At 43.0% G+C, this 144,179-nt stretch overlaps 1 protein-coding gene across 2 annotated transcripts; it reads right to left on the minus strand.

Annotated features, from left to right (window-relative positions):
- Positions 1 to 10,100: 10,100 nt before the first annotated feature.
- FAM171A1 (family with sequence similarity 171 member A1) lies at positions 10,101 to 107,699 on the minus strand. 2 transcript variants are annotated; one of them, XM_075419427.1, is made up of 8 exons: positions 107,366 to 107,699; positions 45,890 to 46,117; positions 40,342 to 40,434; positions 35,289 to 35,447; positions 30,015 to 30,191; positions 15,916 to 16,032; positions 13,312 to 13,426; positions 10,101 to 12,662 (listed from the first exon to the last, which is right to left on the minus strand). In XM_075419427.1, exons 1-8 carry the CDS (start codon positions 107,457 to 107,459, stop codon positions 10,961 to 10,963), a joined length of 2,685 nt encoding a protein of 894 aa, XP_075275542.1. In that variant the 5' UTR covers positions 107,460 to 107,699; the 3' UTR covers positions 10,101 to 10,960. The 2 variants fall into 2 exon arrangements, with proteins under 2 accessions (XP_075275542.1, XP_075275541.1); XM_075419426.1 differs by having other exon boundaries at positions 30,015 to 30,194.
- Positions 107,700 to 144,179: the final 36,480 nt, after the last annotated feature.

Raw genomic sequence — 144,179 nt, forward strand, 5'->3', positions numbered from 1 at the left:
AATCTCAAAACAAAGGCACAATACCCAATAGTTTTCAGTAACAAAACCCAATTGTGAACAGCTGCCCCACAGCCTGGAGAGAAGTTAATCAGTGATTACTAATGACTTTTTTCCATCCTCATAATAAAGTGTCGGAGAAAGTGAAGAACAGTATGTCAATGACTAAAAAGCTGTATTGATTCACTGTGTTGGAGAAACTGTGGGTTTAACCATCTTCTGTCCTTTACCACAGTTTTCCTCACTTCATTGAGACGAATGGAGTATAGGAAGCCTTGATCCTGACTCCTCTTGCAGTTCGCAGTGATTATAAAAGAGACAATGTAAGTCTCTCCCAGCAAGCTACCACTTGCTGTCTCCCTGCTAGAAGGTCTCCCTGGAAGGGGGATCAGGAGGAGTACAGCTGCAGAACAGCTGCTATTATAGACTTCACAGCATGTGTGAAGAACATCCTTATGGACATTACAGTTTATCTGCTGAAAGGCACAACTGAGATTATACTCCAGATTCGACTGTTTCAAGGCCAAATGACAACACTGAATTGTGCTTTGCATTTCACGAACCCGTGACTTTTGATTATACTACAAGTAGAACAAGTTGACCAGAAGCGAGAGGTGTGCATCTGTCCTGCACTGAGGACTTCTGATGTAGCTTTGCACTTCTGAAGTTACCAGATTCCCAGAGTGTTTAAATTCACTCTACAGACACTGCTCAGCAGTTGCACTATAGATAGATATTCCCAAAACAGAGCAGCAAGGCAAAGAAATGTACCCTTGAATTTCTCTGAACCTCTGTTGTCGCAGGTGGGTATGTCTGGGAACTCCCCAAACTGGTGCACATGGGTGATGCAGATGCAACCCATACACTCGCACCAGCCTAAGCAGTCCATCAAAAGCAACATCAGAAACGTTTCCTTTTAAACTTACCAGGTAAAAGCCTGTTTGTGAAGGTGTGAATTTACTGGTTTTAACTGATTAAAAAGACCTCTTCCTGGATGTATGGGGAAGATAAAAGCCTTTTATTTTATGAAGATTAAAAAGGAGAAAGCACAGTCATTTTACACTGGAGCTAAAAAATGAGCAACACAGTAAAATAGACTTCCTACTCAGGAGATACACTTCACTTAATACTGAACAGCATATCATGAAATCAATTAATATAATTCCAGCATTTGATTAATTATTCACTGGTTTGTTGGTTATTTTCATAGATCTCCTTAGAGCTTTAGTAGTGACCCTAGGTTTGCTGCTAGATGTAGCCAAAATACCCAGTTGCTTATGGCAACAAATTGGACGAAAGGAAGAGAGGAAGGTCAATAAAGCACTACAGATGTAACTCTGCATAGCTGCTCCCACCACTGTGAGCCACTGAGGAACAGACCAGTATATAGAGGACCCTCTGTACCACCGTAAATCCCAGCCTTCTGAATTTTTCCCCACCCTACTTCTCTTTCCACATTCTGTCTCTCCTCTGCTTTCCATAACAGATGCGGCCATGGGTCTGCTGTGGCTACGTAAAATTATCCTGTGCCTACAATTCCGAGAGGCTTTGAGCCACTTTGAGCAGAAGTACATGAGTACAGGCCCAGAGCCACAAATGGACTTTGGTGTTGCCGTGCTTAACTTTTTCCTAGTTTGCTCCCACAGCAAAATCAAGGACTCAAACTGACGCCCTACAAACACCCAAATACTTTGGGCATTTCAGTGGCCGACATCATTAGTTCAAAAGAACCCTAGGCCACCGAGCGAGCAGCCATCTAGGCTTGGCAGTGAGAAATACTGAGGACTGGGAAGCCTTAACTCCCAGGGCTGTACTGTACAGAGCTTTGTCAGATCTTGCCTGTTGGACGAACCATCAAGTAAGACCGTGCAATATGTGGTCAGGGTCATACCCTGCTTCTCTTTGCTCTTCTGCAAATGAGTAAAGCCAGCCAGTCACAGACAGAGTTTCCCTCAAGCAGCCAGGCATAATCCAGACTTATTTACCTGCCTAGTGATACATACTAAGTACATCCCAGTGAGCTAGTGATATATAATACAGCATTCAGACTACTGGCATCATCTGATTAGTCTATGTGTTCTGAGTATTAAACACTGCAGAAGAAAAGTACCTGAAATTTTCATGCAGTCATAGAATTGCTCCTACCTTTATACACTGCATTGAAATATTAATGGCATTCATAATTTAAAACGGATTTGATTTTGCAAGTAATAATAAACAACTTGATGTGAGCTTTTTGTAATGTTGTAAATTGGAAGCAAAACTGATCCAGTTTGAAAATTAGCTTATAGTTTAGTGTCTTCTCTGTTTTCCTAATAAATACTAAAAAAAAAAGTTACGGAGTAAATGAGTATGTTTAGACTTTGCTTCATACAAATGCCTGCTAGTACTACTTCACAACAATTTTTTTCCTGGCTGTTCTTTATGCTGAGAACTTGAATACTGCCTTCTTCAATACTGAATGAGATGCAAGGGTGAGAGAATACAGATCCAAAATACACTGAACAAATGCACCCAAACATATCTACACAGTTGTCACAGCTAACACCAGAATAGGTAGAAATGGTTAGGGAATTAAATGAGCTTGTGATCCCATATGTTGCACACCTGTATACATGTCAGATCACATCTCTGATCTCTGTGGTTTGTCTCACCCACTTTACATCTTAGCCTCCCGCTGCACACCACACTTGGTGAGCTCCAGCCTTGCCTGTCTCCCACAGCTGCCTACTTGCTGCTGGCCCGTGTTGGCTGCAGCATTCAGACTGGGGGACAAGCACTCTCAAAACAGCCCAGTCTTTCTGCTGCACTCTGACATCACCATTTTTTGTTGAATTCTGTTTTCAAATGCAGCTCATACCATTCCTCTTCCATTTCACATCTCACCTTTTACACTGAAGCATCTACTTCTCCATGGCGGTGCCTGCATCGACAAAGGCCGTGAGCTATACAGCATTAAAAAAGGGTTAGACATTTACATGCATAGTGAAAACATATCGTAGCATTAAAAAATGTGTGTGATAAATACAAACCCTCATGCTTAAGGGTACAAGTGATAAGGATAGGAACACTTCTGTCCTGTGGGGTTATTATCACTACTAGAGATTTCTTCCCCCGTTTTCTAAAGCATCTGATTTTTAATGATTGTTGGAAGCAGGATAGAAGACTTAGATCAAACACTGGTTCAAACTGGTTCCAGCATTGCAATTCCTCTGTTCCTAGGGTCTCTAGCCCCAAAAGGTAAAAAACAAATAAATGTTTTACATTAAGACATTTAATAATCAGAACTGTCTCTTAAATAATGATTGTTACAAATATACACATATTTTGCATTTCTATGTCTATTTTTTTTCTAACTCTTTCAGGCCCTTCTCAAACTACATATGTGAATGAGAATTAGTGGTGACAAATTTATTGACAAAGATGGTGTTGACACTGGTGCTGCAGGAGCTCTGACCAACACTCAGCAATTACTTCTGCACATCCAGTCTCCAAATCAATCCAATTTACTCCTGTCAGCTCCCACATCAGTTCTCCCATCGGCCTTTTGCAGTTCCCCCATATCAACGCACCTGCTGTTTCCTCTTCTTTGCAGGGAGGCTGCAGGTACAGCCCAGATGCTTTCTTTCCCTGATTCTGGATGGAGGGAGCAACAGATACATGAATGATTCTTCATCTGTTGACCACTTCAGTACTTTTTTCAGAGTTTTCTTTTTGTCTGTTTCTGATCGTTCTTGATCCCCAAACAAAAAGGGACTCGACTCTTTCCTGTGATAGACGTACATTTTTTTCCAGCCAGAGGGAGGAGGCTACAGCCTGACTACAACTCTCAGAGCATTTGTAACAGACTGGAACTATTAGGGTGCTCCTACATGTCCTGTTTGCCCTAGGGTATTTTAACACTGTTGGATGCCCTGAAATGGAGACTGGAGTCTGGAAATCTTGAGAATATTGAGTAGGATAGTTCTCAAACTTCAGGTCCAGCTAAACGTCTGGCTATCCCCAAACAAATGGTATGTCTATCACATACTTTAGTATTCATTACTTATGTCCATTAGCATAAACCACATTTATTTGGAAAGGTGCTCTTCCAGTCTTGGGAGCTTGCAGTCTAAAGACAAGCAGACCTTGGATGAGAATAGTATTTTACGATGAACAGAACGCTCCTTGTGGTGACAGCCTGCTCAGGGAGAGCACGTTGTTACTCCTGGGTAGATGCTGTATTTCCCACATTTCCATGATAGCCATCAGCAAATAATTTCCAATGTTCTGTAGGTTGCTCCAACTAAAATTATCCCCTTAACTCACAAATCAGATAAACGGATAATGCCAGTAAAGGTTCTGCATACCTTCTCAGTGGTTAGAAGCAGATTAACAGCGTTGTTCAGGATGCACAACTACTGCATGGAGAATTACATTGAATTAAGAAGTGTCTCATGGACACAATGTCTTCCCTATGAAGAAAATGGGAAATCAGACACAACTATAACTCTTCCCTTTGTACGCAGAATTTTCTGAGATTTTACAGTAAGATTTTACCTTCCAGAATTTTACAACTCTGCAGAAGAAAAGCCTCTATCAAATGTTGCAACAATTGCAGAGTAAATTACTTAAACTATAGACATTAGACAAGCTTTAATAACAAAATTTAGACATTAGGTCTAGGCTAGTAGGCAAGCATGAATAAATCTCAAGGAAGTCAGGGGCATAGGCACTGCAGAAACTCAGCATCAAGCATAGCTTTGACTCTGCAATGTCAGACCCCAAGGACAATTAAGTTAATTAATACAAGCTGTCATGCGCTCTTATGCCGGTTCTTCCAGTCAGCCTAGGTGAGCGACCTTTACTTTCACATTGCTTGATGTCAAAATGCTGAAACTAGCATTTAAGCCAGCTTTTATATTAAATGCATTTATATACATACGTGTGCATGTATGCACGCACACACATAAATACACCTACATTTACCTAGGTATACTTTGCTGATTTCGAGGAATAAAAGACTAATCCAGCTCTCAAAAGATAAACACCCATATGGGGGAACTTGGCTATCAAGTTCTCCTTCCCTCATTGTTATTGTGTTATTTAATATAGGATTACGAGGTGTTAAATGCATGGTAGAGCTAATGGCATAGACACAAAGCAGCAGATAGCTTGAGAAAGCCCGCCCTCACCTACGAATAGCTTTACTGAAATGTCACTGGAGTGTCGGATTATATGTCCCGTTGATGTTGGCCTCACAGCATGGCACAGAACTGAAGGTGGAATCAAGGGCCTGGGTTTATAAAAGGGGCATGCCCTGAAGACAGGGAGAGGGAAGCCAAGACCTGTAGCCTCTCTCAGCTCCAGTGGCAGGAGACACTGGAAGAAAGGCCCTGCCCCAAGCACGTAGGTAAGGGTAGTAGTTGGGCACATCTGCTGTGTTAACTACTTTTTCACGCAGATTTTCCTGACTTTGAGATGTGGTTCCAGCCTCTTTCTATCTTGATGGAAAACCTCCAGAAGAAATGCGTGGGGAACAGAATCTGCTCGGAGTAGCCTGTGGTGTGGACACCACAGCCAGAGCTGTAAGCTCCAGCGTAAGAGTAGGACAACAATGGGTTTCTGCTCAGGGAGGAGAGGCGCAGGGGCCAACACTGCTGGGAGCATGCTTGTGAAAATCTGGTGAGGGCTGGGGAGAAGAGAGTCCTGAGGCTTTTTTAAACTCCCTGAAACCACTAAATCATCAAAACCCTTTAAAATCAATGCTTATAACAGGAACCCTTTGAAATAATTTCTTCCAGCTTTGATGCCCAACCTCTCTTGCAGCAGGGCCAGCCATTCCTTTGAAAGTGGGATTTCTCATCCCACAGAAGTATTTCAAGAACCATTTCCTACCTTTACAATATAATACTGGCAGGACCATTCCGCTGTTTGGTTTATTCAGGAGTCTGTATCTCCAGTCATGCGAACACAAACTCCTTCTCTCCAGAATTACAAAAATAAACTGTACCTCCCTGTTGTCATCACATTTTCCTTCCCTGTGGCTGCAAGTTTCCAAGGCAGAAGAGATATTTAATGACCAAACATACTAACTGGCACTGTTTATTCCTAGAAGAAAAGCACATCAATAAAACAAGAAGTACTTCAGTTAGGTGATAACAGACCAGGCACCACATTTTGCAAACTAATAACCTGTGGATACCAGAGGATTACTGCTAAAAAGAACTAGATACCCTTTATGTTAGTATTGTCAAATAGAAGACGGTACCTGATGTCAGTTTACCAGTTGGAATTACACCAGTAACATAACAAAATGCTCCTCTAACCTGAAAATAGTTCTTGGCTGCTGCCTGCTTGTCTACCTGAAGCTCCAATTCCAAATTGTTTGCAGCCTGGAAATGGAAATAGCAGACATATATCATGAAAATATCATATGTGTATGTATCTATCTATCATGATATAGGATATATCATCATATGACATATTATATATATCATATATATATAATATGAGTAAGGTTAGCACTGAACCTACCAACTTACATTTGTCTGTAAGCAGAGGAACAGGAAAAAAATAATAGTTGAGTTGCTCTTATTTTTCTCAACTTTTGAAACACTTAGTAGTTAAAATTGTTGTATTTTAATCTAAAAACAAGGTGCTACTCAGGAGGTGTGAGAAAACAGGCACATTTACACTTGAACACACTACACTGCCATGAGTGATGATGCATTCTGATTTGAATGGAGGTGTTTTCAGCTGAATACTGCCCCAGCTAAGATGCTGGGCAAGATCTCTCAAGCTGACAGGGACCTCTGCCCTTGGACTGACAGCAGGCCCCTGAAACAACGGACGACCTTGGGCCAGCTGCCTCCTGGTGTAACTGAAGTTATCAACGGTGCTTATATTGAAATTACAAACCCTGTTTTATACACAGTATGTACTGAGAAACAGTTCACCACCAGGTGGCAGATATTCCAACTTTAAGAATTTCAAATGCTAAAGAGACCCAAACGGCAGCACTGATTGAAAAAATATTACCTGTTGCCCACAGGTTTTGGAAAAGCAAACTGACGTTCTTCTTCTTGTTCGACCAAGCCCAAGGATGTATTGGATGGATGCTACTATGCCCCGTGCACCAGGTTACAGCCTACTGATAGTTTCAGAGGTGCTATGTTATAACAAGCTTTAATCCTCAGACAAATTTTCCTTGATTAAGACAAAAGCAATGCATTTTTTTTGCTCAGTAGGGACCTTCCTAGAGAAAGAGCAAATATCTAATCCAACACGTGCTCATTTACACCTATACTATTCTACTGTTCTACAGGCTAAACCCTACATGGGACATGTAATTTGTTACCAATTTCAACCATGTTGGTTTAGGATATTAACATAAAATTGGTCCTCCGGAGCATTCACGGATAGAATGAAGGACAAAAAAAGGAAATGCTGCCAAGGTATTTCAAGAGTGCTTAATTTATTCTACTAAAGCTTCCCAGTCCTTCCTGTAAGAGACAAAAGCATCACAATTTCTAAACGGGGGGCCTTCTTTGTAAGCTGTTCATCTATGCTCAGTACCACAATTTTGTTAATTTGTGTAATGTGTTAAGATTGCAAATGCTCTGAGGCAGGAACCATCTTTTTCCCCTCTATCTGTAGAGGTTTTAGCATGCTGGTACCCTGATGAAGGACTTAATCAAATAATAAAAGGTCATTATCACAATAAGTCAAGGTGCTTTACAGACAGCTTAATAAGCTTTGAGAAGCAAGTATTTCAGCAGGAACAAAGTGGGAGCTGGGGGAAAACCATGAAGGGAATGGACTCTTAGTGAGTGTATTAACTCCCCACAGCCTTATGATATAAAAGGACTTCGGATAATATAACCTAAGTCTTTAAAACTATCTTTACTCTTTCACTCGTTAGCCACTTGAAAATCCTGATTACTGACATATTAATTAAGATCTGTTCCTAGTATTTTCTTAAGTCCAGTATGTTTTCATTACTTTTCTCAGCTTTGTCATTACAATCTTCTGCATTTTTTCCCCGTTAATACTTGCCATCAAAAAATCAGAAAACAACTGCTTTTCTAGGTTATCTTCTACATAGACTAAGATCACTTGGAGCTGCTGATGCCGAGACCTATTCAAGTTACAGTTTGTTCTCTGTGTTTTAGAACCTTTGTTGGTACTTGCTTCGCTGTGCAACTCCAAAATACAAGCAACAAAATTTCTTCAAATTTTACCGAAGTATCTTCCTTGCTATGTTTTTGAAAATTAAAACACAGAACTTGTCACTGGACTGTACAATAAGACAAAGTGTGTACAACGGATGCACCCCAATCTCAACACATAATCTGATTTGTGTTACTCTGTTCCAATTTCATTTAACACGTGGCTCAGATGTGGTAGATAATACTGAGAATTATATTTCATAAACTACATATTCTGCAAAATCAAACTACTATATGATATCACAGCAGTTTATTTTAAAGAAGATGTGCAAAATATCCACATTGTGTTTGTTCAAATCTGTTTGCTGCATTAGGACCACAAATCATCAAACCATCAAACTATGTGTTTAGAACATAAAACCAACACAATCAAAGAAACAAACCACTGCAATTTAATAGCAACAATCTCACTTTACAAGATAATAACGATGGAAGCTTTGCAAAGGAATCTGAAAAAGAATGTAATTAAAAATGACAGATTTAAGACAACAGAAAGTTGAACATTAAATAGCATAATAATTCTAGTATGCGGAAATTTAAACCAGAACGTCTACTTGATGTAGCATTCTGATTAGTAAGTGGCACTGTCTACCAGCACTTACTGACTTTAAAGTAGTATTTTTCTGTTCAGCAACCTTGCACAGACTGACAATAGGTAACCCAGACCCCAGAGCCAGTTCACAGCAGCAAAATTCCTAAACAGAACAGGAAAGGACCTCGAACGCATGTGATGATTAAAACATAACTTACTGCTAATATGGTGATTTCGATATTCAATGCACTCCACAAATATTATTTTGATTTATTTTATGACATATACGACTTCCAAACATGAATTAAAGCAAAATAGAGGTGATGTGACTTTGTGGATGGAGAGGAGCACTGGACTGGGAACTAGGAAATTTGGTTTCAGTTCCTGGCTCGAGCCCAGACTCCCAGGTAGGACATTCAGTAAGACGGAAATTCCATGACTGGCCTCCTAAGAAAACCTTGAAATCTACTGAAAAAATGAGCAATGCATCTGAGTCAGGGCATATTATTAAAAATTAAATAGAAACTATATAGCACTTTCTCTAATCACTTCAGAGATTACATAATAATTAACTTTATTAAGCATGACGGCTGCTAATGCTGCATAATAATTGAATGAAACATGATAAACTGAATGTATATGAAAGATTCCACAGGAGTGGAAGTCACATATTTTCCCTTCTTTGAACCCATTTCATGAAGAAGTGAGAAGTGTGCAGTAAATGTGAGTACCCACAGGATTCTTGGAAAGAAAACTGGTCCCACGGGAAGCGTGACTCCATAAGAATTTTGATGCCAGGATTTCATTTCCAAAGTCTTCAGTGATACTTAAAAAATAGCGACATATTTATAACGATATGTAGAAAAAGGGGTCTAAATTTCACTACTGACTGAAGTTCACGAGAACTGCATAAGGAAGTGTGTTACTAAGTCACACAAGCATAAGTAAGCACAGCAAAAGTGAAATTAAAGTATTTTTCTTATTAAATAACAAAATAATGTGATGACCACCAACAGAGGAAAAAATCCACAAATATTTTTTTCAGTTTATTTTCAATTATAATTTTTGGATAACCAAGCAGCTCTGTATGGAGAAAGCACAGAAGAGTCATTCTGGCACTTTTGGATAGTACATTTTTTTTGTTTGTTTTGTTTTTTTTGTTTTTTTTTTTCAAAAATTTTCTAGACACATTCAGTCCACTTGCTCAGTCTATAGTCCATTTTATATGAGCATGATTAGCTCACATGATTCCAGAGGAAACTAACAATATATACAGTCAATGAAACTATCTTCTTGGCTACTCTGGGCCCTTTAAAATGTCTTCTAAGTCTACCCTGGCTAAACAGAATCCACAATATACATGATAGCTACAGAATATACTGTATTGAAATGAGAAATGCTCAGCACAAAATGGGACTCTTGGCATGCAGCTTAAAATAAAATGTAGAAGTTCAGAAGTTTATAAAATCCCAAATGGGGTCAATTAAAAGGAGTTAGCAAAAGAAGGGACTGTTCATTGTTACTGTAAAAAAGGCACTTTGAGTAAATGGGACCAGAATTGGAGGAATCTTAGTCGACACAAAGTTCAGTTTGGTTTCATAAAAAGGCTTCAATGCTAAGGGATGCTACTCAAGTTTCCTGCAGTTTTACATTAAAATAATTGCTGAGTAGTTTATTATAAAGGACATAAAATGTTTACAACCAACTTGTAAAATTAATAAAAGCATAGTATAAGCAAAATATTACTAAAAGCAGCAATGCATAGCCTTTCATTGAGATAATGCACAATTTTGGACACCAAGTGTCAAACTCTTGCTTATAAGATACTTTCAGTAGCATTATCAACATAAAATTGGCCTACAAAACAAAAGCTTTACCAGCTCCCATTCATAAGGAGATTGAGGTTATAAACCAACCAAAACAATTTGTCAGTATTCTCAACATCCTGGATGACCAATATCAAGTACATGGAATAACAATCACACTCTTTGTTCAGCTATCTCACTGGAGGCAGCCTTAAATCAGAGGAATGATTTTAATTCTTTTCTAACATTTACACAGTAATGCATTTAAGTTCTTTCAAATGTCGCTCACCACAGTTTGTTTTTCTCTTTTCTCTCCACAAAAAAAAAAAAAAAAAAAAAAAAAAAAATCAAGCACTTCCACAGAAAGAATATTTGGCAATTTCATGCTCCACTGACTGGTGGATTTTCACAATAGCTCACTTTAGATTGAAAGTCATTAGTGGTCTTTCCTCTCGTTTCTGCCAAGGACTCTTCTTATCCTCACCTTGGTCATCTTCCTCATCCTCCTCATCCTCATCCTCATCTTGAACTGATGTTCTGTGTTCAGGACTAGTTAATGGCTCTGGTTTGGTATCCATAGTTCTTGTTTCCTCCTGCAGGCTGGGCAGCTGCACACCACTTCTCTTACCAGTGCCTTCTAGCAGGCATCGTAGAGCATTGTCCTCAGGGCTACAAACGGCTGTTCCACACTCGCTGCCACTTTGGTCCATATCATCCAGGTACACAAGCTGTGTGTAAGCTGTGCTGTCTGAAACCTTGCGCTCTCTCTGCTGGTGCTCCTGCACTGGTGGGTGACTCTGTGGCGCAGACAGAAGATCTCCTCTTCCCTTTCGGGCAGATTTTGGTTCATTCATGTCAACACCAGAGTCCAAACTGGCATCGTTACTTCCATTCCTACCAGCTCTTTGGAGATCAATGTATGAATGTCTAACGTGAGCATTTGAGCGTCCATCTAGAGAAACAAACCACGCTCGAGGATGAGGCAACGGCTTTCCACCTCCTAATTCCATCAAAGCCTTTTCTGTAAGAAGCTGCACTTCGCTGTTCATTTGAGCCAGGGATGCATCATTCAGTGAGGCAGGAATGGAAATAGATTCAGACATGGAAGCATTTTGTTGACTCCACTCAGCTGCACCTGCATCTTGCAAATGTTGCTGAGATATTGCTTGGGATGCTAACTGTTGGGGCTGCAGCTGTTGGGGAGGGTGTGGGAAAAGCCGTGCATGAGGGTTAGGAAGCTCAGCCTGAAGTCTTTCTATATCAATCTGCTGGTCAGCTGGGACAACCAGTGGCTGGCTAACAAAAGGGTGTTCTCCTGGCAACTTCATGTAATGACCTGGGATGACCAAGGCAGGCAAAACTTTTCTGTAAACACTGTCATTGACTTGGTCAACAGAATTGCAGCAGATTAACTGACCTGGTCGAGGGAAAGATGTAGGTCTTTCAAGGTGATCAACTGAACGAGACATCATACAATCAGTAGGTCTGCAGTCCAGCAGCTCTTTTTCAGGGGCTGAAGGTGTGGGGTATATTTGTTCCTGAATATTGTATTTACTTCCAGTAGCAATATGGTTCATAGATACTTGAATTTCTCTCTCTTGCTTTTCAAATAAAGGCTGAGAGAGCATAGCATTGTAACTTCTCCTATACTCATCTTTGATAGGGGACTCATAGCCTTCAGCTGTTTCTGTAGATTTTCTTGTCTTTAAAGGAAAACTATCTGCTGATTTGTGGTAGTCTTTTCTCAAAGACCCGCCGGGAGTCAGGTCATCCAAGGAAATCCTGCTCTTGTCTTTCTCCTTGTCAGAGAGCAGTTCCTCTCGGGAGCTAAACTCCTGGGAAGTACTGAATGAGTGTTTGAGCATAGGTGTATGCATATCTGCTTCTCCACTCGGTGATACCATCTCCATGTGGACAGCGCTGATTAATTCCTTTGCACCTGAGTTTTCTGTGTGTCCATTGCTAGCAACAGACAACCCGCCAGGAAATTCTGACTCGCGACGGGAAAATATTAAATTAATATGGGACATTGAGGTTGCTTGATCCTTCTTAGAAGTGTCCAGTGCTGTCGGAAGTTGCAGTTTCTTATGATGCTGACGTGGTCTTAAACATTTTCTTCTATAAAAGCCGGTAACAAAAGAAGTTATACATTTATGACTGTTGTACACAGAAACACGAGCAGCAAGTGTGTCTTAATGGGAGATTTTTAAGCAGTGATTAGTACTAGGGGAATTGAGCTTTTATTACATAACTTCACAATTAAAAGCTTATCCCAGCAGCAAAGATAAAATGAAAGAATAACTAATGTCAATTGGGAAACATCTCAAGCACCGATTACAAATTGGAGCAAATGTCTGGAGGAGGCAAATACAAAATCACTCATTAATATACACTTGCTGATAGAAGTTTAACATTCATTTTAATATAAGACTAGTAGAAAGACCACTTGCAAATGCATAACAGGTACAGTGACAGAGATCTTGGACCTATGCCCATGTTTGATAGGAGGTTTTAGAACACCTCACAAGGAAAACACAGGTACAGGGTGTGTGTGATCCATTCAACTCCCATCCTACCAAAGGCAGGGATTGTATATGCTGCATGTAACCAGGAACACACGGAATTTGATCTATTTCTTTCTTCAAGTGCTTGCTTGCTTTTTATTCCCCAAAGTAAAAATATTTCAATACAAAAGCTTTTAATTTCATAAGCACAAAAAAGCTTATATTTCCAACATGAACAAAGTAACCAGGATGGTGAATCTTACCTGCAATAATACAAAAGCAGACACAGCAAGACTAGAAGTATGAGAGCCATCCCTCCTAAAATTGCCAAAAGAAACATTGTGTGATAGCTGGTAATGTCGTGCGTTACAACGGGACCTGGAAGGCCAGAAAAGAGAATTTAGACCTATAACAATCTGCAAACAGGAAGAGGAACAACACTTAAACAGAGAGGGACATCTCCCCTTGTTATCAGAGTGCTAAGTGACCAACACTGCTGCTCCTAGCCCTGGTGCCTACTGAGCAGACCATCTCTGGAGAAGGGAGCAAGTTGTGGGGAAAGCATGTGCTGGTTTTCACGACTGCAAGTCCAAGCAGATCGCTCTGTGGAAAAGTAGTTAGTTCCACTGGGAGCATGCATCAGTGAATGCTGCCTTCCAGGTCCTGATGCTGACACGGTGTGCCAAAGCTCTCATCTCTAGAGACAAGCCATCGCAGCATCTTCCAGCACTGCGATGCATGTGGCAGCACTGTGGCCAGTAACTCCTCTTTAACAATGTTTGTGGTGCTTTGCACTAAAAAGTATGTACAGTACAGCACAGGAGTCACTGGAAGATGCGTTGGTGCTCTGAAGTCTAGATCAAGCCAAGCCAAGCAGATCTTCAGTAGCTTTAAAAAACAGGCCACTAGTGAAAACAAGTGTTGTAACTCCAGGTTTCAACAACACTCAGTAAAATGTTCTAACATACAAAGGGATGCACACATGTGGACAGCATCTGTTCACAATTATGCATGTGTAACCCTGTTGGTTTGTAAAATCCTTAGCAGGATTTTAAAATAAAGGCCCAAATTTTCATCTGCAGGCAAGGAGGTACAGCACCAGCTGGCAGCGTAACATGCATGTACTGTGAAGGACAGCAAACTTGGTCACCATTAAGGTTCTAGATCGTGAGGCTTTACAAATCCACCTCATCTGTGGATCCTGAGGGGTCTGTAGAACGACTGCTAGGAATACAAAGCTCATTTTTGTCTATTTTTTGAGATAAGAAATAATAGATTCAATGAGGAGATAAAATAAGCAAAAAAAGACATGAACATCATTAAAAATATCAAGTATATTGAATTTGGGAAATATATATATTTATACATTCTGTCCTTCCACTACCTTTAAGTAAGTGATTGATACTGTTGCTTCAGGGCATTGAGCAAATAGAAGAAGAGATAAATCACTTGAACTTTTCACGAAAATGTTGCTCCCCTTGCCACAAAGTTTTAGGAACGCAGATCTAGCTCTCAGAAAGATGGGAAAGTAAAATACAAGTAGAAATTCTACCATACAAGTTAAACCACAAGGACAAATAAGCCCTCTCCTGTTAGTTACAGGCCTTCTAACCTTAGAGATGCAGGCACAACTGCAGGACTAGTGCAACCTCCTTGCACTCTGGGGCAGAGCTGTACTGGGAAATGTTTGGCTCACAGCAGTTGCTTTTTCTTAAAGCATAACCAGTTTGTAAAATTCCACCAAATTCAATACGATAGCTTGTTCAGATCTGCACCTGCCTCTCAGCTCTGTTCAGCAATGAGTCAGCTGAATATTCCAGTAGTTTCATTTAATATAACCTCAAATAAAAAGCTTGCATATCATGAAACAGTTTCATGGCATATACATGCAGACTTTAAAAACAATGCAGACTTTAAAAACAGTCCTCATGTTAGAGTTTGTTTTGTTGGTTAGATATAGTTTATTTAGCTTGCACAGCAAAGGCAAGAGTGTTTTCATTTCTACTGTACTTGGTTTTCATCCAGAAAGCCTAATAAAGAAAATCTGTAAGAGGAGGATTTTTTTGTTTGATTGATTGGCTCTTTTATACACAGAGGTATCTCTGATTATTGGTGGCTGAAGAACTAATACTAAGAAATCTGAGGCAGCCAAAGACAGAAAAAAACGTAAGAGCAAGCCGCCACATTAATAATCCCCCCCAGGCACAGAAGTAGATATAAGGGCTAGTTCAAAGTGATTTTCTACAGTTACATCAAGAGGCTTGCAGATGGCAACCAGTCAGCTCATCTACTAATGCTACTCTGCTAATACACCTCCTAGAACTGCTATGCTAAGTTATTAGCAGTGCAAATTAATCAGTCACCAAGATGACGCAAAGCGTAACTCAGGGCAAAATGGGCATCTTCAGCATAAAAGAAAAAAAAAGTTACAACCAATCAATCCATTAGCAAACATCTAACCCAGGACAATGTTGGCCTTAGGTGAATCCATTTCTTTGGGAGCTTCTGTACAGAAACTTCACAGCATGTATTTTTCTACCTGCTGGAACACGAATGCATTGATGTTGTAACTCCCCCCTCATTTTCTAGCAATGGCTCTACCAGGCAGTGGTGACATAAATGCATCAAAGCAGGAACACTTTAAAAGTTTCCCATTGAAATGACTCAGAGATTTTGAGCACAAGGGTTGCCCCCCACAATCCTCAAAATATTTTAGCCCTTTATTTTCAGATTTCTGTTTTCTAATAATCCATTATTGATCAAGCTGTGGCATCTCAGATGAGGTCATTCTGAAAAATATAAATGTTATATATGAATAAATAATTACTCAATGCTGTGAATATCAATAAAATTCAATTCCATCTTACCTGGGATAGTAGGAGACATAGCTGCAACCCAGTAGCCCAGCTGAGGTGCAATGTAAGTCCAAGTCAACTGATTTCCTTCTTGTTGTACAAGGCCCAAACTACTCTTCAGCCATGTCCCTGTAAATGTAAAGGTTGTAGGAAGGCATTACAGATATACTCACACCTTCCTCTGCAAACAAGTGGGAAAGTAAGCAGTGATGAAACCTATCCATGTGCCGTACAGGTTGCGTGCATTGCTGTATAGTGTGAGATGGTGCCTTTTTCTCACTGGCATCTGAGAGCTCCTGCAATCTGTCATCCCCGTAGCCTTCTCAGAAGCTCTGTACACAAAACCCCATTTAAGATTAAAAAAACCCTAATAAATCTTCAAAAAAGGTTAAAAGAAAATAATGATTGTCATTTTAGATCCCCCTTTTTGGAAGAAGGATATTCCTGAAGCTGATTATATGTAGACAGCCCTCTTAAAAACTGTATTTCAAGAGACATCACAACTTGCAGACCACACATGAGTTCTGAACAGCACCCTTCTATCAGCTCTGGCTGTCAACTTCTGGAAGGCTGAAAAATATACATCCTCAAAATGTTGGTTTTCCTATACAGAAAACAAGCTTATGAATGTTACTGCCAATCAATGTAGAATTAATTGGCACCATCACTTTGATTCATCAACGTTAGTCATTCAGAATGTGTGTACATCCAGGAATGCTGTTTGGTAATGGATGACAAAGTTTTAAAAAAACATCCTTCTCAAAGGAAATGTAATAGATTTTTCAGAATTATCAAATGATCATTTCAAAATAAGTAAGATTGACTATTTTAATGCAATGTGTTTAAGTTCACATAACTCTTCAGTAGTCCAGATTGACAATTTGCGCTAGTTGAGAGCTGTTTTATTTTCAGAAGACAAATTTTGTTGCAAGAATTGGGCCACAAAATACCTTTATTACTGAATCAGCTGTAAGCCTTTTTGCGATTCATTAAGACCCCTGAGTCTGGGGCTGTAGGAAAAAAAAAATCACCTTAGTTGCTGATATATCAAATGTCCACCATGGCTGGTAGACTGCTCCCCTATTTACTGTCTTTGCAAGAAACATAGGACTGCTGGCCTGGACACTGAGAGCAGTTGCTGGGAAGCCAGCCCCAGCGCCAAGCAGCATGTCCCGAAGCTGCAGTCCTGGCTTGGCATCTCCAGTGGGTGCCAGAACAGACGTCATGAACTCACTCCGGAGGTTCTTCACACACTTTGGTGGCCACTACCAGTACGGCTGATCTGCATACAGAGAAGGGATAAAACCTGCTGCACCTCCGTAGCTCAGCTCTGGATTTCTGTGCGAAGTGGGGACAGAATGCTGCATTTCCCTTACTCAGCGTCAAATGTTCCCTTTAAAAGCAAGCTGCATCTTGTACTTGTGATTCCCTTTCCTTTAAATAGTCTCCTGCATGTAATTCCCAAAATGGTGCTTTTCACCAGACGTCACTCGGGACCAAGCACGAGCGTTTGTGCCTTACAGTCGTCTGAACACTTAGCAGGGAGTGCAGAACACGGAGAAGAGATGCTGCTGTTGTTTCGTTTTTTTTAATGCCACTGAGATCCCAATGATTTCCTCTGTGTTCCTTAGATTATCCATCTGTGCACACCCTGCACATATGAGAATGGCTTTTCTAAGTGTTTACTTCTTCTCTACTAGTTTTTTTTTCCATGAAAGTACACCTTTAAAGTCTACCATCTTTGGCTAACAATAAACCCATCTGAACACAGTCAAAGTTTTAAAAAAATAATATCTGAGAGGATTTCTAGATCTAGGTGACTATTATTGCCAGATAGCGACTCTGTATTTCCCACCAAACTGAATTTGTGGGCAACAGGGGAAAGGAATTACTGACGTAATTTTCAGTTTTCCAAGTATCATTTCCAGCCTGTATAGGGTAGCAGTAATCTGTTATTTCATAAAGAAAGTCACACGAGGCAAGTGATTTTGATCCACAGTGCCAAAAGGACCAAAATCTGTGTACACAGATTTGCACATACGGCATCCACAACTGTCGTATCGGAACACCTTGATGCAGCCATCAGTTTATCTCTTTTAGGGAAACATTATCAGGAAGAATAGAATTGAATTGTCCACAGTTATGTGTGAAGTTTCTGGAAAAACTAAGAGAAGTAGATTAATTTTCTACATTAAGACAGCCATTATCCCTTCAGATTTTCTACTGCAGATGTCATACTAATAGCCCTGAACCAGAAGGTGAAAAATAGCCCATAGGGTCAACAACCGCTTCTATCTCGTGCCTGAAATGCCATTTGGTGAGAAAACTCCTGTAAGCTTTAACTTTGTAATTTTTTTTCTGCAAGGTTTGGACAATGAGAATCACACCAACCATTCAAACACAACTATGAGAAACAAAACTTTAAGACTAAAACAGATATAAAAGTGCTGATTAAAAAAAAAGAATGGAAGGACCTGGGTGATGAATTCATCATGCTTCCCATACTTCTCGCACTGTCTCTAAGCCCTTTAAACTCACAAACAAGCAGAACACATACGTATCTAATTTAGCAAGGTTCATTATCTTTGTAGTGTATTTTTATAGCTACCTCCTCGAGGAGAAGTTAATATTGATTCCCTCACTAGGGGGAACCTGTGTCCAGCTTGCCTTATTCACATTACACCGCATTCTAATGAACGCAATCCTCCTAATGCCTCTTTAAAAGCCTTTTGCTCAGTAACACTCAGCTTGCATAATGCAGCGATCGAGAAGCTAACAGAGGCTGCACTCTTCTCGCTGTGAGCTGAGCTCAGCTGCCATCCTGCCACACCAGCAGCAGCACAGATTGCTCATATTTCAGCAACGAAAGGAATCCCTGTATTTGCAATGGAAGCAAACAATAGAGTCTTCTGCACAAGGTCAGTCAGGTTTCATGCTTGTCTTCTGCTCATTTAGGTCACCCGGTTTTGCTAACCACTGGACATACGCGAGGAAACGTACTGGTCTGTCTAACATTAGAGAAAAATGTAATTCCCTTTCTCTGTTATGGACAGTTAAGAATTTCAAAACTGTAACAGAAATATCTGATATTGGTCATCTTCAAACATGAGTGACGAAGCTTTTGTTGACCATACATTGGTATGTGATGACAGCTAGAAAAGAATGACTTTTTAAATGGCACTGCTCCAAGTTCCTTCATCAGGACAACACCCAAGTGTTGGTTCCTGGAAACCACAGGTACACAATCTCATCAGCTGCCTTTTTAATACCTTCCTGGTCCAACACTTTGGTGATAAAGTCATCTCTTGCACTTCCACCACCTCTTACCAATAGTCCACTAACAAAACAAGGCATCCTTCTGCATGGTGGGACGAAGGGAATAAAGAACTCCATCCTTCACAACAGCAGTGGCAAAACAGGTTTGAGTGGAAACAGTTGAAACACAAAGTCCTGTATTGTTTCTTCTATGATCAAACAGCCAAAAGCCAATGCAGTATTACTGGAGGGAATTGATGTGACTTCAGCATTCCGCAAATCCATTGGGGCATTTCCAGGTCTCAATTTCTCTCTCAAATTTCACCCTTTACAGGTTCTAACATTCTGGTCGTTTTTCAACTACGCTTAAACATAAAGCAGTGTTCTTGTAGCTCCCTACATGCAATGCCTTGCTGTAATGACTAATGTTGGACCTTCTATCGAGCAAAACCCAACTGCGCTGTACTCAATGGCTAAGCTCCTAGCATTTCAAGCTGCCTTGAGTAAGGAAGAGTTCACTGCTGTGCAGCCTCAAGAGTGAATTCCCTATCCCATTCCAGATTCTTCCCTGCAGCAGGAAACAAGATGTTTTCATGTTCTATAAGTGAAGCTAATTACCCTCTGTGTCTTCACATACTTGCTCTTATAAGCAAGGGAGGAGACTGAAGTGTTGTGAGTAAGATCTTCTTCCATTTTTCTGTCCTTTCCTATCCACTAGCCTGCAAACGGAGTCAGGGCAAGCAGCATTTTTTTTTTTCTGTGCAGGCAGGATTGCAACTGCAGGAGAACTAAGCAGAAGGATTCAGGAGGGAAGAGAGTTCTTACCTCCCTGCATACGTAAGTGTTATGAAAATTTGTTATTCTCCAAATATCCTATAACATCTACTTCCTCCCTCTCCCCAAGTCAGCACAATCAACTAGCTTCACTGCTCATTAAGTTTTATACACGATGTGCAAAAAATGTTAAGTAACAAGCAATACAGGATTATAACTGAAAAGCAGTGCAAATAACTGGATGTAGTGGAACTGATCATTTTTGTTCAAGATTGGTTGTGTAGTTCCAAATGAAACACGCCAATGCACCTTTGGAGCAGAAACAGCAAGTTCAGTGCAGTTTGTAAGAACAAAGAGTTTGTAAGAACCGCGTGACTTGGGCCAATTTGCCATTAATTCTTAAAGAGTGTCTGGTGCTTCACGGAAAACTTCTATATATAGAGACATTCTTGCTTATAGATCATTTTTACATTTCTCTTCCTCTTTTTCCTCTATTACTGCTCCATGGAGCCAACATGCTGATCCAGGATTCAAGTCAGGAGAGCTGTCTCCTGGCTCAAACAAACGGCAGGGGAGAACCAAGAAGTTTCTTAACTCTTTCCTCACTGAAATTATATTTACTGTTACTGACCTTTTGGAATAAATGGTGTCATTTAACAAATTTCTTCTTAAAAAGCTTATAAAACAGCTACACAGCACTCCTTTGTATACGTAACTTAAAAGCCAGGTAAGAGAACTACCATCATTAACACTACAAAGAATACAACAATGAGGGTACTTTAAAAGAAATATAAATTAAAAAAAAAAAATCGGATAAAGAAAGCTGAGCTCCAGCTGGCTGCAAAAATACCCAAATATCAGAGACAAGTTGAAGATTTCAGCAGAGCAGGAGAAATGAATTCTGCTAGAGAGCAGCACCTTAATACTTTCCAGTAACTTTGGTTCTGATGAACACGCTTGTCTATCTCAGGCAGCTTTTAGGACTTGCCAATGGGGGCAACAGGTGGTTATCATGTGTCAAGTTAACAGCAAGAGGTTTGCACATTAAAGTCTCCGTTTCAACACACATTCTGCACTAAAAATGCCTTTTTGTAATTTAATTTAGTTTACTTCTAAATCAAATTGAAAACCAGCACTTTCAGCAAGGAGAGCATCCAGATGGGCAGCAATTGCACAAAAGCCACTACACAACAGCTACTCTCGGCTATTTCCCCGCACAATCAGGTCACTGCACGCACGGCCAGTCTGCCCAGAAAAGAGATGTCTTCTTGTCTTCAAAGACACTGACTATTCAATGTGACAGCTTGCTGGATTCCAGGCAGCACGAACGGGTCTGCTTTTGTCATCTAGATGCACGATGCTCCTGAATGAGATGTTACTTCCATATTTTAAAGCTACCTTTGTTGTTTTAAATTGATCTGTAGTGAAATCCAGGGAACTGTGGCTTCCATGTGTGTGACCGTGCATGCTGACCATCCCGTGCTGCTCCAGCTCCAGCAAAGGGCAAACTTCTTGCTGGTCTATGCAATGCAGGACTGGGCTTCGTTGAGGCAGGACTGCCACACCAGGCCACCTGCTCGCGAGAGACACATGTGACTCCTACTAAAGTCAAGAAGAAAGGAGACAAATTTCCCTCCTGTGTGCTGGCTGCAAGGGGAGTTTGCACGCTGGCACCCCAGCACAGAATGTGGCTCTCTGCGAGGAGGTGGAACACTGCTTGCTTCAGGCTTAACTTCCCAAACCGACCATTCCAGAGCCTCCAAGATCATTCCTGCCGCAGTGACTTCTGCTGACTTTGATTGCGTATTCTTCCTATCACTGATCAAAATAGTTCTGGTAAATGACTGTCAGAGGAGTGTGCTGTAGCCAGCAGCTTCCCCTAAGGACAGTCATAAAGTCTAAATATTGCTCATGTTTAAATATATGGTAGCTATGGTGTGGTTTTTTTCCATAAATTGCTTTTACATGTGAGCTTTTGGTAGGAAACTCGTCCGTTGATCAAATACTGTTTCCTTTTTGTTTCTTTAAACTGGCAATAGGACCATCCAAACCCAGTCAAGCAGGGAACCAAAACTGTGCTATGTACAGCATCAATTATTTCCATCCAATAGGTCTGACAAATAATGGGATTTAATTAGCCAGAGAGCAAATTAAGTATAATCCCATTATATGAATTTATTTTTATTCACAAGATTATCTTCCCTGGATAAAAGAGTTTTGGAAAGAAAAGAAAGATACTTTTAACTGTACTACTTAATAGCATAGATGTTTTACATAAATATTCCTTAATGAGAAGTGCTTTTCTTTCAGCACAGATCTCTTCTGTGATGTCTATGATGTCTAGCAAGATTGCCCTGCTTAGGTAGAGATTCACAGTTAAATGGAGATACAAATGTCAGAAGGAATGAGGCAGGTTGTTACTAGACAGAGCGTGGGACAGCAGCTATTCAAAACATACTAACAGTGTTTCTAGAAGTAATTGATTTGGACACTTCAAATGGCAATGTTATTATGGAGAGTTAATGAAGGGCAAGTTTGTGAAAATAACTTCCTAAAGCACGTTCTGACATACATAAATTGTAGCTTTTCATTCTACCAGTGGTAAGCTGCTTATCAGATTTCTTCTTCCAACCAAAAATCACTTCTAATCTGCATCAGCATGGGAAGTTTTATGACAAAAGGATGGTTATTTTGGTTTTACTTTTGTTCATTTTCTAAAAAGGTAACAGCCACTGAAATTGGAAGTGGAAAAATTCCTTCCTGAATATTGGTAGAGATTATTCTCCTCCTCCCCCTCCCCCCAACACACATGGGTTTAAAAATCCATAGTATTTAAGTTAATATTACAATTTTGTTTTTGGAGTTGCTAAGCAACATCAAAAAAATAAACGTTCCTGCTCTGAGCTCATACCTTCATTATTCTTCCACTCTTACAGAATTTGTTACACAAGCCTTACAGGGCTAAATCCTACTACTGTTCGAGCAGCACCACCATCACTTGTGTACTCTAAGGGAAACGCTTTTAACATCACGCCTTGAGGACTTTTGCAAGGAAGACTTAACGGTTCAATTTATCACTACTGTCTGAAAAGCTTCGGGTTTTTTGCCATCTGTACTCATTCTTCGCCTTAAATCACCTGTCAAGTGTTTAACAAAAGAACACACCGGTTTTCATTATTAAATAATTTTAATTATATCTGGGCAGAAGGCAGGGCACATTGTGCAGAGAACTGCTTGCATTGCCTGGGTCCCCTCAGCATTTCCTTCCAGAATGCCAGAACAGAAGAGACTTATTAAAGAAAATGACTTCCATACGTAATTACTGGTTAATAATTGTATTTCAAAAGGGAAAGCTTCGTTATGCTTGCTGAACCACCAGCCCTAGTTACCAGTGCACATGAAAGATACTGCCTTTAGTATTCACTTTATCACACTATTAATCACATTCAGTCAGTTATCAACAAAATTATTAGAACAAGTAATAAATAAAAGCACAAGGTAGTTCAAAACACTTCATGCCTTTTCCCTCATTCAGCCTCACATCACGCTCACGTTCAGTTTCGATTTTTCAAGCTGGAAGCGGAAGCAGCTGCACACTGGGATTTGATCTACCATCCCAATGCCGCAGAGGAAGGTTGTCCCAGGTCCTCGTCAGCCTCTTCCAGCTCCACCCAGATACTTCACACTCCTGTTCTACGCACCCCTGTCTGTATTTCCACCAACCTCCAAGTCCTCTCCAACTCTAGCAGCTGCACAAGCACAACAGTCTTTTCTTCACTTCTCAAATTCTGATGTCCACCTCTTCCCACCTACTGCATACCTTCTGTAGGTAGAGCTACAGGGCCATCTACACAATACAACATATAGTCCGTTATTAAAATGTGTTCCTAGAAGCCATACTATTTGTTTCCAGTTTTATTTCCTTGACTAAATAATAGTAGATTATTTGCATACATCACTACACTTTGTCACCGACCTGATTCTTTCAACATCCTCTTAAGCTCCACCATCATGCCATACATACCATGTCTGCTTTGCCACAAATGCAGCTCAGATGGTATGTGAGGTGAGGAGAGGATCAAATAATCCATTCACATCACTTCCACATGTGTAAGCTGCAACATCCATTTTAAAACCAACACACATATTGGTAAACAAGCTCCTCCTGTGATCTACTACACCTCTCCAGAGGAATCATGATAGTGAGAACATACCTCAGTGAGCTACACTGCGAAGCATCAGAGGAAGAGCTTCTTTTCTGTTCGATGCTGAGGTCTGTCTACTACTCTGCAATTATATCTGTGCCTATTATCTAGACACAGTACATGGTAAAAAGCTGGGTCTGGTAGCTGCCATTTCTATGGCAACACACAAAATATGGAATTCTTTGAGAGCAGTTAGTTAAAAATCTGTATTCCTGTCCTGGGTTTGGCCAGGACAGGGTTAATTTTCACCAGACTCCAGGAAGGGGCACAGCTGGGGGGTGGGGGCTGACCCCACCTGGCCAAACAGAGCCCGGTATTCCATGCCATGTGACGTCACGCTGGGTTCCGGTGGGGGGGGCGGCGCGGCGGGAACGCACTCGCGGCTTGCGGGGGCGCAGCGCCGGTCCTGTTTCGGGAGAGAGGCTGTCTGGGCCATACGGTTCGTGGTTGTGTTTTCTCCTTATTTGTATCGTTGTTGTTCCTGTTTTCCCTCTCTTTGCTGTTCTGTTAAACTGCCCTTATCCCGACCCACCAGTTTCTGCCTCTTTCTTTCCATTCTCCTCCGCACGCCGGCGGGGGGAGGGGCGGCCGCGTGGCGCTTTTGTTGCCGGCGGCAGCCGAAACCAAAACAATTCCTCAGTGTATTTAGTCTTCAAGAATAATTTAACCTTCACAGCTGAGATAAAAAAGGAAGTCAAAATCAAATTGTCAAGGAACCTGTAAACTACAGGAATAGTGTAACTACGAACTTTCTGGAGGCTTGGTTTTCTACCTGCAATTCACAAATAAATCTCCGTATTACCAGCAAATCTGATCTAGAAGCAAATGTTCTGGATCTGAGTACAATGAATTTAAACTTTTGGGGGAGAGCATGGTTCAGAGGCATGGGCTCATCCCCACTGTCAGATCAAGCAACAGACTGCAAAAGTTTTTTTTAAATGATTATTTTCTGTCTGTCATGCAGCGTATGAATGTGGTGGCAATAAGAAGTTAACCAAATTCACAACAAAAAGGAATACGTTTTATTTTTAAACTATGAAAATATAGGTCAATCTTTTCTTTGAGTGAATTATCATTGCTACCACCAAATCATCTTATTTACAAATAATGTGCAGTGAACTAGACAGGTAAATGTACAGCAACCTGCTTACATTTTCTGCCTGACAGTAGCTGTCGCTCTCTCCCTATAAACACTATGAACAAAAACCAAGCATCATTTCACCTCCAGGAAATACAGCAAAACCATATTGCAGTCAATAAGTAGGTGCAAGTAGGCACTGCTACTGTTTATACATACGTATATCCTCACGACTTCTGTTGAGCACAGAAAACATTGCCATCATTTTGATGAAGAAGAAACATCAGGAAATTCTGACTCTAGAAAAATTAAGGGAAATTTTACCACTGCAGGCAGGATGTCACCCAGAATAAGTATCAGACTTTCAAATGTATTTAGAAATCTATTATGGCATTAAATGCAGTCAGAAAGCATTGACCAAGCACAGCGGAGTACATGAAGTATTGTGCTTTACAGAGGCATAAAGACTTCCCCAAGATACTCTTCTCCATTTTCTGCCATCACGTTACATTAATACATAGTTGAGATTTCAGGCACTGGGGAAACATCCTCCTCTGCAAAGCAGCTAGTAATTTAAAGACAACAAGGTTATGTCAAAGATGTACACCAACTGTTCAGGGAGAAGGAATACCACAGAAACAGTACCCTGAACTTCATTTACATGTAGTTCATAGGAAATAACACATCTTAAGGAGGAGAAGCAAGAGGGTGGAGGGTTAACCTCTTCACTCCAGAGTCCTTTGCCACACAAGGTTAAAAACAGTGTTGAAAATATTTTCCTGTTATTTGGTAGGATTAATAAACTAGCAGATTAATCGATATTGTCACTGAAGAATAAATCCCATTTCCATAATATGCTCTCTGGAAGATTTGGTAATATTTTGAAGTCCTCCATAGAGCTCTAGATGTGGATCTAGAGATCTAGGTGCAACATAATGCCTCCAACACCACACGGGATGAGACTGAGGACTTAAAATGGAGAATGCTGGTCTTACAGTTTTGCTTACTGAATCCAATGAAAAACAGACACCTTAACATAAAGCACAAGCCATTTAAATGGGGGCTGAAGAGAATACAGCTGAGCAAGTGCTGTGTTATTCAGTCCAGCTGGCAGGAGCTGGAAATGATACAGGAGGTACAAAGATTCATTTCTGCTGGGATCTACAGTATTCATTTCTGACTCAAGAGGACAAGGCTAGAAAGAAGTCTTGGACAGAAATTTGGTATCCAAGAATAGAAAGATTAATTATATTGCTGTAAATCCTACTGACATCAAGGCAAATATACAGAGAGGAAGTCATGATCCCAACCATCTGTTTATGGCTGAAGAAGAAAAAAGTTTTTCAGCCCCTTCAGATTTTGAAAAAAAAAAGACAGCGCTTGGGGAAAAAAAAGCCAACAACTCACAAAATCCCACTAAGCAATTTTGATTATAAAAATTAGATTCCATATCTCTTTACACTCAAACCTTTAAGAGTTACTATGAAATAAAAACACTCTCCCACAGCAGTGTGAAACACAAGAGATACGGGTATTTCAACAGCACGGAATGATTAAGTCGGGTTTGAGCATATACGTCTCTATAACATCAATGCATCTGTGCTTATTCTTACCAACACTAAGAAACGTTGCAGAGAAAGGCTGTGGCGTGCATTTCCAACACAAGAACAAGGCTGGACATATTCGTTTATTCTAAAACTTCTCCAGGGCACAGTTAGTTGCTCTTTGTTTTATTAATTATTCAAAAAAGTATTACTGCTTTAATTTGCCTGCTGTGCACACAAGGCAGTAAGTTTGTTTTGCAATGAAAAATCTCACGTGCAACATTATAAAACAGACGCATCAGATTGTCTTCTGTCGACAGCAGCCTGCTTCTTCTGGCTGGCTATTTCATCAGTGACAATGGAGCCACCCTCAGCCTTATGCAGACTGTGCTGCTTCTCCCCCAGTTCTCTCATGAGGACAGAAACGGTGGTAATGAAAATCTAGATTGTTTATGGTAAACATCCTATATAGCCATTAATGATTTTTGTCTGCCATAATACGCAACTATGCATAATTTCTGTAGAAACTATGAAAATCTCTGCACTACGAATCAGATGCCACTGGGTTTATGTTAGTACCTCATGAGCTCTGCAAAATGTGTAAGATTCTAAGGATTAAAACACATTTCTAATATTTCTGTCCCTTCTCTACTCCCTCCCCTAAAAGTGAAAAGTATTTCTGCTTTTTAGAGCAGAAATTATACTTTGTGCAGTAATGATGACAACCACATGGATTCTAAACAAAAACAATGGCTTGCAGGAACAAGCGCCCACTGTACTGCTAATACACTAGAGAGAAGCGCTGCATTATTGCCTGGTAATACAGTCATAGTTTTCCATTTCTGGCACTTACTCCATTTTCAGATACGAGTGTGAAAATTCAAGCCACTGAAAATCTATTAAGGAGAGACCGCAACATAACTAGCACTGAAAAAAGCAGCTCCTGAAATGAAACACAAAATCAGAATAATGAGTTTAGAGGTCCTATCCTGGCAAGACACAGATCTGGCAGTGCAAATGGGTTACAAACAACTGCTTTGTCAGTTAAGGATTTCTTCAGCACGGAGCCATCCCAGTCATCATCCATCCTCCTCCCTTCACAGCCCAAGCACAACAGGGGCAGGGAATGGCAGGGTACCACCATGTCCACGCTGCATATGGCTAGTTTGACAGCCCTTAGGGTGCTCATGTAGCCCGCACAAGATACAGTGGCTGCTCTACTTATTAAATTAGGCTAGTCTAATTTAAATTGGTTGGGATGCGGCCAAAATTCTGCTAGAACTGGCATGCTGCAGTCAGGCTTTAAATACATCTTTGTTCAACATCTCTGGTTGCACGGAAAGATGCTTACTTCAGCTGAAGGGCGAGCTGGAGCTTAAGCATAACGCCTCCAATACCTTCCTCTCCATGGCTTTGTGAAGCTAAGTGGCCTGACAAAGACACATTTTGTTTAGTGGTCCTCATGCCTTCCCTTCCCAGCAACAAAAGTGCTCCAGCAGTTTGTCAGGAAGCAAACAAGGTTGGACTTGTCTGAAGATTGGGAGCCTCAAGACTGCAGCACTAATTAACTAACCCATACTGATCTATACTAATATATACTGCACACAACAGAGTAACTAGCTCTTTATACACAAAGATAAAAACCATATTCCATACTAACAGAGAACTTTTGTGGCCCTACTGGAGGGGCATGGAAATCTGGCCATAAATGAGAAAGCTCCATAATCAAAATCAGAACCATTTTACTAGCAGTGGGTAACTAGCAGTAAGGCGGGCTGCAGCTACAACACAGCTGGCAGGAAGGACTGGGGATGGACTGCTTCTTGTGGAGAAAGTAAACGTGAGTCAGTCTTCCCCTTCTTTTTTTGAACAAAGGAAAACAAAATAGTTTCTAGAACCACAAATCAAAATCAGTTTCAGGAAGAACGCGGTGAAACTCACTGCCAGGGCACCACCAGAAAAGTGCTGGTTCCACAGTTAGGGGAAACCCCAAATCTATTCACTGCACTCTTTTTCTACTATTCAATTTGATGTCATATTCAAATTTATTTTTCACTAAATCCTGCTGCTTTACTTTCTAATACAGACAACTTCTGACACAAGATTTATAGGCATGCTGTTTGAAAATACATCACCTTTTTCAGCAAACAGAGGCAGGAAGGAAACAAAAACGTTATTTCCCCCTTCACCTCTGCCTTCCCCCCTCCCCTCCGCTTCCTCCAACAAGCTGGTTTCGTGCTCGTTTCTCTACTTCTGGATGCGATCATAAACTGGCTCAAAACATTTGCCTTGACAATCGGTGGGGTTTTGTCCCTGCTATACAGATCTCTACACTCCTGGCTCCTTTTTCTTCCTCTCTTCCTCGCAACATCTACCTTTCTCACCTTCCATTCTTCTCTTTTCACTTCTTTTTCTTAAGAACCACCTGGCAGACACTTCCGAAGGCACAGTGCAGTAACTGAATGGGAATCGCCAGGACAAGACTTACGCACCCCTTAAGCCTTTATGCTTTGAAGGTTTAAAGAAGGCCAGCAAGGTATACCAGCTAGCAGTGAAAAAAAAAAACAAAACAAAAATAGGGAGCCTAAACCAAGTATTTCTGGAAAAATTCCTGTTCACAACAGCAAACGCTATCCTGCAAAGCAAAAAACTGAGTGCATTTTACAGCTTATATTGATCAGTTATTCTGTCCTTTCCAAATAGTGCATGAATTTTCCTAGCTCTTTTTTTTCTAAAAACATTTACATGTACTTTCCTTCTTGATAGCAGTAGTCAATCTCAAAGTGATTTACAAAAGAAGTCAGTATTATGTTTCCTATCTGACAGGCAGGAAACTGAGCTAGAGACAAGCGACAGACCAAAGGTCAGATAGCTGGCTGCTGGCAAAGATAAGGCTTGTTTCCATTCCTCTAGACTTCCAATTCAATTCTGTAGTGAATTTGTCTCTCTGCTTCTCAGTCTGTGGGTGAAATCAAGTTCTCTCAAGATAGTTTTTACATAAAATATTTAATAATTGCAAAATCATACATTTACAAAAAATTTTGTCTAATGTGGCACACAATGCTACTCAAGTATATTTGCATACATACTACATATCACTTGATCAATAAAACTCAGTCTTCTCTCCTTTTAGACAGAAAACAGATTTCTGTACACCCCAGTGAAGACCTTACAATATTAACGTAATAAATGCAGTGAGAAATTAGTTTCAGACAAATAAAGCCACCTAGAGAATCACGCTAAGATGCTACCTACCAAATTTTTGGTCAAACCTCCATGCTGGAACGTGTGCATTGTGCTTCAGGTTGCTGTTCGTTGGCAGAGGCACTGTTACATAGATGGGGCCGTTCACGGGGATCGGGGTCCCATCACTGTTGAGGAGATGAACACTGACTGCGGTGACAGGGGTGAGGTCATACCTAGTGCTGTTTCCTACTGAGAGAATGAATGAATGAACATTGTGACTATACAGAATTTCCCAGAATTCCCACCCATATGGTTCAACGCTGCAGTACTACACCAGCGTATTTCTCAAGGAATGGTAGCAGTAATCCTCCCTGCCTTACAGAATTCACAACAAGAAAGACTAATATGCTTCTGTATTTTTCACTTAATTTTGGAAAATTCTGAAGACAAGAAAACCACAATGCAAAAAACTCCTGCATATATTTTCTCATCTTAATTCATCTTAAACAAATATATATGAGTATCAAAGCCACCACCGTGGCAAAAAAAAAATATTCTCACAAGCCTTTATTATTGCCTCACATACTCGTATTATAATGAACAAACACCCAAACATGTGGTGACACTGCAGGGATGATTGGTCATATGTTTAAGAATGCCAGGATGTATTTCCTTTGGCTTTTCACCGAAATAAACCAAGGTAAAAGGGTTATTGGGATACGCAGTGTTAGGGATACGCAGTGTTATCTTCTTACCTATGTAAGATAAAAATTGTTCTTTATGTTTAAACTGCATGTCAATTGACATTACTTCATGATAACATAATTAAAAAAAGCATTATAACCCTTCAACCATTTAACCAAATGAATCAATGACAGGGAAAAATACTATATTTATTCAGGAGGAAAAAAGATTGAGGTTTAAAACCAAAGAGATCATAGAATCCTAAAGGTTGGAAAAGACCTCTAAGATCATCAAGTGCAACTGTCATCCCAACACCACCATGCCTGCTAAACTATGTCCTGAACTGCCACATCTACACGTTTTTTGAACATCTCCAGGGATGGGGACTCAACCACCTCCCTGGGAAGCCTGTTCCAATGCCTGACCACTCCTTCAGTAAAGAAATTTTTCCTAATATCTAATCTAAACCTCCACTGATGCAGCTTGAGGCCATTGCCTCTCGTCCTATCGCTGGTTACTTGGGAGAAGAGACCAACACCTGCCTCACTACAACCTCCTTTCAGGTAGCTGTACAGAGCAATAAGGTCTCCCCTCAGCCTCCTCTTCTCCAAACTAAACAACCCCAGCTCCCTCAGCCTCTCCTCATAAGACTTGTTCTCCAGACCCTTCACCCGAGGACACATACATGCGAGGGAATGGTGGGAAAGCATTCGGTCCTTTATGCTTTCTCTTAACAGCGAGTAAGTCTCAAGGAATGGCCTTTATCAAATTCGATGTCTCTGAGTAACAGCTCACCAAAGTTAAGATACCACCAGGAAAGGGCAGGGCAGAGTGGCAAAGGGAAGGAAAAAAAGAGACAAAACTCCTCAGAACTTTAAATTCTTTGGATTTTGCACAAGGTGCCAAACTGAAGACATGGGAAATAACCAGAAGTAACTCCGCATGTGGCTTATTTACTACAGCATCTACTCTGACGCGCCTTTTCACCAGGTTTGAAGGTGAGCATCAGTGTGGCACAGCTGGCAGGCAAGGGGCACCCACGCTGCTTCGACCTGCTGCTGTGGACGGAGGGGCGGAAGCGTAGCTGCCAGGGGCATCACAGCGCCCAGAAAAGAGGCACTCTGAAGCCAGCCACATGAGAGAGCCACAGAGCTAACCGAGAGAAAAACCAGAAATACACAGTCTGGACATTCAGCTAGGGCGCAGGGGAAGATTGCCAGTCTGCCCAAGCATTTGTATATTATAGGCTCCAACGGTGCACAATATCATCCCCTCACAGCCTTAGAATATAAAACAGAGAGAGAGACGAGGAAATTGGTGGGGAAAAAGTTGTTCCTTTATTCCTGATCATTCAATCCACTGCCTCTGCCATGCACCTACAACTTCTGTCAGATTGATGCTTGTCCCCAGGTCACTGGACTTGGGCCACTAAGCTTCTCAGGCTGGTATCAGAGAAATAAATTCCTCTTGCTAAGTGTCATACCTGACCACATTCTGGCATATACAAATTCCTAATGACAAAAAGTGTGACTTCACATTTTAGAAAAAATTAGATTAATACGTAAGATTAAATTATGTTTCATATTCTACTTATTTTTAGATAGTGAAAGTTCTGAATTTTTATTTCATTACTGTCTTGATAAAGCATATCGGCCTAATATCTGTAAATATGAGTTTTCAGCCCCAGAAGAAGCATTTTGATGGTAAAACACTGCATCTTTTTTACTTAAGATGCAGTGACACTTTGCTCAGTACTGGGCTGAACAAGTTCTATCAGAAGATGAGAAATTTCTGAAATCCGCTGGCAAGAAGCAACAATCCTTCAGTTTGCCACCTTGCACAGTATGTAAATGCTCATTAAAAAGATAAATTATTCTCTTTTCTGTTGTGAAGGTAAATTAAAATCAATGCTTATGAAACTTTCACATGCTGCAAAACTGATAAGCATAGGCACAGATTAAATGGGAATGGACTTCAATAAATACCAGTTTTGATTTACTTCTTGTCATTTTTCATATCTAGTGACCTATAAAGAGCTCTGAAAATAATCAGAAGAAAATCCACTGTGAATTAGACTTGACTCTTTATAAAGAAACAAACAGCCTACAAAACCAGCAGGAGTAATGGTTATTAGCCAGCTTGGTCCATTACTGCAGATGATGGGAAGTTCTGTTTAGTTTGGTTAAAAGGACAAGATTTTGTGAAACCATCCAAATGCTCTCCAGTAGGTGATGAATAATAAGCTACCACTATACAGACTTGCACTACTTGCGGCTAAATTCTTTGAATCTTCATCTTTGGAATATGCTGATTCATGCAATGAATTTTCACTGCTATATAAATACCCCAACACCCAGTGGGATTTAGTGAAAACTGTTGAGCTCATAGAGAATAGGTTTTAGTTAAAACAACTGTAAAGTCACTCTGGATAAATACCAGCCAGAGAACTGAGTTGATTAAAACAAATGAGAGGACCTCTCCAAAACTCTACAGATCTGTAAATAAACTGTGAAAGAACAGAGGAGTAATTAGGAGAGAGGAGAGCTGGGAGAGAGTGGAGAAGGGGCAGTGTTCAGAAACATTCCAAAACTTCCCATGCAAATTAATGCTAAGATTTTTTTAGAATTCTAAAATTTGTACATGTTTTTTCTTCTTCTCTTGAGAACAGAAATATTAAAAATCCCCAGCAAGTGGTGATCTCATTTTTCATTCCTTCAAAAGTTTTTTGGGTGAAATCTTCACCAAGTGGCTTGGAGATGAAGCAGAGGAAGTCAATCCAAGTTTATGATTTTAAAGATTCATGTTTCCACAGCAGGAGAAAGTTCTACTACAAATAGAAGACAGTTCATGTGTACTATAGTGCATATACAAATATACTGTATTTGTAGTCTTTATTATACCATACTGAATACTACAGTATTCAGAAAACAAGACTCTTCTCAGTCTCTTAAAATCCATTTCTTTGCCAGTCATTCTGGTCTTTTGTGACATACTTTTACTTGAAAGCTAATAAAAGTCAAGAGCCTCCGTGCTCAAGCAGAAAAGTTCCCTTCATGCAAGCGTACAGCAGACTAAAAAAGCAAGGGTGCATTAATCTGCTTTGTAGGAGGCTAGGAGGTAAAACAGGAGAAAGATACTGTCCTGGTGGTGTAATTCCCCTAAGAGGTGATGACCTGAAATCCTGGCAAGACCTGTTTTCACCAAATGCATGCAAGGGTGGGAAGCTGGGTTGCAGAGTACTACGGAAAGGTTTGGGAGAGAGGAATCCCACACACATTGTCAACAATTTGCTCAGTGGGTTTAGAGATAAAAAGAAAGGAGATGAGGAAGTAGACAGACAAGTGAGATCAAGTGAATTCCTTCATTTTAAAAAAGATAAAGAGACATTTGATCATGTCTGAGTATGAAGAGCCAGAGAAAACTGAAGGTTGAAGATGAGAATAGGGAAATGACAGAGAGATAGAATGAGACAGGAGGAGATGGACTCACTGGAGCAGACATTAGGATGGGAGTAAGGTAGCAGACACATTTCTAATTAGTAACAGAAAAGGAGACATTCAGATTCGTACAAAGGGAAGGGGAAGTTTATTCTGCCTTTTTTTCTTTTAAGGAAAAGCTAGCAAGCTCAGTACATACCATTTACACACATGACCTAGCATTCAAAGTCACCTAGATCAAGCCACCACAAGTAACGGCATCCTGTGGAACAGCAGGGAGGGCCCTCCCAGGGTTATTCAGCCTGCTTCAAAGCAGGCTCAGCTACGCCGATGCCATCCTCACAGGCGATATGTCTGACTCTGCCCAACACCCTCGAGCCACTGATTCTACAGCTTAAACTATCTTGACCATGGCAAGGTTATCCTAATCACTAGTCTGAACCTCTCCTGCTGCACTGCAAGTCCCCTGCTCGCTTTCTAACCCAATATGGACACAGAGAAAACATTATTCTCCTTTTCACACCAGCATTTGAAGAATTTGAAGACTTGTGTGCTCAATTCTTCTATTTTTTTCAGCCTACACAACACCAATTGTTTCAATCAAGACTAAATGAGAAGTGGAAGAAGAGTAGCAGGCAGTTACAGTCATACAAATGTCTTACAGCTTTGAATTTAACAGTGGCTGTGTTTCTACTACGAATTTTCATTGCTCTCCCTTTGGTGCTAGATGAATTTGCGCATTTTTGGCTGAAGCGAGATTCAAAAGTATTAACAAAGCCACTGAAACAACTCTTAGCTGAAACAACAGAGTATTAAATCCTTGCTATATATGCGTTTGTTTATTTTTAGAAAAAAATTGAACAAGAATTCTACGGCACCCTCAAGTTAAATTCTCTTTTGTCCTTTCACGTTAATCTCCATTCTTGTACATGCATGTGCAACACATTTGGAGACTTTGCTCTAAACTACAAGTGTAACAAACTTTTCTGATCTCTCAAGGCTGAGGAATCTTCATCTTCGCTATTGAGTGGCCCCATTTAAGGGACGGCGGACCTTGCTCTCTGTGCTTATTGGAACAGCGTTTTGGTAGGGCAGTTGAACCTATCACATCACCCAAATTTTAAAGAATGTTTGCTGGAATGGGGAATGGAAAAAATGATATGGTCAAAACTCTATCCCTGGACCAGTACGAAATCAGAGCAAAACTGAAGCAGTGGGTTACCTGTTCCATTTCCATCTAATCCCTGCAAATAAGGAAAACTGTCCACTTCCCAGGGCGAGCTGGCTGCGGTCAGATATGCTGTCAGATCACTGTAGCTAGTGTTCTCTGGTAATTTCACAGATCTTCTCTGAAAGTGAACTTGTGGCTGAGTCCGTGCACCTAAAAAAATTAAAAGTGACTTTATAATCCAGGCGGGCAGAATAATTAGGTGTGCATATTTATGGAAGCACATTTACAGATTTTTTCATTGTAAATTGCAATAGCCTGAGAAGGACAGAGCCATCAGAAGGCTACTATGAAAGAGGAGGAAAAACAGTATTTTTACATTTATTTTGCAGTTGCCATTATTTTTCCACAAGTATCACAGAGCAAAACTGCGAAGGCACCTAATCTCAGAAGCTTGTCTACTATGTTATTTCCCCAGATCACCTCCAATTTCATTACATGCTTCTTTAAATTGATATACACGGAACTACAACTGCGTTCAGAGGTAGTGCATGTGAAAGCTTAAAAACCATCCAGTTTACCATATTTGTTTAAATTTTGCTTCTCCTGAAACAGCAAGATAAACGTAGTTTATACTCCTTGAAGTGATTTTCTAAGAGACAATTCTACCTGTAGTCCCAACTAACTTGTGTAATTTCTGTATTTAATTTTTCTAAATATATATTACAAATATAAATACATTAAATATATTATATTTAATTTGGGCCATGTTAACTATCTCTGGTACTGAGATAATAGTAACTGTTGATTTAAATCACTGGATAAAAAGATTCACTTGACAAAGCTTGGGAGAAAAGAGTTTCCGTATTTTCCCATGCAAAGAACACATCTAAACAGAACCAGATTACTTGGCGTGTAAGATTTCTCTCTATTCCTCTGTCTTGCACAGTTGTAGTGTTTTTTTCAAGATCACTAGGTGTTAATTGAAGAGTCTTTGCTGAAACATGATTTAAGACTGTTTCATGTACTACGGCATTTCATGTCTCACTTAACCCCCAGTCTATAAAGTCAATAATCTTTTTCCATGGATGCTCACCATTCATACTGTTTAGCAACACACAGCAAGCCTCCATCTGCAAGTTGGTGTGTGCGACATGCAAATTAATTTTGGAATCAAAAGCTATTGTATTCTCCAGAGCTCTTTTTGCATACTCACAGAACACTCCCCACGCAGCACAAAATCAAGAGGCAAGCAGTTTTTTTCTTAATTCACATTTGACTACGCGGTTCAAAGCTGTCGACTCAAAACAATTTTGCTTCTGTTAGTCTCTGGCAGCACTTCTAGGCTACATGTAACTTCACTGCGATAAAGATTAAAGAGCTTGACTCACAACTCCTAAGCTTTATAACTGCCAATGTCATTAACCAGGAGACTGGAATCTTTTCTTGCATTATTTTCTAGCAGGAGGCTCTAGCTATGTGAAAACATAAAATTCCACGGAACAGACTTTGTATTGGCCAACAAAAATTGCTGCGTAGGCGGGCAAGTATCTCCAAAGAGCTGATCACTGTTATAGCTGTCATTTCTTTGGTAATTCTGCATGAAAAATCTGTAAAACCACTTTATTTTTAATTTCTGAAAAATGTAAGTATTTACAGCAAGCTCTCAAAACTGGCAGTATCCTTAAGTGTTTAAGATAGTCATCAAGCAACACCCATGTGAAACGGGAAGAAACCTCCCTTACCCAATTTCCAGGCTTAAATGGAAAAACAACATAAAAGACTAAAACTGGCTGCAACAAACTCGGGGAAGACTTGTCTCCCAAGTCTACTACTGCAATACTGTAGTAGTTTGCTGAACCTCAGGGAGAGATCTGCTGAAGCACTCGGGAAGCTCTGAGTGCAACGCTGAGCGGGCTCCTACGGCCCACAGGGATAAGCATCCACAGTAACAAAACAGAAAAAAACCCCACAACAAAGAAACTGGCATTAGGATTATCACTACCAGCTCAATGTAAAACTGTAGGATTTTATGCTCTCTAAATCTCTGGTTAAGATAAATTATTCAAGTTGCCAAGAACTGGTATTATATTCCTGATGATTTGAACTAATTAAGAATTAAAACCAAAATAACTGTTGCTGAACCTGTAGCACAGTAGTTTATGGGAAGCTCTGGTGTTTTCTACAAAAAAATGGTTGCTTTGTAGCACTAGGAGAGCCATGGGCTGTCTAGGGAGCTAGCTAGGGAGGACTCAGAAAGCCAGCCTCAGCTTCTTGAATCCTACGGGCAACACGAAGTGTTCCTACAGCTGAATCCCAAACCTGGCAGGAAACCTACAGAGCAATCCGCTTGGATGCAGGTTTCCAGGTGGAAGCAACAGCTTCCTCTGTAGACAGCGCATCTACATACAATAAATCAGTGCAGGGTAGTTAATTCACATACAAATGCCTTGATACCGATATTGACCCAAAACCTGCTGCTCACCCCAACTCTCCCCTCTGCTCCCCAAACCTGGCAAGAGACTTCCAAGGGGCAGAAGACCGGGAGCTACTAGTGAAAGGCTTGTGAGGGAAGCAGCTGCCCAGGCTTTTGCCTTCTCTCACCTCCCTGCTAGAAGATAATCCAATGTACTCCTTCAGCAGAGGCCATAAAGGATTTGGGGGCATATGTTTGGGAATAGACTTACTGAGGGAACTGCAAGCGGTAAAATGGAGAGAAAGACTTGTGCTGACCAGACTCTTGAGTATTTTTCAACAAGTCAACACTTACCACTGGTAGCAGATTATTATTATTGCTTCTATGACTGAAGATACCTGGTTTTGACTCATAAAATCCACATTCAACTACAAAAATTGCATGTGAGCTCTCTCTACTTGGCAAGCACCATGAGGTAAATGACTGCTGAGCACTGGTCTTACTCTCTTTAAACTTCCTCTTGCAAACACACCGGCCATGATTCAAATGCTGTTAGCTCCAGTTTGCCAGCGCACACCCAGAGATGTAACCACCTCAAGCAGTCGTTGCAAGGCACCTCATCACACTGGGTACATGGCCCCGCACCAGCATTTGAGCTTCAATCTAGGTGAAGTAACACCTGAAGTATCATCAGTTCATGCTCTGACTGCTCATATATCAGAGGCAGATAGAGGGTACCCATACAGCTCCCATGCATTGAATGATGAAGTTCAGCTCATCACTGTGCCGGTATTAAATAACTGAAATGACCCAGTGGCTGGCAAGCTCCATCCCTCGCAATTACTGACAGAGCACAGCAGCGGATTGCAACGCCATCATGAAAATGAAGCTGGCTGCATCAACTAAGACAAACATCTCAACTGCATAATAATTCGCTTGCTTGATTAATTATTCAAAAGCAACTGGTAACTTAATGTACTAGACAGGCTTTTCTTTCCCTTTGGCTGGTGCGTAAAACACCAGTGTTCCCAGTCTGTTCCTCGTATAGTGAGTTCTGTTTTGCTCTCCATTTCTGCACTAAGGTAACTCCTGACCAGCTCTTCTGAAGCAGCGTGAAGTTACTGGGAAATAAATTGGAGAAGTAACAGAGAAAAACTGGGTCACATAGATTTTGGATCAAGAGCAGAGATCCTGTTTCTCTGCTACACCAGCAGAACCAGTTACATTATTCTAACTTAAATATATTGGGAACACCTTGGATAAATTCACTGAAGGGAAACATTGGAAAATATTTATGAGTGTCACTTGGCTGTTAAATGTCCCTCTAGCCATTTAACATCCCCTGTTTTTTTGAAGAAAGGAAGCTATAAACATGAAAAGATTGTTCTTTTTAACCTAATTGCATAATACTGGCACATTTGCATAAGAATACGAGTATTTAATACACCATGCTAGTAGAACACTGTTAGTAAACAATGTTTCATGTTTTGTTTAACAGAATCCCTTGTGGTTTAACACAGTTCACTGTCCATCTAATTTACCCCATTAGATAATGTCAGCTCTCAAACTGCAGAATATACGTACGGCAGCTGTGCTGTTCTCCAGCTCCTTCTGAGCATTCCATCAGCTGCCTAATTTGTTTAGTGCTTTTCAGCTCCAGTCATATCTAGTGGTACCATTAATGAAAAGCCTATTGTGTCTGGATGGTTTCTAACTGTAAAAAAAGATATCAGGAAGGCATAACGCTATTATACTCCCTCAGATAAAACAAGGTTATCTTAGAATATTATTAAGGTAGTATTCCCTTATTTATTAACTATCTGATAAGAGTTTAAAATGATGGTAATCATGATACACGTGAATAAGACAGTTTATGCACAGTAACAGTGCTCACAGGAAGGACATCCCCTTGTTTTGGCTCATCAAGGTATCTTTAAAAACTTCTGTTTTTCTGTTAACAGACTTACCTCAGCTATTGCATCTACTGGGCTAAGTTAGGTCAGATCCCCAGGTCAGATGAACATGTTATTCTTTACTGTGCAATTCAGAAAACAACAGTGTTCATCTGACTGACAATGCAGTTGCTGTAAGTTCTGTCTTTGGCTTTAAGAAGAGGTGAATTGAACTTTGGTTTTCTAAGACAGCGGGTTTCACCCTGCAGTATGTGGGTGTGCAGGCAGTCTGATACGAGGTCCACAGGAAGTACTGAAGACAAGCAAGTTTCTATAAAGTATACAATAATGCTGATAAGAGAAATTTTCAGTTTTTCTATGTCCTGAATTTCTAAGGCATTCACAGTACAAAGCAATAAATAAAACCAGAGAAAATTCTTAGATGGTGAGAACATCAGAGAATCTTTACTGTAAGGATGGTTAAAAGATGCTGGATGAAAAAACATCCAACAGATAGCGAAAGAAATTTAATCTCTAGCTCTCAAATGGCACACTCAAGTCCAAGCTTGTTTATTACCAAGTAACTCAAATTCCCCAGTCACAGCAGTTAGGGCTGAATTCAGCTATTAATCAATTTGGTAAAAGCATCCCACAGAGGAGCATTCCTCGGGGAACTCAGAAGGACTCCCCACGAAATCCCAGTCTCACGCACAGGACAGAGTTCAGAAACTATCCGGCTGTCAGGCTTTTTGTTTAGTGTGACTCAAACTTCACTTCTGACTTCCAAAAACCAGCATACCTTGAAATCCTGAGACTATCTGGACTACATCGTCATAGACCATTAGAGTAGCTGAGCGTTCAGGAAGAAGGCCGAGACTCAGCGAAGAGAACACTGCGGGAGAGAAGTGGTTTAAGTGGGATATATTTGAATTCTTATGAACACAACCCAACAACAACAGCACTTACTTTCTTCTACATTTTTGCAAAAGCAGACCACCCAAACTACTAAAATCATGTTGTATATATGACAGAAACCACGTGCATTTTCTAAATCAAATAATTAAATTGCCAGGGTAATTATCATTGAACTAAACAACCTGTTCTACGCCTTGACTCCTGCAAGTCATGCATGGTAGCTCAAAGTACACGAGAGCGCAGTGTAAAGCAAGGTTTTGGGTTATAATTCCCAGCTCCACAGAAAGACTTGTCATTACATAAAGAGGAGTGAAACACTAACTCAGTCTGACTGAATTATTTTTCTGTGAAACGGCTATACTTCTTACCTCAGGAAGATTTTAATGAAACTTCACTTTTAAATACTTTGAGATGCTTACATAAAAAGTCACACAGAAAGGCAAAAGATGATGAATAAGTCTGAATAATTTGCTTTAAAATACAGCATGTCCTTCCTGAGTCACCACCTACACTACAGAAATGCTATATACAGCAGAACCACCATCATTCCACCAGCAGTGTGGAAGGGGACAGATGAATGGTATCTGTTGCAAGAAATTTGCCTGCAAGGACCTCCTCCGCCCCTGGGTACTGGCATTCCTTACAGGGAGCTGTGTCTGTATGCCCACACATCTTTGGGTAGTGAAGACGATGATACAATTTCACGCCAAGTTCTTCAGACCCAGCAGACCAGAAACACGTGTGGAATTAGCCACCGAGCACACCTGACTCTCGCACCCATGAAAACAGTAAGAGGTAGACCTGCCTGCAGTCCACGCATGGCTTTCAAAGATAGAAGGAGAGGAGGAGATTAATGCAGACCAGTAATTTTTGGTAACTGGGTAGCACCCCACATTTGCACCTGAGAAGTACTCATCCCATTCTGAAGCGACCACAAGCTGAGGAAGACATTTCCAGAACTGCTTAATAAAGGAACAGTGCAAGCTCTTCTGATTTTCTGGAGCTTCATAAATCTCCTCCAAATTAATATGTATTATTTAATTCATGAGATCATACAGATGTTAGCTACAAGCAGGGAGTCTGCGCACTACTTCTGTCTTAAGAAATATATTCTCTTTTTAAAGATCAGAAATCTTAGTGTTTGGGAGAAATACAGGAGAAAGGAGATGAAACTAGGAGAAACACGCCTATTAAAACCACCATCTAAAAGATGGTCTTCACAACATATATGAACATTAAAAAAAAAAAATCATGCTATTGCAAGCACAGCTGAGAATTTTCTTTCCAACGCTCTGCATGTGAAACAGATCTACACATCAGGCAACGCAAGTAAGAAAGCCTGGTGTAAGTAGCACTAAAGCCACACAACTACAAAATGTGTTTGTCTTTACTCCAATAACTTAATTTGTATGAAGAAAGCTAATATAATTTAGACACCCTGGGGAGCTCAATACAATAAACCATGCCAACATCTTCTTCCATATATGCCAGACTATAATGCATATACAACCTCTAAACTTCCCTTGGGCTTTTCTGCACAATCTTTTCTCAGCATGACAAAGGCAGAAAGTCATAGTTTTCCAGGCCAGAAGGATGACTGTGATGATCCCATCTCACTCCTGTATAACTACAGCCTTCCCTGAATTAATTACTATGTCAGATCCAATAGCTGTGCTTAAACTAGAAAACATGTAGAAAAACTATCCAGTTTTCTTTTAAAGGTGTCCAGTGGTGAAGAACACACCGCATCATCAATGTTCTTGTAAATAATTATGAGGGCAGTTAAACTATGTGCCTTTTTACCCATCAAAATTTATTAAGGTTAGACTGCCAGCCATTTGATCTTCTTTTTATACAAGCCGTCCAGACAGAAGAATTCTCTTTTACCCGTTTACTCTGTGCGGGTACGGATGGACTACGATCAAATTACCCCACAAACTTTCTCTCTGGTGAACAAAATAAATTAAGCACTTCCAAGTCCTTCCCTGTAAACCATATTTCCCAGTCTTTTAATCCCTCCTGATATAATCCTGCAGTTTTAAACATTTTTCTTGAAGTGTGAATCCAGAACCGGACACACATTTCCCTGAGTGGCCACACCAAGGCCAAGCTCTGCAATCTTACACTCCACCTTCCCAGTTTTTACCTAATTTTACAGCTAAGGATCAGATTATTTGTCACAGCTTTCTCACAGGGCTGCACTGGGAGGTTATTTTCAACTGTTCATCTACCACGACTCACATGTCTTCTAGAGAGTTACTGCTTTCCCGATGAGGTCTCCTCTCCCAGAAACACCATGAGCATCCTCTGCTCCCAGAACCACACTTTGCCACAGTGAATACCACGGTTTGCTCTGACTGACCCTACCAGCTGGCCTGAACCATGCTGCCTCAACAACTTCCCTCTCTTCATTGCACATGCTGCTCCAAAAACGTCCTCTTAAACATGGACTGCCAGTCACAACTTTTTTTCTTCCAAATTATTTACAAAGAAAAATCTATGTGTAACTAAGAGCTGATAGACGAGCACATCTTCCATCATGAACACTTCAACAACTCAAGTGATGTTAAATTAATGAACTGTTAATAAGTGGAGTCATGGCTGTGCTGATAAATAGTTTAATGGAAAAAGAGATCTTAATCTTTTCCTCCTACCATTTATCACTATGTAAATAAATAATCCTCCTGCTTAAGTGGTGAAGAGCTAGTAATTATTTTGGTTAATATAAGAAAAGTTAATTTCTGCTGAATTATGAGAACAGAAAACCCTTGATGCTTTCTCCTGTTTGTAAAGCTATTACAATAACATCATGAGTTCCGTGGCTGCACAGCTTTTCAGCACAAGATTGTAACCAATGCATACTGACTATGATGGAAGAATCCAGGTCCTTCGGCAAAGTCCTGCTACAGCACTTTATAAACATGACCACCCCATAGCTCTCGAACCTACTCCCTGCTTGTGGTTATCATTTCCACGTTTGCAGTAAATGTGTCCGTAGTTTATTTACCACTGCACACGGGACAGCACATCAGCTTAAACCACGGCCGCGGTGGCACGCTGCTCAGAACGGCACGGCCGCTCTGGGAGGTGACAGCTACTGGTACTGCTAAAACGCATTTTTGGGAAACAAGGATCCTGCTGTACCCGTGTGCCCAGACTGCACACTGCAGAACCAAGATTTAAATGTGGTGCCTGTTCCACATCATTCAAGCCAGATTAAAAATAACAACAACAACACCACATCCATGGTTTTCAAAACTTCTGTACTGTGCCGGTTATGCGCATGACAGGCATTTAAATAAGAGTTCTTAAATACAAACAGTTCTTTGGAAGTTTTTTAAAGACTATGGGCATCTTAGTCAATACCAAAAATAACAGCCTAAGTATCTTGGGCCTGAACTTTTATGTCATGTCCTTTTTAAGGAGTAATTCAAGGACAACCCTATTAAATCTATATGAGGCGTATCAGGTTGTAACTTGCTGTTTCTTTAATCAAACAAAGGATTAAGTTCAAGGCACAGAAAGCAAAAGAAAGGATTCCATACCCAATTAAATCAATGGCAAACTATCTACTGGTTTCAATGAGGGAAGATCAGAGGTGAAAGGAATCTATTTTCTGAGTCCAGCTCACATTTCAGCCATGTAAAAAAAAGATTTGTGGAAACTGTATACAATTACCACTCTTCAAACTTCCATGACTTACCAAAACAATAATGCCATGTTTGACTCCCTTCCCTCAAAATCAATATTTAAGAAAAAGCATCAAGCAAAAAACCTAACCGAAAGAAACTCCAGGCCACGGAAGAGTAGGTCACATTCAAAATATCTAGGGTACGAGTCAGAAATTCATAAGACACATGGAAAAAAAGGGTTCAGGCAAGAAAAGGTTATTGCATGTTTTAATCATACATGATAGTGTCTTAAAGAAGTACATGAACTATGCTGAGGAAGCTACACTTCATCTTATTTAAACAGAAAAAAAACATCAAGGACATTTCTACAGAGTCACAGAACAATTACGGTCAGAAGGGATCTCTGGAGATCCCCTACTTCAACCAAGTAAGGGGGTGTCCAGCTGAGTCTTGATTATCTTCAAAGATGGAGATTTCAGAACCTTTCTGGGCAACCTGCTCTGATCATTGACTACTGCTGCTGTAAAGAATTGTTCCCTTTTATTTATCTGAAATTCTCCTTGCTGCAACTCATTTCAGTTACTTCTTATTCTTTCACTCTGTACCTAAGAGCCTGGCTTAGTCTTCACTATAGCTCCCTTAAGCAGCTGGAAAATGTGGCAGAATCCAGTCTAGGAAATCTGGAAGAAGTCAGTCTGCCTTACCTTAAGCAAGCAAATGCAGGTAAGTAAACAGGTTGTTGAAATGCCTAAAGAATAATTCTGGGTTTGAACACGTTCAAGTTCCTTTCCCCATCTGAAAATACATTTGCTGCCTGACATTGTGGCAAGTCACACAGTCCCTCTGTCTATGCTGCTATTAATAAATAAAATGGAACCAAGGCATGAGATTGAACACTGTCCTGTGATCGTTTATACTATTTAAATATTAGTGCACTTAAAATCTGGCATGGCTTTGGCCTGGGCTAATTATCAAATCTGAGGTGATACTAAGGAGTGATTCGGGTATAATACAAGCCTGGGACCACTCCCAAACTACCTGGACCCCAACTGTGGCTGGGGATTAGAGGAAAGGCAGATGAAAACTGGGGATGTGACCTTCATCTAGACGTTAAGTCTCAAGGTCTGAAAGCCACCCTCAATCTGTACTATTTAGCAGTACAGAAATGGTCTTCAGGTCTCAGTTTCCCCTCCTGTACCACTAACGTAAAGTCTCCCACTTCCCATAAAATTCTGAGGCATTCTGATAAAAGCTAACATGCAAGTATTACTGTTATATTTGTTCGCCTGTGGAAGAAACACACAACGCTAATTAAGCTGGAAAAAATCCTTACATCTGGATAACATAACTGCAGATTAAAACTGTCCTAGGGACACAGCCAAGGACTGAAAGGCCAGGACATTTTTTGTACACTACAGTCTACAGTGCAACAGTTGTTGCTACACCTTGGGAGAGAAATGAGTGAGTACATCACAGCTGCTAAAACACAGCACTTGGAAAGAGAGTTCCCATAAAGAAAAAGATCTGGAAGAGATTTGTATTTTCTGTGGAGCTGTAAGAGCACCAACAGTTGTTTGAAAACTGACGCAGCACTGTATCAAGGACGGCCAGAGGGAGAGCAAATCTCTGCACAGCCCCGACGCCACAGTTGAACTCAGGAAGAAACCTTGTGTTTTTTTGAAAGGCAGAGATGGTCCTCCTCCCACACAGGATCGCAAGCATTAAAACACATCATACAAAACTGTGTAACTTCCTTTAGATGCAAAATCTTACCTCAGAACAAAAATAAAGATCTCTTACCAGGCAATCTTACAGGTTTCCATGGTGCAGAATTTGGCACATACGCATGTTTACTAGCAGTCACTATCAGCTGATTGCCCAACTTATACTGAAACTTGAGGAAGGCAGTGCCATCTGCTCCTGAGGTTCCAGATGCAATGGAGATCTGGTTGGTAAAAATCTCAATGAAGGCTTCAGTTACTGGCTGATGTGTGCTGGCATCGCTTACATGGACCTTCAGCGTTACTTCTGCAATGACAAACAACCACAGCAATTATCGTCTGAAAAGCTTCTGCAGGAGGCAGCAGTTCGAACACGCCAGCACAGCAACGACCACAAAGACACGGGGCTCGGTGCTACCCTCTGACACCTTGGTGTCAAGTACGGCCTCTTGTCCTGACCTGAGGTTCTCCATTTCGGGCAGTTACTCTTCTGAGATGCTGCAGATTCTGCCGCAAGCCAGACCAGGTCCCGAGTTATCGCCCCACTGCTAACTCCAGCGGTGCAGGCGTCTGTATCCCCTCCGCGACCCACATGCAGCTGGGCAGTGCATCACCACAGGCTGGCAATATTCCCTTTGACGGGCAACACGTCAATCTCGCAGTAGGATCAGAATTCAGAATGTGTGCACTGTCAAGCACCCCATATTAGTCACGGATAGCACGGCATCGTAACGCTCTGCGAGGTCCCTGCCTTGCTGCACCTCTGCTCCAGCCAGCCTTCTCTGGCAGCCACGGGGAAAGGCTGGAAGGGGGCAGTGCTCCCTCACCCCTTCCCCAAAATATTTCTCTCTTTCTGTAGTGAAGGAACAGAGAAAGTCTGTCGGCCCCGACACCGCCGCGTTACCTGTCCCCACACATGGCTGGTGGCCATGAGAAGCAAAGTGACAGTTAGGGCAGTCAGGAGGATCGTACATCTTCTAGACATGCAGTCAGAAGCTAACACAATGGACTACATTTTCCTTGAGTAATTCGCCGCTTTTCCAGAAACTAATTACTTGTTTAAATGTTTCCAGATGTAAAATCTTCGTCCACTCCGGGGCACTCCTATGACTAAACCCTGCATTGTGTCACCAGGCTTTCGTTGCATAAAGCGGACTGGCTTGTGCAAGGCAGTCCCTCTGGAAGGCATTCCTCTGCATCTGCGACTATTTTTCTGACCCTCCAACAGTTCCTATGCCCATTGCTCTAAAGTAGCAGTTGCTGCCTTTCTTCAATAACTACGACTTAGACGCAATGCTGTGTTGAAAAGACCCAGCAGCAGCCCAGTGCCTCCACCAAGCCACTCCTTGGATTTTTTCATTTACAGTTGCCTTGTCCTCCTAAATGAGTACCTACCTCCCTCTTCTCTCTACTCTCCCACTCCGCCGTTTCTCTTGTTCTCGCCCTCATCTTTGAAAATTCTGTTGTTCTTTCATGAAGTCCCCTACCTCAGCTTACTCCATTCCCCAAGGTAGTAGATGATATTTTGCAAACTCCCTTTTTGTGTCAGAGGAATTCAGTCACTCACAAGCAAGATGCTCACTCCACGTGCAACTCATTTCTTCATGTGCTGCCCAGAAAAGAGAGCATGACCTCCTTTTCACAGATATTTAAAAACAATACATTGATTTCTACAGAACAGTACTGGTGGTACAATTTTGTTATATTATTACTGTGCATTAGGATTTTTAAGAACTTACTTTACCGTAGGCCCTGAGCCAGTAAGATATAACACGAAGTGCAACAAAGAACTTCACAAAAACTCTGTTGTGAATTTCAACAGTGAAATGACACAACTGAGTATGCTGAGAAACATATTGTAACAATATAAAATTTTAAAAGGATGTCAGGATCTAATACAAAAATATCAGCAACTCTGTCCTAAGGGCATTTCAGCCAGAAAGATATCGAGACCTTTTATAGGTGGAGAAATTCTGTCTGAATCCTACAGTACAGAAAATATAAATATCGGGCAGCCCTGAACAAAAACCCCATTAGAGACATTCATCATCATCGCAGCCCTCACTTTAGAACTTGGCAATGGAGGATGCCAATTTAGAGAGATCAGCACGGAATACATTCTAGCTACTAAAGATTCTGGACTTGTTCCCAGTTTTGCATTTAGTAGTCAAAGAAAACAACGTATATTGAAAAACAGCATCCATACACTCTGGTGTGCACGTACAGAATGCCTCCTTAGAAACCTTGCCTTGACCACCAAGCAACTTGTGAAGTCTTGTGCATGTGAAAAGCAGACACATTAATCAAAGGAGGAACGCATATGTGTTTATGTGTTTACAAACTATACATGTATTTACAAACATGAGGGCAAAAAGCAATATAAGTATTTGTTTTCAAAACGCAGAGGAACAATATGCTTAGATCCAAAGCCAGATAGCTGTGCTGTTAATGTTTCCCACTTTGAATTGCCTAGCAAAGAATGCTGAAGAACAGATGCGGTTAAGAATAATGGGTCATGCATTAAAGAAAAAGCAAGGAAACAGGACAAGCTGAACATTGTGGTTAGCAATTTCAGTAACATGAAAGTTTAGCCTTTTCTAAAACAACCACATATAAGAAGGAATGAAGGAGCTCTGGAATATTAAACACTAATCAAGGAAGGGGATAAGAAAACAACAGAAGTATAAAATCTATTTAGTTCCTTACAGACATTCAGAATTCTAGAATAGACACTACTACTAAAACTGATCAAGAGACAAAGACTGATAAACAAAAATTTTCCTGTATACACAAATCCTGCTCTCTCTTCCCAAACATGAGAGCTAGCCATGGATATCTCCAGTAGGAAATTCCTTTATCCTTTGCTCTATAGCTATAGAAGGGCTTCTGTCTGCAATCTTCCCTCTTTCTGCTATGGAAGTATAAGGGGTTCCAAAATCCTGTTTCCAAACAGAAATGACAAAGGTCATCACCCAAGATGGAAGACTGATGTCCCGAAAGGCAACAGACTGGAACTGCTGTTCCCCACCACAGTCCCTAGATCAGACACTGGGCTTTTTTTCTCCTCCTTTTTAATATTTCGACTTGTTTTTTTCCTGAGAAGACAGAGAAAATCCTAGCAGCCTGAACAACCCTAACTCATGTGTTCATGTGTTATCTTCCCTTACGTGTAAAATGTCTACAACTTGCTTAGTTCAGGGCTTTCTCCCATGCAACAGCTCTTTTTTCTTCTTACCGAATGCAGCAGTGAAGTCATGAACACTAAACCTGCATTATCACAGTAATTTTCACAGCAGCAGAATGATTACAAGATTTAAACCGGAGAGAAATTGTTAAAGAAAACCTCCTCCCAAACAGTGAGAGTGATGAGAACAATCTACAAAGAGAGACTGCTATGAAAACTTCAAGCTATAAAGTAAGTTTCAGAATTTTTAGGAGGTATTCAGGCACTTCTTGAGGAACAGGGGAACTGAAGAAGCAAAAGAAGAGAGCAGAATAAGTACAGCAAGTGATTCAAGATCACCCTGACCTCAAATTAACAGGGAGGTCTTGGACCAAAGCATCAGTATACTAAAAGAAGTATTTAAATAGAAAAAGCTGCTTAGAAGACTCATTATTAGCTAAGGAATAGACTCTTTAAAAATAACTCGCAAATTTTTTAGTTGGTACTCTCAGTAAAACAGTGGGGATAACGCAGATACGCTATTCTTGAGTTTTACAGCCTGCCACAGCAAGGAGCTCGTGCAGAATTAAACACAGATGGACTCTGAGAAGGAAGGACGTCTGCAGAGCATGGGGAACGCGACGGAGGCAGAGAACCAAAAGCACTGCAGAACATGAACTTTGAGAATGTGAACTCCTAAAAAGAAGCACGTTCCATTCCTCCACAGATTTGTGATACCGTTGTGCTTCCTATTATTTACTAAGGTGGGAATATTCAGTTACTAAGTCCTGCAGGAGTTTTGCCCTGTGCCACTAGTGAGGTCCCAGAGGAAGGAAGGGGACATAAAGGCACGCAGTGCTGATGTTTCCTCACTGCAGAGCAGAGATGGCCGAGGCGACAGGTTCACCCAGGGCAGCTGTGATGTCTCACCTCCCTAGATGCCAGGACAGGCTATGCCCGAGCCGATAGCCCCATCCGATGTACCTGGCTCCTGCCAGCGTAGTGCGACCCTGACTCTTTCAGACCTGGGCTGTCTGGCACATGGGTCCCTGTTGGCTTGCAGAACAACTCTGGTGGGCACAGGTAGGGCCAGAGCAAACTGCCTGCACCACTAGCACACACCCTGCCATTATAGTCCTACAGGAATGTTTCATACGTCCCAAGCAAGAGCTACTTACGTTAACTGTTCCCTCCAGGAGATAAGCCATGGGTGGGCAGAAAGGCTGTGTGTCCCTGCCCGAAACTGCAGCTAGGAACGGGCCACTTGCAAACGTGAAACAGCGCACGGCATCTGGGAAACCCGGCGGCTCTGCTTCAGGCATCCCAAAGCAAATCGGGAAGGGGCAGTTAGTGGGAAAACAGCAAATACAGAGTTACACTCTGCAAAGAGATCAAGGTCGCTGCATGTGCACGCTCAAGCAAGTCAGTCTAGTCTAGATCTCTTTTACAGTTATATTCCTTCGTCTTCTTTCAGCAATTACATCTCTCTTGTTTTTCAAACAAGCACAAACCAAAACTACTAGTTACACTGAAAACAGCTGCTTAAGTGTAACTCCCTCCCAGTTTTCTAGTACTAAATTTACTGTCAGCTATATAAAATCTCCCAGCATCTCCAAGGTTATAATTTAGGAAAGTAAAATAAAAAAAAAAAAAGACAAGAAATGCCTTACGCGTTAGCACTGCAACCCAGAATCCCATCTGTCACCTTAATCTGATTTTTGAGATTTTACTAAGTCTAAACTTTCTCTGAGCAATTCTTCCTGTGCCATCTGCTTTCTGAACCGTGCTGTCTCCTCTGAAACACAAGTAACCTTACGACAACTATTTCTGCAGTCCAACCCCTCTTCTTAGACTCACAACTGCTCTTTATATTGCTGTGAACTTCCAGTTTGGGAAGTTTCCTTCAGAACCAGCATGATCAGTGCCATCTGCTATAACCAAACTCCTGAAAAGTGAAAAGCACTGTTTTTTTTTTTTTAAAACAAAAAAGGCCAAATGTTACATAAAAAAAAAAATCCTGAGTGATCTCAGTGATGGCACATTGTGAGATCTCAAATACTGAAATAAACAGAGAAAAGTTACGACACAGATTGGAAGCCAAAGATTACAAGCTTATTTAGGTCCCCATCCTGCAATTTGGTTTCTGCGCACACCCCCCTCTGCCAGGCAGACTCCCACTGACGTTGGCTGGACAGACGATCTCTTTTGGGAACAGGCTGACACAGGCAGCCGTTACCACTTATCTTTTCCTCTGGGGGTCCCCTGTCCATGGACAATGTCAGGATATTACCAAAGAGAGAGAGATTTAAATTATCTAGGTTTTGATTAGAGAAAGAAAACTTCCTGCTCATTTAAAAAATGCCATTATGAACTTTATTTAAAATTGCATCCTCCGCTCTGACTGAGCTTACTGGCAACACGCCTGGCTTTGTGTCCTACATGCCAAATGGTTAAGCCTTTCTGCCTCTTAACCTTTCGCCCATGTGCGAGGTCACCCCTCAGCAAAACAATAGGATTTTCATTTATCTAAAGGAAAACACTTTCCTAGAAAAAGGAGTGTTCCCCAGCCCCTAGCCAGATGCCAACTCAAGTATTTACATATCGTCAGGTCTTCCTAACGCACTGCATCAAGAAGGCTCTACCGACAACCACGCTTCAAAACAGTATCAGGGTAAGTTCATACGAAGGAAAAGGAAATGTGTATGTAAAATCTCTCCAGAAGCACACAGACTCAGATCGTCATTGATGCTGCTACCTGCAAAGTAAGTTCACAAGCACCACCTCAAATGGCAAACTAGGTGTGCTTGCAGAAGATTCACAGCAACGGCGATGATGTCCTCTGTTTGGAACAGGCTCTAGTCCGTGTTACAGGAAAACCAGTGGTGCCACACAGCGCTCCTCTTCACCATAGCTGACCAAGGTTTCAGCTGGGGCGAGCATCTGCCAGTTTCCAGGGAACCCAACCACGCAGAGGATGGGACATGGGAGGTCTGCTTCTGCCCGTTGTCCGTTCAGGAATTCTCAAGATTACAGCGGAGCTGCTGCAGTCCCTGGCACCAAGCAGAAAGCTCCCCACTTCTGCTCACAGCACTGGTCAGAACTCTAGCAAGCACCACGCAACAGGGCTTGGCTCTCAGGCCCAGGCTTCAAGGCTTTAGAAAGCAGATGGATTCAGAGAAGAGCCACATAAAAATCCAGGGGTCAGGGAAGTATCCTTGGGACTGGCCATCTGAAGAACCTGACCCCTGCAGTTCTTGCTAGGGAAGGCTGGATCACTGTGCCTAACAGGGAAACTGCGAAAAACAACTCACCTGAGGACCTCTAGTCCTGCTGGCAGAGATACAGTACAGCAGCTGTACACCGAACTTCAGCAAATTCAGGCGCCATTTCTCAGCAACAAGAACAGAGTTTACTAGATGGCAGATTCACTCCTGCTGACAAACTACTAGAAGATTTTTCTTTTTTTCTTTTTAAAATAGCTTTAATTTTAGTTCTAGATGTTTAATTAAGGCTTACAATTCATGTTTAATTCTGGAGTTAAGAGAATTAATGTTTGATTCTAGAACATTTACGAAGCCAGCCAAATAGCTGCCTGTGGTGCTTCTTTTTAGTACTGCAGTCTGAATTTGCTAAGCACTTTTCTGCTTTACAGGTCATGGGGAAGACTATTGGTATGGTTCTTTGCACGCTCTAAGCACTTGTAGTGTGATGACTGTAATTAACTCTCACACCTCGGAAGTCAGGAAGGAACTTTTTTCCCCAATTGCACAACTGACTGTGATTTCTCAGTTTTTCTTTTATCCCTCTCCCTTGCCCTTCCTCAGGAACAGCAGAGCTCTGCCGCAAAGGGAGCTGCGCAGTCCCATCTCTTAGCTGGCACAGAGCAGCCCCTCTGTGATGCCCCGTCAATGCATCGCGCTCACCTCATCTCTGCCGACACGCAGGGTCCAGGATTGTGGAGGAGGCTGCTCTCGGGTGGCTTTTTCGCCCTTCTCTGCAGCACAGTTTGATTCATCTGCATTTCTCATCTAATATTCCTTGCCACCGCAAATGCCTCAGGCGCTGCTGGCACTGTGGCTGGTTCCTCTAGTGCACAAGAATTTAATTTCCAGGGGACTGACATAGTTTATCTTAAGTAAAATAATTAGACTGAACCCTCAATATTCAAACCAAACACAGTGGTCTGTGATATGAAGGGCAGACAGGTGCCCTACTTGCCTCTTCAGGTTTAAAATCTATTAAACAAAGCATTTGGAAACTAAACCAATAAATTCTGTAGTTTATCTCAAAATATATTGTCTGCTAGGGATAATGCACACAAATTTTAATAAAATGTCACAAAAGGAACTCTAGTGTAAGAACCGGAGCAATGTATGCCATCTCCAGTGACAACCAGGCTACTACACAGCCATGTACTCAGGGGGGAGGGAGGGGCAGTTGAAGGATAATAAAATAAAGACATTCATCACACAACCGTCCAACATTTAAAAGAGGATTTGCAAATCCTGACCTGCTAGAGCCTGGAGCATTACCACCAAAATTAATTTCTTGGGAAAAAAGGCAGGAATTTGCTTTAATTAAAAAAGTGAGAGCTATATGCATAATGCCCAGATGAGACTCGGATACCCTATTGTTAAGTGATTAAACACGCATTTATAATTAACTCGAAACTCACATGGCTATGAAACTCATGAATAGCAATAGTTGCATTAACAGGTCTGCCTTTGATCTCTACAGGAACTGTGCACGACAAACTAATTTCATTTCCAAACCTTGTCTTTTAGACACGGAATCATATAAAGATACTGTCATGGGGAGCAGATGGAAGTTGAGTTTCAAAGCTTTAGCTTGCCACACGCGTAATGCATTCTTTACAATACATGAAAAAGTAATCCCTGCTTAAAGCCCTCTTTTTTTGCTAATAGAATCCTTTGAAACTCTGTTTGGAGATCAATATGGAATGAAAAGTTAATGCACCAATATTTTTCAGTTGCTGAGCATTAGAGTTCTCCACTGACTCAACAAGAGCACAGCTGATGCGGCAGCACCAGCTCTGAGAACACCCCACAGAGCGCAGCCACTGCACAGCTCTCAGGGGTTTCCAGCCCACTTCGAACCCACGGCAGCACCCGTCTGCTTTGGGGCAGGGCAGCAAGGGAAAGCTTGGATTTGCACAGCCAGGAATGGATGTGTTGTGTTTCCCTGGAACAACTTTTTCCTCACTCTATTAATAAGTGTGCATATGATGAATACAATTTAAAGCGGATGCATTCTACATTTAAATGAACCAGTGTATGTGCAATGGGGCAGGCAGGAGACAAGCACTTTTTTCTTGCTTATTCCCAAGCAGCTTTAATCTTGGGTTTAATCTCTACTTATTTCCAAAACCTGTTGTGAAAGCAAAGCCAGCTGTCACTTCGGAAGAATGTATTTTTACGTGAGTTGTTCAACCGCCTTTTTTTTAAAACAAACCACTGTAACAATTCAGACAAACCCAACTCAAGTGACTCTCTACATTCCCATCGCAGTTTGCAGTGCAGACTTCCACTTTCATCTCAGTACTCCACTGACGTACATTAATACAGGTACAGAGGCAAATTCTTCCATCAGAATTTTACCGAGGCACTTGCACCTTCTCTTTTCTCAACTAACTAAATAGTAAATTTATATTCACTTTACTCCTTGAAGAGGTTATCCCCAGCTGGCAGACAGTAGAATTAAGCACAGGTGAAGCTACCCACGGTAACAGCCTCACCCCTCCTGCCCGAGCAGAGGGCTCTGCAGGCAACAAGGAGCTCAGCACTGCTGCTCGGCTGCTCCAGTGCAAAGCCAGGAGCATCCCTCCCTGCCCCCCTCCACCTCCATGGCCCGGCTGCGGACTCCTGCTCCTTGGACCCATCACCGTGCTGGTTCCAGTTAGTAACCCAGCACAGCACCAGCCAAAGGAAGCGAAGGGCTCGTTGCCAGGTTATCAGGTTGAACTGCTGAAGCACGGCAGCCCCCAGTGCTGAAACCAGCAGAACGGGCAGCTGTGGGGGGAAGAGGCGTGAAGTCCTCTGGCCAAGCACAGTGCTGGCAGAGGAGAAGGAGGGCATCAGGACCACCTGGGCTGGTGCATGGGCACCTCAGTCAGCTCAGCTGCACCCACCCAACCACAGCCCAAGAGTCATCCTCAAGCAACCGCACCCCTGTGGCCACTTTGGAAGGCTGCCTGCCCCTCTCCTGGCTTAGACTAAGCTTTAGGACACTGTCAAATACAGTAGACCTTTATTCTGCCTTAGTCCCAAATCCCAGACTGAATCTCAAGTAACTCCCTGACCGCAGCACCTCCACCACTGCACAGCGGCACCGCAGCAGTAACATCTCCTGGCTCCGTAAGGGTCGGATGCCTGTGACAGCGGCTGGGAAGGGTTGGGTTTGGAGGAGTGAGGACTTCCATGTGGGCACCGTGCTGGGTTTTCAACCACTCCTGAACACCCAAAAACCTCTACAGCCACAGCTGGCACTTTTGTCTGGGTGGAGGTTACTGTTGGCTCCTTCTGACCCTAAAAAGCACGCTTTCACTAGCATCTCTACATGCCAGTTGCTGTGACTTCTGTTTTCTCCTCGCTATAGCACAAAGATTAATCACCCCCCCAACCTGTCTATATTGAAACTTGCTTATCCTCCAAAAATATTTATTATACTTACAAGTTTTTGAGATTTTTCTCTTCAAAACAATGTTTATATTTCCTCATTTGGAATAACTAAAAACATTAACTTACCCGTGATCTAGGTCTTCTTCTAGGTAACGAATACAGACTTTAGATAAAACAGGACCCACTACAGTTCCCTTCATCCTAACACTGTAGAGCATCCCCAGCTTGACACACGGCCATTTGTCATTACTTTGTTTAGTACTTCAGTAACACAGAAGCTTTGTCATCCAAGTCAATTAATTTTTCAATTAATATTTTTGAACCAAGCTGCTGTACTATCAATATTTCAGTTGTGGTGACTGCATATATATGCAGAGCATAACTACTGACTTAGCGACCAGAACTTGCTTCAGTTCAAATTATCGTAACGGCCATAGTGATCTTCATTCTTGGCATGGGATTAATTTTAGGGCTGTCAAGATTTCATGAGAAAAATAATTTCTAATCAGACTAAAATTGTGGATTTTAAAAAATTACTTTCTGTTCCCCTACACTGGAAGTCAATGATGTAAATCAGAAGTTACTGGCTCTTCCACAAATTCACAGTCCTAATTGGAAAGTAAAGTGATAGTTACACTTGCAATCTTCATCTTTCTTACAGGTTCATTTTATACAAAAACACTGTGACAATGACCAGGGTTTGACAGGGTGCTCATCCAGCTTACACTGCTCTCCATGACTCGGCAGAGCGCTGGAGCAAGACATACCTTTGTATGCCTTGATCACCTCGCAGCTCCGGTTCCCTGTGGTGCTTATCACAGTCCCACACCTACCACTGTAGCTACGAGACAAAGGTTTTCGACCTGGAGGTCTGTGGTCCAGGCTTTGGGAATGGGTGGAAGTGATGCGGAGAAGCAAGTTCATTCAGGCTGTGTAACTGCCTGCCTAAAGGAGGGAGGGCGAGGCGGGGGGCAAAGATGTGGGCACTCTGCTGAAGGGCTCTTGGGGTTCACAAACGAAAACGCTGAAGAGTAACGAACCATAGCAGAAATGGCTGACCAAACAAATGGGTGAATGCACTGTTCTCTTTCAAGATAAATCACCAAACAAATGGGTGAACGCGCTGTTCTCTTCAGAGATCAATCTCAATGTAGAACGCTGTGACTGGCCAGTAAAGGATGGAGGAAGGCTGAGAGGAGATGGGCAGGGGCGAGGTGCCCTGAAGCTCAGGGGACAATGCAGAGCGTGACTGACAGAGCTACTGCAAACGGAGCTGACTTCCTCTGAACGCAAATGGGACCCAAGGGTGGCCTCTGTTTTAGACAGACAGCTCTGTCAGTTGAGTGGATCAGCTGACTACAGCACAGCTGGGTGGATCAAATCTTTCTCCCAAGTTCATTAAAAGAGTGAGAATGCCCCCGAGACCAGCATGGGGAGGGGGTGTACATGTGGCTGAGCCCACCACAGAGTACAAAAACTGAACAACTAACAGAATAAACAAACTCGAAGGCAGCGATGGGCTTGAGCTGGTTTCAACCCGCGTATTCCTTCCCAGAGGCGGGTCCTGCCCCGCACCCCGACGGTGAGCCCTCCCACAGAGACCAGCACCAGGGATCACACACTGGTGGGGTGGCTGAACTGTCACCGTCATCGCTGTGTTTCCTGTTTCCCAAGGGCAAGTTACGTCGGTATTGTGATTCCAGTGTATTTTGTGTCACTGTGCTACACCAGAAGTCCCACGGAACATGAAATACCCTCCAGTAAGCGCACTGCATATTAAACCTTCAACCCTCCACGTGCAGCCCACCTAACAGAGCCTGGGCAGAGAGCAGAGGACTCTGAATAAATGCTCGTATTCTTTAGTAGTTTGCCCATTTGACAACAGAAAGGGGTTATTGCTTACACTCTGGCATAAACCCATTTTAGATATTTCTAGCTGTAAACACCACTCTGCTTAAGCTCTCTCCCACAGCACAGAATCCCTCAGAATTTCACTTCACCTCTTCCGTTTCTCACACCTGTGCTGCGAAACGCGCATCTGTTTAGAAGTAACGTGATCACCGAGGGCTGCTGGCATTTTTACTTTGACAAATATGGCCACTTTCCCGTTCACCAGCAGATACGCAGAACTGACAACATTCCAGCGGCGCGCTCTGCTTCCTTGGCGCAACAGCAACAGGAATATTTTGTAGGCTATTTAGCCCATGCATTAAGCGAGCATTTTAAAGTATTATGCTAATTTAAACAAACAGCTCTGTGGCTGGAAAGTGATCTACGGCGTACAAGCAATGTTTAGAGGGGAAGCAAGAGGAAGGAATTTCTAAATAACCAAATCATACAGACACTAAACTTCTATACAGAAGCTGCATTCACAGGACGTGCTGGGGAAATCTGCTGGGAAGCAAATGAAAAAAATACATATACAAGACCAATAATCCACTTCTGAAAGGGCAAAACATGCTCTATTATGTTGTGCCTAAGATCAATACAAGGTTAGCAGATGAAGGGCTCACATGTGTGTTTTATATATATATGTGCACACATACATGTATTCCAAATTAAAACGAAAATACAAGGTACAGCTAATCACACCAAAAAAGACAGCATTTGCTTAAAAGTTTCCTGGACATTATCAGTTCATATCAGTGCCCTGAAAACCATTCTAAAAAGAAGTTTACAGATATTTTATGGAAGTTAAGAAAGTATGTATTTCACAGAGGGATATAATCTCTTTTTGTTTGTTGGTTTGCAATTCTGTTCTCACACAAAGGAACTGTTCAGAAAAATAACAGCATGCAACAGTTAACCAATATTGTAAAGGAAGCAGACCAATAAATTTAAAACCTATTCTACCATATTTAGCCATAAGTACAATTCTAGTGAGTCATATAGGAGTGCCAATCACCTCGTAAATATGTAAATTGGAGATACAGAATCCTCATCTTTCCCTCTGAAATTTAACAGCTTTAAAAAAAACCTATAATTTTAGCAATACATTCAGTATTATTTCATGCTACATATTATTTTATTTGACATCCACTTCTCTTAACTACTATGTACTTAATTTTGAAGTTCAGATCATTTCAACATGTCCTGGGATTTGGGAAATCAACATTCCACAACACAAAGATAAGGTATCCCTCCTGCTTTGCTGAACATACGTTCTAAATCAAAAACGCTCTTCATTTTTTTCTCCCCTTCACGTCAGGCCCTGGGAACAAAACCTAAACCCGTAACCCAATGGACGTGTGTGCGCATACACACATGCACAACCCGCAGCAAGCAGTTTTACAGGAAAGCTGATGTATTTATTTCAACGACTGGGCTAACAACCCAAGCAGCCAGTTGTTCTCCTGAGGTTACAAAATTACTCAAGGGAAGAGTAGGAGGACAGCAGATTGCCGTCACTGCTCAAAGCCAGCCCCCATTCCCAGGCAGCCTTACGCTACCACAGTAGCACGACAGAGACTTCTAGCCATCAGCAGGCAGGGCACAACGTGCATCATTTTAAAGAGTATATGAAGCAGAGAGGTTAGAAAATCTGGCAGCACTCACCCAGTAGGAATAGGATGTCTGCTCCAAGGATGCTGACAATCAGCTGATTTGCCTTAGATGTTTACAAAGAGAAAAGGACTTTGGGTCCACTGCTCCAGTACAGTATCTGCCAATGCAGCGCAGCAAAACAGTGACAGTTCTAGTTCTACACAGTTACAACAAAATTACACAAGAACGTGAACATGCTCTACTCACATACAGGTAGATGCAGTATAGGAGAGACAAAACAATTACAAAATCAAGTTCAAACTGCCTTATATAGCAACATAAGACAGCATATCTGCAGACTCAAGTTCCTCCCAGAAACGGCTGAGTTACACTAATGCTAAGATCACAGAATCACAGAATGGTAGGGGTTGGAAGGGACCTCTGTGGGTCATCTAGTCCAACCCTCCTGCCGAAGCAGGGTCACCTACAGCAGGCTGTAGAGGACCTTGTCCAGGTGGGTCTTGAATATCTCCAGAGAAGGAGACTCCACAACCTCCCTGGGCAGCCTGTTCCAGTGCTCCGTCACCCTCAGAGGGAAGAAGTTCTTCCTCATGTTCAGATGGAACTTCCTGTGCTTCAGTTTGTGACCATTGCCCCTTGTCCTGTCGCTGCGCACTACTGAAAAGAGCTTGGCCCCATCCTCCTGACACCCACCCTTCAGATATTTGTAAGTATATATTAGGTCCCTTCTCAGCCTTCTCTTCTTCAGGCTGAACAAGCCCAGCTCCCTCAGCCTCTCCTCATAGGAGAGATGCTCCAGTCCCCTCATCATCCTCGTAGCCATCCGCTGGACTCTCTCCAGTAGCTCCTCATCTTCTTGAACTGGGGAGCCCAGAACTGGACACAGTACTCCAGATAAGGCCTCACCAGGGCAGTGTAGAGGGGAAGGAGAACCTCCCTTGACCTGCTGGCCACACTCCTCCTAATGCACCCCAGAATGCCATTGGCCTTCTTGGCAGCCAGGGCACACTGCTGGCTCATGGTTAACCTGTCGTCCACCAGGACACCCAGGTCCCTCTCCACAGAGCTGCTCCCCAGCAGGTCTGCCCAAAGCATGCATGGGGTTGTTCCTCCCCAGGTGCAGGACCCTGCATTTGCCTTTGTTGAACTTCATCAGGTTCCTCTCTGCCCAACTTTCCAGCCTGTCCAGGTCACGCTGAATGGCAGCACAGCCTTCTGGTGTATCTACCCCTCCTCCCAGTTTGGTGTCATCAGCAAACTTGCTGAGGGTACATTCTAACTCTTCATCCAGGTCGCTGATGAAGAAGTTAAACAAGACTGGGCCCAGTACTGACCCCTGGGGGACACCACTAGTTACCAGCCTCCAACTAGACTCAGCGCCGCTGATGACAACCCTCTGAGTTCTGCCATTCAGCCAGTTCTCAATCCACTTCACCGACCACTCATCCAGCCCATACTTCCTGAGCTTCCCTAGGAGGATATCATGGGAGACTGTGTCAAAAGCCTTGCTGAAGTCGAGGTAGACAACATCCACGGCTCTCCCGTCGTCTACCCAGCCAGTCATGTCATCGTAGAAAGCTATCAGATTGGTCAGGTATGATTTCCCCTTGGTGAATCCATGCTGACTACTCCTGATAACCTTCTTTACCTCCACTTGCTTCATGATGGCCTCCAGGATAAGCTGCTCCATCACCTTTCCCAGGATGGAGGTGAGGCTGACCGGCCTGTAGCTCCCTGGGTCCTCCTTCTTGCCCTTTTTGAAGATTGGAGTGACATTGGCCTTTCTCCAGTCCTCGGGCACCTCTCCTGTCCTCCAGGACCTCCTCAAAGATGATGGAGAGTGGCTCAGCAATGACATGCGCCAGCTCCCTCAACACTCGTGGGTGCATTCCATCGGGGCCCATGGATTTGTGGATGTCCAGATCACTTAAGCGATCCCTCACACAGTCCTCCTCGACCAAGGGAAAGTCATCCTCTCTGTAGGCTGCTTCTCTTACCTCCGGGGCCTGGGATTCCTGAGGGCCTGCCTTGGCACTGAAGACTGAAGCAAAGAAGGCATTCAGTAGCTCTGCCTTCTCCGCATCCTCCGTCACCAGGACACCCACCTCGTTCAGCAGCGGCCCCACATTGTCCCTAGCCTTCCTTTTGCTGCTGATGTAGTTGAAGAATCCCTTCTTGTTGTTTTTGACATCCCTCGCCAGCTTCAATTCCAGGTGGGCTTTGGCCTTCCTCTTCGCATCCCTGCATGCTCTCACCACATTCCTGTACTCTTCCCAAGTGGCCTGCCCCTCTTTCCACATTCCATCGACCTTTCTCTTCCACCTGATCTCTGCTAGAAGCTCCTTGTTTAACCATGCAGGTCTCCTGCCTCCTTTGCTCAATTTCTTTCTCAGGGGAATGCATCGCTCCTGAGCATGGAGGAACATGGATGTTTAAAGAGCGACCAGCACTCTTGGACCCCCCTGCCTTCGAGAGCCCTGGCCCACGGGATTCCTCCCAGTAGCTCCTGTTCAATGTGAGCAAGAAGGATTCTAACTTCAGCTTTGGACCATTCAATCAGATACTCCCATCTGAGTAGGCAGTTAAATAAAGAAAAAGCATGGCAAGTAAAAATCTTTAATAGCTAATGTGAATGAAACAACCTTTAATATCTGAACTTTAAGTTCCTCTCTCTATCCATTATTTGAATATTAAAATTGGGCTGAAATTCTTTGTGGTTATATTAACATGGGCCACAAAATCCTTGGGGTCACAAGTAGAACATGCAAGATAATCACTAAGTATAGACAATTATAGTGTACAAACACTAATTTAAAACATAAAATCATAGAATAATAGAATGGTTTGGGTTGGAAGGGACCTTAAAGATCATCTGGTTCCAACCCCTCTGCCATGAGCAGGGGCATCTTCCACCAGACCAGGTTGCTCAGAGCTCCATCCAACCTGGCCTTGAACACTTCCAGGGAGGGGGCATCCACAAGAGCTCTAGGCAACCTGTGCCAGTGTTTCACCACCCTCATGGTGAAGAATTTCTTCCTAATACCTAATCTAAATCTGCCCTCTTTAAGTTTACAGCCATTCCCCCTTGTCCTGTCACTATACACCCTTGTGAGAAGTCCCTCTCAATCCTTCCTGTAGGCCCCTTCAGGTACTGGAAGGCTGCTATAAAGTCACCCCGGAGCCTTGTCTTCTCCAGGCTGAACAGCCCCAACTCCCTCAGCCTGTCCTCGCAGGAGAGGTGCTCCAGCCCTGTGATCATCTTCATGGCCCTCCTCTGGACCTGCTCCAACACATCCATGTCCTTCTTATGTTGGGGGCTCCAGAGCTGGACGCAGGACTTCAGGTGGGCTCTCACGAGAGCGGAGTAAAGGGGCAGAATCCCCTCCTCAACCTGCTGGCCACACTTCTCTTGATGCAGCCCAGGATACGGTTGGCTTTCTGGGCTGCAAATGCACATTGCCGGCTCATGTTGAGCTTCTCATCCACCAGTCGCCCCAAGTCCTTCTCCTCAGGGCTGCTCTCGAGCCACTCTCCACCCAGTCTGTACCTGTGTTTGGGATTGCCCCGACCCACGTGCAGGACCTTGCACTTGGCCTTGTTGAACTTTATGAGGTTCACACAGGCCCACCTCTCCAGCCTGTCAAGGTCCCTCTGAATGGTATCCCTTCCCTTCAGCGTGTCATCCACATGACACAGCTTGGTGTCGTCAGCAAACTTGCGGAGGGTGCACTCAGTCCCACTGTCCATGTCACCAACAAAGATATTAAACAGCACCGGCCCCAGAATCACATGGTGATCCTTCTATTACCTGCAGTACCAGAGCCAAGCAAAATACACTTTGTATTATTTTAAATGAGTATGCTCATGTATAAAACATTGCTGTCTACTTTGGAGGCTGCTTTTGAAATTCATTGTTGTTACCATCATGTTAAAACTGCAGTGAGGTGGGTGGAATTTCTTAAAATCTCTTCTCAACTACGAACCGTGTTTTCTAGAGCCACTGCTCCAAACCCCTTTAGAAAGGACTTTTAGAAAATCAAATCGGTACCTGTGAAGCCTAACAGGTGAGATCTCATGATTCACTTAGGGATGCAGCACTAAACCTGCCGTCAACACAGCAGCAGGAGGAGCAGACAGCTTTGCGGGCCTTAAGCTACTTCTGCACCATGCCTACCCTATTCCGCAAAGCAGATTGGTTTCCTGGCAAAATGCCCCGAGGGCTGCCTGTTGCAGCAGCTGTAGCAAAGCCTGGACTCTGAACTTGTGGCCTTGGCCTCGATGGTTCTCTCATTTCTGCTGCTCAGGCTACATCAGAGGGCATGGGGAAAGGGTCTGTGAGGGGCAGACATTCTCCAAGCTGGGAAGGCTCTCCAGCAGGCAGAGCATCTTCCCCAGCCCAGGCTCCTGGTGCTCAAGGCTGACGGTCTCACCCAGGAATCCCGGCCAGGGTGATTTCCCACTCTTGTGCTGAAGTCGCATTTGGCTTAAAACCACCACCTCTTTGGCCCGAAGAGCTACGCTGAAAGAACTTGGACAAGATGACAAGACTTGTTTAGTACCTCCGCTATGAATTTTCAGAGCTGTTTGTACACCTTGCTCATATTTAGGTACCTTTGCCCTGCTGTCCTCCCACTCCAAGACTCCATCACTTACTAATATACATTTTTTAAAAAGGAAAGAGAGGAAGCTCTGCTAGAGATAAATTCGATCAAGTCGTTAAGATTAAAAACCTGACATAAATGCATTTACACCAGAGCAATACGTCTTGTTTAAACTTCATTTTATTTAAGTAGCAGTGATAGCAAGTGTGTTTAAATAGCAGACCTGCCACAGTTAAAAAAACCTTACAAAACACACATAATTTTACTTTTGGCTCACTCTGCAAAAGTTTGGGACAACTCATTCCAAGTTTCACATGGGATTGTACTGATCTGCAGAGAAAAACAGGTTTCAGAAGTTCATCCTACAAAGTGCATAGAAATTTGAAACTGCTTTTTAAATTAAGACTGCTCATTTTTCAACAGCTTCATTGCAACCCTTGCTAATTTGCTCCCAAAAAGTCCTCCTGAAAACCTGCATCCCTTTTACATCGCTTACTGCAGTGACAGCAGGCACGCTGATTCCAGCAAGTCTGGCAGCTCAGTTCTGAAGTTAGCAAACATTTTTCCCAAATCAATGAAATCCACAGTTTAAAAAAGTCCATAAAATCATGTAGTGCAGTTTTGTTGAGTATTTGGAAGGTGGTATGTTCATGAAGTTCAGAGCAGCAGAAAGGCCCCTCAGTACCCCAGAGTCCTGGAGCTCCTACACCTAGGGTGAGGACACACAGAGTCCAAAAACCCAGCATCTTCCTCTCCTTAGGCAGCCCTAATTACTCTAGCATTTCACTCCTTTGCAGTATTTAACAGATGGGTACTTGATCTACTCCCTCTCAACCAAATCAATCACCTAACAGTCTACTTTGTTTTTCAGGCTCTGTATGAGGCCCTTGAACATACAGATTACATCAAGAGATTCACAGATGACACCTGAAAAAGAACACATCTTAAAAAAGCAAGCCATGAGGCTTACCAGTGGTATACTGTCATTTTCACTCTTACTGGAATTTTTAATAGGATCCATAAAAGCAAAAAGGCTAAAAAGTATTGCTGAATGAAGTCTATTAAGATGGCAGTAGGGCTGCTTCTCGGTTCTTAAGCAGCAGATACTCACAGACTCTTATTTAGGAAAAGGAGCTCCAAACCACAAGAAAGAAAACGCAGTAACAGAAGGTGAAAATGCAGTGAAGATAGGGCAGCATCCAGCTCTTGCGTGACTTAAATTAAAGTCTATGTATAAATTTATTCTAACAATTTGTTAGCTTGCAGAGGATCTACACAATGTTTTGCATTCACTGGGACTTTCACCTCCTATTAGGTAAAAAAAGATGAGCGAATGCACCCTTGTGAAGGAAAAAGCCTTAGGGCTGAGTTGGGCTGGGGAGTAAATGGACTGTAACACCCCAGGCAGAGACAGGGAGCCCACCCAGTTACCTGCTGCGTCTGTCAGCTCACGTAGGATGGGAGGGCACGGGAAGACATGGGAAGGGGTGGACATTCTCCATCCACTGCAACAAGGAAAAGAGAACGAGCAGAGATGCTTAGGGGAAAGTCATAGGTCTGTAGATGCTGTCCCTCTGTCTTGCTGGAGAATTAGAAAAAAATAAGGGTTTTTCTCCCTGAATACAGGACTCTCCTTCCTTTATAAGTCCTTACCATATTCCAGCAATTCCCATCACCTTTAGACTGACTGTTGCAATTTGCTCTTACTTGGACTTGCCTGAAATTGATCAAAAAGTATCAAGAGAAGCAAGACACAGAGAAAATTTTTCCATGGTGCAGTAGTGAGAGAGTAACACCTACATCGTGCCACAGGCCCTGCTCGCTAGCACACCCATCGCTCCGTTCTCCTTACGTGCCCAGCTCCTCAGAACGGAGGTGCAAGGCGGCAGCGATGCTCCCTGCAGACAGCAAAGCACAGCTGGGCTCCCCGAGCGCTCCTGGGGGGGGCTGCCCTAGCCCCCACAGCTGGACCTACACAACTCACTGACATCTTGCACCATCCACTCCTCTTCCAGCACACCCACCCCAGATACTGCCAGCATCTGCTTGGAGCCAGGACGCCTTGGCCTTTTGACTTCCATTTCCCCTTTCTCTTTGGGATCATTTGCTGCGTTTTATTTATGACAGCAGGTGGCTGTTCAAGTTTAAGATCTTCCTACGCATGCGGGGTTTGTATATGCAAAGTATCATCTCCCCCTGGATGTGGGAGTGTTGGGACAAAAAAAAGAAAAAGTGGAGTATTTCCTGCTACTCCCTTTGATTTGCACAGGACTAGGTTACCGCTCTGGCCCAAGGGCTGCATGCAGCCATGCTGCCATGGAGCCAGCTCGCAGAACAGGGCAGCTCGGCTCAGCAGCCAGCATGACCGCTGGGTCGCTTTGGCCTCTTGCCTCCCACAGATAGCACCCTCACCCCGCCATCTCAGGGCTGTCAGCTAGCTGGTAAGGAAGGGAGGAAAAATCATCCAAGGTTCTGCCTTCTCCCTTTGCAGCAGTCAAGACAAGCTCTGAGAGACAGAAACACTTCTCTGCCCACACAGTGTGCTCCGACGCGGCTCAGGGACTGCAGGGATATCACACCCCTCTCCCCCTCCCTCACTCCTTCCCCCCAGGGACACAGACTGACTCATTCAAGCACTGACTTCACATCACGCAAGCATCAGAACCAGCAGCAGGGGATCGGGGCTGAGGGGAACGTATACCAAACAGCATGTCCCAAAACCACCCAAGCTGTGCAAAAACACCAGCCCCAGTCTTCTGCCATGGGACCTCGGGAAATTCCTTGGCTCTCTGGTCTGCATGCACTGCCTCAGCTGATCCCAGTCCCGTGCTGGGAGGAGACCTAGGAGTATTGCCATCCCCTCTGACTCCTGCAGCTTGCTTCCCACAAGTTGAAATTTTGGAATGGCTGTAAACCACCTGGGTCCCACCCTGGCCAGAACTGCAAGGCACATGATGGACGCCTCTCCCACCCTGAAGCTCTGGCATAGCTTGCGTGACAGCACTCAGCATCTGGGGCACTTGCTGCAGTCTGCAAGATAAAACCAGAGCAAGCTGCAGTGAGACAGGCATCTAACATAGCTCTTGCAAACACTTCAGTAAATCACAGGTTAAAGCAGCCAAATCAGTGCTAGAAGAGGATCTGCACATTCCTTTATGAAAAAAAAAGAAAAAAAAGAAAAATCCAATGGAACAGATTTGTCACTCAAATCAAAATGTGGTAGAGGACATCTATACATCTTTGAAACACATCAGCAATCAGATATGAAGCAATACCTAAAGTGAAAACTAGTAAAAACAGCATGCTTAAATGCAAAATGTGTGTCATAGCCGCTGCTTCTATTCCACCTGAATTCCAAAAATCTGTGTGGTTTTTTGGATGTTAAATGACTACAGATGATGATTTTTTTTTTTACTTAGTTTAATTGTGTTCCTCATGACCAGTAAGATTTTTGCTACCTTTTACACAAAAATTTTCCACTGGAGTTTTATTTGAAATTGGTGCTGCAAAGGACAACTGCTGGACTCTCTCGCTTACAGGTCAAGTTACTTCAGAAACCACAAGCTTTAGCAAGTCTGGAAAATGAAGTTTTCCAAGTAGTCTGTATACATCTCCACGATTCCAGAGGCTGTAGGGATTCACGCTCCTACGTCACCAGCGCAGCATACCTTTGGGAAAAATTCAAGCAACATTTGGAGTGTAAGGTTACGTTCTTATTTTTGAATGCTCTGGCCTGTATGCATCTAAAACTACTTCTGAATTGTTCAGACGGTTAGTACATGAAGAAAATAACTAGTTCTTAACACTAATCCAATTTTACTTTCAAGTGCCAGAGACTATACAGAATACAGAAAGTGTTTACCAGGCAGTTGTTTGGTTCTGCGCCCTACTCGCCTCCAGCTGCCAGACCACCATAAATGAGCACCCAGAAAAGCAGGCTCATAAGGTGCACGGACAACACCATCACACGGTCAACAGCATCAGAAGTGCGAGTAGCACTGCCTATCATATCTATGTTCTACAGACTCACAGGCTCCATTTGCAGTATTTTGGCTTTCACTATACTGGGATTTTTGAGAGATTCAAAAGCATCATTAGTGAAGACAGCTTACTAACAAACAGGCATGTAATTCAAGCCTTATACACTACAATCTGAAGATTTAATTGGCCTGTGTTTTTAAATAGAACACACAATAAATTCATAGTTTACAAAAGAGCTTCAAAAAGACACTCAAAACAGGGTATTGAAAATTATTCTTATTTATATCTGGTCTAAAAATCCTACATTCATATTTACAATTCACATCTAGTAACAAAAAAACAAAAAAAGAGTCCTCCCTTCACAGAACTTGATCTTTAAAAAATAATAAAAAACCCTAAACCACCTGATGTGTATGCAACTTAATTCCAAGAACACCACTTTAATAATAGTTTTAACATAGGAAAACCAGTGACAGGATCTCTCCAGTTTCCAGCCTGGGTTCTGCACAGACTTGGAGACAGAATCAGGTAGGAAGGTGACTTACTAAAGCTTTCTAAGGGAGAACAGATGACAAGCCCTCCTGGGCGTTTGAGGGAATAGACCACAGGCAGACATAGGAGAAGTTTCTCAGCTCTAGACACCTCCACGCCAAGGAGCCCATCTGTGTCGCACATCTAACCAACACACTCTTTCCCATTCTGTTCCTCAGGGAAGCGTGGCAGAGATGGGGACAACACATGGGACCAACTGAGAACCAGGTGACTGCAGGGGAACTGATGTTTCTATTCACCTCCCACCCCCCTTTTTTTTTTAGTTTTTAATGAAAGAGTTTGATAAAGTGATAAAGGCTTGATATTTTGTGAATTGCGTGGTGACCACATGGAAGTATTTCTTCATTGTGCTGAAGGGGAGACTGCCTCCCTGGCAAGCACATTTACAATGTCTCTTTTATTCAGAACTAGCTCAAGAGGGCTCGCAATGGGGTGAGTGGGCTGAGGATGACAACCTCCTTGCAAGAACAAGCAGGAATCTGGTGACGCACTAATCACTGCCTTGATTTTTCACTGCAGAACCCCTCATGTGCCTGTTCTGGAAGCCAATTCTCACCCTGCTTCGCTGCCACAGCAACACAGGAACCATCATGCGGGAGTGCTGAAAACGGATTTCCTTGCTTTACTTCAACCAAGAGACCCAGCAGCAGACAGAGAACCAAGAACCACTCTTCTACCACCCTGTGGGCTCACCACACTCAAGTCCCAGAGACACAGTTTTAGGCTCTTCGCGTTACACAGCCTTAAAACAAACACACAACACACTCCTATTGCCCCCCCACAGCTGAAAAATCTAAGCTGATTTCTACTCGGTCATGTTTTAGACTGGGTTCATTTTGATCAATGGTTATTGTCCAATCTGTGGTCAAGGATGAGTTGATGAGTATGTGTCATTTTTTAATTTAATTGGGCAAAGCTATCAAGAGAGTAATAAAGAAGTTATTCTGGGTGTATCACAAACAGAAACAAATATTTCTTTATGCAAATCTTCTCAGTGAATCAGCCTCAGCATCACATGGAGCTCCAGGTTACACTGCAGAACCAGTGAAAAGGAAACATCCATCCTGAAGCTATGGCCATACTAAACAAGAAAAACACTCTTGACTTTTCTTCTCCTTTGAAGAGATCATTGCTTTCTCAGCAGGGCCTCAGGCTGACTGGAAGACCTATAAACTTACACAGCACCTCAGTGGAAAACAAGGGTTGCTACAGGGGTTTGGGCTAGCTTTGCACAGAGATGCTGCTGCCTCTTTTCACTCTACAAAAAAAAAAAAAAAAAGAAATGGTGGAGGACAAAGAAAGGCTGTGCTGATCACTGAGACATCTAATTATGCTTTGCTTTTTCTACTTGTAACAGATTTGCAGCTTTTTGACAAGTCTACAAGGACACAGAGTTCTTCATTTTGCATTATAAACTTTCACAGTCAATACCTTGACACCTAGTGAAACAGATAATAGGTTGCAGAGATTTTGAAATGCAGAAAATTCAGTCTGTGGGTGGTGTTTTAAAACTAGCAGTTTCCCTTCTGAGAAGGTTACTATGGCACCTGTGGTTATAGGGAGAAGGCAACAGTTCACCACAGCAGGACGTGCACTAACGGCCCACTGCTGCACACAAGCGCTTTTGTCATGCTCTGTGCCAGAGGCAGAGCAAAACCTGGCCACCACAGGAATTCAGCCTATTTTATTAGTATCCACCCTCATATAGTTTACAGCTATTAGTGATACTACCACATTGCCTATCTTAAAATTATATTTTCATGTAGGAGAGGGAAAGAATGTTTAAGATGAGTCACTTAATGAAAAGGAAACAATTAAACGGGAAGTTTATCATTTCTTTCAGCCTAGACAAGGTAGAACCGAAACATCTGAAAACCAGAACACCACTTAATTTCACTGACTCAGAGCCTTCTCTTAATTAGGAGGCTATTTTCCTACAAAATTCTGTGGGTTTTATGCATTGCACTCCCTACACTTTACATCTTTAATAGAAGTATTGGCTCAGATGCATAAAGGAGAGTGAGGACTAACTTCCCTGCAGTTAAATCAAGAAACCACAGTTTCCACTTCACGTGGGCTTTGTTTCAGGGCTAGAACACTTCATCATATAGTATGAATACAGAGCTAAGAAACCCCACCAGAAAGGCCTTAATCATACTATGATTTTAGACAAACTTTTGTTCAGTACCACTCAGCCTGGCAGTCATTTACTTGTAAGTGGCAAGCAAAAACTTGTTCTATCTGACCTTCTGAGGACTGGAAAGTTCTCAGTATTGTAGCTCAAACACAGGAGTATTTATTCAGTACCACACAGATACAATATGTTTGAGAATTGAAATATGTCACACCTCAGGATGGATCCAGCAATGTGGTGCAGCTGCTTGAATCACACCATTCTTGCACAACATGCCCACTGACAAAAAACGACCCTGATGTAAAGTCTTACAGCGACAGAGCCAGAAGAACTCTGTGAAGATCCACCTTTTCTGCTTGTCAACCAGACACTGCATACCGATGTCTGACAGATGGTGCCAGGAGCAGGACGACTGTACCACAATGGTTTTTAGGCGACGCTCCAGGTCTGCTGAGGTGGTTGCCCATGACTACAGCTCCTCAGGGGCTCTGGGGGTTTCACCACCAGAAGAAAGCAACAGGACTGCTCAATGCAGGACTGCTACTCCTGGCATTTGACCTGCCTTTCAGATCTTTTACCTTCTTCTGACTTCTTTTCTTTGCAGATCAAAAGTGCTGCAATTATCAGATAAAGCTCTAAGTGTGTAAAAATCCTGCACTGGAGACATAAGGAGGGTGTTTTATATTCTCTGCTTCAGGGTGCCAGAAGCATTCAAATCCAACACCTCCAGGGAAGGTCAATATTTTTCCAGTGACAATGCAAAGAATACAGCATGCTCATTTTGGTAGTTCGATTTGCAAGCAAGTTAAACGGCCATACTAGCTTAAAATTGATATGGAAAAACATTCTATATACCTACCTGAAGATTTATGCAGCAAAATCACATGGCAATTAGGAAAAAAACGTTTGTAGTCAGACTGTCTCTCCAAGAAGTACTTGGTAAGCAAAGGGGAAAGGGAGACTGATTAACAGAGCAGCATTCCCTTTAGTTGACTTAAATTCAGCTGTATTCATTTATTTAACAGATGTCAAAGACACCAAACCGTTATTTGTCAGTTTGAAGCAATTTCACAAAGCAATCTTTAACCCTCAGTGGTATTATCTCCCTTTGCTTTCTGACCACTACAAAGTCACTAAAAATGTAGTTCATCAACCTGTTAGCAATACTGATACCACGATGAGGGTAAAAGCAATGCATAAAACCCACATAGTTTTCTAGGAAAATCATCTCCTAATTAAGAGGATACATTGAGGCAATGAAATTAAGTGATATTCAGGTTTTCAGATGGTCCAGTTCCAGCTTTCCTAGAATCTTCATCAGGTCAACCCACAAACCTATTGATAACAAACAAGCCTGTCTACAAAATTAGGACTCTTAGCATTTTAGAAGCTCCCCTCTCCTTTTAGTTACATCTAGAAAAGAACAGTGTTGAGATTTTAGTTTAGATGTCCCATATCTTGCAACCATATGTTTTTTGCTTACTGTCCACTGTGTTTAGAAGAGAAAGTAAAGTGGATGCTGTATGATTTTATATAGCAAGAAACAATCCTCACAAACTCTCCTGCAATAAATTATCTTATTCTAAACCATCTTCAAAGAACGATCTTGCTGAAAGACGTCCTTTGAGAAAATACAGTGAAAGTGTAGTATGGAAAAGACATAACACTAAAGCAGCCTGGAAACTGGTTTAAAATCAATCTGTTTTTCCTTCATGCTTAACAGAGAACATTATCATCATCAAGCCACTTTTTAAAATCAATTGAATTCCATTTCTCCTTCTATTTTCATTGCTGATGACTCCTCAAGATCTTTTCAATAATGACTGCATTTGCACCTCAATTTCATTTGACATTTGAGTTAAGGTACATACTAAATGTTAGTTGAAGGTAAAAGTACCTTACTTAACAGCTCCTATATGTGAATATAACGGATATATCCCCTTAATTACAGTCAATCCCTTCCTTCCAAACAAACAAACAAAAAAAAACAAAAAAAAAAACACCCAACCACAACCAGAAGCCAGAGCTGTGACACTGCATTAGTTTACCATAGCATCAGAAACAAAGGATAGTCGCGGGCAAGCTTTCAAAAATACAATTTTTTCTACTGTGAGACTCCTCCTGTTTTCAATCTGTTACAGTTAAATGCGTGTGCTCATTAAAAGCATGTTTTGCATAACAGGGCTTAAAGAGCAATGAAATGTTCACTTTCAAGTAAAGTTAATACAGTTGCTCACAAGTCAACATGATGCAAGCAAGCAAAAAGGCAATATGGTGATGCAAAAGCAATACCACTTACCTGCCAAGAACAACATAAATCAAACCCACACTGCTTAACTGTATTTTTTCCAAATACTGCATATAATCTTTCACATTTATCCAACTTAAATTGGGTTACATCACTACCTTGTTTTTTTGTGGGCTTTTTTAAAAATTTCTTTTTTAAGGCTGTTAGCTGATTTAAGCATTATGGTAAGTGACCAAAACTTCCACAAAATTTGGTAAATACTTAGGAAAGTTATTGGATGTATGCCTTCAATTAGACTTCCTTACTGAATGTAGACAAGACTCACTAACCACATTAGCCTGTGTTTATAAGCTACACAGTACATGCGACTTCAGACAACCCACTTTTGGAAGAGGGGGGAAAAAAAAGCAGCTACGTGAGTGACGAAAGAGCAAATTTAGATCTTCAGAAAATGTCTTCAATGATCTGCATGAACATTTGACTGAAGGGATGTTTTTTTCCTGTGTACACAGCATACAAGAATACTGCAGTTCTCAGCCCCTGATCCCTCCCCCTGCCTTTGTTCATTGGGTTGAGGAAAGGGACAAAAGGAAAGAATGAGCAGTTTCCTTCTCCTGAGGACAGAAACCTCCCCTTGGCATGCACCACTGGAAAACAGCATTGAAGCAATTATCACATGGAAGCAAAGCATACAGGATTCCGAGGTATAATTTGATTACTTTTCCATTTTTTAAACTGGTCACATTTTTCTCCAAGATACTGATGACAGGTAAGTACAAACCCAACTGGCATTTTAAGCAAGTTAACTTGTAACTAACAGAAATCCCTGTTCGGCTGTATCAGAACCATTCAGGGTTCCTTCTGCAACAGCACACAGATGCCATCCAGTCTGGGACTCCAGATCAGCTAACACACACCACAGAAAGGATGAACATCAAGGAAATGAAGCACTAAGGCAGTCCTTTTCTCCAAAGGAAATTTGGTTAGAAAGATCTACAGGGTCTGCAGGGCTGTCCATTCAGCATGTGTCTTGCTCTGTAGCTTTCGCAATGCTATCGGAACATGGCTATACTGTCTGGATAGGAGGAGAAAAACTCCATTAGGAACGTTAATATTCAAGGGTACTTTAAGCAAAGACATTTGTCCTTTCAGCAGCCTCATGCTCCTATGAAGCGATTCTCCAACTTTACAGGAAGTAACACTAGAAGAAGAGCCCAACATCTTGGATTCAGGAATGCCAGTTATTACTTTTTCCAAGCCCTGGCTTGTTACTAAAAAGAGTCAGTGTATGTAAGGGGAAAAGGAGGAGGGAAACCTGCTACGAATACCAATGCATGATGACCTTCATGAGGTTCCAGATGAGATTCCGACTCAGTTTAAACATCCTTCATTTTTTCCAGATAGATCTATTTCCTCTCTCTTCTTACATCCAACTATAAGCTTTTTTTCCCCTACTTCTTAGTAATTTTATTTACATAAAAAAGCAGCAGAGAATCAAGCTCTTCCTTGGTTTTACTCAAATTGCTGCTTCCCTGCTGCTTTGATTCTATAAAGAAAGTCCAATTTCCATGCTTTAGGCACACATGCATTACCAATAGACTAAACTGGGCTCAGTATCACTGCAATATCTACAGTATATCCACCAGAACTACAAAAGAGCCAAACAGTTGCAAGGACAGGCAGATGAACAGTCATTACGATTAACTTCAGTAACTTTCAACTCACATCTTTGGTAATCAGACAGAGAAGAGTCTGAAAATCATCTGATGGGCTGCACCTTTGCTGAGTTACTGTTTCGGTTTCGGCTGCCGCCGGCAAACAAAAGCGCCACGCGGCCGCCCCTCCCCCCGCCGGCGTGCGGAGGAGAATGAAAAAGAAAGAGGCAGAAACCGGTGGGTCGGGATAAGGGCAGTTTAACAGAACAGCAAACAGAGGGAAAACAGGAACAACAACGATACAAATAAGGAGAAAACACAACCACGAACCGTACAACAGCCGCTCTCCCGCAACCGGACCGACGCTGCGCCCACCCAAGCCGCGAGTGCGTTCCCGCCGCGCCGCCCCCCCCCCCCCACCGGAACCCAGCGTGACGGCACATGGTATGGAATACCCGGCTCTGTATGGCCAGGTGGGGTCAGCCCCCACCCCCCGGCTGTGCCCCTTCCTGGATTCCGGTGAAAATTAACCCTGTCCTGGCCAAACCCATGACATTATCCACCCCTTATTCCATACCATCTACGTCATGCCCAGGTCCCCCATTGTCCAGTTGATCACCACCACTTCTCCTGTCTCCAGATATCATTCCCTTAGTCTATGGATCATCACTCTAAAGTGTCCGTTGAGTTCATTTAATCCATGACTTCAGGCTCCATCTGTCGTTACGGTCTTCCGTGGCAGGAGAGGTGATGTGTGGTGATGGGCGGTCACTTGCTGCATCCGGAGCTCACGGCTGATGTATCTGGTGCGGCCCGTGCCCACAGTCTGCAGGAGATGTTGATCTTGATGAAGTTGCTGGATGCCAGTTGTTGAAAACCAGGTCCAGTTCCATCATCGCTGTGCTCTGCTAGGTTTTCATCGAAAAAGTCCATCCTTCTTTAATCTGGACGATTCTTACTATGCTACTACTGGTACAAAATACAACAATTATAACAGTGATAACAGACAGTGACAGGGTTATTTAACAACTAACTTTATACAATTTATTTATGGACTATTCTCGCCCAAAATTAAATCCCCATGAGGTACACATCGGACTTCCCCATCCTTCCGCATTACCCACCAGGTACACCCAGGTCCTTGAGCAAAGGCAATCCCGCGGACGGGCTTGCCTTTGCCCGAGGCAGGACTAACCCAAACCGTCTTCCCTAACATGTTCCACATGTGCACTACAGGGACTTTATCCCCTTCTACAGCGTGCTGAGGTTTTGACTGGGCAGGACCAGCCCGGTTGGTGGACCCTCTGGTGTTAACCAACCAGGTGGCCTTTGCTAAATGGGTATCCCAATTTTTGAAAGTCCCACCCCCCATTGCCCTCAAAGTGCTTTTTAGCAGCCCATTGTAACGTTCGATCTTTCCAGAGGCTGGTGCATGGTAGGGGATGTGATACACCCACTCAATACCGTGTTCTTTGGCCCAGGTGTCTATGAGGCTGTTGCGAAAGTGAGTCCCGTTGTCCGACTCGATTCTTTCGGGAGTGCCATGTCGCCACAGGACTTGTTTTTCCAGGCCCAGGATGGTATTCCGGGCGGTGGCATGGGGCACAGGGTAGGTTTCCAGCCATCCGGTGGTGGACTCCACCATTGTGAGCACATAGCGCTTGCCTTGGCGGGTTTGTGGCAGTGTGATGTAGTCAATCTGCCAAGCCTCCCCATATTTATATTTTAGCCATCGTCCTCCATACCACTGAGGCTTTACCCGCTTGGCTTGCTTGATTGCAGCGCATGTTTCACATTCATGGATAACCTGTGCAATAGTGTCCATGGTCAAGTCCACCCCTCGGTCACAAGCCCATCTGTATGTCGCGTCTCTTCCTTGGTGGCCCGAGGTGTCATGGGCCCACCGAGCTATAAAGAGTTCACCCTTATGTTGCCAGTCCAGATCCACCTGAGCCACTTCAATCTTAGCAGCCTGATCTACCTGGTGGTTGTTTTGATGTTCTTCAGTGGCCCGACTCTTAGGGACGTGGGCGTCCACGTGACGGACTTTTACAGCCAACTGCTCTAGCCGGGCAGCAATATCTTGCCACAATGGGGCAGCCCAGATAGGTTTGCCTCTGCGCTGCCAGTTGTTCTTCTTCCATTGCTGCAGCCACCCCCACAAGGCATTGGCCACCATCCAAGAGTCAGTGTAAAGATAGAGCACTGGCCACTTCTCTCGACTGGCAATGTCTAAAGCCAGCTGGATGGCTTTCACCTCTGCAAACTGGCTGGACTCACCTTCTCCCTCGGCAGTTTCCGCGACTTGTCGTGTAGGGCTCCATACAGCAGCCTTCCACCTCCGCTGCTTCCCCACAATGCGACAGGACCCATCCGTGAACAGGGCATACTGTTTCTTATCTTCTGGCAGCTGGTTATACAGTGGGGCCTCTTCAGCACGTGTCACCTCCTCCTCTGGCGATGCTCCAAAATCTTTGCCTTCTGGCCAGTCCATGATTACCTCCAGAATTCCTGGGCGACTGGGGTTTCCCATTCGGGCATGCTGGGTGATCAGAGCGACCCACTTACTCCACGTAGCATCGGTGGCATGGTGCGTAGAGGGGACCCTCTCTTTGAACATCCAGCCCAGGACCGGCAATCGTGGTGCTAGGAGGAGCTGTGCTTCAGTGCCGACCACTTCTGAAGCAGCTCGAACGCCTTCATATGCTGCCAGAATCTCTTTTTCAGTGGGAGTATAGCGGGCCTCGGATCCTTTGTATCCCCGGCTCCAGAACCCCAGGGGTCGACCTCGAGTCTCCCCTGGTGCTTTCTGCCAGAGACTCCAGGTTGGGCCATTCTCCCCGGCTGCGGTGTAGAGCACGTTTTTAACATCTTGCCCTGACCGGGCTGGACCAAGGGCTACGGCATGAACTATCTCCCGTTTAATCTGTTCAAATGCCTGTCGTTGCTCAGGGCCCCATTCAAAATCATTCTTCTTCCGGGTCACGTGGTACAGAGGACTCACAATTTGGCTGTAATTTGGGATGTGCATCCTCCAAAATCCCACAACACCCAGGAAGGCCTGTGCTTCCTTTTTGCTGGTTGGTGGAGACATAGCTGCTATTTTGTTGATGACATCCATTGGGATTTGACGGCGCCCATCCTGCCATTTTATTCCCAAAAACTGGATCTCTTGCGCAGGTCCCTTGACTTTACTTCGCTTAATGGCGAAACCGGCTTTCAGAAGGATCTGAACTATTTTCTCCCCTTTCTCGAAAACCTCCTCCGCTGTGTCGCCCCATATAATGATGTCGTCGATGTACTGCAGATGTTCTGGGGCTTCACCCTTTTCCAGTGCAGTCTGGATTAGTCCATGGCAAATGGTGGGACTGTGTTTCCACCCCTGGGGCAGTCGATTCCAGGTGTACTGGATGCCCCTCCAGGTGAAAGCAAACTGTGGCCTGCACTCTGCTGCCAAAGGGATGGAGAAGAATGCATTAGCGATGTCAATTGTAGCGTACCACTTGGCTGCCTTTGACTCCAGCTGATATTGGAGTTCTAGCATGTCTGGCACGGCAGCACTCAGCGGTGGTGTGACTTCATTCAGGCCACGGTAGTCTATTGTCAGTCTCCACTCTCCAGTAGATTTTCTTACTGGCCATATGGGACTATTAAAGGGTGAGCGAGTTTTGCTGATCACTCCTTGACTCTCCAGCTGGCGGATCAGCTGATGAATGGGGAGAAGGGAGTCTCGGTTGGTACGATACTGTCGCCGGTGCACCGTTGTGGTCGCGATGGGTACCTGTTGTTCTTCAACCCTCAGCAACCCCACAATGGAAGGATCCTCCGAGAGACCAGGCAAAATGGACAGCTGTTTAATTTCTTCCGTCTCCACAGCAGCTATGCCAAAAGCCCACCGATACCCCTTTGGGTCCTTGAAATAGCCTCTCCTAAGATAGTCTATCCCAAGGATGCACGGAGCCTCCGGGCCAGTTACAATGGGGTGCTTCTGCCAGTCCTGCCCAGTGAGGCTCACTTCAGCCTCCAGTACACTCAGCTCTTGGGACCCCCCTGTCACTCCCGAAATGCAAATGGACTCTGACCCTTTGAACTCTGATGGCATTAAAGTACACTGTGCACCAGTGTCCACTAGAGCTTTATACTCTTGTGGATCTGACGTGCCAGGCCACCGAATCCACACCGTCCAATAGACACGGTTGTCCCTTTCCTCCACCTGGCTGGAGGCAGGGCCCCTCTAATCCTCGTCAGAGAATTTGCTGCTCACCTGCTGTAAAAAAGACTTGGAGGTCCCCTCCAGAGGATCGGAATCAAGGTCAAACTGTCTACCTGGTCTGGAGAGCTGGCTGCTGGAAACTGGAGCGGCACTTTTCCTAACAGAATCCCCTTTGGTGATTGTTTTACCTCGCAACTCACGTACTCGAGCCTCTAGACTTGAGGTGGGTTTTCCATCCCACTTCCTCATGTCCTCTCCGTGGTCACGCAGGTAGAACCACAGGGTGCCCCGGGGTGTATAGCCTCTGTATTCCCTCTCCTGAGCAGAGAAACGCCTGCCCCTAATAGCTGAGACACTGGCCCGTACAGGTGGGGAGTAGGACATATTCCTGTCTAGTCGCTTGACCAGTTTCTCCACGGCTGAGACAAGGGAGGAAGAGAGACTTTCCTCATATTGGCGGAGTCTGACAGCCACCTCATCCACTGTTGGTGCGTCTTTACCTTTCCAGTTTACAACTGCCAGTGAGTTGGCATGCGAGGAGGGTGCGCTCCGCACAAACTTCCTCCACATGGATTGTGAGCACTGGAGTTCATCTGGGTCTGTGGGTACCTGCTCATCGTCTGTGTCACAGTAAACCAGCTCCCGCACAGCTAATTCCCTCAAGTACTGAATACCCCTTTCCATATTGGTCCACTTGCCAGGATAGCATACAAAATCGTCACTGAACGGGTATCTCTCCCTCACGCCTGACAGAAGTCTCCTCCAGAGGCTGAGGACTTGTTCCTTTTTCCCAATGGCCTTGTCAATGCCCCCATCCCTGGCCAGGGATCCCAGCTGCTTGGCTTCCTTGCCCTCTAACTCCAAGCTGCTGGCCCCGTTATCCCAGCACCGCAGCAGCCAGCTGGCAATGTGCTCTCCTGGATGGCGGCTGAAATCTTTCCACATGTCTCGCAGCTCGCCCAGGGACAGGGACCGGGTGACGATCTCTGTCTCTATCTCCCGTGATGACCCTGGCTCATCGTCATCCCTCCCGGAGCGATCTGCTCTCTTTGCGTCTTTCTTTAGTTTTACGGGGGCGACTGCTACCTGCACAGGTTGGTCATTGGGCTCAGTCACTGTGCCTGTGGCTGGAGCTGGGGCTGGAGCAGCTGCTGTGCCCACTGGGGAAATCGAGGCAGACCCTGCAGCTGTGGCTGCAGCAGCCGTGGTGCCAGTCGGGGGGGCTGGGACTGCCTGCTGGGCTGGAGGGGCTGCAGGGCCGGCTGGGGAGGCAGCGCCAGTTGCAGTGCCTGCCGCTTCATTTCCCCCCCTTTCCCTCTTAAGGCACTGAACAGTGTTGAACAGGGCTCGGTAGGCGTGGGCCAGACCCCAGCACGTTGCGGTGATCTGTGTCTCTCTGGAGTTCCCAGGGTGGCAGCACACTTTTTGCAGATACTTTACTAGTTTGTCCGGATCCTGTACTTCCTCAGGTGTGAGTTTAAAACACACCGGAGGTGCCCACTGCCCTAGGTACTTGCCCATGCTGTCCCACACACCCAGCCACTCACAGCTATCCAGCCCCGGGGCAGGTCTCTGCACGATGTTCTTAACGACTTGCTTAGCCCTAAACAAAAACCAAAACCCATTCAGGAGGCATAACAAAAGGAGAGTGCTGCCCTGAGCATCCCAGAGGTACTCGAAATTATCAAAAGCCGTTAGAACTGGCCTGAAGGAGAGAGGGGGGGCGAAAGAGTGGGGGAAGGTATCCCCTTCGGTTTTCCCCACAGACTGGGTTTGATTATTCACAAATTCTAAGACATAGGATCCGAGGTACGGGAATGACCGCAGAGCCGCATGCAAATACAAGCCTAATTTCATGCACAGTGATGTTATCATATCATAAGTCGATATCGTAAGGTAGAGCAAAATTATCATCCTGATCTTTTTCCCAGCGATGATGAACAGCACGGCATTGAATACATACTGCAAATAAGGATTCAGAAACCACAGCCATCTGATCAAAGACAGAAACATTTTTACCGGCGACTATTTAACACAGAAAATGCGTATGATAAATTTTAACAAAATCTATGAAAGCAGTTTTAACACCAGCTGCTCAGCCCTGCCGTTATCCCCGCTCCACGTCTGGGCGCCAATTTAATGTTTCGGTTTCGGCTGCCGCCGGCAAACAAAAGCGCCACGCGGCCGCCCCTCCCCCCGCCGGCGTGCGGAGGAGAATGAAAAAGAAAGAGGCAGAAACCGGTGGGTCGGGATAAGGGCAGTTTAACAGAACAGCAAACAGAGGGAAAACAGGAACAACAACGATACAAATAAGGAGAAAACACAACCACGAACCGTACAACAGCCGCTCTCCCGCAACCGGACCGGCGCTGCGCCCGCCCAAGCCGCGAGTGCGTTCCCGCCGTGCCGCCCCCCCCACCGGAACCCAGCGTGACGTCACATGGTATGGAATACCCGGCTCTGTATGGCCAGGTAGGGTCAGCCCCCACCCCCCGGCTGTGCCCCTTCCTGGAGTCCGGTGAAAATTAACCCTGTTCTGGCCAAACCCAGGACAGTTACACAGATAAAAACATTTCAATTGTCCTCACATGTCTACTCAGTATATTCATGTCCCTGTTATGAGTCATGATAGCTGTTTTAGTCACTTCAAGTATCAACTTCTCTATATTCCACACATCTTAATCATTTTGTCAGTGAATGTATCTTCAGCAGGTTAGAAAGAGCAGAAAATGAACACATTTGCTGTTGTAAGGAGACCACTGGACATCCCAGTTCCAGTCACTGAACCAGAGGAAGGTTGTAGCCTCTTGAGCCATAAGATCTTTGAAAAGGGCTTTTTCTCAAGACAAGAAAACTATCCCCCAGGCAGTTCTAGGAGTGTATGAAGTCAAGTTCAGTTTAAGTCACTGCCAAGTGTGGTTAAGTTATACCTTGACAGTAAAAGCAACATTTACAACAGAGCATGAATTACCACCAGCCTCCTCAACCAACCACTTAAAACCAGATATCCTCTTAACTGGCCAGTCAGTTCATATTTGTCCAGATATTAACAAAAATCATGCAAAACATTACAAGTAAACCAACTCCCGTATTGAATGAACTTTTTGAAAAACAGGATTGTAATTTCCTCAGCAAAACAATCATTTGCCAGTTATTCCCCCACCTTCAAAGCAGGGTACAATGTCCTTTAACTGACAGCAAGCAAGTCAGAGAATTGACTAATTCATTGATTTATGTTTGTGTGTTTGAGATGGTTTTAGCCATACAAATTTAGGGTTAGCCAGAGCCAGAGGGTAGGTACAGTCCACCTGACAGATCCTCTGTGACAGAACTCAGTCACTGCTTTGACTAAAACCAAGTACCAAAGCTGGGAAATGAGGGTGAACCACTAGAATGGGCCTTTGGGCAGTCTGGGTGCTTTTTTATGGTAGCAACAAATAATACTTTACAGATCAGAGACTCCTGAATGATGTATACAGGCTGAACTTGAACCAGTGATCCTATAAATGGCACTATCTTTTGTTGGGCTCTGCAATTTACTAGTGTGACTACTAGAACAATTAAACCTATTCACCTGATTAAACCATTATATTGACACTTCCAAAGGCCACACACTCTTTTATGCTTTTACACAAACCTTAATCTGCACTCAGCCTCAAAATACACAGTTATTACAAAGTAATCAGCAATATTTCACCGTGGTTTAGATTTAGGTAAATCAGACTTTGTGCTAACAGATATATTTCTAAAAAAATTATTCATTACAGAATGGAAATAGGATTTGACACACCAGATCAGGCCACTACTGTATCTAACACAGTATGTGCCCTTGGCATTGGCTCAATACACTAGATTGGCAAGAAAGTGACAAAGTCAGCCTAATTTAAAAAAAAAAAAAAAAAAAAAAGTTGCATAGCACACATATATGAAACTGAAAGAGTAAAGGATAGGGGAAAGTATTTTCTTACAATAGATTATGCAGTTTCCCAAGACTTAATTCACTGTTCAAGGTTATAACTCTGCAAGCAGTCCAAGGAACAATTAAGAAGAATGCCAAAGTATTCTCACAAGCACTAAAGCGAGAGCAAATTTAGAAATACAGCGGTATCATGACAGAAGGGGCTGTCTGTCAAGCACTTATATTCGATAAAGGAATTTTAAAAGAACTGATGGAGGGGTAGGAAAAAAAAAACAACCAACTTCTAGTGGGTGCAAAAAGAGACCTTCTTCAGGTGTGGTTCCAGAAGGGACTTACCAGTGTACGGTTGCACTTGAGTTTTGTAGGGGAAAACTCTGTAGGCCTTAAATTTCCTCCACTTCCCTACATATATGGGCTTGTTAACAGACTTGAGTTAAAAACCTTAATTAAGAAGGGGAGGATTTGTTTTTAACCCAGATCAAGTCACTGATCTGGTGCAGTGGGTGGTGACAGTGCCAGGACAGCCGAAAGGTTGTAGAGAAGACAGATAAATGACTGGGGTCAAGAACAGTGGAGTTGTATTCTGATTTTCACATATGCAGGAATATCAGTATATTCACTTTTCTTACGCAGTTTTATATTTTGGGAGACGAGAAGAGTTGCTCAAATGTACATCCTTTTAGACGTTTCATGGTTATCAAGAAACTCCCCATGAGGGAGTTATTTGGATAATCAGGAAATAATTCCCACAGCCATTTTATTATGATTTAAAAAAAAAAAAGAAAAAAAAATTTCTTTCCCAGGCAACCAACTTCTCAGTTCAGACTGACCTAGGTTAAAAAAGTACCTTTCTTGTAGACAGACACAGCGGCCATGGAATGGCATTGTAGGGTCTGTTCAAATCCAACAAAATTCTGAAGCAAAGGAAAAAGAGAAACGAAAAAGAAACCAGAAAAAAACCAACCCATCTCCCAAAAATGAAAAACCTAGCAAACTGCTTGAGAGAACTATCAACTTGCAGGCAAGCCATAGTGGACAGTATGTACCACACTGGAGCAGTAAGGAAGGCACAAGACAAGGCCACACAGCAGAAAAAGGACTTGTTCCTGGTATCTAATTGCAATTTCACTTGGGATCAGTTTTGAACTAACAACCAATTTTGTCAAATCAAATGTAGAACAGAACATTCTTTGGTTGAAAAATAGTTAAAACATTAAATATTATTGAAAATAGTTAAATAGTTATTTGCAGTAAACTTGGACAGACTTCGCTGTGTGGGACTTCGTGAAGAAGGGTATTCCATAAACAAAAGCATTCCTGAAAAATACCAGAAGTACAATTCCCACCAAGAACTATGCAGAAAAGTTGAGCTAAAATAAAACATACTTATATTTTAAACATGGATGTGAAATAAAGGCAAAGGAGGATGCAGAGTAGACTGAATTTCCCAGGACAAAGTACAGCATTTCAGCAGGAAAGACTGACATTAGCTATTTCTGAGATCATGGTTTTCCATAGACAGAAACTAGAGACTTCTATCGCTCTCCTGTGAAACTCAGCAATACAATGTTCCCAAGTCAACATCTGTCCCAGGGTCAGATGTGCCACATTCGGTACTATGAATGGCAAAGAACAAATTACCACTGAAAGCTTCTTGAAACAAATCAGACCACTTCCTCTCAAAAGCAGTTTGATTTGCAGACTAAACGAGCAGAGCTTTCTTAAAACTTCATACACTTTGCATCAAAACAACGAATGTTTCTAAAATTCTGAATTATTTCAGTTGCTAGTCATAACATCAAACTATAGCTAAATACTGCATCAATTAGCTCTCTAAACTTAGAAGAGATGCCTGTTCTTATTCAAGTGTTGAGAATACTTTGATAGCCTATTTAAAGTTTCAACCTTTGTCACTATCACCCAAGTCTTCTACACTATGAATAAGCACATAAAGAAACCCACAGACTGATGTTCTGCAAGCAAGTCTGCTAAAGAACACAGCCACCACCATATAAATTTCATTCCATCAACTCATTAAGACAACATCTGCAGTAGTCACACCTTTGTGTGATCGCAGAACAGGCATTTAACAGCCATTTACCTTTTCCCAAAATTAGGACCTGCATTTACACATTTGGTTTGGTTTTCCTGTTGCTCTTGCTATCCAGGGGTGGTTTTGTATTAGTGGTTGACAACAACCAAACCCACTGCAAATAAGAAAACCAATTCTTCCATATTCAATAGTCATTCAAATTGGCACCGAAATGCAGTTACAATATTTTGCCTTTCAGTCCCTTATCCACACATGAATGACTTTCCACGTGCACTAAGAATAAAAATGTAATTATTTTCAGAGTATGAGTTCTCTTGCAGTAAGAGGGGACAAAAATGACTTACGCTTTAAAAAAAGTAATCTGTACAGAAATTATCAAGAAATACTAACATACAATCCCTAACAAACTGCAACAGAAGTACAAAAGGAAATGTAAATCTCAAGAAATTAGAGTAACTTTTTCAACTTCTTGTGTTGGTTTTAGTTTTTTATTTAAATATTGAGTCACCTCAGGCCATCTTTAGAACAGGATTTTTTTTTCATTATGGCACTAAAAACAAAAATGAAAAACAAAGCAAAAATATTTTAGCTGGATCTTCATTGTACTATTACATCTCTTCCGTATTTCTATTCTTTTCACTTGTTCTTAGTAGGAATGTTTTAAATTACAATAAAAGACATAAACGAATCTTGTGGGTAGTCAAATCCAGGCCTCTGTCACCCACAAGAAATGTACACAATAAAAAAAGCTCAAGCTTTTCAACTTCTATCTTAAGAAGGTAATTACACATCTTTTATCCCTACGCAGCTGGCTGCTGTGCTAGAACCCCATTCCTCAATGGCTACTTCTTTTACCTGCATACTTTTCTCATTGCCAAACTGTCAAGTGTTACTCTTTCCTGTAACAGGTCCTTTCTATATCTGCAGAGAGCAATCACATTCCACTCTTCATTTTGCTGAAGTCCCTTTTTTTTTTTTATTTTTTCTGTTCTCCACTAACTGAGATAAATCCTCTTTTGCTTTCTTAACTTCAAAGGTAGTTTCAAATGTTTGAACTAATCTTTTCCAAATAAGAAATAGAACAGAAGCCAGAATTTCAGATAAGGTGCTGCCAATATCTTTACAACAGCATTAATATCACCCTTTCTGCTGAGAAGACCTCACTCACATTCTGCAATCACGTCTGCTTTTTTCACAGCAGAATCACCTTGGTGGCTCATAAAACACTCTGCGATTGACCAATACTCTTTTATTTGTTTCCTCCTCTGTAACCAAGAACTGATGAACCTCCAGCTTAGAAATTCTTGTTACTGGTCCCAAAATACACAAATTGGTAATGAAATATAGTTGCCTCATGTTTTAAAGGATGTTATAAAATTGAAGCTTTATGAATTTTATTATTAGAAATGTGAATAAAAAATACTAGTGAAAACATTCAGTATCTATTCACAGGCTAGTGCATTTGGTCACACAGGAATACTTTTGCAATGCCAAATGGAAAGCAAAAGCCTTATGGAACAGAATAAACAGCTCCGTTACTTTGTTGCTGCAGGTACACTAAGGTTTGGGCTCCATAAGCTTAAGAGGAACAGCACTATTATCCCGTTCAATACTAAGAGAAGCTTATGTACAATGTTAACTTGTTAGTGAGAAAGATCCAAAATAGCTCCGGCAAGAGTGTATCTATTAAAATTTCAGCTTTGTAGAAAAAACACACAGAAATTAGTCATGAATATTCTTTGTCACAGCCATTTTCCAACTCTTGCAAATGAAAGAGCAAGAGTAGGACAAAGTGACATACAAATTCCCTAACAAAACAAAACAAAAAAAAAAAAAAAAAAAAAAAACCACAGAAAAAAAACCACTAAAAAAACAAAACCCGAGGCATCAGCTCTGGAAGTCTAAAAACAAATGCAATTTGAAGACATGTTGAAAGCCTTTATCAAGTTACAATATTACCAGAAAAAACTGAAGACTCAAACTTTGCTAAAGTGATCCTGACAAATATGATGCTTTCCTGTTGGTGGGTTACTGCCCACACCTTGCAAACATTTATTTCAAGATCATTAATGCATATGCTAAGTGTAGAGGATAGGGATATGACTGGACATATTTATGCTGTTTAATATTAATATTATGACATTCATTTAGTGACTGCCATTAACAAAACGGCATAAAGCAAGCACATACTTTTCTGGTAATCAACTTTGAAAAGAGCATTTCAAACCCATAAGAAAAGCAGAACTGTGTAACTAAGACCATAGAGTGTGAAGGACAGTAAGGTAAGCAAGAGAATACAAAGATCTTGCAAACAAAAAATTTAGGAAAGTTTACATGAGAATTAGCTTTCTATTTGTAACAACTGAAAGTACAGCATTGCAGTAATAAATGTTGTAACTAAGTTGAACTGTCATGTTTGCATGAACATGAGTCTTTGGGATTTACAACTGATAACAAAAAAAACGTTATTTTGAAAGGTGGTCTGGTCTCAAGAACCGCAAAGGCAGGGTGCAACCCTGAGCGAAGCCCCCTGCGCCAGGCCATCCAGCCACCAGGACACCAACTGCAGAAGTCCCCAGCTCCACGCCCAGCACCTGAGATGGGGAATTTCCACCTACAATTCCTACTACCGTGTGGAGGCAACGACAATAATTCCTACTACACTCAAGAACTCAAGCACCTCCTAATATCCAACAGCTTTTCCAAAATTCTTGAAGAAAGGCAGCAGGTCATATGTATTAACCTGCAGGTGGTAGGGTCTGGCCTTCGGACAGCCAGCTTGATCAAGATATCTTAAGAAATTCCCCCCACCTTTTTTTTTTTTTTTAGGGATAGACTGATAAGGGTTTTGCAAGCACTGGGATGCAGCGTTACTTTGCTAAAGTCAAAAAAGAACACAGTGATACACTCTAAAATGCTGATACAACCTAACACATAGAACGTTTTATGTGAGCAATCTGTACTAGAGGAAAACTAAGTTAATTACACCATGAGAAAAAAAAAGTGCGATTGAGCAAGTTCATCTATAGTTCAAAAGCTAGGTAGCAACAAAATATACAAACAAGAAATAAAGTTTAATAATTCATTTATTATCTCCAATCATCGCACACTGATGTTTAGATGATTATCCAGGGCATGAAGCGCCTGCTTCCTCCTTTCTGGGAAAGGAGAAAAAATTGAATGTAATGGAGCTGTGCCAGGTGGCACAACCTGACATCAAGAGAATAAACAGAGTCCCAGGTGGCTTCGCAACGCTGTGATCTCAGGCTAGCAACAGCAACCTTTTCTGTGTAGGTAAATAACATTCATTTCTGACTAGCCACAAGACTGCTTTCTGAATGGGATCAAATACTGTTGTAACAGCTACTCATCATGGATACTGAAGGTGTACAACATGGCGCAATCACAAACATCAGTAGCAGATGAAGACACTCATACCCAAGCTGCCTAGCGCCAGACCTCATCTACATATTATTACTCCTACAGCTGCAGGATTGCAGAGCATTACTTGAGCACACCTCATCTGTATCAGTGCAAAAGAAGGCAGTGCAGTGCCTCCATCCACCATACTACTGCCAGGTTTTTGGTGAAAATCAACTGGTTATCCAAACTGTAGAACAGCAATCTCTCACTAGGTGCTGCAACATTCGAAGCTGTTTCTGCTAGATCTGGAAGGATAATATGATAGTATCTTAACTGTAAGGACGAAACAGTATAAAACATATATTATAAAATTGCTTATCAAATAAGATAAAAATACCAACACATATGGTACTACCACAACCCCCCTATATGTTACACTCTATGTAGCCAGAGCTCTGGATAGACAGATGCAGCATGAAAACATTGTCCTTGAGACATTTTAGATAACAGGCAACTGTTAAACATCCAGAATTTCTGGCAGTCCACCTCATATCTTTACTGTTCAACAACAAATGCTATGAAAGCAATACAACTCCACTTAAAATAACCTGGCACACTGGCAACTTCTTGGCTCCGGTATGGAATTAATAATTTTGAGGAAGCATGCAAGGCTTGATTTCCAAGACAGGTATCTTCTACTGAATGAATAATTTGAAAAATTATCAAACTTTTACTAACACAAAAGTCTTTCCACCCTTTCTGGTCTTCTCAGTAGCAGCACCTTACAGCCAAGCTCAACTTGGAAAAAAACATGCCCTGCATGTGGCATAATTATGCTAATGCCACATGATGTCATAGTTTTTCCTCACTTCCTACTTCATTGTAAACATGACAGAGCCAGCCTCTTTCCAGTGGTGCCCAGTGGCAGGAATAGAGGCAACGGGCACCAGCTGAAACACAGGAGGTTCCCTCTGAACATCAGTAACAATTCACTGTGAGGGCGACTGAACACTGGCACAGGTTGCCCAAAGAGGCTGTGGAGTCTCTGTCCATGGAGATACCCAAAAGACGCCTGGACACAATCCTGGGCCACTGGTTCTAGGTGGCCTTGCTGGAGCAGGGAATTGGACCAGATGACCTTCAGAGGTTCCTGCCAACCTCAACCCTTCTGTGATCCTGTGATCCCAGTCCCCAAACTATCCCAATGCCTTCCTTTCCCCAATTTGATAGATGTTAATCATCCTTTTTCCCCCTTCAACTTGTCTTGGTATTAACCAAATCAAAGTCATAGCAATTGTACTGAGGTATGTACAAGTTGGAAAGCCAACTTTGTCTGAGATGCAGATAAAATCTTCATGCCTGCAAGCTTGTCTGCTGTTTTCCTGTTTCATAAGCTCGTCTAAACCATTACCATTCAAAAAAACCAGGACCCCATGCAAGCTACATTCATTTGGGTAAGGCTGCAGAAGAAAAGTATGAGGGATTATCAGGTTCAGACTAGTTTAACACTACAGTTCAGTTTCCTAAATTCTCCTGAATACCAACTGGATTGGAATTAATTACTTTCTTGTCTGAACGCTTGTGGCTCTGTACTGCAAAGGGTTTTCAAGCATCTCTGTTGGCAAGTGACCCTTTGTAACCAGTCTTTAGTTTGTAATCTTTTTTACTAAAACAAAACAAAAAAACAACCCATGAGGGCATTTGTACAACAGCTACGTTCACTGAACACAACCAGATCAATCAAGTTGCTGTGTCATTCATGAGCTACGACTTAACTATTTTAGTTGCTGTTACAGATAAAAAGTATTGAAAAATTTGCACTGGATAGTACAATATTACTAATAATACTAACAATAACAGTGAAATGCTTTGAAACATCCTCTGATTCATAAATGGTGGAATCAAGCAGAACTAAGAGGAGGTCAATCAGATTCAAGAAGAGCTCACATGGCACCTGCTACAGAGATGACAATCCAGTCTATTCCAGTCCCATACTCCTACACTTTCATTGGGCTCACAATTCATATTCAAAACTGCATTCCAAATATATTTAGGTCAAACACAGAAGTTAACATATTGCTGTACTTCATTACCTCACACTGTCTACAGAAAGAGTTGTGGTCACATCTTGCATACCACCTGTAATTTCTGCAGTAATACATTTGCAGATCGGATGGCAGAAGGGCCATTTGGTATGATCCACAACATAGCACTAAGGAATTTCTCCTAGTCCCCGCTTCTCTTCTACATACAAGCACCTACTGCAACCACGCAGACCAAGCTACTCACTCTGAAAACAACATGCAGTCATTTTGCACACCAAAAAGAAAAATAAAACAGCCTCCCTTTAATGTCAGCTAGCAGATATTTGCTTTCCATGTTCTGCTGTTAACAATCATCCTGCTCCAGGTTGAAAGCAAAGGAGACAAGGTACAAGGCAGACCTATTAGACAAAAAAAGGGGGGCAGGGGGGGAACGTTTAAAAATAGAAAAACAAAAATCAGCAATCCAAACATCAAGTACAGGCTATTACTGATGCCTGTAATAGCTTTCAGAAAGTCAAATAAACACAGATTACTAGCAAGGAAATCTGAAGTTTATGTAACACACAAAATCTTGAGACTATTACCGAAAGTTATGAAGTGCTCCAAAGACTACGAATGGCCCCCGAGGAAATAATTCTAAAATAATAATAATAAAAAATTAACCAGAAATCACAAATTGCATTTGTTCTGGCATAAGACCTGTATGTTTCTTGGAATTAAATATCTGTCTTTTTATTAAAAACATCCATGTCTGTTCATGCTGGGTTTAAAACATGAACAGAAGACATTTGCTAGATTAACACCCTTGCTATCATGTTTTAACTCTTTAAAGAATCACACAATAAAAAGTTAACATCTGATTCTCATCAGTTCACAATGCAGTCCAAATTTTTTTTCATAAAAAATATTAACTTTGTTCCTCACTCATAATATAAACCAAGATAGAAAGTAAAGAGTTAAAGCTGTTTGGCAGCTGTTACTTTAAACTCCTTTGGGTTTTATAATTTGCAGAGCATGTCAGTTCCTCCACCCTGGAACTTTTTTAAAACACCCAAGCAGAGGAATGTCACAGCATGATCATCTGCCATCAGTACAATAGTCAGAGATATGACACAGCAGAGGACCTCCTCCTCCAAATCTGTCATTGGTAATAAATTATGGTGTAGGCAGGAGCTGACTGAGACCAGACAGGCAGAAAAATCAAAATTAAAGGAGTATGTAGAATTGGACATGACCTATATAGAAGTGATGGGTAAGGCTGAAGAGAGCAGTATGATATCTTAGAGGGAGAAGATATGCAGGGGGGAGGGACAAGGACAGAGCCAAATGGCACTCTACAGTGAAAGGGACAAACAAGTGCAGAAAACCTTCAGCACTCGTATTAAAAAGGAGAGGTTTAAGGCAGTATTCAAGCACACAACACACTGGTTTCTTGTTAAAGGTGCTCAGAAAGTAAAGACCAACACATAGCACTAAAACCCAGCCGCAGTGAAATCCAATCAGAGACAGGTCAGCACTGCAAGACCTGTAGGGCAAGCGCCACATAGCAATCAGAGACTGTCTTTGAAGAGAATACCTAGGACAGAAGCTTTTGCACAATTAAAAAAAAAGAAATGCTTGTAACTCTTCAAACAAATGCCCTTTTTCCCATAAGCTCCTCTCTCCTGCACGTACGGAGAAAGGCTATTCCATCACACAAACACCATGTATCACTACATCAAGCCCCTATATCTAGGCAATACAAACACCCTTAAAGCACAGAATCCCAGGGCAGACAGAGAAGCTAACATTTAAACATAGATAAACTGCTATCCCACCATTCCATAACCTTGCACTAAATTCACTTCCTCGAGAAGCATCCACTTCCATCAACCCCAAGCTGTCAGCAAAAACTAATGAACAGTAAACTACCCTCTGGCTCCTACTCGGTATGGCAGGATAGTAGCTCTGCAGCGGTCCTGAGCATGTCAGCCTTTGGCAAATAAGGGTGGACACATTCTTCGCTTGCCGGTTTAGAACAAGCACCCAAAGCCAGTAAAACACAGATGTGTACCTTTCACGTACGCCTTTATTTTGTTTACCTCTTCCAACTACTTGCATTTTCATATGTACTTTTTTCCTCTATCTTCTTTGCCTTTCCCTACTGCACATCTTACAGTCTTAGAAAGGGTCATGAAGCAGAACTTCTGCTATTTAGCTCCCTGGCAATGGAAAAAGGAAAAAAAATGCAACAATATGACAGGTTACAGCCCAGCAGAACCCCAGCCACAAGCTGGGGCCCTGGTGCACTACTGGTATTTACAGATATATAATAGCCAAGCAAGAAGTTACAGCGGTGGTACTCGGTGCAAGCCCAACATCTGTCTCCTGCAAGTACTGAGAGCAAAACAATGAGACATTTGTTCCAAGCTCACGCAGCAGGGCAAAAACAACTGCCCAGCAGCCACTGTTCTTCTGAACAGAAGCCACGAAGATGATTTCGTGTTTTCATTTTCCCCAGTGAGTTCATAAAACGTTCATTAGGATCATCCTTTTAATTATTGCACAAATCCATACGATCTGGATGCAAAGTTACTCAAAATGAAGCAACAGTTGGGCTGAGATGAACGTGAAGAAGAGGGGCACATTGCTTTATGTTCTGCCACACCAGCCCACGCCCAAGAAGCTGCAGTTTAGGACCCCCCAGCTGGCAGAAAGCCACCACGACATACCTTACAAAGCTGGCTGCAAAGTGTCAAAAAGAATACAAAAGACTGGCCAAACCCACAACAGTTAGTAACCATGAGATACTACCATGGCTGTCAAGCTAACCAAGCCCCCCTCAAGCAGCAGAAACACCCACAGAAACACACTGTTCTAGCTACAGCCCCATTATGCACATCCCTGTGTGCTAGTGAAGGCCAGCGAAATGCTTTACTCCACCTACACATTCAGCATCTCTCTCCAGGAACAACTGAACAATCAAATCCTTCTCAAGCAGTTCTGATGGGGGTTAAGAATCTGGGAGAAGAACAAGACATAAGGATGAGAGTATTTCAGAAGCCGAAATGCAGCTGTATCTCAAGCAACTGGAAGGACGCGTTGAAACACTGCCAAGGTGTCAGGACAGCTAACTCATGAGTAAACACCCCAGTAATACAATCTTCGTAATGCACAGTTGAAAACACTGGTCAGAGGCAAGTTCAGGTGAATCTTACAAAGCATAAAATGTCTCCAGAATCGCCATGAGGATGGACAACCTCCAGAAATCAGCATCAGGAAACAACTAAGTAAGTCTTAGCACAACGTCTCCTTCGTACCCTGGCCCGAGCATCCTCCTTGCTCTAAAGGAACCACGGCAGCATGCTGAGGAGGACCACATTTTCATCTCCTCTGAAAGCCAAGGTGCTCGTGACTGTATGTAGTCGTCACTGGCCACTCCACCAAGGCAAACTGCTGTATCACAGCTGCTGGCAACAGAAGTCCTCTTGTCAAAAATGACAAGCGTTGCAGAAGATTCAGCCACCAGACACATTCAGAATAGACTGATCAGAGTGCTTACAAAACTGTACAAAAAACTCGATGCCAGTGACACATTACGTTATTTAAATATGCATGATTTTGTTTGACACTTTATATTTCTGATACGCAACAGCATATCAGTTCCAAACAGGCAATACTGAGAGTACAGGAGTAGTTAGAAACCAAGAACTGACTACTGGTACCAAAGAGAAGAACCTACCAGTACTGATTTTTCACTAACGTAACTTGCAGAATAAGATAATATTCTGTCACTGTTACCTGTATTAAAAATATCCCGAAATTCCCATTCTCTTGTTACAAGGTATTATGGCTTTAATTGAATGTCTTGCCTTACATCGGGGTAACAGCATCTCAAAAGTATGACACCATTTTTTTTCCTTTGGTCACAAAGCATCAATACAGAATCACATGGGCTCTAGCACAGAGCACCACTGAGTTGGGACAAAGACACAGAAATACACGGAATTCACCGGTTCTGGGTAAATACATCTGATTGAACATCTGGTCAGTTTTTAGGATATCGTAACTACCTCTGGAACCCTACTTATCTTAATACAGATAAAAAGGTATAAAATAGATCAGCTATCCGTTTTAATGCTAAGCATATTTGTGTTTTTAGAAAGGATAATTTTTAATAATATCGAAGGCACTATCACAGACTAAAGGCCGAGTTGTCTTGAGCTACTAGAATGCCAGAAAAAAAATCAAAGTGATATAGGTTTACATAAAAGATTTAAAAGTCTAATATTGAAATCCACTTTTTCTGAGAAAGTTGGAAATTTTAAGAACTCCTGATAATAGCATGCAAATACCATGAAAACTGCAAGAAAAAAGACCAGAAGCCAATGATGCTTAATTAGAGGCTTCAACAGATTGTTTAAAAATCTTGAAAAAAGAAGTACACATAGTCATATACTCAGTTAACTTGCATGCCTTCTATCTGCTAGCAAGGGTTTATTTCAAATCTATTGCCATGAACAAGAAAGAACAAACACATCTGTGTACGTCTGCAAGCCAAAGCTGCTTTGAACAAAGAAAGTGAGCAGAAGAGACGACACAACTTCTGGTGTTATTGAAATAGCCACAGCAATCCAAGGACAAAATGGAAGCCAAGTATCCTGGATAACACATTAATTTTATAGATTAATGACCATTTACAAAGGACTATCACTGTAAGTTGTTCGAAGTACAGAATACCATTCCACGAAGACAGAACTGAAAATGGTGGAAAATGCATTAGTTTTACTGCTGTGAGGTAAGCTTTGATTCATACCATATGGCCTTACAGGACAAGCATGTGTGCACGTCTGCAGACGTGTGCACAAACGCTGAGGTCTCCAACCCGCAACTGTATCCATCCCAGCTTTTTAGCAGAAGTAAGAAGACAGAAGGATTCCAGTACACACTAAATTCATAGTTTCTCAGAGCCATTCAGGAAAGCGAATCACACTGAATCACTATTTTTGTCTCAGAAACCTAGTAATTAACACAAACTGAGATAAATCAAGGCGGGAAGATAATACCTAGCATCAATGCAATACCTAGGTACATTTGTAGTTGTTCTCTTTACAAGGCTTAAAGAAACCACTAAAACCTAACAAAAACAGTCATACTAGTATCTGAAGAATTCATGACAAGGAAAGGAATCAATGGACATACCATTAAGCTCTTTTCTTCTCCCCTATTCTGTTTAATGTGGTACAAAATATACAATATTTCTATTTCACCCTCAGGCAAAGAGATCCAGTGAATGCAATACATGGCTGCGACACAAAATCGTGGGTCATCAGTCTGGGTTTAAAACAAAAAGGCTAAACCAAATATGATACTATGAGCACAGGGAACACTACTTACAAGTTCAACTAGTTATCAGCAGAATTCTCCAAAATCAACACTTCTCTGTGTTGCTTCACACTCTGAATTAAAGTAATTGCTTCTTATGGTATTTTCTGCAATGTAACTGCAGCCAAGTACTGACTTTGTAACAGCGTCTTGGGCTTGAGGTGGTTTATCTTCCTGCTACTTCAGAACATTAAATGAGATTCTGATGTTACTAGCAACGTCAAGCTTGCAAGTATGTTTGAAACACATATTTGTTTACATGGCTACTTTTGCAAACGTAGGTTGTCTTCTGGCACACTGGAAGTTAAAAATTAAGCTCAACTCAATAAGGACAGTGATGGAAAGAGCAAGAGGAAAAGGAAGAAGCTTCTTAGTACTTGTAGCTGGAACCTATCCAAAACTTCATATCCTATACAAGAACTTTAACATGCCATCCTATCACCTTTATGCTTTTTCTTTTTGCCTCTTTTTTTTTTTCTCTCCTTACTTGCATTACACACACACACACACACACGTATATATATATATATTCAGAAACCAAGCTTGCCATCCATTTTGGAGACAAATGGCTGTGCACCTACTTACAAAAAAATACCCTCACATGCGAACATCAGTGTAGCAGGTGGGGGCTGTCTGCCTTCCCGGGAGCCCGACAACAAGTCCAGACTGCTGACACGTTGCCTGCTGCCAGGCAGCTTTCTGGCTTTGCCCTTCACACTCAGTCAAGTGTGACAAAGAAAAGCATGGAACAGCAAGAAAATGGTGACCAAATCTGAAAATTACTTCACAAGGGTCCAGGAAGAAACTGCCATGACCGAATATCAGTAAATTCATTAAACGCTCCCTAATCATTCAAGTAAAAATGGCACAAATTAAGACCCAGTTCTTGCGTGGCCTTGGTTTACTTCCCAGCACTGACCTAGACAGTGTGCCTTCATTCCACTTTGTCTTTAGTCACAGAATCACAGATTCCTGACCTTATCTTCTGCACAGCACAAGTATCATCTTCATCCTGTGACCAGAGAGTAAGCAATGAATGTTTCTTCTCCAAGGAAGATACACCCTTTTACTAATACTAACTTTTACTTTACACTCAAGATGCTTTAAGAATAACTTAGATGCAACTCAGCAAGACAAAGCATTATTCCTTTTGGCAAAGGTATGCATCTCCTTCAAAGACTTTGGGCTCTTCTGAATTTTAACAAGATTTGGAGTAAAGAAGGCTGCACTTCACTGTCTCCACAAAGACACACCAGAAAGCAGCCCTGCAACCCAACACTGTCAGATACTATTTGTTTATAGCCAGCCCCCAGATGTACCAAAGCTCTTTCAAGATGGACTACTTACAGTGTATCATTTCTAGCCGTTAATCTGTATAGCTGCAGACAGAAGGGCATAAAGTAACGGTGAGGCAAAGAAATTTCTGCCCTGTGTCAGCGTCGTGGTCAGGAAACACTGCTGTGCGTCTGCTCTTCCTCGCATTCAATATAGACCTCCTTGGAAATGCTAAAATCACCAGAGTTTTCCAAGGCACAGACATGCAGATTAAACAATATCTGGACTGCAGAAACACCTGAGCGAGTTTGGCCGTAAGTATTTGAGCTTTAATATTTTCGATGACGCAGTTCAGCTAGGGGCAAGGGAAGATGACACTTGATCATTATAAGTGGCTAACTGATGCAATACTTGAATGCATCAGACATTAAAAAGCATCTTTGTTTATATGCAATCATCCATGTTGAACAAAGATTCTCTACTGCTCTGAAGAAACCTACAGGGCTATAACTTATAAGAGTTTCATCTTGAGAGCTTATATAAACTCTTTTTTGATTTTTCTTCACCACAGAAGAATTCATGAAAGTATGGAGTATTCACTTAAAAGCATGCATTAACTTGCACATGGGAATAACCATTACCTTTCTAGGATATCATCACAAAAACTGCTCTACTTTGTTACCTAGCCCCTCACCCCTCAAAACCCAAGCATTTTTCCTGTGCAGAAAGCTGGCTTGTGACATGACACTGCTTCAATCCCCTTTCTAATGACAACATCTGCTGAGAGGGCTCTCTCTCTGCTCTTTTGGCAGCCATAGTAAACCATGTGGAGCTTTTTTTTTTGGGGGGGGGGGTTGTTTTTTTAAAAAGGGAGAATGTTACTGAAAGATTAACTACATGCTAACAGGTAAAATTACTAATCAGAAGGATCTCCAGCAAGATTTTGAGCATAGCTAAAGACTGACAAATAGTTTTTGCTGAGGTAAAGCTTCACAGAGCAGATAGCTATTCATATCTGATCTGAAGAAGGAAGTCCTTATCTAATCAAATGTCTGGAAAAACTAATAGTTTTCAGCAAGAAATTTGGTACATCAGGTGCTCTTCCTTCAACAACTGATTTTTAAAGTACTTTTACTAGCTTAATATTCCAAAGCCTGCTGCGGTTATAACTCAATAGCTTGCAGCAATAAGTACATTTGAAATTCACCCCATCAGAAGCTCTTGCTCCTACTGCTTCAGGCTGCTTGAAGAAAGTGTATTTTTAATTTTCACACAGACTGCTAATAACAATATTCACATCGAGTAAGTTTAATGCCACAGTTACCTCTTAAAAGCTTTAACTGGCAGCATACTAAAGAATGAAATAACTATCCTGTAACAACAAAGGAAATTTTAACTTTTGAAGAAAACAAGCTTCTTCATATTAAAGTTTTAATAGTAGGGAAAAAAGTCACAGTCGTCCCCCCCCCAGGCACTCTGCAAAACAACAAAAATACAGCTCTTATTTCAAACATCTGTGTTGCTGGCTCCTGTAAATCATATAACGTGAACCTTGAGACTGGCTCAAACTTAAGTTATTTGCCAGGACCTCGACTGCAGCATCACACGCTGAAATAAGCTGAGTTGCAAGAATACTCTGGGTACTGGCAGTAAAACTAAAAGAGCAAGTATATTGCTGTGCTTCACTGTGTCTGTCAACATTATTACCACAAGTAGCTTTTTAAACTGCTGTAATATTTGTCCAGGTCAGCATGCTACTCAGCGGGTTTCAGAACTTGCCAGGAGCATAATTCAGAGGGAAGCAAACTGTTGCTCCCACCTTGAGCTGATGCCACCCATTCTGCAAACACAACGCGGCGCCTGGACAAGTTTATGGCCCTGCTGCCCAGCCCTTGGCCGCCTGCGGACCATCAGTCCTGTCTCCAGAGCTCCTGAACCCACTCATTTCCCTAGTAATGCTTGCTCAAACAGAAACAAGAAATGGCCATGAACACTCCCTAGCAGACTTTCCTGCCGGTCTTGTGGCAAAAGCACTCCAGGCCTTTGAAGATATGAGAGGGCCAACACAGGGGCAGAAGGAGGAAGGGTAGGATAAGGAGCGAAAACTTCTTACCTCTCAGCAGACACTCTAATCTAGGAGGCATCAATGCAGAAGTGCAGTAACTAAGCAAAGCAAGGTGATTACCTGGAGGAAAGCAGAATCGCTCTGGCTGACAGCTCAGAGAGGAGTGATCAGACACTAGCAGGCATCAAGCGCTAATTATGCCAAATCGTACATTCACAGCTAGCCGACAGAAGTTACTCTCCCAGAATGCTATGCTAAGTGCCCTGTACTGCCCTCCACACGTCTTTGGCATGTAAATGGGCCAAAGCGCATCGTTCCCTCTTGAGCCATTTGGGATATCCAGAAAGCAAAGCAAAGGTGACTTGGGTACTAACCCACCCGCGACCCTACAACTGGGAGAAACACCCACAAGCACTACATCTCACAGCTCACTTGAGCTGAAACTGTGGATGAAGCTCACCCTTAAACTACCATACAGGTTACAAACTGGAGTACCTGAGCCACGGACAAAAACCTGTCCTGATGGAGACAGAGACGGTCGCAGCTGAAAGCGTTTCAAATCATCTCCCAATACCTAGGTCCAGGTCTGCCAGCATTCACTGCTCTAATGCCATTTTTCTGTCTACTGTAGGCAAATTAGTTTTCCAATAAATATTGCTCTTTCTTTGAGCAATGGGGTGGTATCACATTTTCAGATGACAGCCGTCTCCTTTAAGCAGTAACTTTTAAAACTGTTAACTTGCTGAATGTTGTGCCCTACATCTTAGTTATAGTTCTACAATCTAATCCTGCATCCGTTGGCGCTGCTGAAGCCCTTGTTTTCCCTTATCAGCTCCCCTCAGGCCCTTCCTCCGCAACAGCATTTGTGTAATTCCCCACGAATCTGACGGGGGAAGGGATCCAGGTAAAGACTGAACCGGTGCACACAGGAGTGTTCAGTTGGAACTTCCTCGGTCTGGTTTACCACACTGCTACACAAACGTCAGTAAGAGAAAACAGACAAAGGTAAGAGTAACAATGCAGCTTAATCCAGAATAAATCCACTCTTAGGAATACAAAGCTAATTAAAAACCATGGAAAGAACATGTAGACAAGCCCAGACAACTCTGCAAGCCTCCTTACTTGTTTCTAAATCTTTATTTTTGTTTATTTACTCTTGAGAGTAAAACACTTAGGCTCATAAGTATAATGCTACAAAGGCAAACGGTTTAGAAATGTAAACAGACAATAACTCTTGTTTGAGTCTTGCGAAATGCAAGATAACCCAGCCAGGTAATCCAAAAGCGCGTGCTCCTTCACACAGCTTATGACATGGTATATATCCAGTAGCTCTCAGGCCGAGCCAGAGGGCAACACTGCGCTGACGAAACTTCCAGTTACAGTATCTGTAGGAGGACTGATCTGACTAACTGGGAGTACAAACAGCATTGTCTAGGCTGCCATGCTAGTTGGTGGAGATCCAGGCAGAACGATTCATCTGACCAAACGCACTTACTCTTGGTGATGGGAACTACGCTTGGCTCCATTAGGTGGAAAGATATGATCTCCGTGTCTTAAAGTGACAGTGGATGACTAGCTAAGATGTAGACACTTGCAGACTGCAGACACCTGATTAAGGTGAGATGCCTCCTACCCTGGACGACAATCACGTGTCCCTCGCATGAGAAGTTTTACATTCACATATCAAGTACAGACCTAGAGAGGAGATGTTTGGATCTTAACCTTTCACTTTGTACAACTGTTCACGGTATGGTGGAGAGCAAGAGGGCTGGACAAAACTGCTGATACGTTAATTTACTCCCAGCAGCAGTCCAAATACAGCATTTACCTCAATTTGTGGTTGCTTTATTATCAAGTCTCACAACATGCTTTGAGCAATACTTCTTGCTGTATCAGTATACGCCCTTGCTTATGAAGGGTGAAAGACACCGTTTTTTCAGTAATGGCAATCACAAAGGTGGGATGAAACAAGAGAGAGCTCTCAACATGGCTATCTCCTCTGTTAATTACTGCACGAAGAAGAAAGGCCTCTTTGTTTTCTTTAACAAAGTAGGAGTACCTTACGCCTCTACCGCTTATTTATTTCAGCATTTACTGACTGCCAAGGTAAGCTCCCCTTTCCTGTTAAACACTGCTGTTGTATTACTCACACGTACCACACAGTACAGTAGTGCTCAGGACTTTTGCAGCTAGAACTTAAGAAAACTGAATGCATTTTTCACCTTATTGGATTCAGCTCCTTTGTCATCCCCAAGCCAGAAGGATGCTGACACTTCCCCTTGGCTTCCCCCCACACTCCATTCCCCCCCTGCTAACTGCAGTTACCGCTGTGTCTTCCCAGAGCCTGGTTCCCACAGGGCAGAGCCTGAGGGTGACCCCTACAAGAGCCACCCCCAGCCCAACAAGGCTTATGTGGGGTCCCCTCTACCGTTACAAGCTCTGGCCTCCCCACCTGAAAAACCTCCATTACAGCAGCACAGCAGTTTTCCACGCTGTGGGTTCCGACTCGCAGTGACAGGGAGGCTTCACCTCCTGGTGCGCGAGGTGTACAGATAATGGATAAGGACAGGATTTCACTCCCCAGTACGTCTCCACAGAATGGCCCAGGCAGTGACAGTGCACAGAACTGCAAAAGCTAAGAGCCGAAACGATAAAAAGATAGCTTTGGTGTTGGATTTCCAAGGACTTCTGTGCCCTGCTTGCAGCGGCTGCTTCTATTCAAAACATACTTTATATTCACAGCAGTCGTGTTTAAATATACCCAATCCCCTAAGTAGCGAGGGAGCCATATTTACAGACTATACTGTACACAAATGACTTTTTCCTTCAGATTGTCTCAAGATCTGATGCTCTTCAATCTAGAAGAAAAGTGACATGGGTTTATCTGAGCCAGAACATCGGCATTACACATGAAATGACAATGTAGCTCCTTGTTGAAATACACTTAAATACTACTTTAAAGGGCTCAGACTTGCCAGTGTGTCAGATATGACTCTGTCTTAATATTTTAAAGTGAAAGATTCACTGCATTTATTAAAAGCAACAAAAAATTACAGTATGTTCACATTTTTAGGGCTCTGTATTAATATATACATATCTTTCCAGTTTCCAATAAAACTAAAGATGGTGTTTGTAAAAAGCACGTGTATAATGCTTATTACCCATGCACAACAAGCCAGACACTACATTAACTGGAAACTTAATGTAAACCAGCTTACAGGAAAACGTTTCTGGAATTTCTGATGGGAAAAAAAAAAAGCAGCACTCAGTTCTCCTTGGTATTTCCCAAAACAAAATGTTTTAGTGTATATTATTAGCATGTATTATATTTAAAATTATTAAACTCATTTGTTCTAGTAAATACAACCCTTTACACAGGCTTCTTGCCTCCCTTATTTGTGCTTTCCGACGGGTAAATGGTAAAAACACTGAGACCTGTGGGAGAAACAGGATACTGACAGCGCAGTTCTCTCAGAAGTTGCCTTTCTTCATATCTAAAGGCAGAACTGATATCTACTGGACCAAAGGGAAATTAATCCTACAAAAAATGCAGCTTGTGTAAAGTAATCAGTGCATAGGGTAACAGAAATACTGGAAGTGAACGCTTTGATTTCAAGTTGCGAGCATTTTGCAGAGATTATTTAGTTCGCCTTTGGCTGAATGGAAAAATTACTATCTCCCTAAATTATAAGCTCAAAGTACACAACACAATTCTATTGATCAAATGCACTAGAGTAATTTGAGATATGTGGAAAAGCATCATCATTACCAGGCCATACTGCTATCCAACAGCCAAACTTCAAGCAGGATTGTTAAGACATTCCATTAAAGCTGAACCACCAAGCTGCCAGGTACTATGCATATCTACACCGACACGACCTATGCATCGAGCTTCCTCGCCATGCATTTGCCTCTCAGTTCTCTTCACACACCAAGAACGTGGGTAGTCACTGCCCACAGAATACGAGTCAAAAACTAATTTGAAGTTTGTACTAACAGGAGGCCAAGTGACACTTCTGCTCCTCCATGCACCAAAACCATTTTCTTAAGTTTTCCAACAAACCTAAAAGCACAATCTTCTTCCTCCCCAGCACACAAACACACATACCCAGGCTTCTGCTCAATTAACAAACATATGGTAAAACTGCAATTCACTGCGACCAGAAACCTCTCCTGTACAGAGGGGACTGCTATTTGAAACCATTCACTTGGCCAGAAGCTGGCACAGAAACCAGTCGTCCCTAAAAATTTCATGAACCAGGTTCTAGTCTGAAGCAGTTAAGAGGTGCTGGTGTGAGGTTTAAGGAAAAAAAACCAAAAAGCCAAAAGAGAGGGGGGAGGGAGAAGGTTGTTTTAAGTTGTGCGTTAGTAACACATGGTAATTAACACTGTCTCAAGACACAAGCAGACAAATGACCACAGGGAAAGCTAGCATGTGAATTTGCTGTCGCCCAACAAGTGCATACACACATTATTTAAGGTAAGTTGGACCGCTTACTTCAAGGTATTACAAGCCAAGAGGGTGATCACAAACGTTTAACAGAACACTGCAGTTTTAAACCTTCAGCTCACAAAGGTTACTTGTTTATTTGGCCTTGCTTCTGACAAAGAAATCAGTTACTCGGCATTTGCAGGCATCAGTAGTTCAAAGTAAACATTAAAAAAAAAAAACCAAAAAAAAACTAGTGCTTACCTGGATCTGATAACAGATAAAATCAACGAATACATCATCCTCATTAAGATTTTACAATACTATCTAGTACTAAGTAAACAATTTGCTTCTCCACTAAAATAAAACCTCTTTTATACTGCTTTAGAGCAATTTAGTTCCTACTCTTATGAGTCCATTTGTGGTCTCAACGAAATAAATGTTTGCATTTGAAGGTCATTAGTAATTTGCAGCTGATCGAGAAGAGATAGTGAAGCAGCGTAAGATGAGAGACAGACACTACTTCTGCATCATCTAAACTTTATCATTGTGGCTAGAACTGCAAGCTTGGGAGAAATGGCTTGGAAAAAAAGCCAAAAACTTAAGGGTCTTCTCACAGCCGTTACTGTGCTGTCCAGAAAGGAAGCCTTCACAAAATGTCCAGCTGAAACGGTTGTGACATTAGCTTTCACAATGTCAAGTAACGTAATGGCTGTTTGCAGGCAGGCAGACAGTTCCAAACAGCAGCCCTCCAGCATCAGCCCGCCTGCCCTCCATGCAGCACACAGATGGAGAAGACAATGCAGATTCTGACTGAGTAGCAACAGCTGAACTTCTATTCACCATCACACAAGGAAAAAAAAAAAGTCTCTGCCTGATCTCATTCTCGGATCATGAAGGTGGGATATCCTGCGCATATTCATCTACTAGCAGACTAGTCCTTGAACTGGGTGCAATTTATTACTCATATGTTATTTTATTATTCACAACTTCTTCATTTTGAGCAACTAACGAAATATGAAGACATGAATCAAAACCAATACCCACTGCAGCAGACAAAAGTCGTACTCGACTTCCGCACCACAACATAATATTGTAGGATTTCTCTTAAAAGAGCCTCCCTAGCATCTACAAATAAATCACCCTCATCTACTACTACACAGTAAAGTTTACAAGCAACAAAGAAATTAACACCTTCTCAAATTACACTGATTTTGCTTACATTCTCCCTGGTTAGTGCTACCTCTTCATGTAACTCTTAAATTTCTACTTGCCAAGGCTCCAAAGTTTAAAAGGGATCTGTTCATATGAAAAAAACTCACTTTTTATTTCATCTGTACACATCAGAAAAATCACAAATTCCCAACAGGAATGCAGTTTAAGGGTTGGTTTGTTTTTTTAATTAAAATTTCTGGAATACCCCATAGAACAATTAAAAAAAAACACAAAAAAATCAAAAACGTAATTTAGTCCTCACCTGAAACACTTCTCAGGTTTTAGGTATTTGTGCAAAGTTAAAGAGGTAAAGCCTTACTGATCCTAAAGCGTACCTTCATGGACCTCGCTGCTTGGGCTCTAAGCATCAACAAAGACAACAATGAACAACTCATCTGTGTGAATTTTACCACATTAAAGAAAGTAAGTTACTGAAACTTAGAGGGTACCTCTGTGACCTTCAGAGGCCACAACAAATCTGCATAATGAATCAAATAAGGTAACAGCGTGCTAAAGTCATCCAATTTTCTAAACAGGGTGCTAAATGCAGAGCTTAATTACTGGTACTTTCCATATTCACAAATTCTGCAATCCGACTGGCAGAGCCCAATCTGAAGCTGGGGCCATCCGAACATACGGCTGAGAGCAGCCAATGAGACACACTGCTTGATACAAAGCATCAGTCCTCAACCCTTCCTTAACCAGAATACCAGCTACAAATCCCACCTTCATACAGGTCCAAAACCAAGAACTATTTATTTGATCTGTTAACACAGGCATGGGAAATCTTAACCGAGTCTCATTTAATCTGTCCCACCACGAGGCAGGCTCTCCAACCAGGCTCTTGTAACCTGTTCTACAATAAATACTACAGCTGAAGCACTTACTTGCTGATGGCATCCTCTGGCTTCCTCACCTCCACCTTTATTCCAGTCCCTTGATTTTCACTAGTCTCTTCCCAGCCACAAGAGGAAAGTCAGGGAAAGTCTGCAAGCATCCCTGAACTTTGGCAATGGCCCTTCACCTGTAGCTACAACTATCACCATGGTGCTAAAAGGGCAGAAGGGAAAAACAACTGGTTTAGGTTTTACAACCATTTAGCACTTACTATGCTCAGTATACAAACAAGAACTGTGCCTGGTACCAAAATTATTTTCCCCACAAGATGTTCACACCTGACGATTAGGAACTTATTCAAGGCTACAAGCTGGCATGGCATAAACTTTAAAAACAAAAAAAGGCTCATGGTAAGTAGCTGCTAACTAGTGAACAGAATACACTTCGAGATCAGCTCTCCCTATCCACTTACCAATGTACATGTCCAAAGAGTAAAGACTGGGCTCGTAATGAGACTTTGGAAAATGATGCTATCTATGAAAACTCTGATGTTCTTACACGGATGATAAAATCAGGCCATTCTATTTAAATAGAAATGTTCTCTATCCACTGACACAGCTATTACTTAAATAATCAGCTACCAGGCTTGATGTGGATGTAGCAGCTATAGAGGAAAGTCTTTCCACATACCATGAATTAAGCTTTACAACAGAAGATGAGATCAACAGGGCAGCTGAAAGGCACCAATTCTGCCAGTACTTCACCACTTCGATCACATATACGAAAGAGATTTTCGGTGATACAGAAGTTACAACAGATCTTGATATTACCTTGGTATCTGAAGCGCTAGCTTCAAGGGACGAAGACAGTTCTGCTTTTCTAGCACGCTCATCAATAAACTCAGTAGTCTTGAGCTTACTGGCCTTTGAGTTACAGTTTAACACTTCTTCTTCCAGAACTGCTATCATTTTGTCCCTATAAAAAGGCAGAATCTGACATGACATTTGATGTCAGATTGCCTTGCGTGGTAGGTTTTGCTACAAGATACCAACACCTTTTGAATGCTGTGTATGAGAGCACAGGCCCATCTAGATCTTACTCAGCATACCACAAATACAGCCACGAAAGAAAGCGCTCCCAAAGGTTACTTAGATTTCCCTTCTCGTGGCAAGCATCGCTTACCGATTCTTACCGACACAGGAGACGGGAAAGCTCAGAGCAAACGGGACGTAAGTGTACTCCTCGCGTGGTCTCCTTCCACCGCACCGCAGCGGGACGGTCGCTACCAGCCCACCGCCACGAAGCACCCCTCGCCCAGGTGACCCGTTCCGCCACCGGACAACGCTCCCCGCAAGGCTGACGCCGACCACGGGGCCGACGCGCTTCCTCCCGGCGCCTTCCGCACCCTCGGGTAGACCAGTTTTCCGCTGTCCTACCGTGGCCACCGCCGCCGCAGCACCCCACTGGGCGCCCGGCGGGGGCGGCCGGCGGCGGGGCCGCCCTCCGGGGGGCCAGCGGGGCACCGGGCAGCGTCTCCCCCGCCGAGCTTCCCCCCGGGGCGAGGGCGGGCGGGCAGGTGCACCCGGCCGCCGAGGGCCGCCTCGCCACGGCACCTGTGAGCAGCGGGGCAGGGCAGCACCTCGGCCCGCTCCAGGGGCAGCCCCAGGTACCGGGGGAGCCGCCGCGGCCTCCCGGGGGGGCGCGGGCGGCCCTGCCCGGCCGGGGAAGCTCCTCTCCCCGGCTGCCGAGGGGCGCAGCGGCCGCCGGCGCCGTGACCGGCCCCCGGCCGGCGGGCAGCCCACCGCGCCGAACAAAAGGCCCGGCCGAGGCCCAGAAACGTCCCGGGGCGGCGGGCCGAGCCGAGTCCCGCCGCGCCGCCGGCCCGGGGGGCGAACCCGCAGCCCTGAGGCCCCGCACAGGGCCTGCGGCCGCCGGTGCCCCTCAGCCCGCCTCTCACCGCCCTGCAGCGGGCACGGCGGGGAGGGGGACCGGGGGAGAAGGACGCAATGCAACAGCCCCGGCGGCGCGGAGGGAGGGAGGGAGGGACGGAAGGCGCGGGCAGCACAATGAGGCCAGCGGCAGCCCCGGCTCCTCCCGTTAACAAAAGCTCCCCCGCCGCGGGGCTCGCACCCGCCTCCGCCGCGGGGCTGGGGGGGGCTGGAGCGGGCGGCACCCCCGCTGCGCCCCGCAGCCGGCGGGAGCCGGGAGAGGTCTGGCATATCCCCCCCCACCCCCCGGCTCGCCCAGGTCTGCCGCCGCCCGCACAAAGCGGGCCGGTCCCGCCGCCCTTCCCGCACCGACCTTGAGCCGCCTCGGGCGCCCCTAAGGTTTTGGTCACCGCCTTCCACACGTTGCAGCCCAGCAGGCAGAGGAGAAGCGCCGCCGACCTGCTCATTTCCACCCGCCGCCTGCCGCCGCCGCCAGGGAGGGAATCGCCGCCGGAGCCGCTGCCCGGAGGAGGAGGAGGAGGAGAAAGAGCCGCATCAGGGGCTGGCCCGCTCCGCGCCTCCCTCCATGTTGCCGTGCGCTGCCCCTCCTGCTTTCTCCGCCTGCTCCATTGTCGTCCCGCCGCTGCGCCCCGGCCTCCGCGCCCCGCGCTGCCCCGGCGAGCGGGGGGAGGGAGAGGCGGGCGCGCTCCGCGGCCCCGGCCGCCGGCCCGGCTCTATTCCCCCATGCCCCGCTGGCTCTCCCGCGGGGGCAGCCCGGCTCCGCCGCCCGCTCCTCCGCCCTTCCCGGCGGGACAGCGCCCCCTGCCGGCCCCGCCCCGCCCTCCCGGCCCGCCGCGGGGCGAGGGGCCGCGGGTCCGCAGCGAGCGGCGGCGCCTCCCGGCCGCCCTCACCGGCCCCGCCGCGCCCCCGAGCCCCGCAGGCCGGCTGTCGCCCGGGGACGGCCGCGTGGCCCCGGCGAGCATCCCGCCCGTGCCCCCTGCCCGCCAGGTGCTGCCGCGTTACCTGCCGCGGGGGGCCGGGTCCCGCCCTGCCGCGCCCGCCGCCCTCTCTCTCTCCCCCTCTCTCCCCCCCCCCGCAGCGGCTGCAAAATGGCCTCCTCGGTGGCACGGTCCCCCGCCGCGGCGGCTCGCTCGCCTCCAGCCGCAGCCCGGCGGGAGGGACGAGGGGGAAGGCGGCCGTGGTGGCCTATAACGGCGCGACTGAGGCGAGGCGAGGCGAGTCGCGGGATCCCACGCGGCCCCCCGGCCCGGTCCCCTGCTGCTCGTGTATGGAAAACGTTGGGGTTTTTCAAAGAAGAAATAAAAAGACAACCAAAGACCAAGAAAACACGCATCCATCTGCTGGGTTTTTTTATACAAAACTGTTTAAAAAACGCTTCGCGAAAGGCGAACCCGGGGGCTCCGTGCTGGCGCTGGAGGCCGCGGTGAGCCCCGGCCGAGGCATCGCCGCGGCGGCCGGAGCACGGGCAGGGACTTCCCCCGGGGCTTCCTCCCGGGTGCGCGGCTCCCGGCGCCCCGCTCCCCCGGGCAGCGCAGCCGGGCCGCCAGCCCCCGGCGCCCGCCGCTCCCGGCCGGGCTCCCCGCGGCGCGGTGCCCCCGGGGGAGGGAGACCGGGCCTCCCCGCGCTCCCTGCGGCTGCGGGCGGCTGCTAGGGCCGGGCGCCCCCCATCACACCGCAGAGCCGTGCGGGGCCGCCCCCTGCCCCCGGCTCTCGTCTTCCCCCGGGCCGCTCCCCAGCGCTGCCGGCGCTCCAGCTCCAGCCGGGGAGACTGACGTTTGTGTACCCACACGTTTAATCGCACAGAGGGTTGTGGGGTTTTTTTTAATAAAATCTGCCGTAAAAAACGCCATGCATTATACGTATGTTTTTAGAAAGCAGTACAGTTGTTTACTTTGTCACCTCAGTATTTGACCAGAGTAGCTACACCGCAAAGCTACGAGTTGTTCCTTTCGTGAGTTGTGTTAAATATTTGTGTCTCAGAAGTCTTGAAACTGATTTTCCAATTCCTTTTTAGAGACACTCCAATTGATTACAATACATATTTCACTCTGGTTTTACCATTAAGTTGTTCGAATATATTTTCTTTATCTTTTTATCCAGAGAATCTGGAGGATTTGTTTGTGAAGCTGAATCCTGTAAGAGAAGTAAGCACAAAAGGCTATTCAGTTCAGAGGAGACAAAATGAGCAAATGCAGATCATCTGATCTTACTGCTGGTTATCATAAAACAAAGATTTCCCTTTTGTCAAGTCTTGTCATGTCTAAACAGCGATCATGTACCAAGCACGGTCTGAAGAGCCCAGTGGATTTATAACAAAACTGATGGAAGTGTAGGGGCTGCTGAGTGACTGTGAGGCAACTCCTTCCTAAAAAAAGATTGGCCGTGTGGTAAATAATCACACATCTTTTGAGATCCCATTTCCCTTTCTCTGGATGTCCGTGGATTTAAATTAGCATAAACAAGATGAGCTCGTAGCTAGAAACTTAAGTAAAACCTGTTTCTGTCCATAAGGAAAGCTAGCACAATTTGTTACCAAGAGGAATATGCATTTTCCTGAATATAGCTGTACTATTTTCAGAGAAAACACATACCACAGTCCTCGCAACATCAGTGGATAACACATAATGATTGGGGCTGGAAAAGAAATGACAGTGCACTGAGAAACAGGATATTGCACTGAATTTTGCCTAGAGTTTACCTTCAAGAAAGCAGAAAGCCATTTACATAGGCCCTTCCCTTTACCATCTTTCACAAAAATAGAAACGTTTGCTTTATCGCGAGTAAACAAACGGTCTGTTTCAAAATTCAGTTTTGGCTGCATTTGCTCACTTGAGCCATTATGCAACAGATTTACAGTTCAAGCAAAGGATGTTTCCTAATTCGTACTACAGGCTACAGGCAGATGAAAGGCTAACTTTTCATCATTGCCTTCTTCTTTCAAAGAAGAAAGGATACTACTCGAGTCACTCACCGCAGCGCTTTCCCCTCTCCTGTGGCTGTGCGTTGGGAACTACCACAACTCATTGGAATTACAGACTGCTTTGGCCTTCCAATGTTGTTTTGCTGCCTCACTTGAGTAAGCTACCTGAAAGTTACAAAATTCAACTTTATTAGGTTGGTCGTCTCATAGCTTTTGGGTTTTATTTAGCCTGGGAAATACAGCTCACCTACATGGGTTCCAAGACTGAGATGCCATTGTAGGACATCTACCACTTCACAAAAGCCAATCAGACATGAAAAAAGGATAAAAGCATTTCCAGAAGTGGTTATTCACAACTCTCATATTTTCACATTACATATAAGTTAATATCTAGATCTCGATATTACAGTATCCCATCTAACAAGAACATGGCAGAGGATGAAAAGAAAACCCATATTTTTCATCATAATCCCATAAATATTTTGACCTACCGAAGTGAGATGTGGATATCTGATCCTAAACAGGCTATGCAGATTTTGAAAACCCAAGCTATATATAACACCACACGCTCCCTGCATTTGCCCTCTTTATTGCAGCCCAGATATACTTATAGACTATACTGGGCACACAGGGCTTGTCTCCTTCCTGAATAAGCTAAATTTATACATGTAATGATATGGTAGCATTCTCATAAATGCACCCATTCATGTCATGAAACCGAGCTATTCCTCCAAATAGCTTCTCTTGAAATGATCTTTTCTCCCTTGCTTCAATGAGCACTGGAGTATCTAACACTGACATATTGGTGGTGCCGTTGATTCCTGGATGAACACTCCCTGTGACACATGGGATAGTTCATGTCTTACAGCTCCTCTTCAAACTCAAGCAAGTATCAGCTATACTCCAGTCACGTTTTCATGCCTTGTTTGCTGATACCCATTGGCTAGACACCTTTAAAGAAAAAAAAGAAGCCAATTTACTGCAGCCTGAGTAAACACCACAGGAGAGGTGTCAGTAAATAGCATTAGTACAATAATATCACCCAAGTCAGGCTCTAGTGAGAGCTCAGCTCTGACCCTGGTCATACACAAGCCAGCAGCGTGCCCTTGCAGCAAAGAAGGTGAATGGTGTCCTGGGCTGTATTAGACAAGGTATCGCCAGCAGGTCAAGGGGGGGGAGATCCTTCCCCTCTGGTGAAGACACACCTGGAGTGCTGTGTCCAGTTCTGGGCTCCCCAGTACAAGAAAGACACAGACATACTGGAGAGAGTCCAATGAAGGGTCATGAAGATGGTGAAGGGACCGGAGCATCTCTCCTATGAGGAAAGGCTGAGAGGGCTGGGACTGTTCAGCCTGGAGAAGAGAAGGTTGCGGGGGGGGGGGGGAATCTTATTAATGTATATAAATACCTGAAGGGAGGGTGCAAAGAGGACAGAGCCAGGCTCTTCTCAGCAGTGCCCAGTGACAGGACCAGAGGTGATGGGCACAAACAGAAACACACGAGGTCCCCTCTGAACATCGGGAAATCATTTTTGCTGTGAGGGCAACTGAGCACTGGCACAGGTTGCCCAGGGAGGTTGTGGAGTCTCCGTCCATGGAGACACTCACAAGCCATCTGGACATAATCCTGGGCCACTGGCTCTAGGTGGCCCTGCTGGAGCAGGGGGGTTGGACCAGATGACCTTCAGAGGTTCCCGCCAACCTCAACCCTTCTGTGATCCTATGATTTCTAGTCAGAAAGAATACTTGAGCCCTAGCACTAGATGTGCAGTGGGAACTGAATGGGTGGACCTATTCCTACCCCAAGGTGGGAAAGGAAATTTTTCCTTTCTGCAGCATTTCCTGTTTGTCCAGTCCACGCTGAGGCTACATATTGTACATTTTTGCATTGTACAAACAATATAAATTACATTTTCAATTGTACAAACAAATTTCCAAATAGTTGACCATTCAAGTCATGCATACTAATGTATTTATAATATTATTAGCTATTACTGAGGCTCTCTGTACCAATCATTAGTAGACAGACATGTTCAAAGAGTGCCTTGAAGAGTATATGGCTTACTTTGAGGTTAGGCTTATAGTCAAAATTTTCAATTTTCTGTGATGAGTAATTTCACAGACACTTTCGAATGGCATGCTGGATATGCCTAAGCAAAAATTTGGGCTAATTAGTTCTATTCTCTCTCACAACTTCTAGTACAGTTTCTTGTGTGGTATTTTTTCCATGTACACAATGTGTATCATGAAAGCAAGTACTCAGACAGCCAATGACAACTCTATAATGGATTAACAGTTAAGTATTTTCTATATAGCAAGTGAATTCAGTGAACCAAGAGGTGCAAATATCTGTAACAAAGACATATCTCTAGCAAGCTGTTATCCAGCCTTTCTGGTTGGTAGTATCAGTCTGTGCATTTGAGAATGGCTTTGAAGTACTCACCATTTCCAGCAGAGCCCTTGTTTACCAGTGCACAAATTACTTTACATATGGAAGATCACACAAAACTAAAAAAAACAGAAGTGAATGTCAAGAGGCCCTGAAGATTATTTTGCAGTGCTCCCGGTAAAATAAGCCAGCTACTGATTATGTGGTATTCAACATTTCACAAGAAAACTATAGAAACTATTTAGTCCTGGATCTTTCAAAGAGAAAAGCAAAGTTTTTATGGCCAGGACAACAACAGCTTCCCATCTTTGCCAGAAACCTAGCAGTGTTTGAGTACGACTGTTGTTTTAGTTGTACCCATGCTGACTGTGGATAACAAAACACAATGCTATCTTTGGCATAAATATCTTCTACCCTGAAGATCTCAGATCATTTCAATATTGACATACACATGCTGCGCTATTAATATCAAAGTCAACTAGTGCCTATACATGCTCATAAGGTAAAGAAATGTTTGCCTAAGTAAGACCTAAGTACTTGTTTACACAGGGAAGTCAGCGTGGAACAGTTATGTGTGGAATACATCCCCATACTTGACTGCACACTAAATCCCTTAGTAGACAACTGGACGTGGCTCAGCTCAAGGCTTCAATAAATATTAGAGCCAAGAGTAGGTTTCACTTCCCTATTTCCATATTAAATTAAATAATATTTTTCTTGTGGGAGCTAACAACATAGGAGTAGGCTGAGATTAAAAAAAAATATATCTGTAAGCATTGCCTAAAGGTTGCAGAGGAGAGGCTAGTAGGGAGTCCTGAACTCAAAATGTGGGTTTTGGGAGGCTGGGCTCCAGCAGCTGAGAAAGGACTGGGAGACAGCAGTAGATCTGAAGCAGGGATGATAGGAAGACTGAGGGGTCAATGGGCTTTGGGACAGGGGAAGGAAGGATGAAGGAAGGGCTGTGTGGGGTCTGTGGAGCTTTTGGGAGCAATGCAAGATATCAGCATCTGTGAGCTTGTGCCTCTCCCTCCAACATGATCTGCTCAGAAGATGAGCAGATCCCTGCTGTCTTCCTTCTCAGATACCTTCTCCCTCTTAGCAGAAAGAGCAGCCTCAGCTGCTGCCGAGGGAGATGACACATGCAGGTGAAGAGCAGGCTCGGGGCCAAGAGCAATGGAAGCGGAGAGCAGCAGCAGGGAATATGCAAGAGAGTAGTGACTGCCACTACCAGCAGATCGCAGACTTCCCTTCAGAGTGGCCACCGTCCCTCCCCTCCTGGCCCTTCCCTTAGCAGTAGCAGCAGCAAGTCTGGCCCTGTGCATAGCTACAAAAACCAAAGTCCACTCCTGGGAGCGGTGAGCTCTGCTTACCCCTGTTGGCAGGTGAGCTGTGAGGAAACATCTGTGCCTTACTGGGGTGAATGGCAGATCCTGTAGATTGCTGCCTACATCAAAAATTAGTTTCTTCTGTCGACGCTGTTTGTGCAAAGCCTCCTTAGGATAGCTAAGGCACAGTGTTTGTATTTCCCTGAAGACTGAAATCACTAGCTGAATGATACTCTGTCTCGGAAGAAGGAAAGGTCTGGACTGACTCCAAGGACTCGAAGGAGTCTAGGGCAGAGCTTTCAAAAGAAAAAAAAAAAAAAGAAAGCTCCATATACTGCTGTTCAGCATTTCCCAAAGGGGAAAATGCAAGTTCAGAAATACCGTACAGTAACCTATCACATTTTTGAAGCAACCCATACTTCTGCTGGAAAAACATATGGTGGAAGCACGATGAAAAAGGCTTCCAAACATCAGTCTGCCAGTCCAGCGTGGAAATTACAGTCCTGGTACCTAGATATTTCCCAGTGATAATACATGTCTTGGCAAGCCAGGCATGGATACTTCAGTTTGCAGCCACAGAGTTAGCGCAGAATATTTGCAGAATATGCACATTTGAGTATGCAGCAGCTGGAAATCTCTCTGTAAAACATGGAGAGATACTAAAATCCACACATGGGGATACAATCAAATCATTATTTTATAAACTAAGAAGTATTATAAGAGCAGAGGACGGGGCAGAGAGGGCATATAGCCCTGTGGGCAGCTTACTAACAACAAACGAGCGAGAACCAACTAGTATTAGGCTGAAGGGATTCCATTTAATCGAAAGGCAAAACATTAAGATAATCCAAAATTAGAACACTGACAAGCAAATCAAGCTCTCAGTATCTGACCACAGATGCTCTAAAACAGAATTGTAGTTATGATTCTTTTTAACTACTGCCAGTTCCTGCTCCAGCTCTCATACCAACATACAAAACTTCAGTCTTGCTTAATGCTGAGAGGCTGAGAATGTCCTGGTCTTAAGATTCAGTTGCTGTATACCCGAAAACATAGCACCATATATAATGCATCAAGTGCACACACACACACAGAGTTGTTTTCCTTACTCCTTACTGCACATATTTCAGATTTTCAGTATCACTAACCCTAAATGTCCAATAAAAAAACCAGACACCTTACCTCCTCCCATCTCCAAATGCAATTATTTTGCACATCTCGTGACTGGCAAGGGTTGGGTTTTTTTAAAACTCAAAGGCAGTTATATTTTCCAGCTTTTTCCTGCATTTCCGAAAGCTGAACTTAAAGCAAACAACAAATACCTGAGAGTCCCAGATGAGCCCCTAACTCCGAGAGCTAAGGATTTAGTAAGAACACCAACATAACAAAAGTCTCAGTAAAATAAGAGAAGGTGACAACATTCATACTAAGGATTGTTATAAGACTAACACAGACTATAATTAAGAGGAAGTTGTTCTTCAGCTCAAAAATCCTTCTTTTCCCTTTTTTGTTATTTATGGGTCCATTTTGCTGAAGAGATGACTCTATCATTCAGATACGAGCTAGGAGAACTTTAAACTTTCTCTGGAGAAGGCTTGATTTAAACTCTGCTGGACACTAATGTGATTGTCTGAACTGCCACAAAGCTGTTATGATACAACAAAGGATATGTCAGATTTAAATAAACTGAACAATCTTTATGCTACATCAAAGGATGGAAAAAGCATACCAGCAAAACAGAAGCTTTTGAAAGTGTCATTTTGGTGCAATGCCTTACTGAAACCACTGTCTTCCCTAAAGCTCTTAATGGCCTTTGACTAAATTTAAGAAGCTCCACTCTCTATTTAACCGCCTTATTGAAATACACACAAAGCAGATTAGATCCGAGTTCCTCACCACCAAGCAACACCGTTGCTCGCAGTTGTCTCCCCCCATGCCACCGCAGTACGGCTCTTCTGGAAGCTGATGGAGGTAAAACCACCCGTCCCGGCACAGCTCTGTGCAGGGAGTTTGTGAGTGCCTGTGCTTCGCTCTGCCTCCTGACGACAGTTCCTTCTGTTCTCTCCCTTTGCGTCAGCAAAAACAAAGTGCAAGAGAGCCTTGCTTAATGGCCTTGAGCTGTCATTAAGAAGTTCTGTACAGATTTTAGTCTTTTTGGAAATAAAAAAAAAAGAAACCACTTTATAAATCAATACAAAACTGGCAACCATTGTTCTCAGAAACCATAATCTCAGCAAGATTTTAAAATCTGTATTTCACTGAAGTTCTCCAGTCGGTTGTGTCAATCATCTTCTTTCTGTGGCTTCCCTCCCATTTGCCTGTTACCTCTGCTCTCAGATGACTTCTCACCCAGGGCACTTCACTTATTCTCATGGCTTCGGCTACTGCCTATGCTACCAAAATCTCATTTATCTCGCTACTTCAACTTTTTTGTTACTTCAACATTTTAGTGTAAAGAACATCAGATTTACAATTCGAAATTATAACCTTCTCCTCAAAAACCTTGTCCTTTCTTTTAGCATTTAAAACCTGCTTAGTGTTACCTCTCACCCATACTTCTAAACGGCACTTTCATTTTTTTTCTTTCTCGTTCTTCCCATTTTTCTATCTCACACATTTATCCCAGTTTATCTTTCTAATCTTTACTTTATCCTAAACATGCTTACTGCCACAGTCTTATTCAAGCAGTTTTACCTAATCTTGATTACTACAGGTCCTGCCCCATCCACTCCCACCTTCCTACTTCAACCTCTTTCCTTCTTTAATTTAAACTGAGGAATGGTTGGTTTTGACTGATGCGAATTCACCCCTTACTTTTATTCGGTGTCAATACATCTGCAGATTCAAACAGACAATGCTGCGTCAGTTTGATTCGTTGTTTCTTCATAAGAACTGGAGAATTGCCATTTTAAAAGTTAAAGCTCAGGTTTTTTTCAAATGCAATTATGCAGCAGCTTAAAATAATTTACAGTTATTGGCAATTTACAAAGACAGAGAATTATATTGTAATCCTGGAACGTCTGTAAAGTATACCCTTCCAAGGCCTATCTAACCTTCACTTTTAAAATATTTCAGGTATTCATTTTACCGTATTACGCCACCAGTCCTTAATAGAAATAATTTTTAGAATATTTTAATTTTATCTACCTAGTTAAAAAAAAATATCGAGGCAACTATTGATATCATTTTTCTCAAATGATGGGTCTGCTGCGTCTGGTTGCTGCACACATCCCATCACAGTTTAGTAATCTCTTAGACAGCTACAGCTGTGCCAGCAAATGCAACCAGTTTTTTAGCTCCCAAGGGCCCAGCTTTGAATTAGCCAGTGCTAAACAGTGTCCCTCCCACCACAATTAATGTAATGCACGTTACAACGTAATTTTTTTCCTTCTGTCACTGAACTCCAGCTCACATAGTTTGCTATGAAGTTTTGTGTGACACATAAGTATTAAATTCTGCAATATTAATAAGTGAAAACTGCTTGTTTTTTCAGGTGTATTCATGCTTATGAACGGTTCTGAAGGTTTACTTGCTGTTATTCTGAGTCTTATGATTTCCAGAGCTTGTTATCTCAGGAAGCATCTTCGTGTACTCATGCCTTTTCCTTGTCCTGCCATCTCCCATTACTTTGGAAGGAACCAAAAGCCAAACTCATCACCCTTAAGATTTTGCCATTCTCCACAACCTTTATGCAGTAAAGACAGTCACAGTCGTGCTGTTTTCAGGTCGATCCCGAGGACCCCGCGCGCAGCACAGCACAGAGGGAGGGAGCGATGGAAAGGAGGGAGTACGTGTGGAGCAAAGGCTCAAAGGTGCACCTGGCAGGGAAGGCAGGCAGTGTCAGAGACCTGGGGCAGAAGGTGACCGATGGACAATGTAAGTGTGTTTGTCAGCGAGGGCAAGAAGAGATGACAGTGTGCTCTACGCCAGAGTTTAGGAGAGAGTTAACTTAGTCCCTGCTTTAGTGAAAAGGAGATAGCAGCTCTTTCACTATGCATTTAAAATACAAATGAGAGAATTGAAAATGAAGGGGGTTCACCCAAAGACTAAAAAATTAAAAGGCATTTCATTATTATATTTAAATAGTCTTCCTTTTTTTGTGGTCCACTGCTTTTCTGAGTGCACTAAGACTGAACATTTTATGTAATCTACATTCAGCCAAGAGATTAATTACCATACTGGCAAATATTTATACACTTGTGCCAGGACTTTTCCAGGTCAGGTTTTGCATATCTTCACTTCTATTTCCCTGTACACTTATCAAAAATGCACAGAACTCTGTCTGCACTGTTCTCTCCTTTTCATTCTATCCTTATATTTATCCAGAGCATGTAGATACGGCTGAATAGTTTGTTCATTTGAAGTGCGATACTTTTCACTGTAAGTTTGCATTATACTTGATATACAGTAGATCACATTGACTGAAACACAAATACAGAACCCGTCACTGACTGCTAATTAAACCTGACATCTGTACTGTTGATTACAAATATACCAGAATTGAACATTTGCTGAAATTTTTATTAAATGACATAAAAAAGATGGGAGAGCGGTTATTGTCTCAGTTGCTATCTGAGAATCAGCTCTTCCCATTCTTTTGGAGGACTGTGTCTGAAACAGATGCCACCGCAGATTTCCAAGGGAAGGGAGGGTGACCGAGACAAAGAGGATCTGCAGGTGGTTTTGCCTGAATTACTCGTCATCTGGAAAAGACAGAGCTTAAGTGATGTGCAAGATAAACACAGTGAAATGTGAAATACTGAAATGATGGGCAGGACTGTATTATTTGTCTCATGAGTGAATAAGACCAGGCATCGTAATTCATCTTTAATGTAACTGGCTGGGAGGAACTCGTTTCATGTTTACTTAGGAAAACATTGAGGCTTCTCAAAAGGCACAAGCCTCAGGAGATGGGGGCTGAAGCGTTGTGAAATTGCTTTTGTGTCTGGCATTCTGAACCCTTTGAAGACTGATATGTGCAGGACTGGCTCTGAGAGAGGCAAAGTGGATAGTTGCCTATTGGAGCAGACTCCTGGGAGCAGCAATACGCTGCTGTCACTGAAGCAGGATCAGCTGCTTCCAGCAAAGACAGCAAACTTCTGGCTTTTCCAGGCCCTTCCCTTAGCTCTGCTCACAGCCTCTGCCTGATCTGTTGGTGTTTCCCACCATGGTGACACACCGTATGCCCGCTCTGGTTATGGATTACCCAGTTTAATCTTACACCAAACCCTCTGCTGCTTCCTGAGGAATATTCACAGCCCCCCATTGAGCACTCCTACACCCCATGCTGCTCCAGGAACAGTCCTCCAGCTAAAAGTGTACCTTCTGTAAAGGAGAAAAAAACCCACAAAGTGTTATTATCAGCCCCTGCGTCCAACACAGAGAAAGCTACTGAAGACAAGACAGTGTGTGGCCATATGTTGGGAAGACAGGTTTGAGATTAACAAGAAATGTAAAAATCTCTTTTATTTTCCTCAGGAGGGGGAAACTGATGGGACTGCTGAGAATGGGATTGTGGAATAATGTCCATGGCTAAGAGCCAGGCTATCCCTGTAGTGCAAGGCTCAAGGACACAAGGGCAACTCAGCTTCTCTTACAACCCCTGTACACTGAAAAAGAACAATATGGGAGACAGGAACTGGCATAATATACTGAGCTCACTCATTGCCAGAGATGGTACGGCCATCAAACCAAGTACAGAACCAGTGTGCCACAAAAACTGAGATGCAGGATGTTTCTGCTTTCAACTGAAAACATTATGCCAGCTAAAAGACATCCATTGCAATGTGTTTTCCAGAGAATGATTAATGTAACTTTTTCCAGGGAAACCCAGAAAATGAGATGTGAACTCATTACATGCATCTTATGATGCTGTGATTTTATCTAGCTTGAGAAAATGAGGACAAAAAATGAGTGGGTTTGGCCCAACGAAAGTAGACAAGCCCAAAACTGGATCACTTACTTGCAGAGAGTGAGAGGTGCTCTGGAAGCCCTGCATTTGGCCTGGTTGAGGGGACATTATTTCAGCGTGAGTGGCTCAGACTAGTCCCAAAAGCTATGCTGTCCAAATGTGCACTGAATTTGCCTGCCCCTGTTTCAGCCTGGCTTAGCACACGCCAGCCTACTTTTTTGATGTACTGGCTTTGGGCTGAAGGACTTCAGTATCTCTGACTGTCAGAAAAGGTGTTCTCAGGAATGTTCAGACACACAATTCCCATTAAAATTAAGGATTCAGGGTGGTCATAACCTACATAAACACTACTGAAACATTGACTGTAGGAAACTGGAACTCTTCAAATGTTAGGGTGAACCATGTATGCATGCACATGTGTGTGGATACACTCAAACTATCGAAAATGGAAATCCAGTAGTACCGACATGGAAGTCATAAAATTCAAGCATGCTTTTCTTGTATTTCCCCTCCATGAAAAGCATTTGTTTATGTGTTTGCAATGTCACTGTGGAATACTGTCCTTTTTCAATCTTTATGTATATATTGTTAATGTATACATAGATACATATCAAGACACATAAATACACATATGTATGCATACGACTGTATTTATGCATGCCACTGGTAGGCCTATATATATATATGTATATATAAGAAAAGTATTAGCTGAGTAAAAGGCTTTCACTACTTGTTCACTTTAACGTCTGTGGAGTTAGTATAATTCTTTAATAATGACTGTACTGTGTAAAGGTACACAAACATTACACATTCAGCAAAAACATCTTGACAAAACAAGTTCACATGGGTAAAATGTTACAGCTCATGTTCTTACTTTCCAGTTGATAAGGTGAGCTTCAGAATAGAGTCGTGATGTTAGAGGCAAAGGATGGCAGTGACTGGAGTCCAGGCTAATAAACCCTGCTGGGATAATTAGCATGACCTCCCTGCTATTGCTGTTAAGAGGCATTAAACCGAGGGAGAGCGCACGGAGGAAAACAGAAGCGGAAAGGACCAGACAGCCAAAGATGAAGTCTAGGGACTGGGAAAGTGGAGAAGGTGGCTGCAGGGAGTTCTGGCTACAGAAATGTTGGGAACAATGGATTCATATTCTGTAACATGATCTACTGATCCCAGCTGGCCTTAGCCCTGACTGCAAGGCTTTGTTTGAGAACTATAAAAACCTTCATTTTTCATAAGCTATGAGTGTAATCTAGGAAGCGAGAGAATTTGTCTGATGTGAATTATGTGGTCTTTGTTCAAGTTGTGTTCCTTACTGAATCTGGGGAACAATGTGAGAGCCCTCCTGTGGCCAGCTGAACACCTGTAAAATCCCTTGGCTGCAGTCAAAGACAAGACAGCCCACCAGGTAACGTCTGCTTTCTTGTTCAATGGGAGTGAGTTGTTATTATCACACTATTTATTTTGCCTACAGTGACAGAGGTGTGCATGGCACTCTCAACAGTAAATCAAAGGTGACTGGCCTCAAACACTTAAAATCTAAGCTAGTGCACAAACACAGCAAAGTGAAGCGCAGAGGTAACCTTGTACAGAACAGAACGCCTCATTATCTATTGCTGTAAGCTGGCACAAGTCCATCAACACAGACAAAGGAAGATAGGTGGATTGAAGAGGTGCCCCTGTGGGGCGCGTTGACAAAAGGCAGTGGACCTGCAGTGGGAAGGATGGCTCTGAGCATGAGGCTGTGTCTTCATACACAGCACACAGACATTTACACCCACATGGAACAGATGCAAAATTCTGCACTCTGACTGGGGATTTTTGACAGATCCGTTTGCAGAGATGTAGATGCTGCACAAACTACCCAGCAGGATTCTTCTTCTTCACAACTTCAACATCACCAGGCTAATCCTCATTCACATTGACTTGGTTTACAGCAGTATCAGACCGAAAGGATTCAATAACATAAGAAATGCTGAGACATCACACTTTCGATATCAGTAACCTTTCCAGCAAAAATTTTCTATTTATTTGCTACAGAGGCAAAGATTCGGTGCAGCATCTTAGAAAAGGGAATAGCTGGTCTAAGTACATAGAGACCTTGAAAAGTTAGAAAAAGAACTACTGATATTACAAAAAATATGAACCAAAATAATTCTTTTTTAAGCTAAGAAGTATGATATCGATTTAGCCCTTTTGTAACTATGAAAATAATTTTAATTTATATAGTCAAATTAAAGAAGACACACTGAGAAGCGACAGCATAGATCCTCTTAAGAGACATGCTCTGAGCTTAGCATGAACAACCAGGTGTGTGTCCTATGCAGCATAATGCATTACATTATGGAGCTCTTTAAATGGTTCTAAATGGCGGAATACCTTGGAAGAGTTGTCAAAGATAATTTACACAATATTTCTGCTGATTTTCATTAGCATAAGTGAAAGCGCAGGATGAGAAAGCAGTTTTTAATCCTTTCAGTGCAACATTAATCAGCGCTGCCTACTCTACTGTCTCCAGTTTTTCATGATTTGTAAGCCAAAACAAAATGCAGTTTGAACAACCCATATCTGTAGTTTTTCCAGCAGTAGCTCAACATTATCAAAAAACCCTAAATAGTTGCTCCCTGAAATTTTTCAGTTTCATCATTCTTCTAGACTCTTGCATTTAGCTGTCCTTGCTCTCCTTTTCAGGCACATGCAACATCTGACAAACTGTGGCTCAGTACAAGAAGTTTAATGTGTGAATTAAGATCTCTGCAAATCCAAAGCGGTCTGAGCAGGGCCTCTGTTGGCAGTACAGCAGGCTGAGCAGTAGATGGTGGTGGTGCACTGTCACCCGGTGCAGCTGGCCAAGGACACTACCAAGCTGTTAAACCACTTTTATTTTAGAGCTGATCAGTAACAGCCTTGGAGATGACTGTTTTCTTCATGTATCAGAACATTAAGAAATGAGAAATGCTAAATATCTGCCTCTTTTGAATGATGGAAAAGGTGTATTTGAATTTTTTTTTTTTCTCCCCTAGAGTTTCAGGAAACTTCTAAACTTCCTTTTCCAGCATAGAATCATACAATGGTTTGGGTTGGAAGGGACCTTTAAAGCCCATGTAGTCCAACCCTTCTGCAATGAGCAGGGACATCTTGTGAGAAGAGAGTTCTTTAGCTTTTACTGTTTTCATATACAAATCAAAATGAAAGAAGTAAGGAGAAATATTATAAAGAGTGGGAAGATACCTAAATGCAATCATCAAACTGCAGAAATCCTGCCGACATGGTTATTTGCCACTTCTCCTCTCACATTGATTTTGCCACGGTGGCATCCGTCTGGAGGTGAAGAAGGGAGTGAAGGAGCTGGTTTCAGTCTCCTCCTCTCTCCTCCTAGGCAGGTAGGATGGAGAGAAGGAGCACTGGGGACATCCTTCACCTGTTTCATAGCAGATGGTTCATGTGTGGGATTCTGGCATGCCTTTATCTCAGAGGCTTGATCTGTTTTCACTGCTGTGGGTGTTTTAGAGCTCGCTCCTAGGGATAGATATGGCATTATGCATCTGGAGCCAGCGTGTTTGCCATGATGATGGACTGAACTGATCTTGGGGCCTCTACTGAGAGTGGAAGAAGTGAGGTCTTGGAGCAGGACCACAAAGGAGTGGATTAGAGCTGCCCTTCTGAGCAGTACAGGGGCTGAAGCTTTATAGCAGGACCTCTGATGGGAGTGACGTGCTGAAAGCAATATCTAAAATATTGTAGACTAGGGGCCACATAGCAGGGGCAGATCAGATTTCCAGTTAAACTTGTTTGCCAGCCACTGGCCAGGCTGCAGATTTACCTGTTGCTGCAATGGGAATCTGCAGCTTGTACTTACAAGTATTTACATATGACAGATGATTAGGATATAGAAAGCATAGTTTACCAGTAGAGTGTATATATAGGCTTTTGTTTACAATTTTAAATGTAATGAATCCAGAATGGGGCAGTGACAGGACCATACTAATACCTTTATTTTGGGGTTCACATGTGCCATCAAAAGCAACACTTTTTCAGTTCCTAGCTCATGCTGACTAAGACGAGGGACAGAGAGGGGGAGGCTGCCTAAATGACAGATGATGTGCATGAACAATCAAAGCTAACCGAGCAATTCCACTTGGGCTGTGCATAAAACCCATTATGGAGGGAAAAACAGATGTAAGTCAAAGTTGAACTAGTAGTTGAGAACAGGGTGAAGAAGATGATCCAAACTGTTCCTTTTCCTGCTGCATCTGGTATCAGAAGAAGAATCTGGTGTCAGAAAAGAGAATGGAAGGGGAAAGTCCAGGGGACTTGGCCGAAAGTGTCTTCCCACGGCATTTCTTCCTATTCAGATTTGTTCTCAGTCCTATCTTCACCCAGAAACAGAACAGCATCATGAAGGTGGATGAGTCTTTGCTTCATCTCAAAAGCACTAGTAAAAGTTGGGCAGTGAAACAGAGAAAAATGTGCCCCAAGGCTAGCAGGCCAGAAACAAGCAATGACCTTTTCAAATTTTCCCACCATGAATCAGATTATTGTTTTTTTTCCCTTTTCTCCCTCCCTACTTGACTATAATTTTTCTATCACCTAAAAAAGATAAGAAACGCTTGTTCAAAGATGTAATATAAAGAGCAATTCCCATGCTGCCTCTTTTGGATTTGAAACCTGGTAAGAATTTATTGCTCAGTAAGTTAAACTTGATAATATGACATTTCTGAGGGCAATGGCTATGTAAATGCATCCTTATACTGTCTCTGGGGTGCCACTGCAAACAAACCCCACAATCCTCACAGGGTAATGATATCACCTTTATATGACTGCAGATGGAAAATGGAAAACTGTAAAAATAATCTTTTATGAACAGTTTCTCCTTTATTAGGTCCTGGAAAAATGTGTATTGCTTCAAAAGGAAACAAAGCAGCGAGAGAGTGAGCAATTCAAATAATTTTTCATGGTACCTTCAAACATTAAAAAGTGAATACAATAAAATACAAAGGAATTCAGAAACTCACCTCTGATTGCCCAGACGTAACTATTTTTGCACTATGAAGATGTCAGTGCAGAAACACTATCCATGTCAGAAAAAAATCAAGTCTTAAGACAAAATTAATATCTTACAGAAAAATCATACCACAGCTTGTACTGTAAGGCTTAGTCATTAGTGAAGTTATTTAATATAGCTGTTTCATCATGCAGTATAATTAAAATGATAAGTTAACCATAGTCATGACAGTTCTTCCTTGATTAATGTGTAATATTATTCTTATAGTCTGGTGGTTTTCAATCTTAGAGTCATGAACTCTTGGTAAATTGGGCCTAGAACCTCCATATGGAGTCATGGGGTTTTTCATCCAATTGGAAGTTCTAATCCTACAAAGACTGAATAAAATTTCCCTGTCTGAATTTAAATATCTCCAGTGACTGGATGGAGCAAATAGTCCTCTAAGGAATATGAAAGTCATGAATACTGCAGAAGGAGAATAAATATGTATTTGATGTGTATATATATACATATATATAGATTTGATGTAGCCTGAATGTTAGTTATCACACCTATTCATTTAACATGAAATCTATTTTTCTTGGGCAGATGCACGACAAGGGATTCAGGGAGAAGGCACTATCTAAAGAAAAGTATCATTGTCAACATTGCAATAAAAAAATGCCAGGCTCCCTCTGTTCCTTACCAGGTTACAGGACACGGTACTACACTCCCTGTTCCCATAGATGATGCCTACCTGTAATGAAAGGCAGACAATAAAAGCCAAAGTTTGGTCTTTAACTTTGACTTGAATTTAATAATTTATTTTGTGCGGACTATTCCCTAAGAACGCTTCCAAGAAAGCAACATTGAGTATTAATTTTTAAGACAGCTATGGGAACTTTCCTGTTGCCTGAAGAGGTAACGAATTTTTCAAGACAGTACTTCAAAATGGCCACTCTGCCGCTTGCCTCTTGCTGCTGCTGTTGACAGACCTATAGACAGTACTGGGAAGAATTCCAGTACTGGGAAGGACTCTGCGAGGTTGCTCTCGCCATTCCTCTGCCTTAGGCTACGCTCAGTCTCCACAGCCGGTTCTCAGCCATCCCCCGTGATCGGGACCGTATGTCCCAGTTCACTCCCCAGGCAATCCGATTTCAATGCTTCACTGCCCTGCCTGCTCAGAAGCACTTTCTAACATCTAATCTAAACCTCCCTTGGTGACATACAAGCCTCTTATTTTTTGTCCTATGGTACACAAACATGGCAAACAGGTTACTTCCTTCCTCTTTGCAGCAGCAACTTTTTACATGTTTGAAGCTTATTGCTGTCTCCCTCCTCAGTCTTCTTTCGGCCGGCCGTCCTTCCAGACAGCTATTCATTCTTACTGCCCTCCTTCGGACCCCTTCCAGATCATCCACATTTTTCTCAAAGTAACTGGAGTCGCCAGACAGGCCTTATAATGTGGGATTTCCCATGTTCAAGCCTCAAATCTCACCTGCCTTATTAAAAACGTGATATTTTGCCTGCTCTTGTATTTCCTCTTTATTTTCATAGGGGACATGGGTTTTGAGGTTGAAACATAGAATAACCTGCAGCAGCTTTCCTGCCCCATTCTTCAGAGCCGCCTTTGGCAGAACAGATCCATGACTTGGATGTGGCTGTGACAGAAGTGAAAGCCAGAGCATCACGAAAGGAGCTGGGGAGGTCTGAAGGGCGATGCATACCCTGAAGCACTGGGAAGGCCCATTGGTGTTTTAAAATTCAAAACCCAGCAACTCTCACATGCTGCCCCACATCAGACGTAATCCTCCTGCCAAGGACTCACCAACATAATAGTATAATATTACTATGTTTTATAGGCAATGCTTTTGTTTATACAGCTCAGGTGATGACATCTTAGGTCCATGACTTATATTTGACTATGCTCTCTCCTCTGCAAAATGCTATCCGGCCAGTCATGCTCCGTCCTGCATTTGTTCGGTTGCTTATACCTGATCACCCAAGCACATTGTCTTTACTGAACTTCATCTTTTTCTTTTCAGAACACTTTTTTAATTTGTGAAGATCATTCTGACTTCTAGTCCTGCCCTCCATTACTGTTGCTGTTTCTCCCAGCCTGGTGCCATCTGTGAATTTAATAAGCCTACTATCCTTTCAAGCATACGAATTATTAAAAATCAAAAATACTAGAACCAGACCTTGGACAGACCTTTGAACTCTATCTGAGATACCTTTAATTTCAACAGAGGACCATATGCTCTGCTATTTGGAGCAGGTCAGGAGCAGAACACACTCTCCTCCGCAGACACCATTTCCATGGACATGATGCGACACAGAGCTATGAGTTTGCTTCTTCCACTTCCGGATGTGTGGAATTACTGTGTTGCTTGTAGAAGCCAGTATCGGCTCTTGTCTCTGTAAGGAAGGACTGGGGAGGCCGCCTGAGTGTCCTCAGCCCCCTTCACTGCAGCAGAAGCACTGGTTCATAGACCTGAGTGCAGATCTAGCTGGAGCGGAAGCCCAGATCAACCCAAAGGAAGAACCATCTCATCTCAGAGCTGTAGCACTAAGACTGTCCTCTGCAAAATATCTACTGCAACAAATGGGAATGGTTTGTCTGGGGATCCCTAGGCACCTTGATAATACAAGACAGAAATTATAAATGCTTTTTGCAGTCTGTAAGATCTGTGACATTCAATGGCAGCAGTGTCCATCACTTCTGAAAATTCAAACTGTTTTTTGCTCTTACTGGCAGACCCCAACTGCACGAGAAGTGTTTCCTTCAATGTCATCAAAAGGCCTGGGATCTCTCACTTTATGAACAGTTTTAGAGGAAGCTTCTCATAATTTTCTGTGAATATGTACGAATCTTTCCAATCTGGGGCCTATCAGAGAGTGGGACTTGGCATTTGGAAAAGATTTGAGCCTTGCTCACTTGACTTTTTTCCCCAGTACTCAGACTGATGACATTTCAGTGTAAAAGGAGGCTTTGCAGCTGGTGCAGCTTCCCTTTCTATTCTTGTCAAGGAGACCTTGCAGGCAGCGGCAAATTCTGCCATTCCACAAGGTGGAAAAGATACTGGTCATCCTTATCCAGTCTGGATGTCTTGGCAGGACCAGGAATATTCAGTCTAGATAATTCAGTCTCAGTGCAAAGCTTCTGATGACAAAAGTGGGTGGAAGGGAGGGAAGAAAAGTAAACCAAACTAAGTTTTAAAGCTAATTTCACTCACTTATGCTATTTCCAGCTTAATTTCTAACTTTTAAACCAATCACCATTATTTGCCAGACCATTAAAAAAAAAATCTGCTGAAAATTGAGAGGGTGCTTTATACCATCCACCAGCCAACAGTGAGAACAGAGGTGCTGGAAAGATATGAAATGTATAGCCTGTGCTGATAGAACATGGGCTCGCAGGATTTATACGCACTTAGGGACCACTTACAGGACTGGTTTGTGCTTGTGTGGCCAGACATGGGAACATCATGGGGTAGTTTTTCTTTGCAACGATGCAAGGAGGTAACAATTCCCACATTTTTCTTGCAGTGTCAGAGGGAAGGTAGCTTGGAGAACAGGAAGGCTGAGGATTGGGACCTCTAGTTTCTCCAAGGTGATATTAAAAGATTCTTTAACTGCAGACGCTTTGTATTACTAAGCTCCTTAAAGATTTATGATGATCATTTTCCCCTGTGAAATTTCCCTTCTGCTTAAGTATTTACAGGAAGAAGAAGTTTTCCTTTTTTTCCTCTCAAGTCAGCAAAGCTTCTCCTGTGAGGATTTCTAAACGAAAGGGGGAGATTAGTGTTTCAGGAACATACCTTTAGAAACATTTACTGGACTTCCTCCTGCCCGGCTGGTTGGGCAGCCACTGCCCTGCCTGCCTCTGTCCGTGGATCTTCGGCTTTATTTTGTGGGAAGGGATTGGGAAAAAAATCCACAAACAAGCCTTGAGGCGCTTTACATCATCAAATCCCACTTGGGATGTGATGGGTTTTGACTAAAGGAGAGAGCTTCACTTAACGGGATTAAGGAAATTTCCAGCTGCTTAGAGCCTCCTTTTCTCTGCCTCTCATTGACAGGGAAAGAAGTTTCAACATCGTAATTGCATTGCAGGATAATGCGTGCAGTGGCTGTTGACTCCGCACCCAAGGGCAGCCTGATGGCTACCGCTGCCAGAACTGTGCACAAGGGAGTCAGCTGCCCTCAGGGGTTTTTACCAAGACCTATTTCTCACCCAGACAGGGAATATTTATTTTGGTCCTCAGATGCACCTTGACGTTTGCCTGAAATTAACAGCTCCTTTTTCATGAAATACTGTCCTACTGGGGATGTTTGGAAAAAATGCAAATCATCTTCTTTTGCTGAACATTAGCTTTTCACAGAAAATCACTTCAAACTAATTTCCTTTCCTATTTCTTTTAGTTCTGGAGTACGTTTTGCTGTATTAGTGATGGATCTGCATCATGGGATCACAAAACTATTTTGCGAGTACAAAGTAAGCTGTAGAAAGACAGGGAAACACAGAAATCCATCTTAAAGATAATAAAAAACCCCACATCACTGCACAAACTACTTACATTATGTTTTTGAGATTAGTACACACGTTTCAGAGAGTCAGGCATCTTTACCCTTTCACCCCACCTTCCAAGTTTATCTGCCTTCATAGCTTTGTTTCCCTGAAATATTTAGAGGAAGTATTAAAAATGGGCTATTAGGCTATTTTGAGATTGAGAACTACATGATCACTATGCTGTTACTGGGCTTTTTCAGCATAACCAATCTGTAGAGGTACTTCTGGCCTGTATGTTTTGTTAGTATAAATGTGTAAGCTCGTGGTTAGAAAAATAGCCCTATGCACAATGGTTTCTAAAACAAAACAGGTCACAGAGAAATGATGTACTATTTTGAAAAGCAGATCCCTACTTAATTATCTGCCAATATATGTATAGTTATTTAAAGTTGTTTGCTGTTTAACACTATCACTGAAGTTTTATGAGGGGAAATTAAAGACATTCTATGCCCTAAGGAGATTGTAAAAGGTTGCATCAAAAGAAAAAGAAGGAAGTGTTCATTAGTATGCCTTATTCCAGTTTGAGGCAGTGAAAACCTGTATGATGCTCTACGTACTCAGAACTTTTCTGCTTTATATACTACTGTCCAAAATCTGTTTTACCTTTTCATTTCGCTGTCGGAGCCTGTTGTGCAGGCCTAGCTAAATGGCAGTCTGTCTTCACAGAGGAGTAGAACCGGTAATGCTGATCATCGACCAGGATGCTAAACACAGCTGGGGCATGGCGGGGGGGGGGGCACTGGGGTCCCCACCGGAGCAGCTCACACTGCACTTGAACCATCTCCGCCATGGAGTCCTCTGTGCTCTCTCACCTCTCCTTCATTTATGTACCTCCATATGAATAAATACTCGTGATTTCTGTCTATGTGTGTTTAATCTTTGATGCTTAATTCAATTTATGAAAAGATTGAAGAAATACAGTGGTTTTATTGAGTACATCAGATTATTTTTTTCTAGATGGACTTGCAGAAAACTGGATAAATTGTGCTTTTACTTTACATATTTTTAATGGAAACTTTCATATTTTCAAAGGAAACATAAAACTTTCATGGAAACTGTTTTCAGCAAAGTGAGATATTTTCTTCTAAATAAGTTTTACATTTTTCCTAAAGAGTCAAAAATGTTTGCCTCAGAAAGATCAAGAAATTTGAAATAAATATTTTTTGATTTTGCTGAAAGACTTTCAGGAAGCCTCAGGGATTTTTATTAGGAGCTCTGGCACCTTAATTGCATCACTTTTGCATAAATGAAGCTCTTGTTAAATGTTAAGCAAGGTTAAATCATGCTCTGCAGAGACTGCTAAGCAGCTTGACTTCAAATTGCTCTCTCCTCAATTACCTGATTTTGTTATGAATTCATATTTTCATGACCTCTCCAGTTGCCATAGAGCTTAAACAGCTTATTGAAATGAGCCAAAATTCCCAAATAAAACAAAAACTGCAACAAAGTAGAACAGTAACAGGAGGAGAAAAGGTCCTGATGGGGTAAGTAGAAACAAAAATTTCATAGTGCATTCTTTAGAGTGTGTCCCACTCGCACATCATTCTTTGAGTTAATCAATGCCATATGAATACCAAGAAAAATCAGCCAACCTCCATACTTCTTAAAAAAGAAACATATAATATTATGTTACGTTATGTTACATTTCACTGCTGTCTCTTCGCTGTTTCTTTCACCATTTTCTCTAGCTTTCACCTATCAGCCTGCTAGGGGGCCACAGGACTATGAAGTACAGCTTGAATGTTGCATGAATCACTGTCAGAGACTTACAGACTTCGTTGTCATGCTGGCCTGGTTCCTCGGTGCCTGCATCACTTCACCACAGTTTTAATCCAAGTATCTCCCAAGTGTTTTGATACAAGACTTGGAAAAATCCCATTTTTGATCTCTCTGAAGCCCTCCACAGATTTTATGCTTCCCAAAGGAGAAATTTTGTTATTTGTTCATTGCTAATGACTCTTGGCCAATAGCAAAATGTGTATCTGAACAATTTAGGTTATGCCCATATGGACAGGTTGAAAATTTCATTACATGTTGGACAATACCATATCCAAAATGTTCAGTTTCTGTACTGCAGCAGGCTCATGCCCAGTCTCCCCAGAACACAAGGAGAGAAAAGATGCAACAGTAGCCTTTCATGTAGAAATATATTTGGTAAGTATACAAGCCTGCTGCAGCATCCCTTGAGAGGCTAAACCAACTTAAACTTGTAAGTCTCACACAGAGCTCCTTTAAGATGTTTTTTTCTCCCCTGAATACCATGTTGAAATTCTACTTTTAACAAGTTTAAAAATGTTAGTTACTTTATGTTTTCAAAACTGAAAAAGAAATCTCTGTGAATAAATAAATCTTGAGAAGTATAGCTACAGGGCAACAGACACAGGCATTGCACAACTCAGAAGTTCCAAAAAATACAGTGTTTGAGCTTAATAAACCCAGTATCACCTGCAAGCCAGATCAGTAAGGGGCTATGCTCTCCTGCCAAACTTACTGCAAAGCTCATATTTTCAAGAGTTCATAACTCAGTTGTAAAATGTTAACAACTGTTTTCCAGACTTCTCTTTGGTATACAAGATTCAGCCCAGAAATCCTTCCATTTCATCAAGTATGATTCAGGTTAAGGAAAAAAAAACCTTTAAATATATTTGCAGTGGGTTTTTTATAACAGTAAAGTTCTACCAGGGTAGAAACCATTGTAAGCCATAGAATACAAATAGTTATTTTTATTTGTATAAATTGAATAAGCAATGTTAATTATATGAGCACATAGTCTTGTGTAATACTTTTCACCAGCAGATTTCAAGAAGTCAGATGTCATACCCCATGTTAATTAGATGAACACCTTGTTCTGTGTAGTATTTTTTACCCGCAGTCGTCAATAAGTCAGAGTTCAGGCCCCTGACCTACAGTCTGAGAAATGAAGAAACAAGTTAAGTGAGATATAAGCTGAGCTAGATCTAGCTGATCTAGACTAGCAACCAAGCTAGGAAAAAGACCCAGGGACCTTTAGTCCCAGCTGGACTTGCTCACCAGAAAGCAAGTTACATGTGCAGCAAAAAGTATGACACACTGCCCGCAGACATGAGCAGCGTATTACAGAGCCAGGTCTGTAGCACGGCCCCAGCTGCGGGCACAGTCCTGTCTTGCTCTGGCAGAGCATGATCAATGGCCCTACACGGCTCCAGGGAGGGTTTCATTCGCCTGCCAGGGGACCGAGCGTCTGTCATCCATGTGCTTTGAAGCACGCTATGCTGGCATTTTTCTTTAACAGTACCAGGAGATAATTATTATACAGTTATGGTATCCTAAGAAACAGGTTTTAGGTAGAGCTTTTGCAATTGTCCTAAGTACCTAGATATCTGGATATTAAACCTACAGTTTTCAGTGGTACAGAAATTCAGTTCTTGCTCGTCCCCCTGAAAAACAAAGCAGGGAACAAAATCAATCCATACTACCCTCTCATGGTAATAGCTTTGTACAACTTTCTTGTATGGTATCTATTGAGTATAAGCATCGCGCACTTCATACAGCAATGTGTCATGTGTGAAATTGTCTTCTGTTGCAATTTGTGTTTCTTAGCCTATGAAAAACTTACAAAAAAAGAATGAAGTTCCTAAAAAAAGAAATAGTAGTGATCTGATTGCTTGCTGCAATATAAAGCTGAAACTTCAGTCTTCAGTCACCTCTGCAAGCTTATTCGTATCCCAGCCCAGGCACGCCTGTGACAGTACCGTAGGAACATCTATCTGGCAGAGCATACAATTATTACCCATTATGAAGACAGCACTGGAACAGAGATATAACTAATTAGAGTAAATTTAGCACCATGAATTGAAGGACTTGACTCCCATTAGCAAACAGGGGAGGGAAGCTCAGCAGGCAGATAACATCTTTTATAGACAAGGATCATACAAATGCCTATTTCACACTTATTTAATCTTGCAAAAGTGAAAAAAAAAAAAAAAAGACGGTTCCTGAAAAGCAGATGAGCTATTCAAAGGCGTCCAGACACCCCCATGCAAAGCCTGTGTTCGAGAGAGCCCCAGGCAGCCAGGACAGACCTGCTGGGACAGGTTGCAGCCCTCCATGCCCCCCTGAGCGGCCTTGCCCCAGCGGCTCTGCATTGAGGGAAGGGTGCACCGGCATCCCCGCTCGGCACCACGGCTGGCACATGGTGGGCACAGGGGCTGCCTGGGGCGAAGGGGTACAGGTGGGGCAGGGAAAGGCATGTGGGGCCACACAGGCGCCCTGCCCAGGGCTTAAAAACTGCAGTAAGGCTCCGCAGTCAAAAACACTGCAGTGTGTGACTACTGGCATGCTGCGATCCTCTGGAGATACCAGCACCCGCCGGAGTGGGTATGTTCTTGTGAAGATACCTGAAAATGAGGCCACTGTATTTGAGGCCAACAGTGTTACAACGTGCAGGAGTAATGGTTTTAAACTAAGGGAGGATAGATTTAGACTGGATGTAAAAAGAAATGACGGGTACTCGTGGTGGGTGACTCCCTGTTAAAGGGCGCTGAGGCACCCATCTGCCAACCTGACAAGGAGGCACGTGAGGTGTGCTGCCTTCTGGGAGCTCAGGTCCAAACTGTGGCCAAGAGGGTGCCACTACTTGTAAAGAGCACAGACTACTATCCGCTGTTACTACTTCACGTAGGCACAAATGACAGCACAAGTCAGAAGCTTGGCAGAATTAAGAAAGACTTCAAAGGTCTCGGTGTTGATTCAAAGATCCGAAAGCATTGGTGCCCAAGTTATCTTTTCGTCCATTTTACCGGTTGGAGGAAGGGGATCAGCCAGAAACAGACGCGTTACGAATATCAACTCCTGGCTTCGTGGCTGGTGCCCATCGTGAGGGTTTTGCCTTTATGACAATGGGACATTCTTCAATGATTATAACCTGTTAGGGAGGGATGGGATCCGCCTGTCTAGAAGAGGCAAGGGGATCTTTTGCAGCAGGCTGGCCAACCTAGTGTGGAGGGCTTTAAACTGAAGGACTCGGGGGGTGGGAGGCAAAGTCACAATGCTCAAGCCATCCCATCTGTTTGGGGACTAAGAGTGGCTAATCAGAGCAGTGGCAAATGTTCCTCAGCTGCGTCCCAAGCTGAGAAGCAGAAGACCAACAACCTTAAGCGTAGGTATGGACACAGCAGATCCTCTTGCACCCCTCCAGGGAAACCAGCATGCTTGTGTTCCTCCCTGAAATGTCTGTACACCAATGCACGCAGCATGGGCAATAAGCAGGAAGAATTAGAGATCTGTGTGCGGTCGCAGGACCATGATCTCATTGCAGTTACAGAGACACGGTGGGACAGCTCGCATGACTGGAATACTGTCACAGATGGCTACAGACTCTTTAGGAAAGACAGGCCAACAAGGTGAGGAGTTGCTCTGTATGTGAGGGAGCAACTGGAATGTATTGAGCTCTGCCTGGGGGTGGATGAAGAACGAGTCCAGAGCTTATGGGTGAGAATTAACGGGCAGACGCATATGGCTGACATTGGTGTGGGTGTGCACTACAGGCCACCAGACCAGGAAGAGGAAATTGATGAAGCCTTCTACAGACAGATGAAAGTAGCCTCACAGTCACAGGCCCTGGTTCTCATGGGGGACTTCAACCACCCTGACATCAGCTGGGAAGACCACACAGCCAGGCTCACGCAGTCTAGGAGGTTCCTGCAGAGCACTGATGATAACTTTCTGATGCAAGTGGTGGAGGAGCCAAAGAGGAGAGGCGTGCTGCTGGACCTTCTACTGATGAACAAAGAGGGACTGGCTGAGGATGCGAAGGATGGGGGCAGCCTCGGCCGCAGTGATCATGAGATGGTGGAGTTCAGGATCCTGAGTGGAGGAAGCAGGGCAATAAGTAGGATCAAAATCTTGGACTTCAGGAGGAACTAACTTTGGCCTCTTCAAGGACCTACTCAGAGGAATCCCATGGATCAGGGCTCTAGAAGGCAGGGGGATCCAAGAGAGCTGGTCACTGTTTACACATCACTTCCTCCATGCTCAGGATTGGTGCACCCCCTGAGAAAGAAATCTAGCAGAAGAGGCAGGAGACCTGCATGGATGAGAAAGGAGCTTCTAGCAGAACTCAGAGGGTAGGGAAAGGTCTATGGAATGTGGAAAGAGGGACAGACCACTTGGGAGGAACACAGAAATGTTGTCAGAGCATGCAGGGATGCAACAAGGAAGGCTAAGGTCCACCTGGAATTAAATCTGGCAAGGGATGTCAAAGACAACAAGAAGGGCTTCTTCAAGTACATCAGCAGCAAATGGAAGACTAGCGAAAATATGGGGCCATTGCTGAATGAGGTGGGTGTCCTGGATACAGAGAAGGCAGAGTTACTGAATGCCGCCTTTGCCTCAGTCATCACCCTGGAGGTAAGAGAGAAAGCCTGGAGAAAGGAAGACCTTCCCTTGGTCGAGGCGGACTGTGTGAGAGATCACCTGATCAAACTGGACGTCCATAAATCCATGGGCCCAGATGTAATGCACCCACGAGTGCTGAGGGAGCTGGCGGATGTCATTGCTGAGCCACTCTCCATCATCTTTGAAAGGTCCTGGAGGACAGGAGAGGTGCCCAAGGACTGGAGGAAAGCCAATACCAATGTAGTCTTCAAAAAGGGCAAGAAGGAGGATCCAGGGAACTACAGGCTGGTCAGCCTCACCTTCATCCTGGGAAAGGTGATGGAGCAGCTCATTCTGGATGTCATCATTAAGCAAGCAGAGGAAAAGAAGGTTATCAGGAGTAGTCAACATGGATTCACCAAGGGGAAGTCATGCTTGACCAATCTGATAACCTTCTATGATGGCACGATCGGCTGGGTAGATGAGGGGAGAGCAGTGGATGTTGTGTACCTTGACTTGAGCAAGGCTTTTGATGCTGTCTCCCATAACGCTCTCACAGGGAAGCTCAGGAAGTGTGGACTGGATGAGTGGACAGTGAGGTGGATTGAGAACTGGTTGAATGGCAGAACTCAGATGGTTGTCATCAGCAGCACTGAGTCTAGTTGGAGGCCGGTAACTAGTGGTGTCCCTCAGGGGTCAGTACTGGGCCCAGTCTTGTTCAACTTCTTCATCAATGACTTGGATGAAGAGTTAGAGTATACCCTCAGCAAGTTTGGTGATGACACAAAACTGGGAGGAGTGGTGGACCCACCGGAAGGCTGTGCTGACATCCAGCGTTACCTGGACAGGCTGGAGAGTTGGGCGCAGAGGAACCTGATGAAATTCAACAAGGGCAAGTGCAGGGTCCTGCACCTGGGGAGGAACAACCCCATGCACCATGCACCAGTACAGGCTCGGGGCGGACCTGCTAGAGAGAACCTTTGTGGAGAGAGACCTGGGTGTCCTGGTGGATGACAAGTTGACCATGAGCCCTGGTTGCTGAGAAGGCCAATGGGATCCTGGGGTGCATTAAGAAGAGTGTGGCCAACAGGTCGAGTGAGGTTCTTTTCCCCCTCTACAATGCCCTGGTGATGCCTCATCTGGAGTACTGTGTCCAGTTCTGGGCTCCCCAGTTCAAGAAGGATGAAGAGCTACTGGAAAGAGTCCAGCGGAGGACTATGAAGATGATGAGGGGACTGAAGCATCTCCTATGAAGAAAGGCTGAGGGAGCTGGGCTTGTTCAGCCTGAAGAAGAGAAGGCTGAGAGGGGACCTAATAAATGCCTATAAATATCTGAAGGGTGGGTCTCAGGAGGACGGGGTCAGACTCTTTTCAGTGGTGCCCAGTGACAGGACAAGGGGCAATGGGCACAAACTGAGGCACAGGAAGTTCCGTCTGAACAGGAGGAAGAAATTCTTCACTCTGAGGGTGACAGAGCACTGGAACAGGCTGCCCAGAGGGGCTGTGGAGTCTCCTTCTCTGGAGATGTTCAAAACCTGCCTGGACAAGGTCCTGTGCAGTCTGCTCTAGGTGACCCTGCTTTGGCAGGGGGGTTGGACCAGATGATCCACCGAGGCACAACCACCTGTAGTTTCTTCGGGCAAGGCCACCTCAGAGCAACAAGAATAATAGTCTAGGAAAACTTTAAGAGACTTTTTCCAGCCAACATACACAAATCTACAGTTACTTTGTTCCCAGGGGCCGATTTTCCTATATCACATCGTAAACATTGTTGCTTAATTTGGCCTGAATTTTGGCATATGTTTAACACTGCTTCCCCAATGTCACTGTTCATCCGAGGCTATTATAAAATGTCACTTCTAGCATGTTTCATCCCCAATACACTCACATATTCTTCATAGCACAGCTTTCTACAGCAACTCAGGAGCCACAATCCTGCTAAACTAGACTGACAATCCAGTACAGCCTTTCCCACCCTAACAGCCTGCATTTCTTTCTGCAGGATTTCACCATCAGTTGTGGGCTTTGCAAATCTCATCTAACGATGTCTGATCTAAGGAGTGTTCTAAAATCAGATTAACACAGCTGGTGTTTTTTTGTGTGGCTTTGCTGCAATTTCTGTCCCATAGCAAAGATATCATTTGTACTTCTGACAGCTCTCAGAAGTTCGTATCGTGTTTGAAAGCCATGGAGTTGGATGAAAAGTATCTCTGCATTTTAATTACAGTGTTTGCAATGCCCCTTGTGGCAATGGCAACAGTCAGTTTCATCTCACAATACTTTCCCGTAAAGACATGAGACTTTTATACCCATAGACCAACCTCAAGTTACTTAATTTCTGACAGCACCTCTGGCATATGTACTGTTAATGTCCAGTTTTCACCCTACTGCTGTAGGGGGTTAATGTGTTAATGTGGTTTATTGGAGGCTACTTTAGACAATTTGGTTTCGCCCTCACCATTATTGGTGAATCCCAACAATTTTGTCAAGCACCAGTCCCAGATTTTCCACAGTTACCGTCATTTTGTCACTTCATATCATCCTACTTGTTTTAAGGGACCCACCTTGAATTTAAATCTCAAATTCATTGGCAAAGCTCTTCCTACCTTCAGGAGCTCCAGATTAGGACCTAAACGGTTCAATTAATCAGGCAGCTAAAGCCAAGCAAGTCTCAAGGTACGGATGAGTAGATGGGACCCCAGGGGGACAGCTGAGCAGGAAAGACTACTGCAGAGGCCCCAGTGGGCTGGAGAAAGAGCTCCTGGTTGTAGGCTGTCTGCAGCTCCCGGAGCCACGGCTTTTTGTGCTTGGTGAAGAACTGCAGCTGCTGACACTGTTAATAGGCCAGAAAAAGGAGCAGCTGCAAGAGAGGGAGGAAGGGAGAAGGACTGTGTAGGACCTCTTGACTTGACCCTACACTTCTGTAGTGTAAATTTTTCCTCCCTCTCCCTTGCCATACTTCACCCACAAAAAGCTTGATTGCTATGATTTTGTGCAGCAGAAGTGCATTTCACTTCTAAGGCTTGAGAGTTGTTTCATTTCCAAACCCTAAGGGTTTATGGTGCGGGAGTGGAAAACGAGCTCTCAGAGATCATGGGCATGATTTTACACATGTGGCTCAGACTCAGGAGCTGGGTTTTTAACACTGCTGAAAGAACTCCAAACTGAGGATTGCGAACTATCAGGTGGATGCCATAAAATGAAATGTAATCTTTGCAGGAGGTGGTTTGTCTGTGTTAAACTTCACATCTGCCAGTCGTAATAGCATCCTTGTAAACCTAAAAAAAATTAATGTTCATTTTATTTTGTGTTTAAATACAAAACATTAATTAAAACCTACTTTAATGCCTGTTGTTTATTGATTCATGTCTTACAGAATAAGCTAGGAATCCTCGGCATATAGAGTGCCTATAAAAGAGAAACTGTAATTTCCTATGTAATTAAAATTTTTCCTGAGAACTTATTGCTTATCTAATATAGTTCAGTCATCTAATTATTACATTTCCAGAATAATGTGTTGTTTCAATAGCTGAGCTCTTTATTGGATATTTTTCTTGCAAAGCAATTCAGGGCTATCCATTCTATTTTTTTCCCTACGACACACAACTGCATAGATGCGGCATGTAATTGGACATACTCATGTTTTAGCAGATAAAACATTTGGATTCCATTTTTTTCCTCAAGAAATGAGTGATTCTTTTTATTATTTAAAATCTGTTAAACGTATTTTGTAGGCAACTTTACAGCTGATTTAGAAAGGCCTGTAAAAAGACCTGTAGCCCTTCATGACAGCATTATGCTTTGGGGACCCAGTAGGAGGCTGGGGAACAAGAGGATTCGGTTGGGCTCAAGTCTGTGGGCTACTGGGACCACAGGGCTGCTCAGACAGACGTCGCTGCCAGCTGGGCCAAAGCACTGCCAAGTCTGCCAATGGCTCTTTGACACAGAAAGCCTACTGGCAGTATGAGAAGGCCTTGGTTTTGGGAGCTACTGTATGATCCAAGGCTACACCAGGAGAGACGGATGTGTGGGGGATACTGATCCCTGACTGTGGCATTGGCTGGCGTGCTCCAACATGGGCTTCTCTTTTCCTTTGCAAAAAACATGGTGTGTGGCAGGAAGAAGAGGACGTGTAGGACATACACACATGGCTCACACTGGTAAGAGAGTTTCCAGTCTGGATGCCGGAACTTTTTCAGGTCTGATTGCCTAAGGACTATAGAGCCCTGCTGCTGCTTCCAAATTCCTCATTTTGCCCTGCATCCACAAAATTCAATCAGTCCTTGAAAATACATGCAGGAGGCTTTCACCCCAAGCCCTCCTGGCTGCAGCTCACAAGGGACAGCCACTGCTCCCTGGCTTACCAATTCCTTATCTAGAGGGAAGCTGTTGTGAAAGCTCTCTGCTTAATAAAAACATGCCATCTATCACACATCATAAAAATGAAATAGAGGGATGTCAGGCAGCAAATATAAACACTCCCACAGACTTCCTGCCACCGTAAAATAATTTATGGGGTTGGAGCTAGACTGGCATACTGTCCCTGATGATGTTCCCTCTGGCTTACCAGCACCTATAGTGTCCTTGGCTGTCTGCGGAACAATCCCAGCTCTCATTCCGGTTCAACAAGTGATTTTATTTGGGCCCTGCTCTTAAGAAAGTCTCACATATGCCCAGCTCTCCCTCACTGAGCAGAAAACTGTGTTCAGCTGTACCAGAATAGTCATAATTAAGTTCACTTTAAGCATTGTGGCTTTTTATAGAGTAGTCCCAAAAGAGAAAGTCTAACTGCCACCACCTCATTTTTCCCTTCTGAAATGTCTCACACAAGTTACTATGAAAGGTCTAGGCAATAAAAATCCTTCTTAGACAAAGAAGCCAAACCAGAGCAAATAAAAATAGGCTACACAGAAAACCGAACACAACCCCCAATACCCTTCTACCCCAAAACCTGTGATTTTGTGATATCGTGTGTGAAACTATCAAAATTTCCAACTTTCCTCCTGCAGGTGGCATGTAGTACAGTTTTTAGTGGGGGACACATTTTTCTTGCCTTATGAGATCATAATAACATTCTTACAGTTCTCCAATTCACAAGAATTTTTGTGTTAAGACTGCTAATAATAAGTCCCTAAGAAAATAAAGTCTGTAGGAGAAAACCTGAATGGAAAGAGCAAAGAAGATGGTCTTTCATTACTGTATAAACCTCTTCTAGGGAACAGCTCTGAGTCCAAATGAGAAAGCCTCAGGGAATAAGTAGAGGAGTGAGTTTGCATATACTGAGTCCTACGAAAGATACAGCTAGACACGGTGCCAAAGAAATGTCTGTTGTTTTCTACCAGACATGGAAAAATTGATGACAAAGAATGAAAGGGATAAGTATGATACAGGAAGAAGGTGCTGGTGCCAGACTGGGCCACCAGCAGAAGAATATTGGTATTGCAGTCAGGGATTCAGAGTCACACTGCAGGATAACCACAAATGTTTACGCTGAATTTCTTCTCTGTTGGTTTTTGAGAGCATCATCGCAATCGCCTTTTTACTCTCATATGGACACAAAATCCACCAAAGAACGTGAAAGCAAAAGGTCAACAGAAAGCACTTTTATACTGGAGTGAGAAGTGCTTTAAGTTAAGACACAACTGAAAGGTAGTTCTCATAAATATAGCATAACATTGGGCTTTTATGAACATAAATCTGATGGATACACAATTATAATGTTCATTACAAAATCTACATCACATGAATGGGCTGCATTTGTTTGAATGCTCTCTCCTAGCTGTGCATTTCTCTTCATTTCTCTATCAGTTTTTGCTGCACCAGAACCACCGGAGGTGGGAGGTGAGAGCCACGCTAGGTAAAGGATCTAGGGAGAGGGAAGTATTTTATAGAAGTCATGGAAGTTACGATCAGCTATCTGGATCCAAATCTTAAAGGAGCTATCTTCTCAGTAAAACCTCCTGTAATTAAAATCACTTAAGTTCAAAAGGAAAAATGAATGTCTTACTACATTCTCAATGAAAGCCAGGGTATTTAAGTATAGTTACCTGGAAAAAGCAGGCTAAAATTTTGAAAGCCTCTGGTGTTAAATATAAAAGTCAGCTTGCAGTGAGCCAAGACTAGACTTTCTTGCTGATAATACAGTTAAACAAAGTAATACTTATTTGATTAAGTGTGGCCTGGAATTTTTTCTGTTTGCATCTCTTGAGTCACATAAAAAAACACTGTAAGTTAAAAATCAGAATAATTACAGTAATGGCTTTATTTATAAAAGCTGACACTTCTTTTGCCAGGTCATTTGGAGTGTTCTGCAGCAAAATAAACATATGTTGAAAATCTAAACACACTAATACAAAAACAGCCTCTTAACATTTAAACAAGGGCCATTTGAGAAAAATGCAAAAAATAAAATAAACCATCAGAAAAATGGAGAAGACAAAGGATAGAGGCAAAAAAAATGATAGATCATGGATCAAATACGATATAACTAAAATATCTCTGACACAGAATGTGAGGACAGCCAGAAACGTCCTCTGAGATGCTATCTTATGACACTGTGTAGGAGAAGGGGAAAGCAGTTACTGGGGCCAATGCAGATGCCATCCAGCACTAAAATTCATGAGAAATAAACACCATGAACACCTCCTTGGGGTGTTCTACCTCTGCCATTCTTAAAATAAAGAAATGAGAGGAGATGAAGGCTTTCTCCCTTGCAAAGTGAGCCCTGGCACCCGCTCCACCCGCAGCCTGCCAGCCTGCTCTCCAGGGATGTGTCACTGCTGCAGCACAGAGAAACGCAATCTTCACAGGACCAGCCAGTCCCATCTATGCCCTATCTCCAAAGGAAAGAGATACCTCAAGAAAGGCGTCACCACCTGAAGGGGACTGTCGTGTCCCTTAGCCCCATCCTACTCTGTGTTCCTTTCCCTGCCTTAACCTGCAAGCTGCAAAACTGGAAGAGGGATAGTCTGACCCAGAAAATATCTGGTAAGAATTCAAGACTACAAGAGATTGGGACCAGGTGGCAACCTATCACAGTACCCTCAGCAGGCAGGAAGTCTCCACAGCTCCTCAGGCTACTGCGGCTGCTAAGACAAGGGTGAGCTACCAATCTGCTTAGCATTGTAAACTGCATGCAGAAAACCTCCTACGACAGAGAGTTCCCAGCATCATGGGTCTACCACCAGTCATGATGGTGCCCAGGAGCTACCTCTGCACTACTCCAGAAACTGCCTGAAATTTCCAGCTGCAGATTGCAGACTTAAAACAAGAACAGGAAAAAAGAAAACCCCAACCCAAATACGTATTTTCTCCTCTTACATAATTCTTGGGGTTTTTTTTCCTCCATAACTTTAAGTCTTCAAAATTTGCCACAGAAAGTTCCTGTCCAGGAATGAGCCCTAATCTCTTTCATGACACTAAACACCCTCAGCATCACTCATTCAACTTTCTTTAAAAGAAAACAACCCTTATACGTCTCTTCAGCAGTTCTGTGAGGCCTGAGGCTCTCACCTCACAAAATATTTAAGCACTTGCTTAACTTTGAGCATTTAAACTCAGATGGGGCCCAGTGCAGTACCACAACAATGAGTATGATGGGTGAAATGTAACCCTTTGCGCAATAGATAAAACCACGTACTGTTTTGGTGTTTTGGTACAAACTCTGGCAAAGAAGAGATTTTTAAAAGGAAAAGAAAGAAAGAAATTAAATTAAATCCAAATCTGAGCTTTATTCTGTGTTGAGATACACACATAGAACTCTAATGAAGTGAATAAATGTCGTTAATGTGAGTGTAACCCTGAAATTAAAAGACTGTGTGGAGATCATTTAACTGCCTCAGAAGAGAAACTGAGCAAGTGCTTTCTGGCTTTGCTTGTCAATGTGAGCATTGACTGAAGATGGGTATAAAGTTATCATCATCACTGGTAATACCAAAGCACAACAGGGTGTTGAAAGACATGTCCGAACTCCAGATAGAAAAGCCTGATCAGTGGTATTTTTACAGAAGCCTTCCGAGCTGCCATTAGAAGGAACGCTGGGTATCGAGTGTACTGAGGCCTGTACTGAGGGCGGAGTTTCTGGCTTCAGGAACTTAACTCTTCATAAAAAGTTAACAGCACTCTTTCCATTGACAAGCACCTGAATGAAACCCTGGCTAGCCGGAGGATACTCAGAATAGTGCACTTTCTCAGCCTCACTAGTCTGGACACACAAATTAGGTTTTCTTCCATTTATACAATGCCTGAAAGATACGCTATTTAATTTTAACACAGTAAATTATCAATAAGGAGAATTCTGGGAACATTTGTTGCTCCATATTCTTGATTGCCCTCATGACAGTTCTACTCCAAAATCATTTCTACATCGGAATCCCTCTCCCCCTCTTAGGATCACCTATATCACCTCTCTACCCCTTCTATATAACAATGGTTACCACATACAAAGTTGAGAAACAGTGAATTATCACACAATCTGAGTGGGCTTTAGCCACGTGTTAGTCCTGAGGGAGGGACAGGGGACGCAGCCACTGGGCTGTATGGCCTCCTCCCAGCCACGCACCAGCTTCATCTGTCCCCGGCTCACGCTGCACCAGGGAAAGCACTCACGGCTGTGGAGCTCCTGGTCACTGGAGAGGTACCGGACCTTGAGCTGTTTGGTTTTAAATGAATTCTCTGCTGAAGAACAGCTAGGTGACTCCAAGAGATTATCT

The sequence above is a fragment of the Opisthocomus hoazin genome, chromosome 4 (assembly GCF_030867145.1).
Source record: "Opisthocomus hoazin isolate bOpiHoa1 chromosome 4, bOpiHoa1.hap1, whole genome shotgun sequence".
Lineage (NCBI taxonomy): Eukaryota > Metazoa > Chordata > Aves > Opisthocomiformes > Opisthocomidae > Opisthocomus > Opisthocomus hoazin.

Coding starts and splice junctions, on each gene's coding strand:
- FAM171A1 (XM_075419426.1), bottom strand. CDS start 107,459: ATGAGCAGGTCGGCGGCGCTTCTCCTCTGCCTGCTGGGCTGCAACGTG. Junction 46,118..107,365: donor GGCGCCCGAGGCGGCTCAAG/GTCGGTGCGGGA, acceptor TTGTCATTGCAG/AAGTAACGCTGAAGGTCCAT. Junction 35,448..40,341: donor GATAGTCTCAGGATTTCAAG/GTATGCTGGTTT, acceptor TAATTTTTTTAG/GTGCACGGACTCAGCCACAA.